The 144,179-nt window shown below is 46.1% G+C and overlaps 1 protein-coding gene across 2 annotated transcripts; it reads left to right on the forward strand.

Annotated features, from left to right (window-relative positions):
- The first annotated feature begins 1,702 nt into the window (after positions 1–1,702).
- On the forward strand, positions 1,703–78,878 carry JCAD (junctional cadherin 5 associated). 2 transcript variants are annotated; one of them, XM_032395845.1, is made up of 4 exons: positions 1,703–1,864; positions 50,607–50,942; positions 64,962–68,761; positions 74,400–78,878. In XM_032395845.1, exons 2-4 carry the CDS (start codon positions 50,665–50,667, stop codon positions 74,432–74,434), a joined length of 4,113 nt encoding a protein of 1,370 aa, XP_032251736.1. In that variant the 5' UTR covers positions 1,703–1,864; positions 50,607–50,664; the 3' UTR covers positions 74,435–78,878. The 2 variants fall into 2 exon arrangements, with proteins under 2 accessions (XP_032251736.1, XP_032251735.1); XM_032395844.1 differs by lacking the exon at positions 1,703–1,864 and adding an exon at positions 38,949–39,036.
- The last annotated feature ends 65,301 nt before the right edge of the window (positions 78,879–144,179 follow it).

The following is a 144,179-nucleotide window of genomic DNA, read 5'->3' on the forward strand; positions in this document are numbered from 1 at the left end:
TGGGGCAGTGTGCCAAGGTGATGCTTGAGTAAAAGAGTTTCTCCAATAAAGGAAAAATTAAAATGGAGACTCAGGGCCTGAATCTGGGGTTGGTGGTATGAGTAGGTGTATCTTCCCTAGGCTGATCTTTAGAGGTTATTGAAAGAGACTCCTTATTCCTTTCTTCCACCTCAAAAACAAACATGCTACCTACAATCTCTGCCACATCCACTCCACTCTGCTGTTGTAGTACCAAAACAGCCACAGATGGTCCATAGATGAGTGAGTCCGGCTGTGTACCCATAAAACTTTATTTATAAAGCATTGTAGTACCCAAACAGCCACAGACGGTCCATAGATGAGTAAATGTGGCTGTGTACCCATAAAACTTTATTGATAAAGTATTGTAGTACCAAAACAGCCACAGACAGTCCATGGATGAGTGAGTGTGGCTGTGTACCAATAAAACTTTATTTATAAAGCATCTGGACTTGGCCCAAGGGTTATGCTTTGCCAGCCCCAGCTCTACGGGATCAGATCTGAAAATGCAGTCATCATTTACTCCTGGTTTGTGATTTTAAGGTCTGTTTTGGGGTTGTGTCTGCAGGTCCTGGGGAAGGGCAAGCATCGGGGGTGGTGGGGGGCTCAGGAAGGAAAGCGAGGTGCAGATCGGAGAGGTCTTAGCACTAGGGAGGAGAGGGCCAAGGTGGAAGGCAGGCCCCACTCATTCTTCCTCGTGGAGCGCCTCCTGGCCGCCAGCCTGCCATCTCACTGTGGCTCCAAACTGACTGCCTGTGTCCAGGCCAGCTGCTGCTAGGCAGGAGCTCATCCCTGAGGTGACTGTGCACAGGATAATTTATATTTTGGGGTAAACCCACCTCAAGCTCCTTTGAGATGAAAGAGTCTACATAAAACTGAGTTATGACCCTGCTTAATGGGAGCACTGCTGAGTTTTTCCAAAAGTGGAGTTAAACCCCTCTGGCATCTGTGAAGGGCTGGCGGTAAAGGACTCTGGCCATTTCGGCAGCTCTAGTTTTTGCAGTTGATCTGTGTGCGATAAATCATTCTCCTCCTCTGAGTCCAAGGCGGCATTTGTATTTGCCAAGACACTAAGGAGGAAGATCTCCAACTGGTCTAAGCTGAGGCTGGATCTTTGCTTTTTAAGTTGTTTGGGAAGTGAGAACACATACACACGTTCGCACTCACACTCACACACACACACACACACACACACTCACACATGTTAAGCTCTCATAATAACATATTCCAGAATAGCTCTCCCCTTACCCTATAACTTCACATGGATTGTCACGGTTTTGTTTCTACACAAAAGACGTGACTCGGTTATGCTCCTTTGACATCCTGTACATTTTAACCCCCAGAACACTCCTTTTTGGGGGATCAAAGCTGTCTCCAGGTGTCCCCATCTCCAGTGGATGCCCAGGACTCCTCGGGCCAGCTCTGTGCCGGGCTGCCCCTCAGACAGTATCAGACAGGGCATACCAACATGTCTTTTTTTAGAAAAGACCGTAAGTGTCTTATCTTACTCCTTTGGAATTTTCCACAGTTATTTAACCTCTAGTTTAGGAAAAGTGGGTTTGAGGGTTCTTCAAATTGTCGCTGAGCGCTTACATCAGATCTGCGAGCTCATTTCACTTGAGGTGGATGGCGCTCCTGCTTGCCAACCTACCTCATTTCCATCTCTCCTCCCTACCGACTAGAAACCTTGTGGTTAAAATAACACACAGCCTCTATTCACAGCTCCAACTTAGAGCTGCTATCGGAGGCAGCTTTGGGATTTAAGGAAGTCTCAAGAAGATGCTCTCGAGTTGTTTTCTCAATATTCAATGTTAGACTCTTGGGAAGAAAGCAGGGATCTGGTCAGGTAAAGAGCTTCTTTTCTTTTTCATTGTTTGGTTCGGGGGGAAAAAACTGATGAAGAACCTTGCGTCCATCAGGGTTGGAAGGAGCCCGCTGCTTTCTAGCTTTTGACTCTTGAACAGGGCTTGTGTCTGTTTCTCTGCAAGGGGAGTAAAGTGTGACCCGGGAATCGCGCAGAGAAAACTGCAGTGGTGATTCTCTGTTCGCGGAGAGAGAGGGCTGGGGGTTTGGGGATAGATGTGCTTCCTCGGTGGAGCAACAAACCACCTTTGGGCATGTGCAGGTCATGAAAATAGGTAACACTAGTTGGGTTGGTCTTATTCGCTTGGTGTAGCGTCTGGAGGTAGGTTGCGTGAGCGGCGTGCCCCGCAGCGGTGCCCAGCCCTATCTGGGCATCACATCTTTTTACCAAATAGAACTAAACCGATTCGCCTTCCCTTGCTGCTTTCTCTTTGAGTAGTTGGGTGCCACCATGCCCTGTCTGTCTGTCTATCTCCCACTTCTAAATTGTTGTGAAGTGTAGCTCTGCTATCTCATTTTTAAATATGTTTACACTCATGCCTTTCTCCAGTGGTAGAACATTAAAGATTTGTCTTACATCTTTTGTAAAATGTATTAACATTTTCCTTGAACACCTGTAACTATGGCATCTTGAAATAAAATAACTCATTTGTAGAGTGAGCCATTTTTTCGAAAGAATTTGCCACCACCCCTCTGGGTCTTTCTTCAACTATGCATTTTTTTTTTCCAAACATTTATGCCTATGAAATATTTCAATATATCCCACCCTGGCTGGACCAGGTGTTTACTTACTGATCTTCTCTCTTTCTCCCTCTCTCCCTCTCCCTCCCTCCCTTCCTAACTTCCCCTCCCTCCTAGATCATGTTTCCCTTTATGTTTTAATTTGAAGAAAATTCTATTCCTATTTGGTGATAGAGCCAAATCAATCAATCAATCAGTCAATCCCTGGTCAGTCAAACATTTATTTAAGTGTGATAGATATGCTCTGTATTGCAATAGTTACCAGGGTTGGGGGAAGGTAAATACCATCACCATGTTTATTGTATATTTTGACTCCTCCGTACAGTAAATAATTAGCAGATACAGTGCTAAATTTCAAACTTCAGATTATGGGAAACGTTGAAGTAATGACACGGCTGCCATTCCCGAGAGCTCACGACGCACCAGGTACTAAGCTCAGCACTTTGCACTCATCTTGCTTCACTATTCTCTCGACAGCCCTCATGTTACAGGGCAGGAAACTGAAGCCTAGAGAGGTGCTGATGCCCCGCCTCATGCGGCTGATAAGCAGTAGACTAGATGCACAAAGGCTCAGTCCTGCGGGTGCTCAGGCTCTGGCAGGTGTCAGAAAATGTATGCAAGGAGAAGTGGTCCGTGGCTGGGCCGCAAATGGTTGTCCAGCCTCCAAGTGCCCAGAAGGAGCAGTTCCGTGGGCGAGGGGGTGGGGGGCAGGAGGGAGGGTCGGTGTGGCTGGGGGCCCATGCAGCAGTGCTGGCGGGGATGGGAGGCTCAGGGCCATGCTAGGTCAGGAGAGGCAGAGGTGCTGGGCACAGAAGGAGCCTTGTGCTGTTGGCCTGAGGAATGAAACGAGGAAGGGGGTCGGATCACGAGGAATACTGCTCAGAGCCGACCGCAGGCTTTGCGGCTCCCTGCCTTTCCCGGTAACCTGCAAGGCTCAAACCCTCCTACCTCAGCTCTCAGAGAGGCTTCTCCCTCATCTGAGAGGTCTCCTTGACTCTCCTGTTCAAGGAGCAGCCTGTGACCACCCCTATTTGCTTCTTGTTATGGCAAAAGAGACATAACATAAAATCTACCTTTTTAACCATTTTCAAAGTGTACAATTAGTGGTATTTAGTACCTTCATGACGCCGGGCAACCATCACCACCATCTAGTTCCAGATAACGTGGCCGTCATTACAAAGGGATATCCTATACGCTTTAAATCCTATATCCAGTCCCAATTCCCCCAGACCACAGGCCCTGACCACCAAACCATTGATCTGCTTTCTGTCTCTGTGGATCTGCCTATTCTGGACATTTCATATAGACAGAATTGTACAATATGGCCTTTTGGATCTGGCTTCTTCCTCTTAGCATAATGTTTTCAAGGTTCATCCATAACGTAGCATGAATCAGCACTTCATGCCTTTTTATGGTGGAGTGGTATTCCATTGTCTGCATATGTCACATTTTGCTCACCATTCAACATTTGATGGACATTTTGAGTTTCAACTACTATGAACAGTGCTGCTGTGACATGCATGGGCAAAGTTTTGTTTGAACACATGTTTTCAATTTTTTTGGGTGAGTATGTAGGAGTGGAATTGCTAGGTCACGTGGTAACTCTATGTTAAGCTTTGTGAGGAGCTGCCAAACCGTGTTCCACAGCAGCTGCACCATTTCACCTTCCCACCACCATGGATGAGGGCTGCAGTGTCTTCACATCCTCGCCAACATTGTTTATTTTATTATAGCCGCTTTGGTGGGTGTGAAGTGCTATGTCGTTGGTTGTGGTTTTGATTTGCATTTCTCTGATGACACTGAGTATTTTTTCATGTGTTTGTTGGCCCTTTGTCCTGTTCAATTTTTATTCCCTTTATTTGGCTCTATTCTTTTTTTTTTTAAGATTTTATTTATTTATTTGAGAGAGAGAGCATGAGTTGGGGGAGGTACAGAGGGAGAGGGAGAAACAGGCTCCCCACTTAGCAAGGAGCCTGATGCGGGGCTCAATCCCAGGACCCTGAAATCATGACCTGAGCCAAAGGCAGACACTTAACCGACTGAGCCAGCCAGGTGCCCCTCCTTGGCTCTATTCTTGATACATAAGTCCTACAATTTACCTCTTCTTGTCACATTCCATGTTTATTTACTTTCTGTCTCTCCTGTGACTGAATAATCTCCATGAGGCAGGGACACTGTGTTTTGTTCATTACTGTATCTCAGTTCCCAAGACAGGCTTGGGTATTGCAGGGACTCAGTATGTATTTGCAGAATAACTGAAGATCAAATTATGGCTATTGCCCCCAGCCCTGGGTCTGGGGTCTCTTCTCCCTGCTGGTGGGTCAACAGAGGGGCAGCATGGTGAGGGGAGACCACAGCTGGTCCGTACATCAGCCCTGACCATGCTCACACCCTCCCTAACCCCAGCCCAGGTTGCCAGAGCAATAATGCCCTTCTGCTGTCAATCCAGCCCTTGGACTGTGGGGAGAGAAGTGGGAGCAGCAAGGTAGTTACAGAGATAATCAAGGTTGAGGTCATGAGAGCCAGAGCTAAGGCAGCAGCAAGGAGAACAGAGTGGGAGGAATACATAGGAGGGGGATATTTAAAGAAAAATCAGTAAAACTCGATGACTGGCTGAAGTGTCAATCAAGGTAACTTCAAATTTTGAACTTGGAAGGTTGGGAGATCAGTGGCACCATTAACGGTGAAAGGAAGTTGGGAGAAAGAGTGTCTGGGAGCAGGGGAAAGGAGGCTTACTCTCCACTGAGTTTAAGAAGATGAGATCTTGCATGCCTGGGCGGCGGTGGCAGACACAGCCCTGGTGCTGGAAGGGGAGAGCCGGACTTAAGGACACCAGAATGGAGATCCTGGCTTTATAGGTGATTGTGAAGCATCCAGGACATCAGTGAAACTCAGAGAATAGACAGAGCTTCAGAGGGAGGGGAGAGAGACACAGAAAAGGAGGGCAAACACTGAAGTGTCCCTATGGTGAGGATGGGTAGAAGGAGGGGGGTGAGCAAAGGAAAAAGGGGCAGAGGAAAGGGCAAGGGAGAAAGCCAGAGTCCGGAGATGTTGGAGTGGAAGAGAGGAAAAGAGGGGAGGTTGGACACAGATGAGGGAGCACAACAAAGGAAATGGGGGGGTGGTGAGGGAGGTGGGGAGGAAGTAGTGAGGGGTTGGTATTCCAGAATACTTTCCACCTGTTCAGAAGCAAGAAAGAGGGAGGGGTGGAGAACAGGGAGATTTGGCAATTGACTTGTGTCCACCTTCTTTCCTTGCCCCTGCTGCTCCCACACCAGTCTCCCCAAACATGCTAAAACTAGCCTCATCTAATGACCTGCAGCCCAAGACCTTCCAGGTGAAAGGTTGTTCATGAGTCAAGTCCAGACTTTCATTCAGAGAGTTTGTAAGGATATCCTGAGACAGGAAGACTTTGAAGCCTAACATGGCATCTTTGTCTCTCGGAGCGAAGTTCTACTGTGCCTATGGGTATTCTCTGCACTCTGCGGAGCCATGGTAGAGCCTGACCTCAGTGCACATGACAGGAAGTATCTAAAGATCCCTGAGAGCGGGGCATGTGAGAGAGGCAGCCTGGGGAAGAATGATGGTGCTCGGCCTCTGGAGGATGGTGGGAGAGCAGCTCCAAGGTCCTCTGTCTACAGCTCTGGCTCAGGCATTTCAGCTGGCCAAGTTGGGCCAAGGACTCCAAGCTCAGCTGCATCCAGATTCAGGGTGAAAAAATATCTACTCCTAAAGTGTTCAGTGGGGAGCAGGTTACAGGAACTTGCCAAAAGCATGTGCAAGCTGATTTCCTTTTTTAATGTTGAGAACATGGGAGTTTTCTCTTCCATCAAAATGGGGGCTGACATGTATTTATGAAGAAGGCACTTAATACCCAGGATGGAAAATTCTGACTTGGGGAAGAGCATTTAGTGGCAGAAATCTCCTCTCACAGACTCCATGGAAACTCCAGTGAGGGGAGGTTCCCTGCCGTCCTTCCTTGCTGGTGAAGGGACTGAATTGTTGGCCATTGTGAGGAACTGAATGCTGGGGACAACGGTGTACCTTGGTGTCTTTGTGAGCCTCTCACTTTGAATGTATAATATTGTTCCATGCCTGGAGTCTTGCTGATAAAATTTTCATGTCTCCATTGCAAAGCAGAGTTCACTAATCATAAGGTTGGATGCCTACACTTCTCTGGCTCCAAGCCCAAATAAAGAGGAATCTTCTGAAAGCCAAGTCCATTGTACTGACACTCCAAGATAGCCACCCCCTATGTGACCACTCTTATCACAAAATAGGGCTCTTGATGTTTTTCTGGAACATAAGCTACTGACTAAGGTATCCTAGGTGGTAGAAGACCTACCAGGATAGGGTGCATATTTTATTAGACGGTATTGCCAAACATTTTTTAAACTTTCCAGGAAGTTGTCCTTTATGCAATTAAAAAGCAAATAAGAGTTTCGTCTTCATTCTGAAATGTTGGGGCTTCAGGACTAATGTCCTTGGAATGACGTGTTTTCTGATGTCATTCAATCATTCATTCATTTGTGTACTTATTCATCTAACAAATATTTGTGTAAGCTCACCATAAGCCCATCAATAGTCCCACTGGGAGAAAGATGCAAGACCCTGTCCCTGTTCTCAAGTCTTCATAAAGAGTCAGGGCTGCCATGGGGACAAAAAGGGGTCATAGAAGAGAAGTGTACAGAAATCAGGTTCTGGGGGGCCAGCGAGTAGGGCTCCCCTCCATACAGCTCTGGCTTCCGTACATTTGAGCTGGGGGCCAGCTCCCTAGCATGTACAGCCAGGAGGATAATAACTGAGAAATTAAATGGGAGAATGGGGACCTTGCACGTATCTAAGCTCAAAGATCTACGGCCCAATGGATTCATCCCAATTAACCCTTTGTGCTGCTGCAGACCCCACAATGACCAAATTCCACAGAATGCCCTGCTTTTATCTGATGCACCCTTCCCTGGTGGAAAACATCTGTTTAAAATCATAGATGGTATTTAAAGCATCATCTGGAATAACGGTTTTAATGTTCTGGAATTGTGTTGGAACAGAAATACTGGTTGGGGTCTTAGTGCCCTAGGATGTTGTGTCCTAAAAGGAATGATGTGTCCCTTCCTGGATGTTGTCACGAGGACATAAGTGAGGAGAAGGGTTAGCACAATTGGGTTGATGCGGGTCTGAGCCATTTCAGGAGATACGATGGAAAACCACCATGGTGGACTTTTGCACATAAATTGTAAAAATCAGCCTTTGATCTTTTATATTTATCAAAAGCAGTAAGGTCCATTAATGCCAATACTCATGTATAATGGCAGATGATTAACATAAAACAATCACCCCACGGGCTTTGAAAAGTATTATATGAATTATTTTATAATAGTCTTAACTTCCTGATTCTTAATTTTCTTAATTTTCTTAAATATAAAATTATATTTATGATTTCAGCACATACAAGCTGAAGGTGAGGAATTGGGCCAGAAAACTGGCAGAAGGAGCCCCTTAGGGGTTAGATGTCATCCACAATACGGGGCTGGTGATAAGCGTAGTGAAGCTCAGCTTTTGTCTTCTTGTCATGCTTTTTTGATACCAGCCATAAAAGGTGTCTAAAAATTATTTTCACCTCTCCCCTGGGTACTCCTCAACAAAATCATTGCCAACTAAAGTTAGCAAGCCAGGGCAATATAGCCCCGCCATTAAGAGGATGGATTTAGAAATAGAACCCGCTTGGTTGGTTCTCCAATCTGCCTCTTTCTAGCACATTAACTTCCCTAAGCTTCAGTTTCCTGATCTGTAAAATCAAAATAATAAAAGCTCCTAGCCCTCAGGAATGTTATGATAATTAAGTAAGCTAATGTATGCAAAGCTCTTAGCACCTTCAATCAACGTTAACTATTATTATCGCAGGTAACACGTGAATAACCGAATGAGCTGCCATCTTTCAACCAACCGCCAGCCTGCCGCTCTTCCCTCCTGTGAGTTTAGTCAGAAAACACAGCTCTGATGAAGTTACTCCTCTGCTCAAAACCGGGGAAGGAATCGAGTCCCAAGCCCTACAGTGTGCCCTGGGCGGGCTGGGGGGTGGGGGGCCCTCATGAAGGTGCTTCATTCTCTCTTCCCACCAGCAGCCCTCTCCAGCCTTGTGAGCCTTACACTCCAGCACCCCTAAAGTCACAGCCCTTTCCTGAAGGAGCCCTATGCTCCAAGGCCTCTGTGGGTTAGCTCCCGATTCCCGCATTCCTGGTGCCCTTTCCTCCCATCTCTGCCTGCGCACTAGTTCCAATCAGGACCAGTCAAGCGGGAGGTCATTTCTTTTGGGGTGTTTCCGTGAGACTTTGTGCCTTTATTGTAGCACCAGCCATGCTCACTTTGAATTTATATCTTCTGTGTTACGCAGCAAGCTCCTTGAAACCTGGAACAAGATCTTGTTCATTTTTATGCTTCCTGTGGTACTTTGCATGCTATTTTGCACATAACCGAACAGCACAAAACGTTGGTTGAATTGAATTGAAACGTTGATTCTCTAATTATAGGTCATTCCAGTCACAATAGAAAAGAAGAAGAAGCTTGATTGGTATTAAAAGAACTGGATATTTAAGTATGTGTGTGTGCACATGTGTATATGTGTGTGGATATACACTCATCTGTGAAATAGACGTATGACGTGTGAAGTTCCTTCCAGCTCTGAATCTATGGATCTGAGTTATTGGCTTTCCTAGCTTTACTATACACCTCTAAATATTATGGCAAAAGCATACCCGGGGCTCTGCCGTCGAGTGCCACGGGAAGTTGACTAGGCAGGAGGTGAGTCACCAAGAGTGGTCTGGAGGGTGGTGGGCCAGCTCACCCTCCGGCCCGGTTGGCCTTCCCCTGACAGGGGCCACAGTAGAGTTGGCTCATTATTTCAGTCCTACTTTTGAAGTCAGAATGGGGCCGATTTTCTCTTCTCCACTGTACCACTTCACAAACATATGAGTACTTTGCCCACAAGTAGACACCCCATAAATGTCTCTTGAGTGAATGAGCAGATAATCTTTCCTTTCATCCAATAACAATAACAACAACAACAATAATTTTAAATACATTTACGACAGGAGTCTGTGCTGAAAAGCAAAGCCACAATTTCCAGGGAGTAATGAATCCTCCTCTATACATTATACATGTATTAGCTCACTTAACTGTCACAACATTCCCGTGGGTTGGGAGCTGCAACTTTAGACTTTTCGTCATTGTATGTAGCCATGATCATGTAATGTTATTTGTTGAGCTTATCACTATGTAAAAGTATTTTATGCTCATGTTTATTATACTTCTCCTTGTAAAATGTAATCTCCACGAAGATAGGGATCTTTCCCCCCATTTTATTCATTGCTGTTTCCTTAGCACAGTGCCAGGCACATAGGAGATGCTCAGTAAATACTTGCTAAAGACAATTGTAATTTATATTAAGAATTTGGTACTAAATAAGCTTTATGAAAAAGAGAAAATCAGTTAACCAGTGAAGGTAGCTCATTCTGAAAAAGAGAATGAAGCCTAAAGTTGATTGGGTTTAGGGAGGAGGCGGTTAGGACTAACGGAAGTTTTTTTGTTTATTTATTTTTGCCCCTGATTTCTTCGGGGGGTGGAGGAAACTGGAATGAGATAAAAAATGGGAAGATGGGAATCCCCCTGAAGGCTTTGGAAATGATTATCTGAGACCTTTCTTTTGTAATGTTGTTTTACATTTCGAAGGGAGGGAGTAAGAAGAATTGGGGATAATTGTAGGTTTCATTTTCCCCACTTTTTAAAACTTCGAAGGACAAGAATAAAAACTAGGCAGATTGGAAATTCAGAGGAAGTCTACGGAAGAGATCACAGAAAAAGTCCAGGTGGAGAATAAACTAAAAATCGCAAAAGACAACACACCTCTCCTGGCAGACAGCAAATGAGGAGTTCAGAGGCTACCAGTGAAATCAAGTGAAGGAAACAGTGGGAGGAAAAATCCAGAAAATGCATCGTTAAGGAAAGCAACACAGATGCTGTTCAGCTTGCCAGCACGAGAGCCAACTGTTTAAAGGAAACAGGAAGCTTTGGGGGCGAAGGTAGTAAGTGGAGCAAATAAGGGAGCCGTGGATGGAATTTTTAGGCTGGAGATTTCATGGTGAAAAGTTATGGACGGTAAGAACTTTGGCATGGCGGTTAAAGGGATGAGTCATTCCAGAGACTAAAGAGGCTTTATAAAAAAAGATGTGAACATGTTAGGAGTTGGAGGACACTTGTCACACTAAACATCTTACAAACAAACCGGAATTCACTCATTCTTTCATTTAGCATTTATTAAGCATCAGCCCGCCACTGGGGATGCAAAGGTGGCTGAAGCAGGCCAAACACAATCCCTGCTTCTCGGAGTTTACAAATGGATAAATCAGATAGTCTCACTGATGAATATATATGTTCAAGCAGGTGTTCTGGGCAACGGAGTTCAGATGGAAGCATGGACACCAAAGGAGCCAGGTCGGCATGGGCTGGGGCGGGGGTGGCGGTGTAAGCGGGCTTTCCAAGGAGTGGCATTTGAACTGGGATCTGGAGTGGGAGACGAAGAAGGTTGGGTGGAAGAATCCTTCTAGATAGAGGGAACAGCGTGTGCAAAGCCCTATGGAGGAAGGCTCATGGCACCTTCAGGAAATAGAAGGTGCTGGAGAACAAAGAGTCAGGAGGGTGCGATGAAGTGAGGCGGGAGGGGCTGACAAAGCCACATCCGGTGGCCTAGGAAGTCATGGTCACTCTCTGGGGTTTCATCCCAAGAGCAGGAGGACATCATAGGGAGCTATGATTTCTTCCTTATGGGAGGAATGAGATGCCCCCAGTAGCTGGACTTCTCAGATAACCAAAACTCACCCATTGGTGAGTTTATTTGTTGCAATTGCCAAAACTGCTTATATTTTCCCACCTTTGAAGGACAAAGGTCTTGGATGAGGCTTGCTCATTTTCTATCCTTCCCAGGGCTTATGTCCCTGAACGCTTAGCATTTTCTCAATGGTGCAACGCATCAAAGACTGTACTTTTGAGGCATAAAAGCTGCTTGTCCTTATGCTTAGTAAGCCTAGACTGTTTTTTCTTTGAATCCTGGTCTGGCTGTGACCTTTTTCAATTCCAGGGGCTGCCATTGTGTCTGCCTCACTCTCTAATGCCCCAGTCTGTTGTGGAAAGAAGAATCTGAGAACCAAATCAGGAGGCTTCAGTTCAGCCTGAGTACATGGGCTTCGTGGCTCCCTGGGTGCATTTTGGGTATCCCCCTGTGCGCACTGATGCTCCAAACGGCAGGGCGGCTGGAGTGGGCTTCCGCTCGTGGCTTAGGGCTGTGCTGTACAATACAGTAGCAACTGCCACACGCGGATTTAAATGTAATTAGTTAACACTGAATAAAGTTGAGAATTCAGGCCTTCATCTCATTAACCACATTTCAAGTGCTTGATGGCCACCATATGAGACAGCACAAATCCGAATGCTTCTATTATCGCAGAAAGTTGAATGGGGCAGTACTGTCTCAAGATGTTGGCAGACAGCAGGAACCAGACCATCTACACTATCGTCATTAATATTTTTAAACATCTATCTGACGGTGACTCTAGACACGGACAAAATGCAGAACTGGATGTGGCCCTTCTTGTGCCTCCAAGCTGACAAAAATACAACCCGCAAATTATTCCTTTCAGAATTGTTATAATTACTGTAATGCTATTGAAGAAATGCTTGGAGATCTGCTATTTCCAGCAGAGCAATGGACTCAAAGCTCATTAAAATTCTACAGTTGCTCCCTGGAAAATCTGAGCTCTTGCTCGGTTCACCTTCCCACAGTGTCTCCAAATAGACACACGTTGCACGCATGCCATGCAGCCTTAATGATCTGTTTGAGAAATTGCATGACACCACCTGAGCCTCTGTCAGTTTATACCTCAACCTCAGGAAACCAGGTACATTCAGGAACCTGAGACCTTGGCACAAGCAGATGCTCATTAAAAAAAAAAATCATCAGCTTGTTGAACTGATGAGCTAGTTATCCTATGTTCTGAGCTCAGAATAGCAAATGAAGAAGAAATAGATCGAAGATATTCTGGCTGAATGTTATATAGAAGTCATGTCAAGGTGTGATGAATAATGCATTAGAGATTCCTTGATTTGCATTATGTGCCAGCTTGAGAATGTGGTCTGTGTCCAGACGTTTCCATAACCATCACAATCATAATGACATGTATACAGGATCCCTAATCCCTGTGACAACTCTGTAGGATAGGTAGCATTCTCATGGAACAGATGAGGAAACAGGTTCAGGGAGATGGGTTTGGTGGCACAGCGGGAGTCTGGCTCTAAGCCGATGTGACTTGTATGCCCTCAGGGCCAGCCAGCCCCCCCCCCCCAACCGTGCTGCTCTGCTCCCAGATGCACGCTCCCCTGTCTCCTGGGAGGTGGGTTAGGAAAATGCACGCACCAAGGCAGACTGACAGGAAAAGGAGGCCTTTCTGGTCCAGGCGGCTCGAATCTTTCTGGAAGCTTCTCCTCCTTGTAGTTCCTCAGGTGATGGTGTGACTTGTGTGCACTGAACCTTAGCTTTTACTGACAGTGAAAGAAAAAAGCAGAACACAGCATTCTTTTTCGACTGTTGTTGTCAGCTGACTCAACATGACATGAGTTTCAGAGAGAAGTTCCACTTTATTTAAAAGTGAACAAATGAGCAAACAGAAACAAACAAACCTGAAAAAAAAAATTCTCCAGGATGAATGCGAACAGCCTATCTCTTACTAATTGGGCCATTTGTCATTACTACTGCTTCCGGCGGAATGTATTGCCCACGGCAAGGCTGGGGTTTTTGGGTTTTATAAGGTCTCTCCCCTAGAGAACCTCAGCTACTAACCTGAGTGGCTCATAAATATTTTCTGAGCACCTGTCCTGTGTCGGGCACTCAGGATCCAGGGATGAGTGAGATGCAGTCCTTGCCCAAGAGGGGTCTGTGGTCTGGCCTGGGAGAGCCACAGGTCAACAAATAATTAAAACACAGCAGGATAAACGTTATGATACCAGTACATAAGAAGTGCAGAAGATTTGAGTACTAAATGCATACTTTCAACCTCAAAACCCAAGTTAGGGTAGGTTGGATGGGGATGCAAGCTTAGAGACGGGACAAGCTAGGAGCAGGCTATAGGCTATGGTAAGTGCTGAGCAATCCAGACAAGGCGCCTGGGACACAGGCACCCATTACGGAGGCCACAGGGGAGGGTGGCCCAGGACCTAATTTAGAATGATGATCTTATAAACCACGGTTCACTCAGGGATAGAATCAACCTTAATAATTGACTAGTAAATATCTGTCAGCGATACTGAACAAGGGCTGGGATCAGATAATAACTTCAAGAGATGAGAGTCATGGGCTCATCCATGGGGCAACATTGGGAACTGCAAGTTCGAGGCAGGAGAGAAGAAATGGGGGCTTGGACCAGGGAAGGACCCAGAGTTCTAGGGCACAAAGAAAGGACATAAAAGTTTGCCCCAAGGCCACAGGGAAAAGGATGAAATGATCAGAGGGACTCAGCATCACAGCACAGTCTACGATGCACCAGCCCGAGCCCATCTGGCCTGAAGTCTGAAGCGCTGGGCCCAACATCCTCCTTAGACAATCTGAATGGACCTTACCTCTGCTGAACACTAGATGCTCTCCTTTGCACTCCTGAACGAGGGACTCTGTAGGCTTGTTTTCAGAGAGAGTGTGGGAGGCGGAAAAGATGGGAAACTACCCCACACCTCAGTGAGATCCGGGAGAGAGAAATTCGTGATGAAAAGGAGAGAACGGGCAGGCTGCATCTGTGACGCGTGGGCCAGAAGGAAAGGGGGTAGGAGTGGGTGGCTGGCCTTTACGAAGGCCAGGATGGCGTCTAGCTTACAGCAGGCAGAAACCCAATTTCTTTTCATAAGACCGCCCTCCATCTCCCCCAGGACTGCACGAGGGAGGGTGCAGGTGACAGCAAATCTCCTGTGCCTTCAACAAGAAGGTGAATATTCTATATAGCCGCTGGGGCAGCGACAGAACCCCACAGCACCGGGGGTCTGACTTGTCCCAATATGTCCCATATTTCTCAGCATTCCCTCCCCCCTCCACACTTCATGAGTTTTCCTCTCGGCTTCAGTACGAGTGGTGACGATGCAGGAAGGCCAGTTCCTGATGACTTCCTATAGCGACCCTACAAACAGCATCACGTTCTTCCCTTTTGCATGGCAGATGCCACCTCACTCTCACCGAGTCCCTGGGGCCCAGCAAAGTGCTCCGCAAGACAGACAGCACCAGGGAAGTCCCCTCCCTCTATAACAAGATGCCCACGCTCTCAGGCGGGGGCCTAATTATGGCAAGCAATAGCCAATAAACCGATATCCTACACAACCAACGAGTTGAGAGTTTACTTCCGAGATGCTTATGGAAGAACCTTGAGCTCCAAGTAGTTGCAGCATCCCGAAGCCATCCTCTGTCCCTGGGGCTCCCTCAGGTCTAGGGCTGCCACCAGACTTAAGGCCCGATCACCCAAGAGGGTCTCATGCCAGGGGCTGGAGTTCAGCAGGAACTCAGGGATGCAAGGCCCTGAGCCATCCTACCCGCCAGTATTCCTTATTGACTCAGCATCCTGTCCAGCCCCTTTGTCCGTTCGTCCTGCTGCCTGAAGGGACCAGCTGCGGGCCTTATGTCTGTCTCACACGTCTCCATACGCAGCTTTTATGCACCAACGATTTCACTGAGTTGCCAATTCCAAATGACCCAAAGTGACGTGGGTGTCCAGATGTGGCGAGCAATGGGCTGGTGAGCAGCGCTAATATGTGGGCACCAAAAGGTCGGTCTAGGATGAGCATGCCATTGGGATCTACACGGAGAAATTAGGAGACCGCCTGTGGGCTTTGTCAACATTTAAAGGATGCCCAGCGTGAGTGACACCTTAGTTTTGGCTGAAGGCACATTCTTTTTATTATTCAGTCTCAGGATATATATCAGAGCACAGGCCTTTCACATCTCAAAATCGGAAAGTGCAGTAGACTTAACATCCGGGACCTTAGCATATCTGCACATATGATGTTGAATTCCTTCTACAGTATATCCTTTCCATTATTTTTTAATTTCTCATAAATGTCTATTTCCTGGCTAAAACCCACAGCTTACTTAGGGCATTTTGAATTCTTTCCACTTTCAAAATCAGCATATGTAGTTGGCTTTCTTTATAGACCCTTTTCCATAACAGAATACTTTCCAGAACCCCTCACAAGAGTTACTGAGCTAGGGGCACCTGGGTGGTGCAGTCTGTTGAGTCCAACTCTTGGTTTCAGCTTAGGTCATGATCTCGGGGTCGTGAGTGCAGAGTCTGCTTGAGATGCTCTCTCCCTCTGCCCCTCCAGCTCGTGTTCCCTATCTCCCTAAAATACATAAATAAATCATAAAAAAAAAAAAAGTTACTGAGTAGAAACATGGTGAAACCTGAGTTGAAATGCAGACGCTAAGCAGTAGGCTAAGCTCATCACCAGCTAAATGGCTTGCCCTCACCCCACACAATTGCTCTTAGACCATTCTAGTGCCTCAGCAGCAGAACAAATTATTACAGGTCACAGGCTTTCGGGGTCGTTCACAGAGAGTCAAAACCAGGAACAGTCCAGCTGCAAAGGCCCAGCAGCCAACGAGCTGGCTCTGGCCCTGCTATTAATCCTGCCCTCAGGAAGGGAAAGCCTTCTTTCTTGAAGCCTTGGACCATTCCTTGTGGGGGCTGTGTGACACACAGCACTGGGCTCTGTGCTCAGAGGTGAGGCTTTCCCTCAGGATGTTGGCCATGGTGCAGGTGTCCATGAGGAGAGCCCTGAGGTGTTTCTTCCCTCAGGTTGGCCTGTTGGCTCCTGGGGGGAAGGATGGGGGAGGGCGGGGGGTTGGTGATGGTTTTGGCAACTGTGGAGGCTCCCAGCTTCTCTGCCCCGCTTGCCACCATAAGCCAGGAGCTGTGGTTCAGCCCTGCCAGGCAAATATGTGTCTTTGGCCCTTCCTGCTGTCATGGCCCTGCTCGGACCCCCACATTTCCATTCCCCAGTCTCTGTCCCTGCCCTTATTTCCACTCTCTAATCACCTTTCTCCTTCCAGAGGATCTCTCTGTGTCACAGAAAAGGGACTCTGTGATTTTGGACCGAAAGGAGGGTGAGGAGAACTTGAATAGAGTTTAGAATGGTTATTGCCATCATGAGGAAATTCAAATAGCTTTCTATGCCTTTCCACCTTCTTAACTCCCACACCCGTCCCAGACAATTTGACGTCAGTTCCCATGTGTTAGCACCCCCTCCTTCTGACAGGAACTTCCTTGAAAGATAAATTTAAACAGAAATTCCATTATGCCATTAGAATCTCATCCAGAATCGCATTTATTTTTGAAAAGTTTTTTCTTAGCGCTGTTTAGTGATCTTTTAATTATGCCAAACAACTGTCAGAAATCATATTGCAGGGCTTCTCGCAAATGTCCCAGTCGTCTTAAGTCACCATATTGTTACTCCTCCAGAGTTTCCAGTGCTTTTGTTCAGCCACGAAGATGAAGACGAGCCTCTGCCCCTGAGGCCCCGAAGGAAGAGGAATGAGCGTGGCTGGGGGGGCCCAGGCCTGCGCTCCCTGTCCTCCAGGGCTGTGTCTGCGCCAGGCTGCCATTTCTAATCTTGCCTGGGGCCTGGCTCCGATTCCCTCTCATGCCCCCGATCTTATTTATCAATAGCATGTGAATTAGAGCAGAAGCAAACAGACACCGAGCTAATCATGGCCCACCCTCGGGCCTGGTGAGGACAGCTGTGTCCCAGAGGCCCGGATGTACCCCATTCCTTGCGGCGACTTGATTTTCAGTTTCGAGGGTCCTGCTTCTCAGGAGCGGATGGGACCTTTGATTGAGGATGGAAAGGGATTTAGGAGTAGACTAGGATAAGATCTAGAATGTTCACATTTTCTTCCCTTAACTCTCCCTTGTATCCACCCATCCTTCTGTGGCTGCCTATCACCTATGCAAATATTTCTCCTAAAAGTCCCTCAAGCCACCAGCAAGTAAGCAGGTGGTGTCCACGATGAGTTTGGACCTTGGTGTATTCTTAGAGTATTTTTAGTGTCCTTGGCTTTGGAAACAAAAGGAATTTACAGAACACCATTTATCACACTGCCGGACTAGCAGCTTTTGGCTGATAACCCCTAAATTAAAGATGAGAATATTTAGTTAAATAGGTACCCATTAGGTTGAGAAGGAAAATACCAACATATTCTCTAGTTGTTGGTAAAAGTTAACCAGGTTATGGATCCCTGATGTTAACTACTGGGACCCAGACATTCTTTGGACCATTTTCATAAACATAACGGGGAATGAAGCAAACCAGTCATTTTGAATTTATTTTGAAACAATTGTGTTTTCATATATTGCAAATAACTTTTATACAGCAGAGTTGATGTGTGTGTGTATGTGTGTGTACTTTAAGAGTCCCCCAATACAGAAAAGTCTTGCTGTTTGCTAGAGAGCAGGCACCTGCTGTTCTAGTCCAAGTGATTAACTCATCTACAGTGACTTCTCTTTTGGATAAATCAGACGGCGTCACTGGCTACGAACAGGGTGGTGGCCAGCCTATATTCTATGGAACTATTACCCAGTGAACTCTAGATATTTTGATGTATTTCGGAAGGGACTTGCACAAAGGTCTTCCAACATTTCTGTCCCTAGATAGCCATTAGCAGCAACAACAACAAAAAAAATATGGAAGGAGCATCCACATTTCACACCCCTTCTCCCTGATGTTCCGCTGAGATTCGACAGATGGAAACACAGCAGTAGTTTTGCAAGCGGCTGCCAAATAGGGCAGCCAAACGAACGAAGCAGGGAGAGAAGAGGTGCTATTCAAGATGCGGAGAGACGGATGCTCCTCCTGCTTTCTCGCAGGTAGCCACTCACCGAGACCGCTGCGGTTCCGCTCACCGAGACCACTGCGGTTCCGCTCAGCTCGCCAGATTGAAGCAGCTGGAGGCAGGAGGCCCACCCTCACCACCCCAGGAAGCAAGCCACCCAGCCCTTCATTTCACAGATGGGGAGACCTTGATGTAGACAGGGAAAGTGACTTATCAAGGACATAGATGATTTAGGAAAATTCCAGTCTCTCAACTCCCGTTCCAGTGGTCAGTCTCTCACACCCCAGTGTGCTGTATCCATCACAGAAGCTAACCAGGGATTGAGGAACCAGAGCCCTTCTGTCATCTGTGGCTTCTAAAAATTGCCCTAACCGGGGGAAAAAAAAAAACCCTTCTTGATTTTGGTTAGTGAGCGTAAGTTACTTTTTATACATCATGTCCCTCCTTGGGATAGAGATCGAGGCCTTGGAACCAAATGGACTTCATCTAGTTCCTGCTTTTGAATCACTGTGTTTTTGAAACTTATTGGGTTTTTGTTTTGTTTTGTTTTGTTTTTAAACAGAAAGAAACTGAATCAGGGACTTTATCTTACTGTCTTCCAAACTATTTGATTTAAAGCCCGAACACTGAGCTGGCAGATCTGTCCACTTGCTCTGAATAAACCAAGGAACCAGGAGGCCTGCAGCGAGGATTCCTCCAGCTTTGGCTGAGACCAGCAGACTGAGAACAGAGTTGTGTTCTAGCACGTCTAAGGGGGACCATTCTATCTGAACTTCCCGTGGGGAGAAATACTGCCCTTTTCTATGCTAATACCAATGATCTATCTTCGGGTGTCTGAGGTTGGATCAACCGCTTCAAACTGTTTATTTGTAATGTTCACACTCAGACTACTTTGCTTTTTCCCACCAGCTCCACTCTATCGACCTTCATTAATTTTAAGCAAAAATTTACTCATGTTCAGGGAGGTTCTTGATACCATGCTAGGTCTTTTTGAAGAGGGATGAAGACAAACACCGCTGACTTCTCCCCTGCCACATTTAGAACCAGTCGAGTCAGGTAATTGCATTACTGATAAAATGGTAGCAGAGAACGTGGTTTCAGTCTACTGGCCAAGCGGGCTGAATACCAGGCCCCTGAATTAGATCTGCTTTCAGCTGCCGACAGTGTTGCTGTTGAACAACCGTGACCACGTGGCTTGAGGACCGACGGATGGTGTGTGTGCTGACTGGAAGGTTCAGGGGCAGGAAGAAAGAAGGTGCTGAGCTGTGTTCAGTTCCTCCCAGACTTGACAGTGAGATACCACTTCGCCTCGTGCCTGGGGTACAGTGTGCGCAGGGGGGTGGAGAGCCTGGAGGATGACTGTGTCACCAACGGGGAATAGGGCTTCCTCCGTCGTATAGGTGTTCCTACTTCAGAAGAGCCAGGATTCCCACCCAAGTCTCCAGAGCCCAAGTCTGGGGTTCGGTCCATTATTCCTACCCTGCTCCCCTAACAGGTAACAGTGGAGTTCTTTAGCGAGACATAAAAATCTACCAAAACTAAGAAATTCACTCTGTCCTTAAAAAGAAGAGATACAGCAATATGCCTTTTTAGAAAGCTTGTTCTGACTTCTCGGGTCGATTGAATTTCTTTGTTTATTAGAAGTATATGAACATTTTTAAATCATGTGCCTCAGATTGGAAAGAGTTCAGATTTACTGGTTGGAAAAAGCTAGGTGGATATCCCCCATCTCTTCATCCAACGAGTGAGCTACGGGAAGGACCGTGGTCAAAAGTGAGGATGCCTTTTGTCAGTTGGAAAAAAAGCATTGAACAGCTCTTTTCAATAGTGGGACTGGATTTATACCCAGGCGAGGTAGTGATGAACGATCTGGCTTTGTGATGTGACTCTGAGCTCGCAAAAGTCACTGTTGAAAATCCGAAGCTAAGATAACTGAGCTTCCCACCTTGGGCCTACTGACGTCATCCTGCAGGCAATACAAAAGAAGCGAGCTCTAGATTGATGTATCTAACGCAGCTAATTTCGAACTCAGTAGTAGACTCTATTTTCCGCCCTGTCAGTAAAACGCACCCTTTGGGTTAAAGCCCTGCACAGCTGACACATCATTTACACGGATTTGTCTGCCAAAGGACAACTCAGTCCTTTGTGGAGGGGAGAGCTTCAATGTCCCAAAAGAGGCAGATAATAAGTAGACTTTGTTTCTAATTGTTTTGCTGGGCAGTTCTTCTTTTGTGTACTTTATACAAGTTAATTTTTCCTTGAGGAAAAGAGCTTTTATAAAAAATATTTAAATGTACTGGTTTATTTTTCTGGTGACAGTTTGATGCTAAAAAAAGTCTGAGTTTTCCATTTTTCAAAAGAGTTGGCAGAGATACAGAGTTTTATACATTTTGTCTCTACAATGCCACCCAATTTGCCATGTCATTTCAATTTTTAACCTTTCAAAGGAGTTCATTTAAACAAACAAACTGTCTAGAGGGAAGACTAGATTGGTGTTAGAATTTAACTAACTCTCCCTGCTGCCATAGATTCCTCCTGTGTGGGTGAACAGAGAAGGCACTTAGAAGCCCATGGATTGGGCGCCATCACCTTAGACCCATGGGCACCCTTAGATAGAATAGGTAAACTGAGTCATCAGTGATGCAAGAGAGTAGGGCTCTTGACCTACTTGCAGTGACTAGAGGGAATCTTCAATGTCAGCACATCATTTCCAACTTACACATACAGTTTCCAACATATGACTTTGGTTCTTGAAACTCATTCTCATTTCTTTGGCTCATAACTCATATTGTCCCTCACTCGGAAGCCCTTCCTTCTTCCCATTTCGTTCCCTTCAAGTAGTCATGGCTCTCACTGGCCTCTATCTCCTCCGAGTTTCTGCAAAACCTGTGTTGCATATTACAATCCAGCATATCTTCTCTCTAACTTGATGGTAAATTTATTGAAATCAGTGACTTTTATTCATTACAGACTTTTTGAGCTAGAAGGAATCTTACAGTAAAGACAAAGGGACATATGTAGTCATACTACTGAAGAGTAAAGAGCAATACAAAGTCACATAAAAATAGTGGCAGATAAAGCAGATGGTCCACACAGAACTGGGCCACAATGTGCTCGTTGTATAGTGGATCATTTTATTTAAGCCTTGCCTGACTTCACAGTTTGAGGCACTGACTTTAACACCAAGTGTCTAGGTCAAACCAAAAGACAATCAAATTACTCCTCTTGAAAGAGTGAAAGTGTAAAAAACTGACCTTGAGTTCACAAAGAAACCAAAGGATTAATTAACAAAAAAACGGTTTATATAACTGGACGAAAAGACAGCCGTGAAGAGCAGAATACCTGCTTTTTGCATTTCTAGTGTCAGGATTCAAGTGTACTGCTAGGTCTAAGATCAGCATTGTGACTTTACTTTTGTGGGGGAAGTGAGGAGGGCAAGCCAATCTGAAGACCATACGAAGGCAGAAAACAGAACGAACATGGACTGGGTGACTGTGATGATTTCCAGAGTGTAATTTTATTGATTTTGTATATATAAAATATAATGATTTTATTTCAAGTTAATTTACTCTCCCACCTCATGAATAAGAGACATTCTCAGATTCTTTAAAACTGCTTTGTCTGATTGCCTGTTTTTTCTTTTGGTCTAAATGCCTGTATTTCTGTTCTGATTCAAGACTGACTTGCGTTAGGGCCGATAGAAGTTTCATTTGATGCCCATGTAAAATTATGGATCGAGTTGTTTAAACACAGATTAGATGACTTAGCAGATAGGCATTTGAGGTTTAACTATTAAATTAAAACTCTCCCGGCTGTCTGTAGCTCTATATTCTGGTACACAAAGAACTCTGCTGTTTCTATTGAGTAGAGCCAGACACCCATAAATAAAAATATTTGAAATCTTAGAAACTCTTTGTGGTCATGTAAAATGTTGTTTAAGAATCTTTTATCAAATCATTCAGTAGATCCACATAAATCCACATAGGCAGAAAATCTAATATGAGCGACTATTTGTAGAAATGGTCCTTTAGAAAATGCCCACTTAGGGGGCGCCTGGGTGGCTCAGTCAGTTAAGCGTCTGCCTTCGGCTCAGGTCATGATCCCAGGGTCCTGGGGTCGAGCCCCACATCGGGCTCCCTGCTCAGTGGGAAGTCTGCTTCTTCTCCCTCTCTTCTGCTGCTCCCCCTGCTTGTACACTCTCGCTCGCATTCTCTGTCTCTCAAATGAATAAATAAAATTAAAAAAAAAAAAAAAGAAAGAAAAAGAAAATGCTAAGCGCATTGGGTGGAGGTGGTGGGAAGGCACCGGAGAGGATGCTTGGTTTCTAGCACCTGCTCTGGTTCTAAACCATGGTCTGGCCCTAGATAAGTAATTTGCTTCATCTGTAATGACTTCTGAAGGTTTCTCCAGTTCTAGAAAACTCTAACTTTCGTAAAATAGGAGATTTTTTCCCCTCCTTCTTATGTTTAATATTAAAAGATAAAACATTTCTACAAATGAGGACAGGAATAGTATGCATTCTGGAAAACCCTGGAGATGTGCACCTGGAATTGGTCTGGAATCAACTGCATCACCTTTTAAAATACCTTTTGAATTAAGTTTCAAACCATTTGATCAGAAGTCTTTTTGGTTTTTTTTTTTTTGCATTCTGTGACATTCCTTAATAGCGAGTTGTCATAGCCTTCCCATAGCAGAATTTTTACAAAAGAATCCATATCCTAAGGGATTAGAATAAGTGAGAGCTTTTCTTAGCACTACCTGGGAACTGACTCTATTTTTCATCCTTCGGGAAGCTGCATTTGACAGCTAATGGATCTGTTTTGTTCTAAAACTACCATCTGCTCCACAGCACTTTTAAAGGTTTCTCTCATCACCCTTATGTGTGAGATGTATAAATATATATTCATAATTATTCATTTCTAAGAAAAAGGCAAAAACACAATTACACTTAGGCTTCGAAGAGGTAATATTTAAACAAATATACCCGCAACACCTAGTTATGCACACATTTGCTATCGCTGAAAACTCCAAGAGCATTTTAAGATTACTCCAGATTCGCAGGCAATGCTGGAGGTGAGAGTCGGAGTGACGGCCTCCAAACACGAGTCTGCCAATTCCAGAAGCTGCCATGCGGCAGCTGTGTGCTGTCTTCTCAGGGGCCTGTCTCCACCACACTGGTCTCTCTTCTAGTCCGAGACACGCCTGTGCCACCGTGGTACCTGCTGGCGTTTGAATTCCAGGTTCTGATTTGTGTGTTCGACACTTTCTTCAACCCCGTGAGCCAACTAAATCTCTGATATGGCCATATGCTGGTTCACACTGGGTTTTTGTCATTTTCAGCAAAAAAATTCCTGACTGATGTATAAAATATCAAGATATAGTGGCCCTCTATTCGAGTTCATTCCTCACTCTCTAGTTAACTTGGTAAACTAGTCCGTGGTGTGAGTTCATGTCTTATTCCTCCCCGGCAACATAGATGCTTCTTAAACTCGACCTCAGGAAGCATTTGCCTTCACCTGGGGAACTCTGGGTGGTCAGCAGTAAGGAGATTTTGGCCACGGGGAGGAGATGTTCTGTTGTTCTTCAGTGAATCTGGAATATGAACAGTACCTGGTATAGCCTTAAACCAGGACTGCCCTGGTGAAAGGAGAGTTTGCTTTCCTTTTTCTTTAAGGTGAGAACAGGTCTTGGTAGACTCCTGGTCTCAGGTTGGAGAGGAGCTCCGGAAGCCAGCTGGGCAGGAGGGGCCACAGATGAGGAGACATGGGCTGAGCCGGAGGAGAGCAGTTCAAGGAAGGCCTCCGTAGGTGCAGGCCTGTGCTGTAATCCTGGGATAGCTGCTGGAATTGGACTCAAAGGGGGCCCGGAGGGGGATGACGACAGGGAGCACTCCAGAGGAGGCGACGGCCTGTCGAAAGGCTGAGAGAGGGAGCAGATCTAGCACAGTGGACCCTGGAGGGAGGGCTGATAATCCATGAAGCACACGAATAGGAATTTAATGTAGGAAGCATGCGATGTAGGATTTGAACTCAACAGAGGCTCTACCATAGGTTTGCAAACAGAGGAGTAGGGTGATCTGCATGAGGTTTATGTCAGATTGTTCTCCTGACTTTGTGTGGGAAATCTGCGGGAGCAGAGGAAGGCCAGGGGCGGAGCCCCAGACAGGACACTGTTGCCAAAGCTGCAGGAATATATTGGAAGGGACGGGCTAAAAGGACACGGAGTGATGACTTTCTGTTAGGGAAAGAGACATGAGGGGAGGGAGGGGCTGCAGGTGATTCTAAGCCGTGAGCCACAGGAACTGAGAGGAGGGTGTCATTCATGACGTTCTTTGAAGATGGGAATAGGGAAGGGAGAGAAAGGAAACACTGACTCTTTAAGAGGAAAGGCGCAAGTGATACTTCGAAACCTGGCGGTTCTTCGAAGATGAGAATTCCGAAAAGAACAGTTTTTTTTTTCCCCACTCAGCGACAATTAGATCAAACCACTGGACAGTAAGAGGATCAATTCCATCTGGACTCACTGTGGGAAACATCTCAACTACTCAACTCAGGTAACTCACTAAGGAAACACTTAGAGATTTTTTTTCTGCCAAGAGATTTATATGGATATTATTTTCATTCTGGTTATTTCTTCGGGGGGGGGGTGTTGTTTGAAAAACTAAACAAATGTTGAATAATAATTGGGAATAACTGTGCCAGTAAGACCTGAGCTGAATTCTTTTTATAACATATTCTCATACTCTGCAGAAATCCTTCTAAGCTTTAAGCAGGGGAGACAAATGTGAAGTCCTAGTGTCTGGTTTTTGTGAGTGCAGTGTCAGCTGTGAGTGTATGAGACCCATCAACCACAGGTGTGATAGTGCAGAAGCCCTCTTGCCCGCTGCCCTCGAGTATCCGAATGGGAGCAGCCATGTTGTGCATCATGTGACCCAGCCCCTCAGCCACCGCCCATGGGAACCTGGTCAGTGAACTGACACAAGGTCAGCCAATCCCTGGCCAGAAATCTAGGAAGAGGTTTGGCAAAACAAACAAACAAATAAACTCTGCCCAGAGATGATAGTAAACTAATCAGATTCTTTCTCTTAGAAATTTCCTTCCTTGGCAACTCAAAGAGCCCCATCTAGAACAGTAATCTCTCCATCACTCTAAAGTTCACTTGTACCTTTCTGTACGCTGCTGCCAATCAGCCAGAAGCTCCTATAATGACCTGACCTCCTAACGAAGTAAGGCAGATCCCTAGACCAGGATCACCAGCAATTTCACCAGTGTTGACCAGAAGAGCCTCACCAGAGTCTCACAACTAGAGACTGGAGCCAGATTTGGGGAGCTCCTACCACCATCTCCACAACCTCAACTATAGTTGCCTGCTTCAGGGGCACACGAAAAAGATGACCATGCCATCTCACCATCCATTACCACAGTGTATTTAAGACACCTTCTGTCCTGAGTAGGGCCAGCCTCAATCCCTGCATCAGGGTCACCATCCTCCTAAGTGTCACCAGGGAGAAAAGCTCTGATAGATCTAGTTCAAAAGAGAAACGCACGGTTGTCCTGCAGCCTTTTTATGTAGGAGTATAAAGGGGTCTGCTGCCATCGGCCGATCACCCGAGAAGCAACTTCTCTTGATGGATCGTTCCACAGACAGCTCTTTCCAATTATCACAGGTATAATTTACTGGCCTTGCTGTCGGGTCAGAGCAATCAGCTTTTCCCTCAAAAGCAGAAAGCCCTGCGACGGTCACCTTCTGTCTAGCTTTTCAGCCATGAAAGAATCTATTTCAACTATCTTCCTGGGCCTGATGGGTGATTTGCCTGGGTTTGCACTAAGCGGCAGGTCTCAGATACTGCCACATTAAAAAAAGAAACCCTTCATCCAGCCCGCTGGGAGTGCAAAGTGTCTTTCTTGATTCAGACGTTTGCCTTTCTACAATTGCAATCAGTCCCCATGCGCTATGTGGTTGTGACAGTTACAAGATGGAATCCCTGCAGAGCGGCTCCGAGATTTGTCAGGAAATAGGCTTCACACACACCCTGTTTGGCTGACCAGGGCCAGCTACTGAAATTTCAATGGACAAGCCATCCCTATCTTTACTTTTTATTTTTTTTTAAGATTTTTTATTTTTTTTTAAATTTGACAGAGAGAGACACAGCGAGAGAGGGAACACAAGCAGGAGGAGTGGGAGAGGGAGAAGCAGGCTTCCCGCTGAGCAGGGAGCCTGATGTGGGGCTGGATCCCAGGACCCTGGGACCATGACCTGAGTCAAAGGCAGACAACGACTGAGCCACCCAGGTGCCCCCATCCCTATCTTTAGTGACTAAATTATTAAGAGCGCAGAATGCAAATCAAAACCACAATGAGATACCACCTTGCACCCATCCGGGTGGCTATTTTAAAAAAGAAAATAAAAAAAAATAATAACAGGTGTTGGCAAGGATGTGGGGAAATTAAGACCCCTGTTTATTGCCGGTGGGAATGAGGAATGGATCAGCCAATGTGGAAGACAGTTAATGAGTTCCTCAGAAAGTTAAACATAGAGTTACCGTATCATCTGCAGCCCTGCTCACAGGTACCTACTGAAAAACCCTGGAAGCGGAGACTCAGACAGCTATTCCTACACCACTGTTCACAGCAGCCTTATTCCCAATTGCTAAAAGGTGGAACAACACATGTCCATCGATAGACAAGCGGATAAACAAGATGTGGTCTCTACACACAATGGACTATTTTTCAGCCTTAAAAAGGAATGAAACTCTGGCACATGCTCCAACGTGGAAGCTTGAAAACCTTATGTTAAGTGAAATGAGCCAGTGACAGATGAAAAGTATTAATAGGAACCCATCTCTATGTGGTACCTGGAATAGGGAAATTTATTTTTTTTTAAAGATTTTATTATTTATTCGAGAGAGAGGCAGAGAGAGAGAGCATGAACATGAGCGGTGGGGGGCGGGGAGCAGAGGCAGAGGGAGGAGCAGGCTCCCCACCAAGCAGGGACCCCGATGCGGGACTCGAGCCCAGGACTCCAGGACCATGACCTGAGCAGAAGGCAGACGCTTAACCGACTGAGCCACTCAGGTGGCCCTAGAATAGGGAAGTTTAAAGAGAAAATAGAATAGAGGGTGCCAGAGGCTGAAAGAACGGATGAGTGGGAAATTATTGTTTAACGGCTACAGGGTTTCTGTGAGGGGTGATGAGAAAGCTCTGACCATGGACAGTGGTAGTGGTTGTACACTCGTGAATGTACAAAATGCTACTGAACTGTACGCTTACAAATGGTTAAAATGGTAAGAAGAAATAAATGGAAAGGTACGTTTCTTCTGTTCAATTCCTTGCCGAGGGCAGAGGCAGCTCAGTTCCAGGTACCATCTTCTGCTCAGGTTTTGGGAAAGAAGCCACACCCCGTGTGTCCCCTTGTCACACAGAAGACTAGAAGCTCTGACTCTGGGAGGCAGGTTTCACTGGACCATTCCGGCTGGCTTGCAGCAGCCTTGTTAATATTCTCTGCAATTCCAAATGTCTTCTTAGATTTTCCCAAGTTCAATCACATACATGTCCATTTATTTGCCTGCCATTCTGGGCAAGTGAGTTCTGCTGCGGAATGTGCCTTCTCCTCTCCCTGAGAAACCCTTTTAAAATGAATAAAACATGGGCCTGAGCAATTCAGCCTTCCCAGCTGGTTCTCACCAGCTTATAGGATGTCTTTTGTTTCCTTCCACCCTTGACAAGCGTGATGGCTTTGCTCTCATGCTGACTTTTATCCCGGTGAAGTTGAGGGTAACAGGCCTTCTGTCAGTCCCACCTAATATAGACTCTAGTGATTCACAATGCCATTCTACCCAGGACCACACATGTGTCCTTGTATTGTCCTAACTGCACACAGATAGCCCTTCACAACTGCGCTGCAAAATTCGAGCAGGGATAACCAGCCAGCACTGGGGTGAAACGTGAAGCCCTGTTTCTACATCTGGCTGAGTGAGACCCACCCTCTCGGAGGACCACACCTGGTGACTCAGCTGGAGCTGTGGTTTCTGCAATCAACAAACACCTGGACAGTGTAGCTATTTTGACAAAAGAAAAGCATCGGCATTCTACCTCTAGAAAGAAGTAACTCTGTCAGATTTCTGGGTAGGCACCAAATGCTCAAAAAGTCCTGTTTGAACCATACTTGTAAATTAGAAGTGAAAACACGGACGCCCCAGGAAGCATCAGGCTAACGCCATTTGTCATCTCAGTCGAGAAGATTTGAAACAAGTGACAATGCTTGGGAATAAGTGTTGTAATATAATGAGGATACACACAGCCGTGGCAGGCTGTGGGGAACAGAGCAGACGCGGAGGCAGGACAGCTCTGTTGCTTTTTACCCTGAGTCTTCCAGGGGACTTCTTCCCCCTTTGGCAGATGTTAGTAAAGCAAAAACAAACCGCCCTAATTTCGAGTGCATTTCCCCTCCCTTGCTACACACTTCAGATTTTTCCACTGTGCTGCTCCATAATCTGATGGCATGATCCTGACAGGTTGGCACCTGCCAGTGTTTGGTGTTTGGCATTTCTGACGGGGCACTGGCTTCCATTTATGGAGGCATTTTTATCCAGAATGAATATAAGCTCCTAGAGTGGTTTTGGGGTACAGCTTCGCTTCAAAGTCCAACAAAGTCGGAGCAAACCTTGGGCACTCGATCTCCTTAGCTGGTCGTCAGTTCAATTATTATATAACAATTACCCAGTGTCATCGGTCCTGACAGGAATGTGAAATCAATTAAGCCATTCCATGGAGTTGGGATAAAGCTGTGTGAAATGACACCAGACTAACAGGTCTAATGAGAAGAGCATCTTGTTCCTTAAGAATCCTACTAAAAACATATTGAAAGCAACATGTGACAGATTCTATTACCTGGGCTTTTTCCTGAGAGCTGAGGGGAACTGTGCTTGCATTATATCCTTCATTTCCAAAGCACACTTCTTTCCTTCAAAGGTAAGGACAACCCTGACCCATTCCATTCTGGATTCCAAGGCCTTTTTCCCCACGGAAGAATAAGATGCTTCCTAGAAGTCTATATAGATTTCTGTTTGTGTGACCAGAATTTAAATAATCAAAGCCTCTAAAAGCTAGTCTGAGGTGAGAAATGCAAAGGAGGGGGTCTGCCTCCTAAGAATAAGCAGGTTTTGCTCCACATATGAGAAGCATCCTGTGTTGGGATGTGATGGTGGGCTTGCCATGGGTAATATATGCTCCATGACCTTCCTCTCCCACAACCCTGCTCAGAGGAATCCACAGCCTTTTTGGATTCCTCCTCCATGTGGGGATCCCTGGCAGCTGGAGGTGAGCACGGAGCTGCAGATCTTGCCTTTCCCTTGAAACCGTTGCTGTGGTGTGTTTGGGTGATGCAGAACCATACGCACTGGCACTCTCCCTGCCGTGACCCGCTCAGACATCAAGTGAGATGCTGTGTACCTGGGAATGTTTGAAAGCCAGGCTCAGGTAGCCAGGCTGACTCTTCTGGATGTTTAGGCCAGAGAATTTGGCCCAAGATACCTTAGAGTACTTAACCTTGAAATCACTGAAACTTTCAGTGGGTTTATAATCTGGTTGCATTCTTTTCACCTTGGCCGGTTGCCTGCCTGGCACCCTTCCATTACATTTGGAAGGAAGGGGTGAAAAGCAGTGCAGTAATGTGCTAGCCACAGGTAAAGTAGGTGTTAATATCCAAAAGAGGAGTCATGTAAATTTATCCTGCTCATGTATGCTTCAAAGGATATACTTGGCTTAGTATCAGATGGCTATTTAGTCCACAGTATTTTTGTCAAGATTTCTAACACATTTATTCATCCTCTCGTCACTGGGCCAAAACTGGTCTTCTGAATCCTGAAAGCTAGTTCTTTTACTGCCCTACACATGTACACACACACAGAGCCATATGCTCAGATTAAGCTCGGAGACTTCACATTTCACATTAAATAAGAGTCCTTTTATTTTTTTTTTTTATTTTTTAAGTAGGCTCCACACCTAGCGTGGAGCCCAACACAGGGCTTGAACTCAAGACCTGAGCTGAGGTCAAGAGTTGGACACTCAACTAACCGAACCACCCAGGCGTCCCAACAAGAGTCCTCCTATTAAAGTGTTCTCTTCGAATCTTGTGATACCTGGGCTCCCTGGAACAGTGAAGGTATCTCTAAATATCCTGCTTTACACAGTATCTGAACTGAACTCTTTATTTCAATAGCTTTAAGGAGGTCTAACACTTCGTTTTAACCTGAAAATGCACATGCTCTCTGCAATACTATTCTCTTGTCTGGAAAGAAGGAAGGAAGGACGGACAGAAGGAAGGAAGGAAGGAAGGAAATGCCAATCTTGCTTTCCAATCTAAAAGACTAAGTGGAACAGTCTTAAAATTTGTTAATCATCTAGTATCTCTGTAACATTTTTTCCTATAAAAAGCAAATGAATATAGAAATAGTTTCCTCCCTTGGTTCTCAACAAACGAAGGCACTGTGCTCATAAGTTATATTTAGTTGCCCAAAACTGAAGATACTAATAGCTCGTGTTTGCAGAGGGCTATGATGTGCCAGGTGCTCTGCATTTCCCTTATTCATTCTCACATGAACCCGATGAAGAGGGCAGCGAAAGAAGAGCTCACATTTATGGAATGCTGACTCTGTACTGAAGACGTTCACAAAATATCTCATTTAATCCTCATAGATGAATTGTGGTTTGTTATCCTATAAACTGAGGCTCAGAGAACTGAAGACGCCCAATTCATAAACACAACATGTAACTCCAAGCCAAATCTGCCTGACTCTGGAGCCTAAGTATTTCTTCCTTCAGGTTATGTTAGCTCCTGCCAAGCAGGGTAATTGGGAGGCATGTTACTGTCAATGCATTCAGCTTCCCCCAATGGGGCAACCACTCGCTTGGCAGGTAATGAGACCTACGGAGCCAGCGAAGAGGTGGGACCAGAAGAACCTTTCCGTAGGAGCAGGTTAATATTAGGATAGGTCATGAGCTGCTGCTCTCAAACTTCGGGGCTCATTAGAATCTGGGAACTTATTTAAAAGGTGGGCTCCTTTATTTATTTATGTATTTATGTATGTATGTGTATATGTATGTATTTAGAGAGCGTGAGTAGGGGAAGGGTGGGGGGGGGTAAGAGAGTGGGTCTCAAGCAGACTCTGTGCAAGCCCAGTTCGGGGCTGGATTTCACCACCTCCAGATCATGACCTGAGCCGAAATCAAGAGTCAGTCACTTAACTGACTGAGCCACCCAGGCGCCCCTGTCTTTTAACTTTTAATATATTCCTTTAAACATAGTTATTAAGACCTTAAAATTTAACATCAAATGGCTGAAAATCAGATTTGCTATCCTGCAATCACTTCAACATTAGAGTAATTTGTCCCCACGTTCCTCACTCTGTCGTATTTCCCTTCCCTATGTGCTCGTGCCCTACAGTTCGTTAGGAAAGCTGGGAAAAGTTAAAAAAAAATAATTGAACAATTTATTGTGAGGTAGCAGCAAAGAATTAGTAAGTAGGAAATGTTCTTAAAAAAAAAAAAGATTTGATTTGAGAGACAGAGCACACAAGTATGAGCAGGGGCAGGGGCAGAGGGAGAGAGAAAGAGAAGCAGGCTCCCTGCTGAGCAGAGAGCCCGATGCAGGTGGGACTCAATCCCAGGACCCTGAGATCATGACCTCAGCCAAAGGCAGACGCTCAACTGACTGAGCCACCCAGGCGCCCTAGGAAATGTTCTTCTACATTTTAAATTAATCCTTCAACATATAAAATCCATCATAACCTCATGTATAGGTTTGCCTACTGATAAACAGGTGGCCCCTGATAAAATAAACAGGTGGCCCTTGACCACGAATAAGAAAGGCAGTGTTCTCTGGAAAGGATATTAGTTTTGTTTATGAGTATCATCTGTTCCAAGAATGTATAATATTATAGCTCCAGTGTATGCTGTATAGAGAAGGGGGGAAAAATAGGGGTGGGTTTAATACTACATCTGTGACTAGTTAGTTATGGTAACCTTCAGGTATTTGGTGGTTTCAGCAAAAGGTCTGATGCACATTCCAGGCATCCAGAACTATAGGGAAGACTGTAAAAATGTTTAGACAAAGAACGAATACATTCACTAGTTGACAAAACTAGAAAGTACATGCAGTTCCAGCTGACTTCAGAACTGTACTCCGTTCAGCCTCTGACGGCAGAAATGTGCTCTAGATTCCCAGGCGGGACAGAGGTTCTAGTGATGGCACTTGCAGGAATGGGGAGTCTTGCTGGGCCTTATCGGCAAAGCCTGGGAAAAAAATGAACCAAGTTATCAGGGGAGGGTGGGTGACAAAAGAAACATTGCAGCCGCTGTCCTGGAGCTTACTCACCAGCGTTCTAGCCAAAGGAGACACTGGGTTCGGACTTTTATTGTTACTTTTTAACCACTGCTGATGAAAAGCTGACTTTCGCTAATGATTTATTTTCTTTTCTCTGAATTATGTTTCATGTCTGTTGGTCGCCTTCCTACAAAATACTAATTATTCCCTTTGTCCTCTCTTATTTGCATGGTTCATATTGTTTGCTTTTAGAAAATTTAATCTCTGGTGGGTTAAACCAAAGAGACAAATAGCATGCCATCTGCTTGATATATACATCACCCAGGTTCTTAAGAGGCAAATAAGCAGAGTTTGAGGACAATAAGCTGTTTTTAAGGCAGAACATGGAAAAAGCAAAAGTAAAACTCAAAAAACAGACTTACACCAAGCAGATAAATAATTCAAGGAAACCTTGTCATTTTCTAAAAGTGTTGGCCGGTTTTCCTTTGGTAACCTTTGACCCTCAGCTGAGTGTTTTGACCCCACTCATCTGGTGAGGATTTATAACTCGGTATTTGTACGGTGTGAGTTTAAGTGATCATTTTCCGCTTCAGAGATATTCACCAATTCAGTTCAATAGACCATTGTTTCATCCAGCTGCCAAAGATAAGGTGCTAGGTTGTGGTAGACAGAGGGACTGATTTGTACTTGGGTCTCAATTTATAAAGGTGACTGAGTGACAACATGGAGAGGTCAGTGCCCCTGAAAGCCAAGAGTAAAGTTACTCACAGTTCCTCTAGAAACATGAGGCGTGGCGTGCCATGCAGGGCCACGGCGGCAGGGGGGCGGGGGGGGGGAGCACCAGTGTCCATCAGGAGACAGGAAGGAGCATGGGGAAAGCATAGACCATGGCCTTTATTGGGGTCTCTGTGTAAAAGGCAAGGCAGGGCTAGGGAAACAGCTAAGGATCGGCTGATCTGAATAACTCTAGTGGGCTTCAGGGCTGTAGGGGTGGTCCCAAGCCGGGGGACATCCTGGCTTGGGGTGTGACAGGTAGGTACGGAGGTGGTTTAGAGGATGGGCTCTCCATCACAGGGGGGTTGGAAACAGCTGTGGCCAGTAGGTTGGCCCCCTACTGTAATTGATGGATGCTAAACAGACAAACACAGAATTGAGGAAAACACGGTTGGGACAGGGGTGAACAATCCGTTCCACTGGGAACTCAGAATCTAGGAGCTGAACTAAACACATATGCCAAGAGAGCAAATGCAGGGTAGACCATGATATAGCGTAGCAGCTTAAGCAGAATGCTGTAGGAACCTCACAGAGGCAAACACACAAAGTCATAGAAAGCTTTCTTAAATGGGAAATTGCCATTCTCTTCAACGCTCAACTAGAATCACTTCGAAATCATTCCACCCCGGTAATAGATGTTGCCCTTACATACATGGAAGGACACAAGTCAAGGCCTAGCCAAGCTCCTGGCATAGAAGAAACATTAAATGAAAGGTAGTTCCCACTTGTCTCTCACAACGTGCTGTCATTTCTGTGTTGCTAGCCATCAACGACTTATTAAAAGGCCAATATGTCATTCTTGCCCCAAAAGGAAGCTTTTTTTTTTCTTTCTTTCTTGCAATTAATGTTGGTAACCAACTTGTTTCATTGTTGTTCACATAGTTCCCACTTCTTAAATAAAAAGTCACACGGGGTTAAAGAAAATGCTGGAGTTCTTTTTGGTTGATTCCTGATTAGCTGGTGTGTGATGGCAAGAGAAGCAGCTCAGGACTGCCCATGCCGGGACCACTCTGGTGCCGACCACACCTCTGTCTTCTCGAGGTCACATGTGCATTTCCCTTGTACCAGTGGGATCCCAGCCAGCCACTGTCATTCCTGGGAGGACAGGAAAACAGGATTTTCCTAATGAATCTGGCAAAGAATCGCAGACTGCAGGCAGGGGGATGCTTGGAATGTTCTGTCAACCACTAGTAAACAGCAACCCCCTACGCTAGGGTGGTGACAGGGCTTGGGAGAGAGGCAGAGAGGCTGTTTCCCATTAATGCGTAGCCTTATGGAGGAAAAAGCTGACGAAGAGGTAGCAAATAATTAAAAATGATTTTTCTCATGCAAAAACCATGCAGATTCACTCTCCTTAGAGTAAAGGTATAGGATTAAAAAACATTTGTGATTTCTCTCTTAATCCCCAGGATTATAAATTTTCTGTCTGGGCTGGTGCCAAATTGCGTAAATCAACAGTTAACAGATACCTCTTGCATTTTATTCCCGAGAGACTTTGCTCTGCTGCTCCTCACCATCACACAATGATGTTGATGACTTCTGTTTTTCGAATGTTTATCATGTTCCAATCATTCTGTTAGGCTTTTGACACACGATTTCTATTTCTTGTGCTCTATCCCTGCTTCTCAAACCTTCCTATAAGAATCATCTGGACACTTACTGGACATTTCCCTAAAGTATAGATTTCTGGGTCTCAACTGTAGTAATTAGAAATTCTGATTGTGTCAGATGCGGATCAGGGCCAGGCACCTGGCTTCCGGTCAAACCCCCAGTTAATCTTAAATGAAGTGGTCCATGGAATGCACTTTGAGAAACGGAGTTCAAGTTCCTGGTTAAAAATTATGCAGACTAGCCTCTGAATTGACATATAGCATGTCACTATCTAAAAAATAAGTTTTTTGGCACCTGTGGACATCAACATATGCATATGTTTGCATAATTATTATTGTCTGACTTTCAGAACGAGTTAACAAGAAGGACTTCAAGGTTTTATCAAGGACATTAATCTTTAAAAAAAATGAGAACTGGTAGTGTTTTTCAGACTAAGAAAAACATCAAAGAGTATCTAAGTCAGCTAAAGGAAACCTTATAGTAGGTCATCACAAAAGAGCCCAAAGCAAGGAGGGAGGAGGGTTATTTTAGGCCCTTGAAAAGGCAGGGAATTAAAGAAACAACGGTTTTGTCTTTTTTTTTTTTCCTTTTTTCTTTTTTCTTAAGAGGCCATTAAACATTCTTTCTCTGGTCATCGCACATCTGCCCTGATGACTCAATAATCTGAGTTCCTTCCTGAGTCTGTGAAATCCCTTCTCTTGGACTCAGAGAAAGGCGGGGACAATCGGGCACCCAGGGCTGGATCTTGGCGCACGTTCCCTGGCCAGTGCTGGATTTCTAACGGCATCATGCTCCAAGTTGGTTTAAATCATATTTTATATCATGTATCACAGAAACAGCAGATAGATATTTTCCTCTGTGTTTAAACCTCCCCAAATCAAGCAGGTAGGAGGAAGGGACTGAAGTTGCATGAAAGCGGGGTGGGTGGTGATGAGGAGAAGGAATGTGATTCTTCCTACAGTCAAAATAAAACTGATGCAGGTGGTTTCTGAGTTACAAAGCCCTGACTTAGGAAAAAAATTCCTTTTTTTCTAAAAACATAACAACCAACATATGCATACATGCATATATAGAAGACATGAGACTACACGCGGATGTAGAGCTGGTTTCTCACGTGCCCCGTCCATGGTCTCGTGGCTGTGTACTGCTCACCAGTGTGGCACATTGGCCCAGTGGACCGACCTTACCAACTTTTATCCTCGTTTGGGGAAGCACCGCCCTCCCCTTTGCCTCTTATCTTCTTACATTATAATTCAGACAGCCACCCCCTCATACTCATGTATCTTTTCAACCTTACCTCCTTCATCATTATTCTATTCTCAAATCTTCAGAAAAATCTCCCACCTTTCTCCCTACTCCCCAGCTCCCCCACCGCCTTCTATCCTGTTTTCATTCTGCTTGTTCATTTCAAATGGCCTTAGTCATGGCTGGAAAGCAATAGAGTAGGGCTAGTGATGTATCAGTGCTGGAGAAAGAGGGAAGCCAAACAGTTTGAAATGAGGTTGTCGTGATAAAGAGACAGGGCTCCGAAACCACAAAAATCTTCGAAATTGCAAAGTCATCTTCAGAATCCACAGTAGCTCAATCTCATCAGCTTCCTCTAATTAAATCTGCCTTTATCAACCTTTCTGCTGAAACACAATCTCTCATTAAACTTTATTTGGGTGGGTTTAGCTTAGTTCCTAGCATTGCTTCAGTGTTTTGTTTTGTTTTTTTCCTACTACAACCATACAGCATTTCAGTTACATTATAAAACTTCTGTGGGTTTGACCCAGAAACCCAACAATATAACATTGTTCTAATCAGTTTGCTGGCTGATAAATGATCTTGCAGGAACATTTGGCTCCACATGTGTCTGCAGAGTACTGGGCACATATAGGTGTTCCACAAGAAGAAAAAGTTATTTCATTGAGTTGACAAATTGAGGACAAATGGGAATTGTATGTCATTGGAACACTCTGTCCCTGAGAGACGAGTTTATGGCAAGAAGTAATGGCACCACTGCATAGGACTACGATTTTCCACAAAAGCCTCTGTGATTCATTTTCTTTTTTTCTCATCTTACTCCCTCAGCCTGGAGGTGATGTCCTTTGCCTCGGCCTAGACACAATGCAGCTGTCCTTCCGGGTGCCCCCCACAAAGCCTTCCCTGGCGGCTCCAGCCCACAGGACACTGTTAGTACAAACACCAGTGGTGGGAGCTGCCAGTTCCTGCACGTTCCCTCTGTGCCAGTACCATGGCTTTCCTAGGACATGAGCACTATCCTTATCCCCATTTTGTCCGAGAGGAAATTGAGGTGGACAGAAGTCAAGTAAAACAACTAGAAAGTGGCAGAAGCACCCCAAATTGGGATCTGTGCCTTCCTCGAGCACCTGATCATGCTGTCCTGTCTGCCCCATCTCCCCGATGTGGTTTCCTTGGATGCATTATAGATAATGCAACACACAGCATTGGATTATATTGTTTTTCTTCTCCAGCACTAGCGTGTTTGGCTTTTTTTGCTTTCTTAGCCTATATGCTCCTTGTGGTTAGCGTTCAGAGCAGGGGTCTTTGGCCAGATTCTGCAACTTCTATCTGCATGCCTCCTGGAGCCCCAGCATCCAGGGCACCCCCTCATAGGACTGTGGTGAGGATTACGAGAAAATAATGCATATGAAGGGTTCAGACTCGGGTCGTCCATGGTGAGAGTGCAAATAACTTTATGTATTACTGGTGTTGTGGCAGTGAGCACAACCCTAAATCCATGGTGTGACTAAGAGGTCTTCTAAAAATTCATTCTGCAGGGATTCCAGTCTGCTCTGCCATCCACGTTTGGCCCCGTGGACTTGACTTAGCCAACACCCTCTCCCTCTCCCCAACTCATCAGCAAAATTGAACACTTTATGTCTTTCTTCCACCCTCCAGAGTACAAGGACTTTTGCCCTTGAACAGACCTGGCAGCCGTCTAATTACTGCTGCCAGGGAAACATGCAGTGGGCGAGGAGTAACTGTTCATTCCAGTCTGGACTCTCCCACTGACCTCCTCCTACTCTCGCTTTTAGGCAAATCCCACTCCCAGCCTTAGTTTCCCCATCTGTCACAAGAGAGGATAGACTAACTGACCTCTAAAGTCTCCTTGAGCCTATAGCTAAGACTCTTAGAGGTCTTTTTTTAAACAAGGAAATCCCAAGCACTAAGCTGTTGTCACGGGCACTGTTTTCTGCTCTTCACGCCTTCCCTGATTGTGTTTTTGTGAAAGAGTATGGGTGTATGGGTGTTTGTGTGTTTTATGTGAATGTCTTTGTGCATGTGTGTGTATATGTGTGTGAGTTTGTATGTGACTGTATATGAGTGTGTTGGTGTGCATCTGTGTGTGATTATACATGAATGTGTGTGCATCTGTATATGAATATTTGTTTTGTGTATGTGTGTGTGTGGACATTAGCACAGGGTCAAAGCCGTCCAAACCCAAGTGACAGGAAAAGAGAGAAGGGTGTCCAGCTCACCTGTGCCTTTAGGGCGACCCACCCAGGCAGGGCCCGCACGAGGCGGGTGAGCTAGGCTTCCCACCCAGGTGCCGCCCCCCGGCGGAGAGAGCCAGAGCCTGGAGACCGCCTACGGGAGGGGCGGGGCGGAGGGCGGGGCGAGGCGGGCGGTGGGCGGGGATCCGGGCGGGGCGAGGCCGAGCGGTGGGTGGGGCGGGCGGCGGCGGCTCCGGGCATGCTCGGCCGTGGTGGCAGCGAGCCGGGCGGGTCGCGCTGGTCCCCGGCCGGCCGGAGCGGCGGCGGCGGCGGCGCGGGGCAGCATGAGGGAGCCGCTCGGTAAGTCCCGGCGTCTCTCGCCCCTCCTGACTCCCGCCGTCCGTTTAGCCCGCTTCCACGGCGCTATGCGGGCCTCGCCCCCAGCCTCCCGCGCTCGCCCCCAACTTCTCCAGCCCGGACGTAGCTCCGGTGCGAGCCTCCCCCAGCTTTAGGGGATGTCCGCACCCCCGCCCCGGGCGTCCCGCACGGTGCCCAGGCCGGCCGCCGCGGGCCCCACGCCCGCAGCCTCGGGGTGAGGGAGCGCCCGCTTTGCGGGGAGGGGGCGTCCCCGCCCCTCAGGTGTCCAGCCCGGGTGCGGGACTCCAGGGTCCGGCGCCGAGGGCCGCGGCTGGCGTTAGCGCTCGCGTGGCCCCTTGCGCGGGGAGGGCCCGGGACGGCGGGGGTCGCTGTCTCCCCTCTCGGCGTCCTCCCCGCCAGCCCGGCTCCAGCCAACCCCCCTTTCGCCTGCGCGCCCCGACTTCGCGGACCTCACCCCAGGAACTGACAGCCGCTGCTCAGAGTCCCCGAGGTCCCCGGTTCCCACGGTGGCCACCTCCCCCCTTCCCCCCCTCCCCCGCCCCCGGCAGTCCGGACCAGCCCGCGGGACGTTGAGAGCTCGCCGCCGCGCCCCGCGCTCCCTGCTCGGGTCTCCGCCGGGCCTTGCGCGCCCCGCTCTGCGGAGTCAGGACCGGGGATTAGGGCGCTAACCGCCGCTGCTTCCCAGCAAGTGCCTGGGGCGGCCCGCCACCCCCCCCCCCCCCGCCCCCGGGGGGGGTAAAAAAAAAAAAAAAAAGAAAGAAAAGGAGAGAGAAAGGGGTGGGAGAAAGGAAAGAGCCCCGCCTGAGAGTGCTGTAAATCTCGTTAATCAGCTCGTTTGTGGGATCTGGAGCCTGCCTGCCTGCCCGCCTGCCCAGGTCTCCGCACTCCGATCTCCTGAGCACCCTCGTTCCCCCCACCCTCCAATCGCCATCAGATCACCCTAGAATGCCAGGGTTTGCGTAGATGCCCTGGCCACAGTGGGGTTCAGCACCTACAGCTGAAAACTCCCTTCTTGCTCCTTGTCATTGAGGTAGTGCCCAGCGCCTCAGATATTTCTGGGGGTTTGCAAAAGAAGCTGTGATTTCACTACTGGAGAAAAAATTAAAAAAACGTAGAACTCTACGCCAGTGCAACCTGGTCATGCCCTATTCCTTGCTCATCCACACTCTCTAGGAGCAGAGGACTTTGGGGAATTAGCTTAGGCAGATCACCCTCCCCTCCACCCCCACACCCTGCCACCCTCATTCCCATCCCCTGCATCTCCTCCCTCTACCCCCATGCTCGCCTGTCCCTCCCTTAATCTAGTTGCCTGGCCTGTCTTGGGGAGAGGGATGAAGTAGTGTGGACCATACAATTGGGAGGTTTTCCCTACATCTTCATGTCTTCCTTCTCTGACTTTTTGTCTTTTTAGGTTTGCAAAGAAATTTGATTTGAGATGAGGGTTGGAAGATGGTGTGTGTGTGTGTGTGTGTGTGTGTGTGTGTGTGTGGTGGGGTTTGGGTGGGGGGGAGGGAGAGGATTCCTGGGAGAAGAGGGACATAGGATTCAGGCAGCCAGAAATACTTAGACAAAAATGGCAGACTCAGTATTCACGTGAGTGGTTGCAGGCTAAACTTCAGGAAAACAGTGCCTGATGTCAGGCAGTTTTAGAATTTAAGGTGACTGGATTAAGACCATGCAGCAAGGCAAGTGTGTATAGTTGTTTTAGAAATCACATGCAAATTCTATTTCAGGGGACTTGTGATGGTTTGCATGTGAAATTGGGAATTCAGTAAATTCATTTGGTTTCTCATAATGTTGTGTGGGTTTGAACTTTTACCTTGATATTAGGTGTCTCAATCTTGGCCACCAGCTGAAGAGCGGTCCTGAAGGTCCCTAACTATTACTCTGGGCAGACAGCATGTAGCAAACAGTTTCACTCCCCCAAGAGTGGGTGAGCAAATATTTGTTGAAGGAGGCCTTAATCTGCTGGGCCTTCCTCCTGGCAAACTTCACCCCTGTGCTGCAGAGAATGGAAGGTCAGGCCCTTGGCAGGCCCAAGAGATTTAAGGGGGTTGGGTGGGTGGAGAAAGTCTGTGCCAAAAAAAAAAAAAAGAGAGAGAGAGAGAGAGAGAATTTTGTCTTTCTACCTCCTTGGAATAAAACTTCAAGTATTCACATGCTCTGGAGTGCTTGACAAGCTTATCAGAGTTATCTAATGACCTATCCGAGTAGTCACAGACTCCAGAGGTATAGGGCTTATCGTTCAATAGCTAGAAAATCTAGAGATTGGAGGTACATAAGGAAAATAAATAAGGACCAGTTTTTCAGTTAAAAAAAAAACACACACAAATCTGAAAAGATCCTTAGAGTATAATTTTTTTTAAGTGCAGTTTAAAAATAAACTAGAAATGCTATCAGTAAAGAAAGCCCAGAAGTCTTTGGTTCCGCCAAGTTCTCATTGTCCTTGCTAGAGAGTCCTCTAGTTTGGGAGGACAGTAAACACCAACCCTGCTGTAGGAGTCCAGAGTTTCTCTTTTAATGAGCTTGGCGGGACTTCACGCTAATTAATCTAGGGAGAGTTTAGAACACAGAGCGTTGGATTTGAAACAATTGTTCTGTTGTAGTTTTTACTTTGATAAGCAAAGACTATCTCTCTGAAATCCTATTTCAGGCCTATTGCTGAACCCATTACTGCAGTTTATTTGGTTTTTTAACAGATGTTGTTTTTCACCTTTTGGATGGCAAGGGTTATCTCACTCATTAAAACCTTGCTATTGTGCTTTGTTTCAAGAGTCTATTGAGTTAAGGAATGCTGAGGGACACTCACTTGCTGGGGCTAGCAGCCCAGGGGAGGCGAGGTCAGTCTCCAATACTTTGATATAGCCTTTAAACGCTAAAAGTCATTGAAAAACTATAGGAACTGCCCGGATACTAAAACCTCAATTATCTCGATTTAAATTGATGGTATCTTGTTTAAAATTTGGATTATTACCTTTACTGTCTTTGAATATATTTTCCAAAAACTTTCTGTAGACAGTATAGTTGGGAACAGCCAGGCCAAACTGGTAAAGATTAATTATTAGACCACAAAATATCCTTGTAATTTGCTGCTTTTTGGTGATCTCTCTATAGCTTACCTCTAAGCTTGTTTCTTCTGTATGTAAATGAAATAATTTGTTATAAAGGGACACCAAGATATATTTCAAAGAAGAAAAAAAAGGGGAGAGACAGAAAGCAACTGTAGGTGTATACAAAGAATAGTAGGAGAAATGGAAACCAAACTCTTGGTGGTGGTTATCTCTTGGCACAGTGGGGTTACTGGAACTTTTACTTTTTACTGAAACACTGAATTTTGCAGTGTTTACTGCTAGAATAACTTTACATGACTTTTGCAGTTAGAAAATAATGTACAAATTATATGAAATAATTTAAACTTTAACATTATTATAAGACCTCGGCTCTTTTATCCTAAAGATATTTTAAAAGAAAACTAGTGTGTTCTAAGTTTAATAGACTACATCAGGAATCTTTACACATGGAGTTTGATTTACATGATGGTAGTGGGATTACATTCTAATCTGTTGTAAATTTTACAGTTATTTTTGCAAATAGCCAAAAATTCCAGAAGATTTAAAAAATCTTATCCAATTTCACTCCTTTTCTTAATGACTGCTAATCTTTCAGAAATGTTAATGAGGTACTTAGGCTCTCATAAAAAGAGGTTGAGGTCACCAAAGCAATAATTGTGTGGCAGAATTTAGAGGTAAAAGAGGTGACAGGAGTGTGTGTGTGTGTGTGTTCACACAAGTCTTGGGGGCAAAAGACAGAAAGTTAGAAGAGATAGTATTTATGAAAAAAATAAAGTACATAACATTTGGTACTTTCCTTCTCTTTCTCTGTGTTTTGGAATCAGTGCCTTAACACTGACCCAACCCAGCAAGATTAGCATTCCAGGATCCTTTTGATCTCAGACCCAAGTTTTTCACCTCCTTTTTTTTTTTTTTGGTCACCTTAAAGAAACTGAACTCAGTGTTGTTTGCTCTACTAAAATTAATGCTTCACAGATTAAATACGCTTTTTATGTTTAGGAGATTTTAACAACTTAGGGGCTCTGGCAGAGCAGGCCATCACACTGTTGTGCAATGGTAACAACAGTGTGTGAGCGCTTACTGTCCCAGAACTTCACCTGGGACTGTGGAGGTCTTGATTGAATTATTAAGACTGAAAAGAGAAATGGAATCCTACTGCTCATAATAAAATACATAGTTCTGTGATTTAAAAAAAGCCCATAGAAAGCATTAGATGTCCATTTATCAGTTAGCAACATGCCCCATTCTGCTTTGTTTTAGGTCTTAGCTATTTACCTCTTATTTAAAGAAAGTACTTTGTTATATATTAATCATAGCATTAGACTGAAAAGTTGTCAGTTGAAGAAATATTTACAGTGAACTGCCAACAATTTGAGGGACTAATTACATCTTAAGTATGGAATGTCAGTGAATATAACTGCGAAGTTTTAGGTTTTCTAGAAGAGTAACAATGTCTCATCAAGACCTTTATGATGCTGTTTGTAATCTTGTATTAGATTTTATCAGCAGAACATGTAACTTTTGGCTTACTGGAAACAGGTTGTACGACACATGTACCATATACTAGACCCTTATAACCTTATATAATTCACTGTTCGTTTATTCTTTTCTTCAGTGTTTCTTTTATTTTCATTAAGTCTTCCAAATTTTCAAAGATACATTTTCCTAATCCTACTTAAATTGTTTTCTTTTTTTAAAATATTTGTTTTTAAGGTAAACTCAACCCCCAACATGGGGCTCGAACTCACAACCCCGAGATCAAGAGTTGCCTGTTCTACTGACTGAACCAGCCAGGTGCCCCCCAATTTTTTTCTGATGGTGAAATCATATCAAGTTAAAGTACATGAAAGTGTCAGTATTTGACCATTTTTTTTCCTGCAACATGGCAACTTCATATGGTTCTACCAAATATATTTCATGACAGGACCTCATAAAATATAGTAAAGTATAAATAAGGACATTAAAAAAAAAAGAATCCCGTATCACCTTTGATAATTTGATATGTTTCCTTTTGGTGTCTTTTCTCCTGTGTGTGTGTGTGTGTGTGTGTGTGTGTGTATGAAATTGCTATTGTACAGAACATAGGGTTTTGTATCCTGTCTTTACTATTTAATGTGGTACCATGAGCATTTCCCTGTGCCATTGTATATCTGAAAACATGATTTTATACATGCATATACATATACTAGCCTACCATGTGGATGCATCAGGATTTTTTAAACCATATCTTAAAAGGACATTTAAAAAATTAGACAAATTTATTTGATCTAAATTTTTATTTATTATAATTAAAACTTGGGTAAGTATCTTTATAGATGACGTTGTGGGTATCTCTGATTATTTCTATAGGATGGATTCCAAGATATAAGATTATTAGCCCATAGGGTTTCAGATTTTTGAAGATTTTATAGCATGTCAATCACTTTTAAGAAAGGAAATACCCATTTACACACAGATGCCCCCCACACAGTCATACACCCACAAATAGGAAAACCCTTCATCATGCCCTCACCTACAACAAATACTGCCTTCTGAAAGCTTCAGTAATTTGATCAGTGAATAATAGCATTTTGGTTTAATTTGCATATCTTTGATTACTGGTGAGAGTAAACATCTGTTTTACATTTTTAATTGGGTATTGTCTCTTTCCTTTATTAATTTGCAGTTCATGTTCGAGGTAAATTTTAAAAAGGAAGAAAAGTTTTGGTTGATCTAATGTGTTTTTTAATAGTTTTATTTCACTGTCTTGGGGAGCCTTGTAACTGTAAATATGAGAATAAAAACTTTTTATAAATGTAAAGGGAGGAGGAAATGGTACCTGTTACAAAGTAACATTCATGTGCCAATCTCAGCCTCTGGTGATGAGCATGCCTGTAATAGACACACCACAACCTAGACCATAGCATCTGCAAGGGAGGGTGTTGAAAGGGCTGTGTCTTTTTGTTCTCCAGCACAGAGCCCCGTGCCTGGCACGTTCAGTGTGCCCCAAGTGTCCTGAGCGATATAAGTTGGAAGAAGTGTTCAATACCTGTGCTCCGGGACTTCTGGATGGAGAGTTACTAGCTGGTGTACTCTGTGGCCTCAGCGCCCAGCCCCGCCGCCTCCTCTTCTCTGTATGTGGCCATTCAGCTCTGCTCTCTTGGTTGGCCTTTCTGGGTGCTAATGGGGCCAAGGTCAGAGGTTCTATCTTCACATGACCTATTTAGCTTTGCTCTGTGTCATGGCCACAAGCTGTATCCTTTTTACTGTGGCCAGCTGACTTAGAAATGCATGCTGTTCATCACAAGGGTGAACAGGCTCGAGAGAGGGACAGATTTCTAGAGCTAGAAGGACCCCGAAGAACTTCTAGTTCAACTTTATTTTACTTCTTCTGGAGAAGACTGAAGCCCAAGGAAGTTCCCTTCTTTGGTGCAGTGTCTCAGGCCCAATTCAACATAACAGATACGTACTGAGCAACGTGGAGAAACAGAATCTCATCCCTACAGTGAAGGAGTGGACAACTCTGTGCTTAAATACTCATGGCTAATATTTAAAGAACTTAGAAATCTACCACAAAATAAAATTACTTGAAGTGGTCTCATTCAGGTTTTTCGGATGGGACAAATAATCTGATAAAAATCCATTTGGAAGTGATTTGGGGAAAGATAATCTTGTGGGGCTAGGTTGGTTAAATTAAAATCAAAGTACCTGTCATCTTCTCCAACCAATAGTTATTTATGATTTCTGTATTTCTCCTAAATGAAATGACCATTATCTTAGTTACCCGAGACTAAAATCTATTGTACTTCTTTTCTTGAAAATTACCACCCTTGCATGTTTCAATAAAAGAGACTCATAACTGCTTGTCCCCGCGTCTGTCCTTGTTCTAACCACTTTCATCCTCCACCTTCCTGCCAGACTGTCAGACAGTCTTTCCCCTGTTTGCCCAAACACTTCTGTGGTTTCCCAGTGCCTGCTCACACGAAGTCCAAATCCTATCCGTGTTGTAGATAAGAGTGACTATTTCTGTATCGATCATTTTTCTTTTAGAATTTAGGGTTTTTTTTTTCCCTCAAAGTTTCCCCTTCCTTTCCCATTTATCGTGGATGTACTTTGTCTGCTTCTCAGAGTCACGCAACAGGTTTTATGATAGCTCTGTAGGAGCCTGAAACCAAAAATGATCTGAGGTCTGCTCAAGGTCACGAAGCAATGACAGTCTATTTGTGAATGAATCCTATTCCTGAGCACTTAAATTAATACTAGCCCTGCCATCAAACCATCACAGTCAAGCGAGGCATTAGGCCTTGTGCGTGGGTACACGTATGCATGTACGGGTGGACACGTATGTACATACGAGTGTGCGCATGGCCTGTGTGTGCCCGGTGTGCTTAAGGAAAGAATCCTGTAGAAGAGCCATCCTAATCCAAGGGAACAAAGGAAATTTTTTTCCTTTTAAATACAGTTTTTCATTTTAATGCCACCATGCCTTCCATCTTTTCTTGTTTATTTTTATGCATTATTTGGTAAATTAGGAAACTTCTGTTGTTTAATAGGAAGGAACTTTAGATGGGCAAGCCTAAAATAGAGACAAGTAGCAAGGGCTTTGAAGCTAAACAGACCTTGGTTTGAACCTCAGATCTTCACTTATAAGCTCAGGCTCTCAGCCTGTTTTCTTGTCTGTAAAATGGAGACATTCATGGTTACCTTAGAAGCTTGCTGGGAGCATAAAATGAAATAAAGTGTTTTAACCTGTTTGTTCTTTTAACCTGTTTGTTCTTCTGTTAAATGTTTCCTCTGTATGAATGGTATTTAGATATTCATGCAATGAAAAAGATATTTAAGTGGCTTCATTTGTCTCCTGTGCTCTGGTCCAGCCCATGCTGGAAGTCACCCCCGTACCTGAGACTGTATCTAGACACCTGCGCTGTTGTGAACACTCTTCCTAGGTGTTCCACCAGGAGTATTTAATACAAGGACACACACAAAAGTAGTGAAGGAAAAAGTTTCTTAAATGAACTGTCTGGAAAATCATACTTACAGTGTAGGTCTACCTTGAGGTGGAGGATTTGTTTGGCTTAGAAGCAATCTTCCAGAAGCTTCCTTGACCCCTTGAGATCAGGTCAGGGTCCCTTCTGCCTATTTTCCTGCAGTCTGTACAGCAAGACAGTAAGATTCTCAAGGGCAAAGAATGTGTCTTATTCATTATGATAGTTTCAGGGCCTGGTGCATTATAGGCCCTCAGGACTTGTGTCTTAATGTTTTGGACTATATAAAATAATACTGTTCTTAGTGACTTGGATGGAGATTGAAGTATCCATCCAAGATATATGGGTGATATAAAGCAGGCATGACCTTGGAAATCAAAAGTTACATCCTAAGTGACACAAGAGGAATTGGGAAATGGTCTGAATTTCATAGTGAAAATTAATAACTGATGTGAAGTCTTTCCATAAGGCAAGTAACTCTACAGAGACAAACTAGGGCCACTGTAGCATGCTAAATCCACCATCTTGTGTTTACGTGCTGATTTACACTTTTACACATTCTTATTGGTGCTCAAAACAGTCTGGTGGGAGGGGAAGAGAGGAGCACTGCCATTTAGCAGACCAGAAGACTGCGGTTTGGTGCAGTCAGTCACTTAGTCCAGGGGTCACGGCTGGGGCCGTGTCAGCATCACACTTGACACGGCATTATTTTAACTGTGCACATACCTTTCCAAGTTGTTAAATCCAGTGTTCTAATAACTTATATTTATGTCCGATTTCTCTGTGTTTGTCTTTACAGCAACGCTTTGAGTTGGTGGGTGGGCGATCCAATTAATTACTATTGATTTAGAATGCTGGTATCTCAGGATCAGAAAGAAGCTTTAAAAGGGACAGCTTTTTGTGCAGCAGTTCACCGGAGGCCTGTCTCCTCAGCATGTCAGCGTCTTCTGATGGCCGCTGGGATCGATGTGTCCGTGATGGGGCGCTTGCTACCTCTTGAGGCAGCCCATTAAGTCTTAAATAGATAAGGATGCTAAAGAAAGTAAGCTGAATCTGATAGGGATCGGAAAAAAGTATGTCGGTTTCAGGGGAGCAGTGATGTTCATTCAGCAGGGGAGCAGTGATGTTCATTCAGTTCATTCAGCACCAATTCCCTCTGAGTTGGGATCCGAGGGTGCAGTGTTAGCCGAAGGGAGAGAAGCCCTCGTGGATGGGGTGGCAGCTGGGAACACTCGTTTGGGTTGTGGGGCCTGCGGGTCACCCCTCTCGTCTTGGCTCACCTGCACGGCTCCGGGCATGCTGGAGCGGCTGTGCTTCGTGCTCCTGCTCCCCACGGGAAACTGGCCTCCGTGAGACAGAACAAGTTAGACGTTTCCAGTAATCAGTACACCTTTGACCTCAGAACTGTAAGGTCAAGTTATGGCTCTTAGACTTTGAATCTTTTTTGGAAGACGGCTTGGCCTGGGTCGTCATGCCACTCGAGGGTTTGCGAGATAGGATTACCCTGCTGACGTGGCCATGCTAGACCAACTGGACCAACTCCTCCCCCAGGAGGAAAATGCCCTACATGCATGCTTCTCCCACCCTGGCAGTGGACTGCAGCCCTGCTGGCTCTGTGGTGGACACGGCCCTCTCCTCTGAGTGCTGCATGGCCACTTGGAGGATAGCACACTCGGCTTTTCAAGAGCCTGACCTAGTACGAGAGAGAAACTGAGTGTAGTAAGACCTAACTTCCAGTGTTAACTGTGGTAGCCGCTGGATGTGGGACATTGAACCAGCCTGTGTGGGGACCCTCCCTGGTCTAGGCTACCAGGATTGTGTTGCCATGTCATTTCTTTACTTCTGAGATAACTGTACCCCAAATCTATATTCCCTCTCTCATACACACATGCATGCAGTTGAGCTAGTGAACTCCTAATCATTCTTCCAAACCTAGCTCAGATGTCCCTTTCTCTTATTTGTGCATTCATTCAACACTTATCTATAAGAGCCTACTATGTGCTACATGCTGGGGGGGTGGGTAGCCCTGAACAAAACGAGGACCCTGGCCTGGTGGCCTGGCCTCTGTGTTCCCATAGTCCTGTGTTTGTAGTGGGATCACTTTCCTCTGCAGACTCTAGTCCAGTGACTTGCTCTGTTGAATCAAAGAACAAGTGCTCGCCGCTCTGGTCCTTCCATTTCTACGTGAATGACCCAAGTGGTACAACCCCCTGCAAGACCCGTAGCAGGGGCATCAGGAGGGGCAGAATTGCTCTGGAGAGTTTTCCACCAGTACAGTAACTGCCAGAGCTCGTCAGCCTTCCATGAATTGTAGGGACCTAATGGGAAATTACCACTTCCAAAGTCTGATGCTCTCTCTGTGCTGACGGCCGGGACTTTTGGGGGCCCCCTCCCCCATCATCTAGCACGTGATGAAGAGCGGGGAGGCGCCCAGTCAGCAGAATGGCACGGCGGGCCCCAGTCGGGATTGGCACGGGCAGGAAGCACATGTGTCTCCCTTTCACCTGTGCGCGGCCCGCAGGCATTTCCCGGCCATTGTTCGCGGGGGCTGCCAGCGCGCTTTCCGCCCCAGCCGAGCGGGGCTGCCGCTGGCCTCCTCCTGCAGCTCTTCCAGGCGCGGCCCATCCCAGAACCGCCGGAAGACACAGGAAAGAAGATTCCCTTGTGTAAAAATAAACATGGCAGCCCCACCTGTTTTTACACATGGGCTCTCAAGTCCCTTCCTTTTGTTCTCGGCAGGTGCTGGGGCCTTAGGACGGCGGCCCCCGGGAAGGAGGCGCTGTTGAGGTCATATACCCTGCTGGGGTCTGGGATGTGGCCACCCCAGGTTCAGAGAGGGAAAAGCTGCCCCAAGATTTCTTGGGGAGAAATCTGATTCTTACAGATTTCCCGGGGGAGGGGAGAAGTGTGGGGTCCCCGCGGTGGTGCCGTCCAGGGGCTTCCCCCACGGCCCCTCCTGGGTCAGGGCTCGGCTGCTGACAGGGCCCGCTCGGCCCTCGGAGAGCCAAACGTAGGGCTACAGGATGGAAGCACGAAGGGTAATAAGGTAAAGCTGGGCGCTGGTCGTTGCTCTTTTTAGAGACTCCCAGGCGTAATTGTGGCTTCCCCCACAATTACACAAAAATAAATCTGTGTTTATTTTGTCCTCGCTGCTTACACCCCTTGTTTTCAGAGGACGGGGGCGAGGGAATGGTGGACACTGTTAATCATCTCGTTGCTTAAACATGGTTCCAGACTCTGCTACAAGAGGCTGCCGGCAGAGGGTGGGGCCCCCGGGTTTCCCGCCACGTCTCTCGGGGCCCGTGCCGTGTCCACGGCCACCCTCTCGGGTTGAATGTGATGGAGAATAACTTCAGGCAGAGCGATCCTTGCTTCTTCTTCCCGGCCGATGCGGGCACCGTGCTGTGCGCATAACCGGGCCCTGGTTTTGGTCGGAGTAAAGGCAGCGGGAGGTGTCGGGCGCGGTTCCGGGAGCATCGGTGACTCCTCACAAACCTGCTCTCTCTTGTCCCTTCAGTGTGGGTCCTGCCAGCGCCACGGTCCCAGGGGCTGAGCTTTGATGAAGCCGGGGCATTATGTACAGCGTAGAAGACCTCCTGATTTCTCATGGATACAAGGTGTCGCGAAGTATCCCAGCGCCCGGTGAGGATGAGCGCGAGGGCCACCGGCAAGCGAGGAGCCGTGCCAGAGCTGGCCAGGGCCTGCTGAATGGGTGTGACCATGGCCCGGCAGCCCTCCCCCCCAGCAAGCCGTCCCAAGGGAAGGGACACGCGAGCACCTCAGAGAACAGCCACCGCGCTCCCAGAGCCCATGGAGAGCCCCAGAGCATTTCTTCTCGAGCTTCTGAGCTGGGGTAAGCGTCCATGTGAACCCACCATTGTCTTTTGTCTTGGGGATTTGGCAGTGGGTACGGAAGTCAGATCCCTCAGTGCCTGTGTTTGGCTGGAGCCGGGGAGGGAGAGCGTGAGAGACAAGGACACTTCTTTCCACTGGGGTATCTGGGGTGTTCAGGCAGCACGGAGCCCAGGGCCTGGCCATAGGAGGCCTTCAGTAAATAGTGGTGAGTAAATGAATCCTATCACGTGAAACACACGGCATTCTAATACCCGCCCTCTCTTTTCCCTTATAAGCTGCTCATATTGCCTCAGCTAGGAATCATTTCAAAACTCTGTAAAAGCTAGTTTCTGTCAGGCACACATTCCTAGTCCATTAGGCTTTCTTATTAATAGGTTTCAATCTTGTGTACATTACAGAGTTGAAAGAGATATATATATCGCCCTCCGTGTGTGATGAAGAAAACCTTTCTTCTTGTATATGCGTATAATTCCACTGGCTCCTGACCCATCTTTCCCTTGCACACACTGGCCCCCATGTAGGTGTCCCGTCTGAATACAGCTGTATCTGTGGGTGTTTTCTTACAACCAACCAGAGGGCGGGTTGGCTGGGGGAGGGAGGGCTAAAAAAGAGGGAATTCAGGCAGCTTGCCACAGAGCCAGCATGGGAGAGGAGCCCTGCGACCCCCATGCACACAGTTTGAGGCGAGAGGAAACCCGTGTCATCACTTCATAAAAGTGTGTTTGTCTTCAGCACTGCGTTGGGACCAGGCTCAGCCTGGGGGAGGAGGGCTCTGCTGGTGGAGAGCATGTTATGTAATTGTGCATAACTGACAAGAAATGGACCCACACACAAATGGAAGCAGAAGCCTGCCTTCAAAGGAAACAAACAAACAGAAAACCAAGCAAACAAAAAGGGGAGTGAATTCAGTCTCAGGGAAATGAACCCACCTCCCATGGTTCAAAGTCACCTTTTCACGGAGAGGATCTTCCTTGTTGGTTGGCAGCTTTCAGATGAAAACGGTAGGGATTTTATTCTTAAAATGTACAGCATTCAGCACCTTGGTTATCAAGTGAAAGCGAAGGCGATCGATTGCCCTGCTGGTGCCCGGGGAGGTACGAGCGGGCTGATGCTGCCCCGGGAGCTCTGTTTCTCCGACCACGGATGTGGCAGGGTCAGGAGGAAACCCGGAATGGAAAGAGACTTAAAGCTGCTTTTTTTAACCTTGCCCTTCAGACTCACACTTGTGTCCACTACTGTCTTGGGCGTCAGTCTCTTTTCAGCCACGTGCCCTGAAATACCTGCCCACACTGGATTTGGGGAGAGGCCGCTTACGCATGAGTCGGCAGAGTTAGGACAGCCCTAATCACCTACGCAGACTTGTGCACGATTCTGTCCTGCCTTCTGTTGCTTCTAGCTTTTGTGCTGAGTGTGTCTGTACCTTCTGTCTCGGATTTCAGGGCACTGAGGCTCTCCACCGTGTCTGTTCCTTCCTGTGTATTTGCCTGTTACAGTGCTGGATACATAGTGTGTCTAACGTGCGCTCATGGATTCAGTTCTTTCTTCCACCGTTGTAACAACTGTTGAGGAGCAGGAGACTCAATTTGTGGCAGTGGAATCCCTGCAGATGGGCCTTGTAGGCTGTGTGGGGTCTCCCTCAGTCTCACAGATCAGAGGAGGGGGCAGTAAAATCCCCTCTAGAATTCTGGGTGGGCCGCGTGGCTCCCAGCCTCATCTACAACCTGCTCAGATGTTCTAGTCCCTTAGTGCTAACAGGCTGTTGAGCCCACAAGCACTCACAGCCCAGCCTCTAGGTAGGTAGGCATAATCGGATCTATAGGCAGTCTTTCTTTCTGTCATGAGTAAAGTGCTCAGGTAATTAGCTTTGGCTAGCACTGGGATGTCTTCATACAGATGACAGAGTTCTCGACAGATCTGGCCATTTCCCCCCACCCCCACCCCATTTCTGAGGTTGGCTGATTAACTTATGAGATGTAGGGTAGCTTTTGGATGGAAGGTTGCCTTGGGGAGTAAAAAGAATATGCATACATGTTTGCAAAACTCCATGCCAGTGCCCAGAGCCTCAGAGACCAGCTGCAAGGCTTCCTGGGTTGAGTTGAAAAGATGTTTTCTTTCTTTAGTAGCTTATAGAGAACTGGAAACAGGAGGCAAACAGAAAAGCGAACAGAAAGGTAGGCAGGAGAATTTCTTTTCAGGAAAAAAAATGTCTCGAGAGGAAATAAATAGGTGCTAGGAGTTAAAGCCTGGAAATTGAAGAAAAAACCCAACAGTACTTTGGCTTATGTGAATTCTGAATCGGGATGAATCAGTGGTTCTCTGCCAAGTCCCAGCCTTCAGCCTGCTAGGTCTTGCTTCCTGCCTCTCCCACACAGAAATACTTGGGGCTGGTCTCTGGGTCTGGAGGGGCAGGTGGGGCCCCCAACTCCAAGCCAGCAGACCAGGCCGGCTCAGGAGGGCCTCCTCTTCTGGCAGTGTCTTGGGTGGGGTGAGGTTTGCCCTAGAGCGTGTCCCCACACCGCAGGCCTGGCCTCAGTGCCCACGGCCTCCCCAAACAAGATGGTCAGAGTGGTTGGGAAGGCCACAGCGGCCCAAAGAAGGTGGGTTTGTCTTATTCTGGTAGGATGGCAGGTTAGCAGTGTCCTTACAGCCAAAGGACATGAAGCCCAGAGCATGTTGTAAGGGCCACTCACTCGGGGCCACAGCGGAGGGATGCCCGGCTCGGGCCTCAGGCCGGGGCTGCCAGGCAGGCTGGTGGCCAGCTCTCCCCACATGAGGCCTGTCCCCGTTTGAAAGGGGCATGGGATTCTCTGCTGCCGTGTGGGGGACTGTCGTCTCTCACTTCCTTGTCCTCTGCCCTCCCCCTGGCATGCGCGGATGTGCAGTGGCTCTCAGAGCACAGCTGCGTCCCTTTCCTGTCTGGGGCGCTGCATGAGGAATGCATCCTGCCGTACCTAGATGAGACGCGCGTGCGCAATGCTGCCGCTCCGTGTGTGTTGTAAGGGCCATGTTGTCCCACGTCGGGGGCACGCCTCGAACGTCAAGGTAGTCTGGTGAGAATGATGCACTTCGGTCTTTTCTTCAATAATTAACCTCGGCTTCCAAGAGCGTTTCTTATGTAAGGGCTGGTTAGATCCAGTTAAATTGAGAAAGAAAACAAACCTCAAATATGGAGCCTTGACTCGACTTTGCCTGTGTCAACCCCCAGCTCGGGATGGGCCCCACGGGCCTCCGCCTCCAAGCCCGAGTCCTGTGCCCTCTCCTGGGCACACCGCTGTGTGCTCTCCATGCACCAAGCCCTGCCTGGGACGACCCAGAGCCCTCCTCCCTAGCCCCTCCTCCTTAGCTCCCACCAGCAGCCCGTCCTATCAGCTTGCCTTCTGGGGGAATGATTCGCTCCGGGGTGTTCTACCAGCACTGTCTCCTGGTCCCCAGGATTGTCCGCTTCCCGAAAGCTGACACCATTGCGAATTCATCTCTGGTTTTGCTAACTCCTATTAAGGAATTTTGCATTTATTAAACACTCAACACATTTTTTTAAAATAAATTGGATGAAACCTAGTACTTCTATGCCAAGGCAGTTGTGGAAATGCTGAGTATTTCAGAACACTGGGAGAAGACGGGATGGGAAATAGAGAAGGTTTTTCCAGCGAGAGGACCTGGGCAAGGCTGGTTTGGGAAGGTTCCATTGTGGAAAAGAGGGGCACCGACTTCCCAGGCTGGGCAGCCGAAGAGGCAGTTTTGATGGCTTCGTCCACATCACTACCTCCTGGGGGACGAACAGGGTGGAAGGGAAAGGAAGGAACAGACACGGGACTCAGCAAAAGTCCCAGGAGGCCGAATAGCCTCAGCAGGGAAAATGTCCCTCCTTTGTAGATTCTGTGGGTGCAAGGCCCCAGCCCGCTCGAATGACAGGGGCAAGTTGTCGTGAGGCTGTAATGGGGAGTCTCGCGGAGCACCCACAGGTAGGAAATGAAGATGAGCGGGGCCTCATTGATGTGGGGATGAGAAAGCTGGGACCCAAGATCGGTAGTCAGTCGCCCTCTCTCGGGGTCGTGAGTGGTTCCCCTGGGGGCCTCTCCGCTCTCTGTCCCCCATTGTCGCCTGGCTCTGCATCTCCCGGTGCTTCTGCTCCCTCCTTTACAGACCAGCCTCTTCCCTGCACTGACAGCCCCTACTGGCTAGTAACTTTGGCTCAGAGTGACTTTTGTTCTGCTCTGGCTTCTACACGATGGTTTAGCTCAGGAAGCCCCTGATGACCACCACCCATGCCTCTTAAATTTTTGAGAGAAGGACTCAGTAGTTGGGCTTGGGCCTTGGTTAGCACCTCTCAGCCCTGTCCCATCAGTGGGGACAGGGAGCAGGGGCTGGATAGGGGAAGAGAGGGTGGATGGGGAGGAGGGGATGACCAGATGTGGATGTCTGATCTTCACCTGTGCTTGATAAAGGGGCTGCGGGTGAGGGAGGCGAGTGCTGACCATGCACCCCCAAACATGTGTTCTTTTCACAGGTCATTCACTTAGTAACTCCAGAGACTTGGCATTTCCCCCTTAAGTCAGTTACTCTGGAGAGCTTATCTCCAGGCTAAACCACTCCTAAATGGTCTCGGTTAGCAGATTGTACTGCCAGAGCTGGCTGCAGGCTTTGCATGAAAGTCACTCCCATGGTACAGGAAGAACCTCACGGGCCACATCAGACGTCATTACAGGATCGACAGGTTCATAGCTGGAAAACCATGGGTGTCTTAAAACTGCAGACAGCATTCTATATATCACGTGATTTGGTGCTAGATTTTTAGTATGTCCTCATTTTTGCCGTATAACCAACCACAGATACTTCTGGAGTGCATCGTATGTAACGTCTGTGTCCTCCCTCTGGCAATATGGAAAGGAGGTTTCTGAAAGCTTACATTTACATCTGTGTTCAAAGATTATAATGAGAGGTATTCTTTAGTTCATCAGTTTGCATGAAGTTGAGCCATAGATGCACATACTGTGTTGTTCCAAGGCTGGGTTGTCCACACGTGCGCGTGCGTGCGCACGCACCAAGATTAAGGAGAGAACAGAGGAAGTGGGCATGGGGAAAAGCGAGCTGTTATCTATACATGGAAGAAACGGCATGCTTAAGATGTAAGTAGCCATTACTGAATAATACTTCGCTACCTTTAAAATATGTAGAAGGCTGTTATCAGGCATTCACGGTTTCCTTACTGTGTTTCCGCTGAAAGACTATAATCAGAGGAAGCTGTAAAATAACTTAACATAGCGGGAGTTTGGATCTGAAAGTCATACCATAATAGGTTCTTCTCTGCTTGGCCCCAGGAATTCTGGTAAAGCTGTTTGTTAGTTAACCATGAGAATAACTTGCAATTACATCTTGTCATCAATGGCAGGCGTCACTGAGGAGAGACGTAGCAACCTAGACGAGTCTCTGATGTGGTCGGGGCCTCATCTTGGGAGGTTTCTATTTGATCAGCAGACGTCTGCTCTCGATGGTGCTACTGGATATGGGAAACAGTCACTTCTCAGAGGCTTTTTAAGCTTCTCTCAAGTCATAGCCTGCTTATAATGGTTTTCCAAAAAGGAAGCCTTCAAGTTTAACATCTGTTTCCATGTATCTATTTTTCCTTACAAAATTATATTTCCACAAACATTATTTGTCTTTTAGCTGCTTGCTTCATATTATAATTATTAGGTGGTATTATTCTGATCTCTTCACAGAGGAAAGTCCGAATTGTTTGAGCTGGTGAGTTCGTGAACACACATGGCAGATTCCGACCCCCTATGCTTCCCATTGTCTTTTTGGTAAACCCTTCTTGCGAGGTGCCTTGTTCTGGTTGTAAGCGCTGCCACCATCCAGACGTGCCTGGAGCCGGTCCCCTCTCCGGCACACACTCTCAACGTAGCTTTCCTGTTGCCAGAGCTTCCCGACAAGAAGCAGGTTAGACCCTCTGAACATGAGACTTCAGGAAGAACAGCGATGACGATGAGGAGGTGCCTTTAGAATTAATGGAGAGACTCCAGCAGCACAGCCTAGAGCTTCATTGGTCTGGGTAGCTGGGCCCTGGTCAAGAGGAGAATTGTGAGTTGAGCGCCTTCTTTGGTCAGAGAACTGGGTCCATTAAGGAAGCCAGGAGATACCCAAGCGAGAGGCGCACTGGGTGATAAGAAGACGAAACACAGGTCCAAAAAGAGCCCTGAGTGCGTCTTTAGTTCCAGTTTACTTTGTTTCAGAGATGATGATACCTCTGAGTTCTTGACGAGGTTCAAAGAACCTGAGACCAGAGTCGAGCTGATGCACTAACGTGTACTTGCTGTACCTGACGATGGGCACAGTGTCCTCGTCTGTCTACACAGAGAGCGGGCTCGTCCCTTCTAGCCCCTTCTGGCTCTGGTTGACCTTCCTTGGCAGCTGCCTCCCCCACTCTTCGCTGCGCGGAGCTTAACCTGTGAGGCACAGAGAGGGCTCGCTGCATGTCCACGTGAGCACGGGGTTGGTGGCAATAGGATCGTGAAAGAGAAGCGAGAAATTAGGGGTGGCTTTTCTTCATTGTTGATGGCGACACCATATAGACTGCGCCGGCGAAGACATTTTCACGGTAGAACTATGTCCTTATTAAAGAGAAAAGGGGAAATTCAGTATATGCCTCACCTATTGGAGTTATGGGCAAAAAAATGGGTCAGAGCTTGCTCTTCCTGCTTTGTTTTAATAAACTAAATATTGGTCTGTTCTCCATCATCACTGTGGAAGCGGGTGTAGCTTCTTCCTTAGAGACCAGCCATCACCGGAGGGGCGGAGTCTTGTTATGACAGTCAGCTCTATCATTATTTCCTGTTATTGTGAAGGCCCATTGATTACGACTTCGAAAAGACAATACGGATCTAAAATAATCATCACATAAAACAAACACTCAGTTCTTCTCTCTTTCCTTTGTGCCCCTCACCTCCTTCCTCGGACGTCGCGAGGAAAAGAATTTCAAAATGATCGATGCTGCTGAGAATTTAATTGGGTTAATAATAGTAATACTTGTTTTAAAAAAAAACAAAACAAACCAAGGGCTTATTTGTATGTTAGACACTTTGCTAAACAGTTTGAGTGTATCTTCTCATTAAGCCCTCCCAACGAACTCAGAAAGGAAGGAACTATTCCCATCGCTGGAGTGTAAATGAAGAATCGGAGACAAAGCGAAGGGAAGCGATGTTGCGGAAGGCACAGTCTGGAAAGCTGGCGTGTGGGCTGGGTGCTCAGGATCCCCTCAGGGCATTGCCATACCCTCCCTGTTGGTGCACCGAGAAGCCCAAAGCCACCGATGCTCCCTGTAGCCCGGGGCAGGACCACAGCCCTGACCCTCCTGTGGACCGGAAGCAACCCTCCCTGGGGGCGGACATAGGTTCATTGGGCTCCTTCTGGCCTGACTGCAGGCACCAGCATCTCTTTCCCCTCTGCTCTGTCGTCTTCTTGGCTAAGAAATTTATCAGATGGTGACTAGTAACTGGTAGTAAATACAACTAACAATTCTCGTTCAGATTGAATTGTTGCTCAACAGTGATATTGATCCATAATGTTTCCAAAGGAGCCTTATCTTCTCTGACTGATCTTTATGCTACCCTCCATATGTGAGTCTTACTCTTCCCTTGACCTCATATTTTCCTTTCCAAAATTACCTTTTTATTACCCTGGGTCAGTGGGTTATTTACACAGTATAGCGTATTGAATATACCAGGGCACACTGAAAAATAGAGTTGCAGGCTTCCAGGCCCGGGGAGCATTAAGAGCAAATTCCGTAGCAGTAGATGGCTGACCCCATCACAGAAACATGTCAGACATCTCACACGGGGACTGGTGAATATGAGTCACTCTAAAGAGATGGCCCAACGCCTCTGCCAATCTAGAAGAAGAGAGCTTCTCCTTCGAGGAGTGGGAGGCTCTTTAAGTGACTGTGCATCTGGGTAAGATGGGCCCATCTGGAGTAGGGAGTGGCTTCTGAAGGAATAGCATTGGCAGAGTGCCACAACTGTCCCCCACATCCTGTAGGATGTGACCAGTAGGGTGGGGAGGCGATCGGCAGCACCAGCATCTGCTAGGCTGGCAGGCTTGCCAACTGGAAGAAATCACAGGACCTGGAGTCCACTTTAGTGGAACCTCCCACCCTCCACCCGGACCTCCACTGGGAAGCACTGCTGGCTAGGCTTTGGGGGCTGTCCCCGGGGAACCAGGTTCAGGATTTTGTTCATGGAGGAGGGAGGGCATCTCTCCCATGCCCACCAGTATCGACGCAGAGCTAGGCTATTGTGTGCCTGGATGAGAAGTTGGTACAGCTCCTGAGGACCTGGAGTCTACTGAGAAGGCAATCCTGGAGCGTGTGAAACCGTGTTTACAAGTCACGTCAAATGTTGCCATTCTAAGTAGGCTTTTACTTTTTTTAAAAAAAAGAAGAACAGTATTTTTTGCTGTGGTTGAAAATGAGTCATGAGTGTACTCATAGAAATGTCTCTTATTTTTTTTTTCACCATTAGCTTTTATATAGTCAGCGAATGGGCTTGCCTCTTTTCCTTTGGACATGTTGTTTTTCACGTGTTCACCTTTCAGATACTTTCCAAACAGTTTTTATCAGTTGTTTCTTCTCTGTGATAAGGCGTGGGGCTGTCAGCAAGTGTAACGTCTGCCTCACCTCTGTCCTGCTTTCCCAGGCGCTCCGTAGAAAGACCCTGCTGTCTCTTTGAACTTGTCCACACAATTTATTTGAGTTCTCACATTCCACTTTGTTTTTCTTATCTTTTTCCCACCCTGTATTAATGTGTTCAGCTTGTTTTTGTAAAACGTCCCATTGTTAACTTGTTTAAGATGTAAATTATTAGCTCTCATTTTTTTCAAAAGAAAAATTTGATCTCATCTCATTTCCTCAAAGGTACGAGAAAATGTTCTTGGCCTTGAAGCCATGTGAGGGAACACACAATTTAGCGGAGAATGGACATCACATATTGAAGCCAGTAGATATCCATGCTTGATAACTTATCTGAGGGAGAAATTGACCAGAACTGTCACCAGGTGGGGTCCACTTGAACCTGTCTGAGTCAGGCCCATCTTGGGTACAGGACAGATGTTTGTTAAATAGGTTCTTTAGCATTTTCTATTATATAGATTATTTATTATTTCCCAGATGACCTTGTCTTGTACAAATAGAAAAAAGTTGAATCCAGAATGCTTAGCCATTTTGGTTAGTTAGATAGGGCAGTTTTGACAAAGTTAAGGTGATACAATATAACTTTTTTAGGTGGGGAAGAAAACTGACTACATTACTAGTGTAGGTAGTTACAGTCTGACTATTCTTGCCCTATTTATGTCATCCTTTATTTGTCTTCTGATCATGTTCACGGAACGTCCATAGACAAATAGCACCTTGGGATCCCGGCCACCTCTTGGCACTTAAGCACACCACACATTTACTGAGAAACCAGAATATCCATTGAGAAAATGAGCAAAAGCCACACAATGTGGTTTTTCTCATAAAGTCAGGTGCCCCAGGAGAATGTTTATAGGACTGTAAGGAGTAAGAACGGTGCTTATTAAAGCTGTGTGGTATATAAAGCCCACTCACTATCTGCTGAAGAACAGAGGCAAGAAAGGAGATTCTTGACCTCTCTTAATTGGGTCCATGACAACTGTCACTTCTTACTAAGTCGCAGTGGTTCAGTCTTGCCCTTGGACTGCGTGTAGAGTCTAAGACCCTGCAGTCCGTGCATCTTCTGCTGTTTCTCGGGGCATCTGTGATGGACGGGCGATCAGAGAGGACTTCCTCAGGGAAGGGCCTGTGGCCTCCGGAGCGCATGGTGGCGACTTGCTGGCCCACTCAGGTGGGGGCGGGGCTGTGCAAGGAGGGTGCAGGTGAGGGCTTCCACCCTGCCCGGTCCCTATGGAACCTGCCCCAAGAAGGGTTCTGCTAAGCTTTCAAATCCTAAGTGCTCAGAACACAGTTTCAGCAACAGCAAGAGCAAACGAAGAAGCTGACCTTCAGCCGTGCCCCGTGTTAAGACCACCGCCACTCTGTGTAAGTGGTAAATGCAGAAGCATTTAGATTGCTCAGTGGCAAACGCTTTACCTCAAACCGATTTTAAGTATTTTCTGCTTTGTCAACCGATAACTCAGTTTTGCTTTAAGTGGCTGCTTAAAAAGTTATCTGGAGTGGGGGTGGGAGCAGGACTTGAGGCAAAGAAGTAATTCCAAAATACCACGACTATGGTGGTACTGATGATGGCATGCCTCAGAGAGAGTGCAGGTCCGGTTATGAATTTTGTGGTCTCCCAATACATATTAAACTTATGTGTACACCACACCATAGTCTTTGAAGTGTGCAATAGTGTTATGTCTAAATAAGCAGAGTACGTACCTTAATTTAAAATATTGCTAGGGGCACCTGGGTGGCTCAGTCGTTGAGCATCTGCCTTCGGCTCAGGTCATGTTCCCAGGGTCCTGGGATTGAGCCCCGCATCAGGCTCCCTGCTCGGCGCGAAGCCTGCTTCTCCCTCTCCCACTCCCCCTGCTTGTGTTCCCTCTCTCGCTGTCTCTCTCTCTGTCAAATAAATAAATAGAATCTTAATTAAAAAAATATTGCTAAATGGGGGCACCTGGCTGGCTCCGTTGGTAGAGCATGCGGCTTTTGATCTCAGGGTCATGAGTTTGAGCCCCACGTGGGGCATAGAGATTACTTAAAAAAATAGAAAATTAAAAAATTAAAATATTGCTAAAAATGCTAACCACCATCTGAGCTTTCAGCGAATCATCCTTTTGCTGGAGGAGGATCTTGCCTCGAGGTTGGTGGCTGCTGAAGGTGGGGGTGGCTGTGGCAATTTCTTAAAATGAGACAACAGTGAAGTTTGCCACACTGGTCGACTCTCCCTCCCATGAACAATTTCTCTGTGAGATGCGATGCTCTTTGATAGCGTGTGACCCACAGTAGAACTTCTTTCACTGTTGGACTGAATCCTCTCAAACCCTGCTGCTGCTTTATCAGTTCAGTATGTGGAATATTCTAAATCCTTTGTTGTCCTTTCAACAATCTTCACGGCATCTTCGCCAGGAGTAGTTTCCATCTCAAGAAACCACTTTCTTTGCTCGTCCGTAAAAAGCAACTCCTCATCCGTTCAAGTGTTCTCACGGGACAGCAGCAGTTCAGTCCCATCTTCAGTCTCCACTTCTAATTCTGGTTCTCTTGCTGTTTCCGCTCCATCTGCAGGGACTTCTTCCATGGAAGTCCTGAACGTTCCGTTTGTAAAAACGGTCGGATCTGAGAAGCGCAGTAAAGCGAGGTATGCCTGTAATGATGATGATGATGATGACGATCATGGATGTTTACTGTTTACTGACCATCCAGGCTCTCGGAATAGCAGCCTCCACCCGGGTGTTGGGAATGGTCCCCTTTCAGCCAGTTCCTGGCAGCTCTTCACCCTCCCGCCCCACCCCAGGCCTTCACCTGCTGTTGCCCAGAACCAGCGGCCCCACAGGCCCCGTTCCCACCATCCTCACTCCACTGTCAGCTGAAAAGTGGGCTGCGCTGTAGAAATCCTTTGAAACCACAAAGGACACCTGAGCACATGGAAAAAAAAAAAAGCTACCCTCACTAGTAATCATTGAAATGCAAACTGAAACCAATCAGGAGTTATTTCCACTTATCTAATAAGGAAACAATTTAATTTTAACAACCAGAGATGGGAAAGGATCAGCAAGACTGGCTCTCCTCTGCATCTGGGGGGGAGAGTAAATTGCAACTGTGGGCCTAAGGGCAGATTTGACAATAGAGACAACATAACGCCCCCGATCTACTAATTCCTTTTCTAAGGATTTATTCTGTATAATCTGCGACCTGCTTAGTGTTTGCGAACAATAGTGTCTCTCAGAGAGTGTTGGAATGTCCTCTACAGAGGCCTAACAGTGATTAAAGGAATCCTGTCCCTATGATACAATACTAACAACCATCCTTTAAAATTATGCACTTGAGGAATTTTGCATTACATCGGAAGACGTGACACGGAGTGGCTACCCGAATGGGCTTTATTCAGGGTCACACTTACTGTGTTTGAAGCGGTCTCTACTCCTTGCAAGCTGTGTAACTTGGGAGAGATGTTGAACCTCTCTGTGCCTCAGTTTCCTTATCTGCAAAAGGGAGAGAGAGCAGTGGAAATTGGGCATCCTTCCCACAGTGCCTGAGACAGCATACGTGCCCAAGTGCATGTTAGTGTTAAGTTCCTTATCTTCTGTGCCTCCGTTTCCCCTTTGGTCCAGTGGGAATGACAGCAGTTCCTGTCTCGGGAGTGCAGGTGCGTTAACGGATAGAAGGCCCGTGGCGTGGGCCAAGCACGTAGTAACGGCCACGTACATAGCAGCTGCTGGCCGCACTACGCGTGCAGGAAAATGTCCACATAAACCAGATCCCTAGCAGAGACCACGGCTCTTCGAAAGTCCACATCCTCACCTACACCAGGCCTAGAGCATATGTATCAAAATAACTGTCACTGGGTGAGAAAGATGACAAGCAGGTTTTGTCTTTTGTACTTTCCTCTATTTTTCCAGATTTTGGACAACAAATGCATATTGCTTTTATAATTTCAAAACCCAGTAGCGGTTTTGGAGTTGGAACACTGTCTGTTAATGAGAGCAGTTGAGCGTGCCATGATGTCTTTGGGTTGATGGCTTCTCTGCGCTATGGAGAAACTAGCCCCCTAGCCTCCAGTCACTTGTAGCAGCCTCTGACTTTCTGCGCAGGGCATCAGTGCTGTGCAGATTTCTTCTTCGGCTGCGTTAGAACAGTGACTCCAAACCCCGGGTGCGTGCTAGGATCATTTGAGGGAATGGCAAAATATACTGGTGTCGTGCTGCTGGCTAGGCTGGGGGGCTCTCAAGGAAATTCTGACATGCGGGCAGGTGATGGGCGGCAAGCTGGGAGCAGGCTGGCACTTGGTACTTCCATTTCCTGCCTGCCCGGGGGTCCTGGCGCACGACAGAGCCCTTCTTCTCCTGGTGAGTTTCCAGGTCAGCCCGAGCAGTGTTTCCTATATCACCTAAGATGAGACTCCCCTGGAGTGTTCACTACAAATGTGGGCACCTGGACCCTGACCCAGACCTCCCGAATCTGAACTTTTATTGGAGAGACTTGGTAACGTGTGTATTTAATGAACCCACTGGGGGCTTCATGTCATCAGGGAAGTGCAGGAACTCTGTTGAAGCCCTGGTTCTGTCTCAGTCGCACACTGGGAATATCCGGGTACCTGGAGAAACCCCACTGCAGGCTCCACCTCCCGCCTCTCTGACTCTGACGTGATGGAGCAGGGATATGTCTGGGCCTCGGGACTTGGGAAGCCCCTCTGGATTCTAACATGAAGTCCTGGTTCACAGTGACTGGCCGTGATGGTTCTCAGAGTGGGGTGCCTGGGACCCCATTGCTTGGCGACATGTTAGAAATACACTTTTGTGGGGTCCCACCTGAAACTGCTGAATCAGAAACTGGGGATGGGACCCGGGTGTCTGTGCCTGAGCAACCCTTTCTCATGCTTCCTGCTCACACTGAAGTTAAGAACCATGGCCCTGGGCTGGAGTTCTGAGAAGCAGGTTCCCAGATGAACTCCCGGGAGAGCTCAGTTGTCAGGACTCAGCAGGGAGTGGACTCCTAGTAGCCCATGACCACACTTTGAGAAATGCTGCTCTCGAGTTGACCCTTGTTCCCTCGGGCACTTCGAAGTTCTAAGAGCCTTGACATTCTCAAGTACCACCAACATCCTCATGTTCTTGTGGGCAGCTTCTTGCTGCCACTCCTAGGCCCTTGGTGGCAAAACTCGTGGCTGCCTTCCAACCATAATTAGTGGGACATGTTCTCTTTAAAGTCTCTAAGTACTCTGGTTAGGAAGATATTTTGCAGAAGTACTGACCTGAGTTTGACTCGGAACGCCAGTCACAGAAGCAGAGAAGGACGTGTTTCTTCTATGTGATTCTTGCCCTGGTATAACCTCTGTGCCTCTTTGTTTTGTAGGTTTTATCATCAGCCCATGCTAAGGTGGTCCTCTCAGCCCCAGACTGCTCACGACCACGCCTACTGGAGAAGAAGAGGGCAGGAGGTCAGTGGCCTGCTGGGGCCAAGGGACCGAGAAGATCTGGAGGTCAGAGGCATGGCCCAAGCACAAGGTCTGCCCATCCACGCAAGGGAGGGTCCATGGGAAGTTGGAGGAAGGACAGAGAATGTGATGAAGAAGGCAGTTTGGGAAGAAGAGCTGAGAATGGCGGGACCTGCCAAGTGGCAGAATATAAGCCTTGAGAGCTGGAACCAGCCAAGGAAATTAGGGAGGCAGATGTCCGATGGTGATGGGGAGAAATTATTTCAAGATCTGTACCCATTCATGCAAGGAGAGCAGGCGTTGAATTCCCAAAGCAAAGGGAAATCCCAGTCCCTGCCCAGGGTTCTTTCCTCCGAGAGCCTGAGTTGCATGGACATCCCCATTCCATTAAATGATGGACATTTTCCAGGTGTTCCTAAAATCCCATTTTATCCCCCAAATTGTGCACCAAATTTGGAATCCACAAGGAACCCTGAGAAGAGCGGCTCCTCGGTCCCTTTACCCCGGCCCAAGTTTGGGCGACCCCTCAAGCCCCCATCCTACAACTCTCACCAGCACTCCAGGGTGGGAGTGGAAAACAGCGACTCTCCAGACAGTCAGCAGGTAGACCTGTGTGTCTCCTACTTGAGCAGAACTCACGAGCCCAGGCTGGAGCTGTGTGCATCTGACTCCGGTTTAGAGCCTCCGGTGTACGTGCCTCCGCCATCGTACCGGTCACCGCCCCAGCACATCTCCAACCCCTACGTGGAGGATGCAGCGCCCAGGCCCGAGTGCGGCGGTCCCCGTCAGCAGCAGCATCCAATGGAGCTGCCGGGCCCAGGTTGTCAGCTTCCTCCCGGCCCCCCGGGACCCGAGAACGAGTATGGTGTGAGCCCATACTCCCCTCGCGGGGTCCCCCTGCAGCCCCGGCCTACCACCGCTTATGACAGCTCTGTTCTGTATATTCCCTTTGACGACCCACGGATCCGACATTTTAAACTGGCCCACCTGCAGGGCTTCTGTCAGGAAGCAACGGCTGATGGGCAGCCCTACAACCCCAGCCCCGGTGCCACCCCGGCACCTGCGCATGGACACAGTCAACACGATGGCGCCGTCTCGAGCCCGCAGAGTGCAGTGACCCCGCCAGGCAGTGTGAGTGGCTCCTCCACCGCTGATCCCAGTCCCCGGTGGCCGTGGGGCCCGCGCCCCAGGGATGCAGAGAACAGCGGCTTCCCTGAGCAACGAGACCTTGGGGCCATGAGAGGACAGTGGCCTGCCACGGGGGGCGGCCAGCAGGGACACACACAAGGCCCAGCCTCCTCCCCCAGCCCACAGGGCGAGAGTACCTGGGAAACTCGAACCAAGCTCAAGAAATTTGAAACTGGGATTCTGACCAAGAAAAGTTCAAAGAAAAAAATGAACGAGACAATATTTTGTTTGGTTTCCATCCCAGTTAAATCCGAATCACATCTGCCAGATATAGATAGGAACAACAATGACTTAAAACAGAGCACTGGTAAAAAGAATGGGCTTGATAAGAGCCCGGCTTTGCAAGAACAAAGTCTGCTGAGCACGTCTTCCACCGACCTGGAGCTGCAAGCTCTCACAGGAAGCATGGTTGGGAGAACAGAGTTCCAGAAACAAGATCTGGGGGAACCAGAAGAAGGCAAACAAACAAATGACCTCAGATTCATTCACCCTACAAAACACAGAGAGCTCGAGTATTCTGGCTCGTGGCCAGGGCACCAGTACAGAGATCAGCAAACACAAACCACTTTCACCGACTCCAAAAGCCCACGGCCCCTCGCTGCTGAGAAGCTGGGAGGGTCCCCAAAAGCCGTACTGACTCCCAGACTTTCAGACCCCCTGGCCTCCGAAGCTCACGTGCCCGTGGCGTTAGCTTCCAGTGACCAGAACCAGAGGCCAAAGGCGCCTCCCCTCAAAGGTCAAATGTCCCTCAGCCCCTCCAGCAACAGCGCTTTCTCAAGGACTACGTCCTGCATACACCAGGCACCTGCTCCGAAAGCAGGGCCCGGTCAGGCCGGTGCAGATGGCCGTGGCCACGGGGCCAGCCCCGTGTCCCGGGGCGAGGTTGTGAAGGGGGAGACCACCGGTCCCTGCAACAGTAAGCAGCTGTTCGGGCAGTTTCTCCTGAAGCCCGTTAGCCGGCGCCCCTGGGACTTGATCAGCCAGCTAGAAAGTTTTAACAAGGAGCTTCAGGAGGAGGAGGAAAGAGGTCAGAGTGGCAGCGATAGTCGCAGTGAGGACAGTGACACAGAGTGGCCATGCGAAGGCAAGAACTGGGGCTTCGGTGAAGCCAGCCAGGCCTGGAGAGCTGAGGAACCCCGAAGGAGGCCGGCGCCGGAGGAGCCCGGGGCCCGGCCGGGAAGAGTGAAGAGCAAGTCTGAGAGCTGGAGCGAGGAGCAGAAGCCCGGGGGGCCCCGCGCCCTGCCTCAGTCCCTGGGCCCCACGACGGTGGGGCTGGGCGGTGGCAGGGGTGCAGCCTCGCTGTGGGCACATGGAAGCCCGGTCGCAGAGGAGGGGCACCAGGAGGTGGAGCACAGAATGAACAAGCTAGCCGTCAGCCCGGGTCCGCTGCACAGAGTGACGTCTTCTAGGTCAAGTGACACAAAACCAGCGCCCTCGTCTGATCTAGCTGAACCGAAGCAGCCCCAGGGAAGTCAGGAGCTGCCCGGTGTTTCCATTTCTGGGGAGCTGAGCACAGCACCCCCTCGGCAGGCTGGGGCTGGAGGGGAGAGGAGCCCGCTGCTCCCACTCTCTCTTGCCAGCAAACCCCGAGGACTCTCCGCACCGGACTTGAGGTCTGTGGGGCTGCCGCCTGCACAGAAGCCGAGTACCGATAAGTTAGATGGGTCTTTAGGAGAAGCGAGTGCAATAGAGATCCCCCCGAATGAGTCCCTTCAAGCGAGGGCTGCGAGGATCCTGGGCATTGAGGTAGCCGTGGAGTCCCTGCTGCCGGGCACCAGGAGAATGGGACAGAACCAGCATCCCGGGCCTGATGGAAGTGCCCGCGGGCCGGAGGCCCCCAGGGAGGAGTCTGTGTCCAGCTCAGCCCAGCCGGATGACCCCCCGGTGTCCATGGACGCCTTTTATGGCAGGAGAAAGTGCGGCTGGACCGAAAGCCCTCTCTTTGTCGGGGAGAGGGAGAGTGCCCGTCGGGCTCCCCGGGCTGCTGAGCACTCAAGTGCGGACAGGACTGTCCCCAGCAAGGCCCCGAGCCCCGAGCTTCAGCCCAGTCCCGAGCCTCAGCCCAGCCCCCAGGAGTCCCAGGCCTTCAATCACAAGGACCTGGGGACAAAACCACCCTTCAGGTCCACTCTGTTCCATTTTATAGAGAGGACCCCAAGTGTGTCAGGCTCAGAAAAGAGGCTCAGAAGCACTTCCAAAGTGATTGAAAGTTTACAAGAGAAACTGGCCTCCCCCCTGAGGAGAGCAGACCCTGACCGCTTGATGAGGATGAAAGAGGTGAGTTCTGTGTCTCGGATGAGGCTCCTGAGCTCCCGGAGCACTGACTCCATGGAGGAGGCTGAGGAACTGAAGGCTGAGAGGGGCCCTGGGGTGCCACCTGGAGGCCCAGTGTCTCTGAATGCTGGGGAGCTGTTGCAGAAGGCCGGGCACCCCCCCTCTGTCTCCAGGGGTGCCCCCTCGCTGGAAGAAGACGGGCATCCATCGGCACAGAGGGACAAGAAGAATGTCCAGCAGGATTTCTGGTGCCCAGGTGAGGAGTCGGGCGAGCAGGCGGGAGTTCTCAGAGTAGAGAAAACACCAGGTTGGTGGATGATGAAAATCCTGCATTGGTGAAGTTGAGATTATGAATTATTGTTCCAAAAGATTCTTCCTTTTACAAAGAATTACCCAGAGGCTTTGCTTAAAAATCAAGATCCTGTGGTATATTGTGAAGGATTATATCTTTATGGAAATTACCTATGCAAACAATTATATACAGTTATCTGTATGAACAAGTGTTGGGTCCCTTACCATGAAGAGGTAAATCAGTAAAGTATTCCAGCTTTGGCGCAACACCTTGATGAGCCTTGCGGGAGGCCATAACGTGGGTAGTCTGCTCTCTCTCCCAAAACAAGCGTTCACCCAGACCACCCGCACGCTCTTTATTAACTCTGATAAGAAAAACGTACCCAGATAATGATATAAACTGCCCAGCCCATGATGTTGTGTCTCACACTGCACCTTCCAAAATCCTTTGTCCCCCATTTTACCTGTTTTTGCTACCACACCTTTTATGAAACTTGAAAAAGGTTTAGGAGATAAAAGGAACAGTTTGTACTTTCTCAACACCCTACCCCTTTATAAAAGGTTCACCCATCAGCTGTGTCCCAGAAGGCCCCCTGAGGTCTGAGTGCTAAAGCCCAGGACGGAGGGTTTTGGCAGCAGGGCCGCGCAGGCCTGCGGGCCTCTCCCTTTGGTCACCCTAATACCTTCAGAGCTGCTCCAGGTCAAACCATGAGGCGGGTTCCTGGTGGCAGCAACAGGGATTTCTCACCTCTCAGCTCTGTCACAAACAGGCAACTCTGTTTCCAGCATTTTCTTCAGGGGCTGGGGAATTAGCAATGATACATTCTAGAACTAATGAGAAAGAAGAGTGGAGGGACATGTCAGAAGGCCTGATCGTAAACCGCAGACAGGCAGGGACCTTGAATCGTTCATTCGGACCTTTTTACAGTAAGGGGAAACTGCGCCCTCGTGTGTGTGACCTCGCTGACCAGGGGCCCCGGGCACCCCTCCTGAGCCACGCCCTCTGGTCTTACTGTGGGGCGGTGCCCTTACCCCCACCTTCTCTGTTTCCTACTTGGAAATCCAAGGATTTAAAAGTCACTGGCCAAGATTCCTTATTTCAGCTAGAAAAGTCCAGAATTCTTGTTCCACAAAACATCCCCGTGGCAGTCTTTACATTTTCCCACAAATGCACTATGATTCTTGGGAGTGTTAGCCAAGTTTGCTCAGTTGCTTATACAAAATACATGATTGAAATAACCCATTGGTCAGGGCCCTCTTGGATCATCTGACTTGACAAATTTGGTCTTTGCCAAGAAAGAGAACACTAAGATGTGCAACTCTTGCCATAATGGTGGAAAAAAAGTGTTACATGGCCCATTTTTTGAGCTATTGGGACTTATTAGGCTTCAGCCTAATTCCTCTCCTGGTCCCTCCCTCTCCCCACCCAAAATATGCCCACTTGCTTTTAAGTGTGCGCTAAAATGAGTTTCTTCCTCTGTCCTGTCTCATCCCAAGAACTGTAAGGGTTTTAAAATGAGACAAATCCTGTTATATTAAAACGCCAGTTTGTCAAGATTTCTGTGTCTCAGTCCACGGCCCACATATTTTGGGAGGATTTTATAACACAAAACTTCTAGTTCAGTAAAGCACTCCCTCACTTTTTAGCTTGATCATTTGGCATGTGGATGGGGTTGGACAGGTATCTGAAAACATGTAGATAATGCCAATTTTAATGTTAGCCAGCCATTAGAAACAGCTCTTCATAACCTTTTTTTTTTTCAAACTATAGTTACTGACAATCAGTAGAATTTTTTTTCCCTCTCCATCTGATGCATTTATTAGTACATAATAAAATAATAAAATGACCCCAAATCTAAAGGCAGAGAGCTCCTCGTGATGCCACACGGCTCCCTCTGACACTCTTAAATAATTGCATAGCAGGACGCCATCAGGGACGATTTCGTACACGCGCCGGGGCTCAGGTGAACCTCCATCGGCCCCTCATGTGACAGTCACCAGGCCTGTCCCAAATCATTCTGAGAGGAATGCAGATCATAGGATGGAGATGGTCAGGCTTTGAGATATGTTAGCTTTTCCCCTCATTGTTGCTTCACAAGTTAGAATAAAGCCTTGTTGCTTTTTTTGCTGATAAAGTTTTGGATTTTGTTTTCCTCTTGATGTATTTTATCATGTTACACACACGAATCATCATCTCCATCCCCACCCCACCTCTGTTCCCGTCATCCTGGTGGGCAGGAGCCACTTCACCGCTCCCAAATTCACAGCCCACTTAGATCCAGATTTTGTTCTGGAATTTTAAAATAAGTTTATGTCACGGATATCTGTGACGTCCCCCTGCCCAGCATACACAAGCACACACGCCCTTCTAGAACTTAATGATCTGTGTGGTGGTGTAGTACCCATTGTATCATAAATACCTTTATTGCAACTTAAAGGTGGTCCTTTCAGCTGACATCTTTTTAGTGGTGCCGGCTAAGAAGGCAGCCCCTCAGAACTAACTCAGGTGACAAAATCCCATCTGTGCTGGATGGATCGTGTTCCAGTTTGGAAGCATAATCCAGGCACTGGTAGTGTTCGGAGCCTGCTGGTTCCGTAGCTTCCGTGGCAGACTCTGTCCGTGTGGGCACAGGAAGAGAACACGGAGAGACTGCTTCGGGCCGGGGGTGCATCCTGGGAGGGTGTGAGGTGCCAAGCGGGGGAAGGCTGGATATCAGCACAGCTTCGAGGTCAGTAGCTCTCAAGCGTGTTAATGCACAAAATACCCACAAGGGTAGGCCTCAGTGAGTGGTCTCCAGCTGAAATATTGCCCACCGGAGCCAGGATTCTCACGACTCAGAGTAACCTCTCTGTCCTCCAGACCTGCATCAGCCGGGATGACAGCTCCTGGTCTCATGTGGTTCCTTGAGCATCTGAAATGGGGCTCATCCAAACTGAGAGGGGCTGCAAGTGTAAAATACACGCCAGGGTTCAAAGGCTGAGTCTAAATTTTTTTTTAAGTTTCTCAATTTTTATATTGATTCCCTGTCGAAATGATAATTGGATATATTTGGTGAAATAAGATATATTATTAAAATTAACTTCACCTGTTCCCCTTTATTTGCTTTAACACAGCTTCTAGAAAAATTTAAAATAACGTTATGTGGCTCACATTGTATTTTTATTGGACCTACACTGTCCACGATCCACAGAAGGAGCCTGTTGTCCTCCAGAGTTCTTTCCCCGGCTCCCTGGCTCTGGGCCGTTAGCTTCAGCAGTGAGGCTCTGGGGTGCAGGCCTGTTCTGTGGGGGTGTCTCCCTCTGCCCGGCCCGAGGTGAGCTGCTCAGTGCCCACCGTATGTACCTTGAGGCTCAATAGATGCTCAAGCTCTTTCTGGCCTCTCAGCAGCTGAAAATGTGCCCCTTCCGCCGTGTCATCCGTTAGTGACCGCCCACCCCATTTCCAGTGGAGAAAAAGATGTTTTTGCTCAGAGGAGGGCCCCCTCGGATTCCGCACCCAGGAGGCTGACTGAGCACAGAAATGCCGCTCTCGGCGGTCGGTAGCCTGTGTCATCACACTGGGTGTGGCCAAGTGTAAAAGATCAGAAGGCAGCAGACCCGCCTGAGCCCCCCTTGCTTTTAGCCACGTGGGCACTTGGTGCAGCAAATCACGTTGGAGGTGGAGCAGGCTGCTTTTCCTACATGCAGGCACTGTGTCCTATCTGGTTTCTAACGTCTGACTCTGCACCCTAAGCACGGTCGTCGTCGTCACGGTTGTAGTATGGATCGTAACCGGATCGAGGCTGAGTTGAGACGGTGGGGGGAGGCGTGGGAGAACATTCGGCTGCTAGAGAAATTGGGATCTATACGGTCTTCGTCATGTACAGTGGTCCAGACAGATTTGAGCAGAGATTGTTTTGCAATAGTGTTTATAACTGTCAAATTCTACCAATCCTTCCGAATTTCGTAAGTGTTTTTTCTTAAACAGTTAGGACACCTTTGTACTGCTGTGGCAGGAAATTCTGACTAGAGGAGGCACACAAGTGAGCTCGGGGTTGACTGGGTCCCAGAGATCTGAGTCCGCAGGGGGTCAGATTCAGCATCACCCAGCTGTAGCCCTCATGGCAGCCCTGGACCATTGTCCTTGTGTATGGTGTCCCATTTGGAAACCCCACTGCTCACTTGGGCCCAGGTTGGGATTTTCCAGTGTGGGCTGTGGAATGGGTCAGTGCGATGGCCCAGACCCGTACACCCGGGTGTGTGGGAAGGCCTAGAAGAGGGTGCTACCAATCATGTGTCCATCCTGGGGCCTGTCTGCTGGCTGGTGGCAGTCAGGGACAGCAGGTCTCTCGTTGCCAGCCAAGTGGTCAGGATTTCAGGGTCCTCAAGCCTTTCAGGGACAGCATTTGATCACAGAGATGCTTTTTTTTTTTTTTTTTTTTTTAAGATTTTACTTATTTATTTGAGAGAGAGAGTGAGAGAGAAAGAACATGAGTGGGGAGGGGGGGAGAGGAGATCAGGGAGCCCGATGTGGGGCTCGATCCTGGGACTCCAGAATCATGACCTGAGCCGAAGGCAGATGCTTAACCAACTGAGCCACCCGGGTGCCCCACAAAGATGCATTTTTTTTTTTCATTTATATGAAATTTTTTTTAAAGATTTTTATTTATTTATTGAGAGAGAGAATAATAGAGAAAGAGCATGAGAGGGAGGAGGGTCAGAGGGAGAAGCAGACCCCCTGCTGAGCAGGGAGCCCGATGTGGGGCTTGATCCTGGGACTCCAGGATCATGACCTGAGCCGAAGGCAGTCACTTAACCAACTGAGCCACCCAGGCGCCCCAAGATGCATTTTTTTTTAAAGCAAGATTTCATTAGAGTTGTAATTTACAAAAAAAGAAAGAGAGAGAAAGAAAAGAAAGAAAAGAGAAAGAGAGAAAGAAAAGAGAAAGAAAAAAAAAGAAAGGAAAGAAAGGAAGAAAGAAAGAAAGAAAAGAAAGAAGAAAGAAAGAAAGAAAGAAAAAGAAAAGAAAAGATCCTTAGTATCAGCCAGACATAGCACTGCTGGTTTACCAGTGTTGCATTTAGTGTTACCGATGCCCTCCTCTTCCACTGTGGACCACAGGAAAGAACTATCAGAAATTAAGCAACTCATGGGGCGCCTGGGTGGCTCAGATGGTTGAGCATCTGCCTTCAGCTTGGGTCGTGATCTCCAGGTCCTGGGATCGAGCCTTACGTCGAGCCCAGCATCAGGCTCCCGGCTTATTGGGGAGTCTGCTTCTCCCTCTCCCTCTGCCTCTCCCCCTGCTCATGCTCTCTCTCTGTATCTCTCTGTCTCAAATGAATAAATAAAATCTTTAAAAAAAAATTAAGCAACTCACATGTTTCCATCTGTGATTAGGTAATGATCATACATGTCCTTTTAAAACACTCTTTTGATGATAGTTTCTTACTCGGTGAAATCAATATTGTTTAAATGTCTAAGCATTCACTTTACACTTGTGGATTTTTTGTCCCCTCAACATACTTATTTATGGTCTGAGGATTAAACAGAAAACACACTAATTGAATATACCACTAATTTTTTTGTTTTGCTTTTTTTTTTTTTTTTTTTTGCTTTTTCACAGATTCCTATGACCCTAGCAGAGTGGAGAGGGTGTGAGGAGATGCCAGTGAAGCCCGAGATCACTAGAGTTTACTCACTGGGTGTCGTCTTGTCTGGCCTGCCCTCCCGGCTCGCCCGCGTGTAGGCTGGAACCTGCTGGCTTGTAGATCCTGTTGCAGCCTCTCCCACTGCCACCAAGAAACTCCTCGTCCCTACAGAATCACTTTGTGGAAATAAAGCAGTAGTCCATTGAAACCATCTGTTTTCATAATATGAAGAGTTAATACCTCTATTTAGAAAGGAGTCACATAAACTCTCCGTAATGATGGATTTAGCCAAGCTGGTAAATAGTTTGGTGTTAATCTGGTTCTATGTGAAAATTCGAACGTGAATGATTTTGAAAGGACTGTGAATGTCATAAATTCCCCTGTGCATCTCCACGGCCTGTGGTCCATGCTCACGTTAAGGAGTTTGGGACTTGGGCCAACTGCCCGGCGTTCCAGCACTTTGAGTTTAGGGGAAATGGGATGAATATATACGACCCATTTCTAATCAATTTGGCCTTCTGCTGCTGCAAGTAACTCTATTTATAAGTAACTTGCCATCAGAGAATAAAAGCAATATCTTTTTAAGTTCCTAAAAGATTAAAACTTGTACCATAATGTACTCAGAGTATTATTTATCTGGCGATGAAATACTTTGATCATTCGCAAACACGCCATCATCTGCTTTGCCCTCAGTATTATCTATTTTTATGTTCTGTATGGTTGTTTAGAAATTCTTTATATGAAAAATAATTGCTGGTTTAAAATAGACCATTTTAACAAAGTAACTATATTTCTTTTTACAAAAAATGCTATTTTTCTATGATGTAAACAATTGTGAGGTGGCAGATTTTTAAGGAAGTATTATTTTATTTAAGAGTCTGTATCCCTTTGTGTGAGAAGAACCCAGAAAGGGTTCATGTTTGTTTTAAAGCACACATCCCTTACCCCTTCACAACTTAGCTCCTTTTCTTTTATCTTAGAAAGAGATGTCCATATAGACATTTTACAGGGTTAATAAAATGAACTTTTCACAAAGATGCTTTTGCAAATATAGCTGTAAGGTGATATTTGAAAATAACCTGCTCAAAACCAGCCAACATCCTTACAACTATTTTTGCTGCCATATCCACTAGAATTACCAAAAAACATAGCTTCATCTCGATCTGTCTGTGGAGATCTCCCCTGAGACCAGACTTTCCTCCCCCTGCCCCTTTACAAAATACTGTATTTTTATCTAGAATGATCCTTAATTATTAGTCTCTGCATATTTTTTAAAAGTGCCAGAGACATTATATATATGCCAATACAAAAGTACTCCAAGGCCTATGTATTCAACTGTGTTTACTATTGCAGTAGCCTGCACAAATTGTATGCATTTTTATGCATTTGCCCCTTCTTTCGAAGTAAGGTATCTTGTTAGCTAACACTTCCTGAATGGTTTCTTGTCTCTTTCCTTCCTCTTTCCCTCCCTTTTCTTTCCTTCCTTCCCTCTGTTTCTCCCTCTCTGTTTCTCTCTCTCTTTTTCTTTGAGAAACCACCTTATCTATTTTTAGACGTTTCAAATTCCTAAAATATGAACTGTTGGGTGGTCTGCAATTTGGCCTGCAAACAACTCTGACTGGCCCATTTTTATCTGTACCATATGACTTTATTTCATAAGAACTTCATGTCTTTGGACTGTAATAAACAACACAGAATCTAAGTAATTCTGAACAATCATTTCAAATACACTTATCTGCACTCTTGGTTCTTACTCTTACTTCTTTCCAGATTTTGGCTCTTGTGAAAGGCTGTAGTAGGCTCTTGCTTTCCCAGCAAATGAGATGGGCCAAGTCTCAGCATTTGGAATGGTTAGAAACTTTTTCCCAGGAAACATTTAATGGGGAAGAGGTCAGTTAGCCTGTTATAGTTGGTGAATCACTCAAGTCATCTACTAGAACCAAACGAGGGTGGCTACCTGGAGGTCTTTGTGGGGTCTGCTTCTCTCCTTCAATTGCAAAAGGAAGAAGGCGTGCGTATATAGACGTACACACATAGACACATACATATACACATATCTATGATCTCTGTTCTGACTTCCTCTTCAGTATGTTGATCCCATCTAAAAACTTCTTTTAATCAAAATAACTAAATTTTAGCTTATTCCTCAAGAGAAAGAAAAGGATCCTGAAGAGAAAAAAATAGGGTAACCTACGTATATCACAAAGCAAAATAGGATACTCTTTCAGTTTCTATTCTAAGTTGTACCATCTTTCTGAAACCATTCTGAATTTAGTTGAAATTATCAATATTTATACTTTGAACCTTAGTATCTGGATTCCAGCCTGTATATAAATCTTTTGTTGTGTGTTGGGGGGATAACTTTGACAATTTGACTTTTAAGCTTGCACATTCTGAGGTAAATAATACATTCTCTAATCCAAAATAGCTTCCCAGAAGTTTTGAACTTAATGCTAATTATTCTTTTATTATTACCACTTCTCATGCATATATAACTATCCATTATTATTTGTGGCCGGAAAAAAAAAGTTCTCATATTTTGTGTTTGTCATTGTTTTTCTCATATGTATGCTAACTGTTGGTGTTTCATAATTTGGGGCTTATAAAATTAAAAGTTCTACCTTTGGCCATTTGGACTCAACATTACATGAGGAATTGCACATGAAATGTATTTGTACTTTTTGATTTACAAAAGAAGGGAAAACACGTTGGTAATAGAGCTGTAATTGCCTTGCTTTGAAGAAAATTTCAAAATTACCGAAAACCAAGTACCTTCATTATATCATTTTCAACCTTATTGTTTCTGCAGGCTGCAGAAAACTGCCTGCGCAAGGCACACAGCTCCTGCGCGCGTTTGCAGAATGCTTTTCTTCTTTAAAAGTCCCTGAAAACGTATCTGCTGAGATCCTGGTTTCCTTACTAGAATCGTAGGTGAAGGTTTCGATCCATGTGCAATTTCTAAGTCGAACTTTTTCTCTTCTGTTTGACTGTTGGTTGAAGTGTTGTGGTTAATGCAAGTTCAAATGTGTGAACTCAGATGACTCTGGAACTAGCCCCTGACCGCGTTTTGCAGCAGCAGGATGACGGACTCTGGTGGTGGCTTGGCTTCGGGCTTCTGAGGAGGAAGGGCGCAGCCGCCCCACTGTTGACTCCTTCCCAGCTCGGAGCAGAAAGGACTGATGGAAAATATGATGAAGCCACCATTTCATCTGTGACAACCCCCTCCCCCCCCCGCCAAAGACTGTGTTTGTGTGTCTTGGCTGTTTTGCTCTGTTTTGTTTTGTTTAAAATGATGAAGTAGGACACAATTAAGTGTCAGGTTAGCAGCTCTTGGAAAGTGACCAGTACAGCCGGGTTCCCACTCCCTAAAGAGCCGGGCTCAGAGAAACCCTCCCGGTTTCCTGAGCTCTCGTGAGCAGTTACTGGCATGTCCGGGCCTTGTTCGGCCAGATCTGTCTGTGCTCTCGGGGTGGGATGAGTCTCCGGCTGCAGTGCTCCCAGGCCTGGGGGATTTTCGCATTTGCTTTTTCTTTTGTTTGTAACTGCAGATTCTGTACATCTGTTTGTGGGAGGAGAGTTGCTACTCAGGACAGGATTTAAGAGACAGATTCCAAGTGACCTTTAAGAGTCTGCATGGTGGGAGGTCCTGTTCCAGGAGAGTGGGTTGGTCCACCCTGGGACCCACCAAGCGAAGAAGGAGGGGGATGGTAAAATAAGGTTAAAGAGGGAATAGGTCCCGAGCCTTCACATTTTACTTAAAAAAAAAAAAAAAAAAAAGTGGTTAAGACTACAGTCCAGATTGAGGCCTCTTCAAAAGGTCAATATGGTCTAGCCAGCTGCCCATCGAAACAGTCCTTGGGTTCATCAGCAGTGCGGAGAGGCGGGCAGAGTGCCTGCAGATTCCTGGCTTTGACTTTTGAGAGCCCCTGTCACAGTTGTGTTTATTACAGAAGACAGGGAGGTCCTTGTTCTGTGGCCTCTGTGCAGTGACTGAAACTTGAACCCAAAGGCAAGTCCAGACTATCCAGCCATTGGTCCCATTGCCTTGATTGGGGGGCGGCGGGGTGAGGAGGAAGCGCTCCCCATAAGGTGATCCATCCCCTTCTCCGTACAGAAGCCGGGTCCACTGCGGCTTGTAGCCAAGCCATAGGAGCGAGACTTCTCTCCATCCCCCACCCCCACTCCGTGGCAGGGCTGACGTGTGTGACACTCACTGTCACGGAGCAAGAGAGAGACAAAAGCAAGTTCAATTTGAGAACATATGGCAGAAATTAGAAATGAAAACCATATGTCCCAGCCAGGGAGAAAAGCAGTAACCTACAGATTATAAAAATCAATGAATTACTCTCCACTTGGGTCAGCTGAAATTTGAGCCCTCACGCCCAGGCCTGTCAGGAAAGCTAAGCAGAAGCATCTCGAAGAACAAAAAAAAAAAAACAAAACTTCCCAAATGTGAATACAAGGCCCCGTAACCCCACAGAAACTCTGTATCTGCTCATCATTTCTTTGGGCACCATGAAGATGGAAGGAGGCAGGTAGAGAGGGTCCCAGGAAAAGACCCAACGGGTAGCGGGCAGTCTCCAGCCGCGGCTCATCACCCCTGGATCAGGCCGCACCAAAGGTCTTAAGGTGACGAGAGGTGGAGGTGGGTGAAGAGGAGTAAAGCCCAGATGAATGTGTTCAGGGAGCTCTTGTATCTCCGCACAATGTAAAGACTTGCTCGTTCCGGATGGTTGGCCTGCTCAGTAGCACACGTATTCCAAATAAACATTTTGCATGAAAGTACCTCTGTCCGTTGTCCTTGGCTGTGGGTGCACGAGCTGCCCGTGGGCCTTCAGGGCTGGTCCCTGCACCGGCTGCAGCTCAGATGGTGTCCTAACACAGGGACGGGCGGTCCAAGGACTTCCAGCACCTCTTGGTCTCCACTGAGTATTTCCTGGGTGACCGAGCCCCCCTTACATCTCCTGCAAAGACTCACTACAGGGTGGAAAGAGGCCTACAGTCAATTTGGGGATTAGGTTTGACTTTGGGCTCCTTTCTTAGCCAAGTGACCTTGCCCATGTCCCTTCCCTGGCTTCTGTTTTCCCCATCCGCCTCTCCTACTCCTTGAATATAAGAACCAAACATCTAGAAAAGCCCACATTGTGGGTGTTCAATGAATGGAAAACGGAGGTAGACCTGTACCTTACGGGGTACAGGGAAAATGCTTGTTGGCGAGCTTGTAGGTTTGCAAATCCAGGCCTTAGTCCTCTTACAGGGATTCACCTCCTTGTTTCTAGTATCCCAGTTCTGGAAGCAGATGCAAATTTAGCACCCCGTCATGCTCTCGATTTGTTTCTAGTAGCCCAGGAAATCTAGAAGCTGTTGTTCTGAGTTTTAAAAAATGATCTGGTCCTTCTTTCCAGCTTAAGCTCGTTCTCTTCCCCACTTGCTTCTGTAGACTTGTCCTCATTCCTTTCTTGGCCCCATGTGTGTGGGTCTCCACACTTGAGGGTTCCAAGGCCCTCTCAGTAGTCTGAAATTTCAGATCATGTTCAAATGCAGCTTTTAAAGTAAGAGCTACTCCCAGTTGGTTGGTAATTGAATCCGCATAAGAAAATAAACCTGAAAAAGAAGTCCCTTGACCAAATTAATGCTATAAGATGAAACACACAACCTAGGGATTGGGGGATCCATCCCGGTCCTGGCTCTGCATTAACTGGCTGTGACTCTGGCCACCTCCCCTGCTCTCTCTGGAACACTTTGCAAGTGGAGAAGTGGAACTGAACTAAATTAACCGATCTCTTCCAACTCTAAGATTATATAGTTATTTTTTTGGCAAAATTGGAAGTCCATGGGGTCTTTGCCCCACCAGAAGGGTCCAAGAGTAGAATGATGTGAAAACCACAGCTGTACAGGCCTGAGGACTGGGTCATCATGGGGGTAGGGAGCCCTGCCATTATTTCTCTCACCAGGGTGGTCCATTTCCCCATTCCAGTAACTTCTCTTACTTCTCTCCCCCTTGCCATACTTCAGAACCAGCCAAGAGCCTGACAATATTGAATTCTCCCAAGCCTATTTTTCTTATGTTAGAGCAGGGCACTGGGTGTTTATGAGCCTGGCTGGCAGCCCAAAAGCATTCATCCACAGTGTCCATAGAGAGCGCCTTTCTCACAACTTGCCTGCTCGGGGTCCTTTTAAATGCACTTAGGTTTGGAGATATTTGTGCCTCGCCAGCTAAGTCGGCCTTTCTGCTTCTACCCCCCACACAAATCTTTCCCCAGGTGGTCAGCTTGTGTTCCACAGGCTGGAAATGCTGCCAGTCACCCCGGTGCTCAGCCTTTGGGGGACAACAGCACCATGGAAAACTGGGAGCATCAGCCCTCCCAGGTCCAGTGGGCCTCTGGTTGGTTTTCAGCCGGAGAGTCTAGCTTCGCTTTGAGTGAGAGGAGGTTTGTGCCAGATCACATGGAGACTCCATTGGCTTGGCAAGTTCCCTCTGTCCTGCACTCCCGCTGCCGTCACGGTGGTGGTTTTTACCTAGCCTAACCCTGCTGGTGTTTCTCCACTTATGATGGCAGGGTTGGCCTGCGGAGAAATAAACTCAAACATGCATTACCTGTTTCTTTTGAGTATTTAAAATAAAATGCTCAACACGGGGATGAGGGGAAGACAAGGAGACTAACCTCGTTGGGTCCCTATGGTGTGACAGGTATGTTGTATGCACTAATTTAATGCATATCACTTTTCGAAAGACAAACGGATACAGAGAAGAGGAGATAAAAAGCAGCATGTGGCTAGCAGCAGAGAGGGATTCAAACCTAAAATCCATGCTGTTCAGCTTAGCTTGCTGCCTCCCAGGAGGATGAGACAATGATCCTCCAGCTAGGAAATCCAAAGGTAACAGCTTACAATCCCAAATGCATTTGTTAAGATCAGATTCAGCAGCTTACATCAGAAAATTAGAAACAACAGTGGCCTAAATGAGATGGAAGCTGATTTCTCTCACATTTCTAAGGAGTCCAGAGGCAGGCTGTCCAGGGCTAGCGGGTCAGTAATGAAGGATAGTTGGAAGAAAGGCAGGCAGGGACAGGCCCTACCCCTGTCTCATGCCATAAAACGAAACCACCCTTGAAAGGATTTTACACAACCCTGGAAGGAGCCCTCCACCCTTTTCTTTCCCACGTGATAGGTAGATGACAAAAACCTGATTGGGTGACAGGCTCATGGAGGGTTAATCAGATTAAAACAGCCCACCAACAAGCCCATCAAAACCGCTAGACTTAAAAACTCCATGGTAACCCTCTCTGGGAGCTTTGTACTATTGCTCAATCAACTTTCCTTTGCTGCCCACTACTCTTTGTCTGGTCTACCTCTTCATTCTTCAAAGCAGTGTGACCAAGAACCATGGGCACCAGAGGAAAAGAAATCCTGCAACATCAACACCATGGCAATTGGGGAGCCAACTCCTTGTATCTTTCTGTTCCAGCCTCTTTCTCTCTCGTGGTGGCTTCCATCCTCAAGGTAACTTTATGGTCCAAGATGGCTAGTAGGCTGACAGCCATCTCAACACTTTCCAGGTATCTGACAGGAGGAAAAATGCTCCTTCCAAATGAGTTAGCTTTCCTTTAGAGAGACTTCCAGGGCATCTTATGCCCTTCTGCTTATCTTCCATTTGTTGGAACTCAGTGACGTGGTCAAGCTTTTTGACTGGGCACTATCATGGGTCTGAATAAAATCAAAGTTCTATTAGTAATAAAGAGAGGAACGAGAGTTACTGACTGGCAACCAGCAGCCTCTGCCGCAGTTCAACCACCTACAGGCATTATTAGCCCCAGGGTGGATAGGTGCTCACCAGCCACAATACAGAGCAGTCGTGTGCCTTCCAGGTCTCCGTGGAAAGCTCTGTGACAGAACTCCACAGCAGCACTGAAGATTTATTCTCATGAAAGATTAAACATGTTGCCCCAAATGGAGAGTTCTTAATAGTGCCTTTAATCCAAGAAAGGAGCAACCATGAAGCCAAAAGGACCAGCTGTAAGCAGCTACCTCTGCAGTGCAATCTTAGGGTCTGATAGATGCAAACCCTTGCTTTCTAGCAGATGCATGCTCAGGTGAAGGAAATGACTTTTTCCATGTCCGTGCTCTTGGTACTTATAAGGAAATGTGAAGAGAGGTGAATGGCCAACATAGAAGTGGAGATACCAGATTTCTGGGTTCTGAGAACAGCAGACTGTGTTCTTCCTTGTCCACACTTCTGTGGACACTCATCACGCCTTTTGCCCACAGCTACAGGCTGAACTCTGGACTGTCTTCATTGAGGTCCCACCAGTCTTTAGGAGAAAGCCCCCCCCCCCCGCACTGCCGGGGGAGAGGGGCAGCTGGGGGGTGAGCCTGGGGTGGAGGGAGGGCTGGGGGCTGTGACCACAGAGATGGATGGAGCAGCACGGGCTCCTGCATCCGTGCTGGAAGGTCCTGAGAAGGGCTTATGCCAATACCTTCCTGCCCAAGACGGACACTTCCAGCCTTAGAAGTCCTACAGTTTACACTTCCAGCCTTAGAAGTCCTACAGTTTACACTTCCAGCCTTAGAAGTCCTACAGTTTACCACAAGGGAACAAGAACAGATCTCTGAGCAGTTCAGATAGGAGGTCTTACAGCAGAATATTCTGTCTTTCTGGTTAATGATCTCAGCCTGTAAACAATGCAAGGAAAGGTCCCTGAACCCCTTTCCTGGTTATGGAGATTTGTATTTATAGACATATCTCTACCGAAGAAGATGTGCCCCAGAAACTCTTTTATTTTTTTGTCAGACTTCATGACTAAAGGCAAAAATGAAACAGGAACCACAAGAAAACGTTTAAAGATGTCAGGGGGAGAAAGTTGTGGCAGGTGGCACTGCTCATGCGGTCTAACAGCATGGTGGAGAACATTCTGAAGGGCATGGAGTACTCTCGCTGGTGGGTTTTCCCAAGAGGGCAGGAAATGTTGAGCTTGGATTGGGTGGGTGTGCTAGGCTAAGCAAGGGAGGAGAGGCTAGGGGGCAGTGGGGAAAGATGACCACCATATTTTGACAAACCTAGGAGACATGCCATTATTTGTTTGGAAGAAAGTGCTGTCAGTTAAATTATTAAGTTCATCCCTATTTCAGAGATGTTAAGATGTGAGACAGAGATGTGCCCATACGGTTGATGAGATGCAGTAACTAACCTTCACTCCCTCTCCCAGCCTCCACGAACACCTCTCTGCCCAGCTGGGGCCTGTGGGGATGGTTCTGGAATAACCAGCCTGTGCTCCAGGAGCACGCAGGCCATCTGCACAAGGAGTGACCCCCAGGCTGTGGCTTTCAAACTTAGGTGTGTATTCCAATGCCTGGAACTTGTTAAAAGAGAAAAAGAGGCTGATTTAGGGTGTCTGGCATGAAAACTAGGACACTTCTTTTTTAACGAGTTGGCATATGATTTCCGTGTCCATCATCCCATAGACATTTGGGGAAACTCTTCTGGAGTCTTCAGAAGCGATTCAATAGGGCAGATATCAGAGCTTTTTACTGTCCTTCCTAGCTTGGAGCCCCTTCTCTTTCCTGGACAATGTCTATTCACCCTTCATTTCTCAGATGAAGCCTCAGGTCCTGCCACAGCTTCCCTGACGTGGCCACATGAGGGGATGGCATGGTCTGAAAGTGTCCCCCCAAAATCTGTATGTGGAAGCTTAATGGCCAAGGTAATGGTATTGGGAGGTGGGGACTTTGGGAGATGATAGGGTCAAGAGGGTGGAGCCCTCTTGAATGGGATTTTGTGGCCTTTATAAAAGAGACCTCAGAGGGCTCCCTCGTCCCTTCTGCCACCTGAGGACACAAGAAGTCTAACACCCAGCAGAGGGCCCTCATCCTGCCATGCTGGCCCCCTGACCTCAGACTTCCAGCCTCCAGAACTATGAGAAATCAATTCCTGTTGTTTATAAGTCACCTGTCTGTGGTCGTTCATGAGAGCAGCCCGAGAGGACTAAGACAGTTTGGGTAGCTCTGGGATGCATTTCCCCTGTAAGGCATTGACCGTAATGACCGTGATGGAGCCAACTTAGAGTGTCAGATGTCACTGTCCCTTAGTCCTAGGTGACAAGCACCTGAGGGTTTGCGTTGTGTCTGTCTTGGGAATCCACAGGGCCTAACACAGTTCCTTGCACATCTTGATGACCTAGGTTATCAATAAACCTTCAGAAGTAAGTCGGAAGGGAGGAGGAGAGCCTACTAGGTCCTCTGTTGTATTTCTGGAGAGCAGGGAGTCAACACCATAGTGCAGCCAACATGTAAAACAAGCCTGGGCATGTTTTCACTGAGACGTTAACCATTGTTGTCTCTGGAGTTGGGATTATGGGTATGGATGTATGGATGCACACACTGTTTATCTGTGTTTTCTACAGCAAATTGCTGTTGCGTGGGGAAAAAAAAAAAAGAAAGGGTTTAAAAAGAGAGAGAAGAAATAATGGGCAGTGAATTGAACTGGATCCTGAGGTGGGGCCGGAGTTGCCCACTTTAATGCGGGGGTAGTTGGGACTCTGGGATTTGGATGGGGCAAGGGAGCTTGCTGGGGAGGGACACTCAGGGCCATGGAGACTTAGCAACACAGAGAAGGTCCCAGCTCTGTCCCGGGCATGCAGGGAAGGTGGGCAGAGGGCTTGAGCAGGCGGCACCCTCTTGCACGGCTGGCTGTGGAGTCTGTCCTCCCTGTGCAGCCCGGGCTGGCCCTCCCCTGTCTTAACGGTGGGCCCTGAGGATGGGCCAAGGGAAGGACCCCCGCTGGAGAAAGCCAGCACATCCCACCCGGCCTCTCTCCCAGTTCACTCTCTCCAGGACCCATCCGGTTCCCCTCACATCCGACCTTATGTAAGTCAGCAGGAAGTGACAGCCCCGGTCCCCACCCCTCTTGGTGCAGACCTACATCCTTTCAATACTGGACAACACCTTTTATTACAACTAGGGATAAGATCCAATGCTGGTCGATGTGATTGTTGCCTGATGTCACTCTGAAATCTCACCACTCGATGAGCCTGGGTTAACAACTGATATAAGATTAATTTCCATTTTAACAGGAGAAAGGGATTTCTTCTTAAAAGGCGCCTGACAGAGAGCACTGATCCTGGATGCCTGACCTTGAACCTGAGCAAGGAAGTCAGAAAGCAAAGGGAAACTTGTGGTCGCTATCAGAAGACATGTCAGCCTGAGGCCTGGGAGGATTCATCCAGACAGCTTCATAATTTTGCCATGGGGTCTGCTGTTTTGGTTTTCGACTCTGGAAGAACAGGTGGAAGCTGTCAGGAGAGTCATTTCTGCCTTCGGGAAGCCCTGCGCGCACGAACTTGGACAGAACACTGTGTTTAAATTGCGCCGCTGCGCTGCACGCTGTATACCACTGTTTTTAAATGTCTTTCTTAAAAACGTCTGTTACATGGACGATTCCCTGTCGGAGTTATAATTGCACCCATATTATCTCTGTTTCAGATCCGCCCCACATAGGTAAGGTTGCACGATGAAGAAAAATTAAGCTGAAGTTTGCAGAATTTGTTATTTCATTTACAATAGACCATCTTTATGAAGTTTGGGTACCTCCAGTGGATGGCACCTGTGGAGGGTTTTGGTTTCTTCTTATTCCAGAGAAGTTTCAAGGTCACAGAACCATTGCATAGATCCTGGTATCACATACAGTAGAGAGAAAACATCTTTTTAATGCAAATAAAACGTGGTTTCCCGCAGCAGGTTTCTCCAATCTGCCTTGTTCATGCCCAGTTTGAGCAGTGAGCTCTGGGATGAGAACCAGGAGCCTCACAGAGTAGCGTCTCCACACTTTGACAATCCTGAGCACCTGCCTGGATGGAGAACCCTCGGCCCAAGGAAATTGGACCATCCCAGAGCCTTTGCCAAGTTGGCCTGCATAATTTTGTCTATTCTTGAGTGGTCTTTATGAAGAGCAGCAATCGGTCATAAATAAATCCTCCTGCTTGAAGCTGGCGCAGAGCAAGAGGTCACCCACCAGCCAGTCAGCCCTGCATGTGCCTCCACATGGCTCTGTGTATTCTACACACTGATTAAGGCAAGGGAACTTTAGGGTCCAAAGGGGTGTAACTGTTTGGATTACAGTTGAACAAATGTTTATTCTCTAATCTCCACTCCCCCCTCCCCAGTGCACACTCTGAGGGCAGAGAATAAATCCCTGCCATTGACTGGAGGCTTGGCCACATGGCCTGCTTTGGCCAATGATGTATCAGCAGAAGTGATCTGAGCAGAGGCTTGAAATGTGCTCACATGGTTGGGTATTCCCTCTTGTGCTTCTCCCATTGTCAGGAGAATATGCCCTAGGCAGCCCACTCATTCTGGAAACATGAGAGACATGGAGAGGCGGGCCACCCCAGTCAACCTGAAGACCCACAGCTTAAAGTAGGGTCAGCCCAGCTAACCCACAGACACATGAGAAAAGCAAACACTCCCTGGGTACGTTCCTGAAGAGGCTGTGGTCGCTTGTTACCCAGCAGGACAATGGCAGTGCTGCGGACTGGGACTTGGGCTATTACAGTTTTGATCTATGTACCACATTGCATCCGAGGTGAGCATGTACCTGAGGTCAGGGCCTTCAGGAATATCAAGAATGTTCTGGAGATGGAGTGTACTCAAGCGACTGTGTCTCTGCCCTTTGACCCCGCACCTGCTCTGGAAACATGAGTGCTAGATTAACCTAGGCCTGCTGCTGTGGGAAGTCTCCCCACGCACCCTCACCCCCATTTATTCCTGGAGGTCAAGTTGAACTCAGACTTGTCCTCTTACACTTCTTCAAAGGCCAAAAGATCATTAGAGGGCTCCTCTGCTTTTTGTACTCTCGAACATTTTTCTAAAATCTTAACAGGAGGATTTGCTGTATTCCTTAGCATACAGATTATTGTCTTTGGAGCTAGGTTTCTAAAAGAGATGGTGTCATGTGGAATCGAAGCTGAAAATAGTTCAATATCAACACTTGCCATTAGCCATTGGGATAAAGAGCTTCCGAGGTGACTGTGGCCAACAGCATAGGAGAGTCCCTGTTAGAGAAAAATCCCTTCTGGTAGAGCTGAGCTTGCAGAGGGTGGCTGGCGGGGGGCTCGCTGTCAGGGTGACACAGCCCGCTGGGAAGGGGCCCATTCCTCTGAGTGGGAAAGTGGGGGCTCTGTTCCGCCCTTCCAGGGAAGGCCCGCGGCCGCCACCCTGTGCTACCAGAGCCGAGGAGGTGTCCCACTGCTCTTTGAACACTAGAGGGCAGCGTACGTTCATGCCAAGGACAGAGTTGCTCGGCGCCCCCTTCCCTCCTGGATGTGACAATGGGGCAGCTTTTCCTGCAAACAGAGCCCACAGAGCAGCTCATCTACAGATGTAGGCTGAGGAACTTTGCCCAGACAGGCCGGCGCAGAGGAAAGGCTTTTAAGGGACTCTGCTCCTGGCCCCCTACTTTAGTTGTGGAAATGTGCAGAGAGCCCACAAGCCTTGGCTGGAACCCTAGGTGGATGGGCCTTTGATGAACTGGAGTTGTGTGACTTACACGTGTGACTAGAGCCTGTCACCACAGACATGGGTCTCGTGAGGATGATGCATTCGAAGGGCTTGTCCCAGCGCCTGTTCAACCGGTGATTATGGGCCGTCATACTGGTGGACTGGAAAGAGGCCCCCCCTGGGCAAGCGCCCCCTGAAGAGACCGAGCCCACAGGCTGCTTCCCCTGCACAAACCCCTTCCCCTCCGGGGCACAGCGAGAGCCCCTCCAGGGCACCACATTTGTGGAAGCAGAGACCTCAGCCCCAGGCCACACGACCTCTTGAGCCTGGCAACCTTCTCAGCACAGAAGGAACCCCTCGGGGCTGGGCCCCTGAGGACGGAGCGGAGACGGGTGTGCGGGTGTGAGGGTGCCAGCTGACCCCCGCCCCACAAGCATGCTGCTCCTCCTCCTCCCCGGAGCCTCCTGCTCAGGAGGCTCACAGCTCAGACCCCCGCCCCCCCAGGCCTGACTGCCCTTGGGTATCTGTGAGCTCCCTCCTAGCCCTCTGACGCCCAAGTTGGCAGGTCAGGGCAGCCCCGGGAATCATTTTGATTAACCCAGAACAGAGCCTAGTTATTTTGTGCCCATATCACCTGTTTTCAAATGAGCTCAGCCTTGGAAGCTTCAGAATATTCTAAGGGCGGTGACTGCTGAGCGCTCCCGCGTATTACAATCTGTAGATTGTAGTGGGGACGAATGAATGGGAGATCGTCTTGCCAGTGGCCTGGAGTCTAGACTTCTCAGTGTTAGACATGGCAGTTCACCAAGGGGCTGGGTGGCCGTGGGCAAATACTTAACCTCTTCCTACCCCAGGCTCCCGAGCCAGAGAAGCGGCCAAACGGTGATCTCTGCTTCGCCTTCCCTCCCCGCCGGGCAATTGTCTGAGTAAATGAAGCAGGACCCTCTGTGCGCACAGCGCTCGCCCTTCACACAGCACTTCCGTGGGGAGACAATTCTCCACGGGTCTCCTGCCCTTCTGCCCCTTGTGCCCCCCGAAGAGCTGACTGCTTTTGTTTTGGACGTTGCTCAGGACCAGCTTTCCAAGGGTGTCTGCAGAGCGAACAGCCTGGCAAGACAGGGGCCGCGGTCTCGGCCTAAGGCAGGTCTGTTCACTGCGCAGGAGAACGCGGAGAGTGTGTCCCTCTGGGGCGAAGCTCGGTGGGCTCATGGCCCCTTCCCAATGCGGGGGGCCTCCCGAGCGCGGGGGCGGGCCTCACGTTGCCCTGGGGGAGCTGGGGCTTGGGGACGGCCCTAAGAAACGCTGCTCCCCTGCCCCGGGCTAGAGGCGCGAACAGCACAGTCCATCATCGCTGAGCCGAGAGTCCTGTGTCCCCCCCCCCCGCGGCACCGGCAGGCTCGCTGACTAGCTTCCAAGGAAGGCCGCGGTCCCAGGCCCTCCCGGTGCTGAACCAGCGTGAGCAGTCCTTTGCAGCCTCCTCAACCCCTGAGCGCCGGGCACCGCAGGGTTTTCATTTCCATTCTGCAGGTGAAGTACCAGAGGCTCTGGAAGTGTTAGGGACATTTCCAGGGCCCGCTGACATCATGGCAGAGGACACTTCCATCTAAAGCTTACGTAAAGACACCTGCGCCAAACCTTCTCTTCCCCAACCTGGATGGGGTGACTAGGGGTTACATGCGTGCTTGCTTTTACATTACTGTGCACTTCCCTACAGACAACAAAGGCTATCAGTGGGATTTTGCTTTCTTATCCTCTTGCCCTAGGGGCCAAAGTACACGGGGGTTCCCTCAGCCGTCCCCCTCTGCACGGTCTCCCCGGGGCTGCAGCAGCCCCGCGCCTGGACACCTGTGCCCGGAGGCGGGGCTCTCTCCGCCCCGGAAGCGCCCGGGGACCCTGAAAATCGCCACCGCCCCCCACCCCAGCCTATCGGCACAGGGGAGGGGCCAGGGCGGGGGCTGAGCCCAGGAAGGAGAGGGCAGCGGTTGGCCCTCGCAGCTTCCTCGGCAGCAAAGGAGTCGGCCCCTGACGGGCCTGGGGGGTCAGCGATGAGAGGCAGCCGGCGCAGGAGCAGAGGAGGGGCGTCTGCCGAGCACAGCGTGGGGCTCTCCGAGGGGGGGACACGGTGGCCAGAGCCACGGGGCCCCCCAGAACAGGGCCTGAGAGGCCAGCTAGGCAAAAATGCGGGAGTCTGATTCTCTCATCCATCCCTTTGTTTTGTGTTTTTTAATAAAGGGAACTCTGATGAACCTCTACCTTTAGGTTCCAAACATTGTGTGTGTACCTGTGAGTGTATATATTTGTGTGTATGTGCGTGTGTATTTGTGCGTGGCTGTGTGTGTGTGCATGTGTGTGTGTGTAGGGAAGGATGAGCGTACACGGTAGAAAGGGGGAAAGGTAGGGCTAGGCTGGCATTTGGCATCTGGTGATCACCGCAGGCTTCTGACAGAATAGAAGCGATCCAAGGCAGCCTGGGCTCCGAATTTGTTTGTTGTGTGTGGTTTGAGGCATGCGTGATTTCTTAATAGCTCTCCAGCTGATTCTAACGCCCTGCAAGGCATCGGGCCACCCCGTCCAGTGTGGTGACCACGGGCCACTGTGCCAATGGAACACCTAGGATGTGGCCTGTCCCAAGATGTGTTGTAAGTGGAAACCAAACCCCAGGTGGGGAGGCTTCGTGCAAAAAACAAATGTAAAATAGCTCAGCATTTTTGTATTACACATTGAAATGTTATTCTAATATATTGGGTTAAATGAAATACATTATTAAAATTAATTGTACCTGTTTCTTTTACTTCAAAGGTGCTACTAGAGAATTTACAGTCATCAGTGTGGCTTGCATTCATCACTCGCATTGAATTTCTACTGGATGCCGCTGCACTATCAGCCACTTGATGTTCCAGAAAAGGGACTTGCCTAATCTCACACACCTGTGGAGTGCAGGGCTGGATCCAAGGCGCAACTACTACCCCATGCCTGCCCCAGAGTCAGGGGCCACACGAGTGAGAGTTTCAGAAAGAAGCTCAGTCTCGAAGCAAGAGACGTTCCTGCTGTCTTCATTGCTGTCCCCCCCCCCCCCCGCCCCCTGCCCCGCGGCACCCTGCACAATGCCTGGCCCACAGCAGACAATCAACTGGTGCCCGTTGTAAACCGAATCCTCTGTGCCGGTTGCCTCGGGATGCAAAGTCCTGGCCCTCCAAAGCCTTTGCAATGCTGTCCCCTGCTGGCTGGTTACTGCAAAAGCTCAGTGAGGTCCCTCAGGAGCAACTCGGGTGCGGGTGTGAGTGCACTGGAGCGTCCTGTGAGTTGCATGAGCGTGTGTGGCAAGAACATGTGTTGCGTGTGTGTTGCACGTGTGTTGTGGTGAGCTGTGTTGCATGGGGGCCGGTGATGATGCGTGGGCACAACACTTGGCCCTGCTTTGACACTCCAAAGGTGATGGCGTTCCCTAGCTTAACTCTTTCCCCTGTCTGTGTAGCAGCAGTTGCCAGGGCTACGGACATCCTCAGGCGGTTGTAGGAAGTGTCCTCTGTCTACAAATCAGCAGCCCCAGACTTCATGAAGGTCTGCTGCTGTGCTGGGTCTTTCTACAACACAAACTTATTTCCATAATTGTACACAAATGTCCTCTGATGGCCACAAGAAGTCTCAGGTAGGAAACATTCTGGTTCAAACCTGGTTTGGTGGTTCAGATGTCCCGTGCTCTGCACCACACAGCTTGCTTTCGGGCCCCGAGGTGCTATGTTCTTGGGGGAAGGGGGCGGTGAGTGATTGAGAGCAGAAGGGGAGAGCTGGATTCTCCACAGTGGAGAGAGCCTTGCCTTATGCCAGACAAGAAAAAAACGAGACACAAATGTCTAACGGCTGAGCTTCCTGGACAGACCAAAACCATGTGGCACAAATATTCACGCATTGGCAACATGTAAAGCAGTGACTGGATGTCCTCACTCCCCTGCACGCAGGCTCACCCCCGTGTGGCGCACGGGGAACACAGGTGGGGCCCCGGGTACTCAGATGGCCTTCCCTCAGTCCCTTTTGCAAGAGTAAAATGAAACCATATTATCCCTACAAACCACACAGGCAGGGACAACCTGAGAATCCACCCCAAAAAACATTCTCTTTTTCCTCCACCGGGCAGTTAAATTGCGGTTTCTGGACAAGAATCGAATGACCAGTCTGCGGTGATCTTACGCAAATCATCTCACTTTCAAGACGGTTTCCTGATCCTTAAAATGTCCCACCTTTTCTCAATGGGCTAACAGATCACTTGAGGTCCCACAAGCTTTACACATTTAGAAAGCCTGCTGCTGATGTCTCCATCCAGACGCATTACATCAGAACTTCTGGGTGTCTGGATCAGACATGAATGTTTGTTCTGCTGGGCCAGACTTCTGTCCATCACATGCTGGACACACCTCTCCTTCTCCCATCCTCTGGGTACTCTCAGTGGCCGAGGATGGGGCGAGAGTTGGCTTTGGGAGAATGGTGAGCAGGCTCACTGACATTTTACTTCACCTGGCCTAAGGGAGTCTTGGCTGTGGGTGGAACCGGGACCAACGTTCCCCATAGGAAATACAGGCCTCAGGGCTAGGCTGTGCCGCCCTCAGCCACTCTGGGTTTAGAGGTCCTGCTCTCTCCCTCTGCCTCAACTCTGCCCTCTGTTCCTCCACAGACCCCTTCCTTTGGTTACTCTTCCCGAGGCTGCCCGGGAGGTAAGGGGAGGGCTCATTTCTGTTCCTTTCCTCAGCCCAGCCAGGTGTAGGTCTGTGGACTTTGCTCAGGTACCTGAACCAAAAACCCACGGCAGGGGGAGCCCCTTTGTTCTTTTTTATTATTTTTCCTGGGCCTTTGCGTTATGAACACTTAGCTCTGACTAACTGTTAGAGATGGGAAGAGGAGGAAATTGGGAAGGTAATGAATTCCCTCAGCACAGAAATTCTTCAGGGAGGTAGAAAAAATGTCAGGCTGCCCATTGTTGGCATTCCCACAGTCCTAGCTCTGTGCTGCCTTTAGGAACATTCCCAGCGTTGCTAGGGAGGTCCCTAAACCTACCAAGTTGGCATTCCTTCATCTCTCAAACAACCCGAGCCCTCAGATGGTTTACTCTTTTCCCCCAGGACTGTGTTTTGGGAAAAGGTAGATGCCTGTCTTTAAACAATCTTTGGTGCCAAATCAAGGAATATGTGGAAAGTTTGAGGATATCAAGTACAATCTAGAGAGATTATTAAAAAAACCCCATTAATTGGAGATTAATTAACACATTAAGTGGAGGGTCACCACTTCAGAACTGGAATTCCTCATTGGGTAAACACAGGTCACTGTTCTCCCACCCCAATCTGTTTTCCCCTTCTTTCTGGGTACATGACCCCACAACTGAAGTCATGTATACACATCCCTGCCTTCCTTGTGGCTGGGTGTGGCCACATAGCTAGTTGTCATCCATGGAATGTGAATAGAAGAGGTATGCGCCACTCCTGCCTCACTTGCTCGAGAAGGAATTTGCTGCCCTGGACCCTCTTTCCCCCTCAGTGACATTTCATGATCTGGCTTCAGTCTTGCAGCCAAGGACAGTACCCTAGGATGGCGGGGTCACAAGACAGGCATCTGGGTCCTTGCCAGTAAGGATCAAAGCTATAATTTATTTCACAGAGCTGGTCTTGCAGTGTGGGGACTGTTAATGAGTGGGAAATAGGCATCTGTCTTCCTTAAGGCACCGATTTGGGGACTCTTTGTTACTCACCATGTAAATTTTATGGACCACATCCCTTACATCTGGGTTCACTCCTTGCGTGGCCATTCATGCCTGTCTTCCCAAGAATGGCAACATGCATGCCTCTATTTCCAAAATGCCTTGAATTCCATCCATCTTTTTTGTAATCTCAGGAGCAGCAGAGGGTTCTTACAATGGAATGACATCCTACTTAGAAGTTTGGGTCTAAAGTTAGAGCATAAAGTGAGGATCATGTAGAGTCAAAGTACTCCTTGAAGAGTCTTATAGTGCCTCTCCATGTCAAGAGCATCTCTCAATAAGCCCACCACAAGCCAGCTTTTCATCTACCCCAGATAAAGTGTTTGGGTTGCATTCTCAAGTCATGTAGTAGAAGAAATGTTCCTCTCTCTCTCTCACTATCTATCTATCTATCATCTATCTACATATTTTTAAAGTAATCTCTATACCCAACATGGGGCTCAGGGTCCAACTCACGACCCTGAGATCAAGGATCACATGTTCTTCCAACCAACCCAGCCAGGCACTCTGAAGAAATGTCTTTGTTTGTTTGTTTGTTTTGTTTTGTTTTTTAAGATTTTATGTATTTGAGAGAGTGAGAGAGCACGAGTGTGGGGGAGGGACAGAGAGAGAGGGAGAAGCAGACTCCCCTCTGAGCAGGGAGCCCGCCAATGTAGGACTTGATCCCAGGACCCCAGGAACTTCCTTTATATGCTAAAGGGTAACTCTAAAAATACCACCAGCAAACATTCCAATCAATGGTCAAATATTGACATACTTCCCTCTGACATAAGGAAGGAAACAAAGAAGTCTGCTCTCACCACTTCTATTCATTCTGTTACTGGAGGTCCTAGCAGGTGCAATAAGGCAAGAAAAACAAATTGATAAATAAATAACTTTATAAGAAATGATACTTTTATTGTTGCCAGGCATTATGATTTTGAACATAGCAATTAAACTATTAGGATAAATAAGTGCATTTCTTAAGGTTATTGGATTTTAATTTTTTTAAAAACTCAATTGTATTTATAGCAACAAACAATTATAAAATTAGATTTAAAATGACATTTACAATAGAATTAAAAAGTCAAATATCTAGGAACTAAAGGTATTCAGTATCTCTACACCAACAACTACAAAATACTGACAGAAATTCAAGAAAACCTAAATAAATGGAGGGATATCTCATGTCAATGTATTGAGACAAAGATTGGATATCATAAAGACTACAATTTTCTCCCCAATTCTCCCCAAGCTGAACCAGTAGATTCAATGCAATTCCATTTTAAAACACCAGCCGATTCTAAATTTTACATGGAAGTGCAAAGGGCCAAGAATAGCAAAGATAGTTTTGAGGGACAAAGCTGGGAAATGTGCACTATCAAATATCAAGTTTATTACAATGCTACATAATTAAGAAAATATGGTGTTGGCCCAAGAAGAAAAAACAGAGCAGAGAAAAAGAATGGGAGGTCCAGAAACAGATCATCGCCTACATGGTCACTTGATTTATGACAGTGCAGTAGCAAAGAATGTTCTATCCAATCAGTTGTGCCTGGGGATATTGGATCACGTAAGGGAGAAATCAATTTTCTCCCTCCCTTATGTGATTAATAAAACCAATTCCAGTTGGATTTTAGATTTAATTATGATAGGTAAGTCAAAGTTCTACAAGCTAATACAGCAGAATATCTTCATGACTTGGGGTAGGCAAAGTGTTCTTAAGCATGCACAAGAAAACTGACTTAAAAATAAAAAAAATTGGGCTATATTAAAATTAAAAATTTCTATCCATTAAAATCTATCACTAAGAACACGAAGAGACAAGCCACAATGTGGGAGAATATATTTGCAATTCATGTCCTAACAAAAAACTCAGATTTAAAATACATAAAGAATCTTACAAATCAGTAAGAAAAAGGCAGATAACCCAAAGAAATATTACAAAAATATTGAATGCATACTAGAGGAAAATATCCAAGTGGCCATCAACATAGGAAAAGGTGTTCAATCTCATTAGTCACTAAAGAAATGCAAATTAAAACCACAATGTAGTATCTCTACACTCATACTAGAACGGTACAAATTTTTTTAAAAGATTGACAATAGAAAGCGTTGCTGAGATGTGGAGCAACGCAGACTACCTGCTCTGCCTGTGGTCATGTAAATTGGTGCAACCAACTTAGAAAACTGGCTGGAAGTATCTATTAAAACAACATACAAGAGCCCTATGACCCAGTAATTCCATTCCTTGGTCTATGCCCAAAGTATTGACCAAAAGATGTGTAAGAATAGCCCCAAGCTAGAAACAATACAAAATGGATAACTAAATTATTGTACATCCATGCAACGAAATATACACAGCAATAAAGATGAACAAGCAACCTAGTCCTGTGACAATGTGAATGAATCTCACCCACAATATTAAATGATAAAAACACAGAAGGGACACAGAGAGGACACAGAGAGAACATATTTTACAATTCCATTTATATAAAGTTAAGAAATAGGCAGGGTGCCTGGGTGGCTCAGTACGTTAAGCGTCTGCCTTAGGCTCAAGTCATGATCCAAGGGTCCTGGGATCGAGTCCTGTGCCGGGCTCCCTGCTTGGCGGAGAGTCTGCTTTTTCCCCTCCCTCTGCCCTTTCCCCGCCAACCCCCAATCCCTGCTCATGCTCTCTCTCACTCTTTCTCAAATAAATAAATAAATAAATAATCTTAAAAAAAGAAAAGAAATAGGCAAACCTAATCCATACTGACAGAAGTCAAGCTAATAATGGACACCTGCAGAGAGAGCTAGTGAGTATGGAGGGCTTCTGAGGTGCTGGAAATGTCCTGTGTGTAGCTCTGGTGGTGGTTACAGGTCAATTACCTATGTAAAACGCATCAAGCTGCACACTTAAGCAGAGGGCACTTTACATACTTTACTATAAGCATTTAGTCTCTCAATTTAAAGAATTAACCCAATTAAATAAATTCATAGAGTTAAAAAAACCACTCCAATTTATTCTTGATGCAAGTGGTGTGTGGGGGTGCAGAGCAGGGCCTGGGGTGTGGGTCTAGAAGCTAAAGTGCCTGGTCTTCTGTAACCACCCACACAACCCTTCCTCTCCTAGCTCTTTGAGGGAAGTGAATAAAGCTTGATGAGGACTTAAAATCCCTCTGCTAACCAAAAATTCTACAATTGACCATATCCAGAGTTATTTTGGGGGGCAATCGATACTCTCACACGCAGATGATGAGCGTGTAAATTGGAGGCAATTTGGCAGTAATCGATCACAGGGTTTAGGATACACAATGTCCCATCCGGCAATCAGTTCTAGGAGTGTGGATGGATGTGTGCATACAGACCCACGTACACGTGGATGGAGGATGTTTATTGCAGCATCCTGAGAGAAAAATAAGCAACACTCTAAACATCAATAGGAAATGATTAAGTAAAATACAGAGCGTACGCAGAATGGAATTTTATACGTTATGCAGCCACTTAAAACGATGAGATGAACTGACATGGAAATATATTTACAAAAGACGTTTTTAAAAAAAGATTTATTTATTCTAGAGAGAGAGAGCGAGAGCGCGCGCATGTGTGAATGGGGGAGGAGCAGAAGGAGAGGGAGAGAATCTCATGCAGACTCCCCGCTGAGTGTGGAGCCCTACTCCGGGCTCAATCCCATGACCCTGAGATCATGACCTGAGCCAAAACCAAGAGTCGGACGCTTAACCAACTGAGCCACCCAGGTGCCCCAAAAGACAATTTTAAATAAAAAATAAGTAACAGAATCAACAGGAGAGATGGTCTGACTTGGTCATAAGTAAGAGTTCTACAACCAGACAGCTGGGCTCAAACCCTGGCTCTGCCACTTCCCGGCTATGTGATCTTGGACAAGCCACTTCCTCTGTATGCCTTTTCTTCCTCTCTGTATAATGGGGGTACAGATGGTACTTGCAGGGCTATTATGAGACTAAAACAAGTTATGCATGTTAACATGTTATCATTGTTATACCCCAAAAATGTTAGTTGTTACTATACATACAGTGTGATCCCATTTATGAAAATCTAGATAATGGTAAATGTATGTGTATCTCCATGAATATGTGCTGATACATTTAAAGAAGAACTATATAATACTTGCCTCTGTATATGTATTGGTGATGTACTATTTTTAATGGTGCATTTTAAAAGGCCACATTCTCTCAACTAGTCAAGCTGTATAAAGCAGAAATCACTCCAAGTGCTGTCAACCTGGCTTTAGGATACAGTCTGCCGGATGCTCGGAGTTTCTCTCCCATTTCTGAAGGCACAGCCTTTTTCACTCCCCACCCCCACCCCTCAGCTCCACCTTCCGCAGCCCCACCCCTATCTGGTGCATGATTCAGAGAAGACAGTGGACACTGCAGACCGTCATCCACACACAGTAAAGGGCTCACACAATTACGAAGTCAAGGTCTTGCCTCCTCTCTTCCTTGCCTCCTCTTCCTGCAGTCTTTCCCACTCTGTCTCCCTGCCCTGGGACTCTATTTCTTTCCCCTCTAGAAAACCTCCTGTAGTAAAGTTTTTAATAGACTCATCCATAATGAATTCATTATAGGCAAAGTTTCGTATTTGCTTTCCAGAAGTGTTTACCTTTTTCCATTAATAAAAGAGAAGACTTATACACCCAAAGAAGACTCAGTAATTGTGGAGCAGCAGAGAGTCATGGTGTGGGTCTCTTTCTTCTAATGGGTGGAGAGCATGCTTCCACATGTGATGGCCCCCTCCATCAGGAGAGCTGGGCCGTCTACGGCAACCAGAGCCTGCGCATGTTAATATATCAAACCTGGTGGCAAGCCCAAAAGTCGTGGGATTTGGAAGTGAGGCCTGGATTCTATCTTGGTTGTCTCTGGGATACCCAGAAATATGGTTTTAACTCCAGACCTTAGAAAATGGGGATGATAACAGTTCTTGAGTATTATAAAAATGTATGACATTTTACTCAGAGAGTACCTTAGACTTGTTAAGAAAGTCTCTCAATGTGTTAAAATAGTTTAATGTTTCCTCTTTCAAGTATATTTATTTAATCACCTAGTATTTTTGCTTATAAATAAGAAATAATTCACTTTCTCTTTCTTTTCTCTTCTTTCTACCTCTAATCAGGAAAGCATTCATTGAATATTGCAAGAGAGCACCATTAAGAAGCAGAACTGACTATAAACATAAAACTCTCACTTCTTAACCAGTACAATCAAACAAACATGTTGTCTTGAAAGGAACCAAGCATCTTCTCCAATAATGCTGGAACTTTCTGGAAGTCCCAGGGGTTAAGGAGTGTAAACTAGTACTAGAGCCTCAAAGAGGACTATCAAAGTAACTCCCTTAGTGATACATAATGCTCACTTAAATGTTTATCTTTCACACACACTTTTGGGAATATTTATTACTTGAGTTTGACTCACTGGTTCAAGCCTGAATTGTGAGAAAGTTCTTAAAAAGCCTAACCATCCAGTTCCCATGAAGTTTTTAATAGGGTGCCACAAATATGGCAGGAGATGCTAGCAGTCAGTGCTGTGTGGATGGAAGAGAGAGCAGTTAGGGACATCCGGGCGAGGCAATGATACCTCTGCTTTGTCTTGAAAGCTAGATAACATCAGATTAACAAAAAGTTGTTAAGCAAGGTGAGGAAAGATGGGAAGAAGAAATGCACAGAGCCTCCAGGGCAGTCTTTCTCCACCAGCTGGGTTTCTACCTCCACCTCTGCCTCCAGTGGAATAGTCCATTGGCTTAACGGGGGGGATTTTGGAGCCTGAGCAATGGAAGGAGGACATTACCAAAAATACACTGAGCTAGATGTTGTGCAGGGGATCTGCCCCGAGTACACTAGGGTTTTATACAGAGGTAGCAAGTAGCCATGGAGGATTTATTATTATTATTTTCATCATGATAAGTGCACTCCTTAATCCCCATCACCTATTTCACCCATCCCCCCACCCACCTCCCTCTGGGAACCATCTGTTTGTTCTCTATAGTTAAGAGTCTGTTTCTTGGTTTGTCTCTCTTTTTTTTTCCCCTTTGCTCATTTGTTTTGTTTCTTAAATTCCACATATGAGTGAGATCATATGGTATTTGTCTTTCTCTGAATGACTTATTTTGCTTAGCATAATACTCTCTAGCTCCATCCATGTTGTTGCAAATGGCAAGATTTCATTCATTTTTATGGCTGAATAATATTTCATTTTATATATATATATATATATATATACATATATATAGGTCATGGGACCCATGTCTTTATGAAATTATTCCAGATGATTGGAATGACCAACCCATGTGGAAGTTTCTGGTCTTGAAGTTCCTTTTTTTTTTTTTAAGATTTTATTTATTTATTTGAGAGAGAGAGAGAGACAGATAGTGACAGAGATAATGAGAGAGAGCACATAAATATATATATGCCACATCTTTTTTGTCCATTCATCTATCGATGGACACTTGGGCTGCTTCCATATCTTGGCTATGGTAAATAATGCTGCAATAAATATAGGGGTGCACATATCCCTTTGAATTAGTGTTGTTGTATTTTTTTTTTTTTTTTTTAAAGATTTATTTCTTTTAGAGAGAGAGAGAATCTTTTTTTTTTTTTTTTTTTTTTTAAGATTTTATTTATTTATTTGACAGAGACACAGCGAGAGAGGGAACACAAGCAGGGGGGAGTGGGAGAGGGAGAAGCAGGCCTCCCGCTGAGCAGGGAGCCCGATGTGGGGCTCGATCCCAGGACCCTGAGATTATGACCTGAGCCGAAGGCAGACGCCCAACGACTGAGCCACCCAGGCGCCCCAGTGTTGTTGTATTTTTGGGTAAATACTCAGTAGTGCGATGACTGGATTATAGAGTAGCTCTATTTCTAATTTTTTGAGGAACCTCCATACTGTTTTCCACAGTGGCTGCACCAGTTGGCATTTCCACCAAAAGTGCATGAGGGTTCCTATTTCTCCACATCCTCACCAACATTTGCTGTTTTGCCGTGGAAGATTTTTGAACAAGTGAATGTCTAGACCAAAATAACATTTGAAAAATACTAGTCAAGCAACAGGAACTCTCATTCATTTCTGGTGGAATACCAAATGGTACAGCCACTTTGAAAGACAGCTTGGCAGATTTTTACAAAACTAAACACACTGTTACTGTGCAATCCAATAACTGGGCTCCATGGTATTTCAACTCATTTGGTATCCACCCACACAAAAATCTGCACACAAATTCATAATTGCCAAAACTTGGAAGCACTCCATGGGTAGGTGAATGGGTAAACAGTGCCTTCATACAATGAAATATTATTCAATGATAGAAAGATATAAGCTATTAAGCCATGAAAAGACATGGAGGAATCTTAAATGTGTATTATTAAGTGAAAGAAGCCAATCTGAAAAGTCTACAAACTGTATGATTCCAATAACATAACATTCTGAGAAAGGCAAAACTGTATAAAATCAGCGGTTGCCAGGGTTGGGATGAGGGAGGGATTAATAGATGGAGCACAGAGGATTTTTAAGGCTGTGAAACTAATCTATAGGGTAATGTAATGGTGGATACATGTCATTATACATTTGTCAAAATCCGTACAATGTACAACACAGAGTGAACTCTAATGTAAACTATGGACTTTAATAATATATCAATACTGGCTCAAAAAAAAGTTAACTGAAAAAGTCAACTTGGGAATGCTTGGGAATGAGGTTGGCCAGGCTTGAAATACAATGTTGAAATGGGACTTGAAAAGCAGAAATGGATGTAATAACCTGGTGCGCTTTCAGCAGATTCAAATTTTCTTGGGATTGGGTCATGTGACCCATGTTTTTATGAAATTATTCCAGATGATTGGAATGACCAGCCCATGTGGGAGTTTCTGGTCTTGAGGTTCTTTTTTTTTTTTTTTTTAAGTTTTATTTATTTATTTGAGAGAGAGAGAGAGAGAGACAGTGACAGAGATCGCGAGAGAGAGCACAAGCAGGGAAGAGAGAGAGAAGCAGGCTCCTGCTGAACAGGGAGTCGATGTGGGGCTCGATCCCAGGACCATCATGACCTGAGCCAAAGGCAGATGCTTAACCCACTGAGCCACCCAGGTGCCCCTCTGGTCTTGAGGTTCTTAAGGTGTGTGTGACTTGTGATTCTTTGACTTTGCAATTCAGCCCCAAGAGTAGTCACCGGAAAGGTAATAAGCCACTTGCAAGCATTCTCCCATTTCAAGTAGATCTCTCCAATTTTTAGATAGAGCTATTGAGTAGATAAAAGATTTGCCTGAAGTCATTCTGTGAGTTAATGGCCAGTGGAATCCACCTTCTTTTCTCATTTAAGCTTCTGCCTCTGGGTGGATTAACCTGTTGCACACACAGCCTTTTCTCCTGTAGGCTTGCCCCCCCCCCCCCCCCCCCCCCCCCCGCCCCAGAATGCTATGTGTTGGGCCAGGAGTAGAGGAAGTTTCTGTACAGGTGCCCTGGGTTTAATGCCAAGACCTCTCACCCATGCCATCTAGACTCTTGCTACTCAAAATATGACCAGCAGTGCCAATGTCACCTGGGAACTTGTTAGTCTCTCTGGTCCCACCTCATCCCTAATGAATCTGCACTGTCACAAAATCCCTGAATGATCCATTTGCATTCTAGAGGTCCCCTCCACCTGCCAGGCTCACCTGCTTGGCTTTCCCAGCTTTGCCTTGGCTCCCCATCCTGCCTGTGGGCTCCACTGCCATCTCCCAGGCTTGGCTTGGGTCTCTGGATGTCCATCTCTGTGCCATCAACCCCATCACCATGACCATTTTTCTGCTTGTCTGCCTATGGAGACCCACATGGTTATGGGGACAACCAAAAGGAAGCCAAGAGTCATCACAGAAGAAAACCGGTCTGCTAGTTGATGCTCAAGGTTTTCTTCCTTCCTTCCTTCCTTCCTTCCTTCCTTCCTTCCTTCCTTCCTTCCTTCCTTCCTTTCCTTTCTTTCTTTCAGTTCTCTAAGTGTGTTCTCTGTACCAGTATCATCAGCATCACCTGGGAATTTGTCAGAAATGCAAATTATGGGGCCCCAGCCTAGTACCAGGGAATCAGCAGTTGTGGGGCTGGGGCCCAGCAGCCTCTGCTTTAACAAGCCAATTCTCTTCCTCGCTCTTCAGGAGAGGCTTTGTGTGGTGCTGCCTCTCATGTCGTTAGGCAGCGCATCACAGGTGAAATCACCAGCTTTCTTAAAGTGTCAAAATCGCTCTCTCAATTCTCATCTGTCCCGATGTGCTTATTGATTCGGAAAACAAAATAAAAGATACATGAATGGCTATTAAACTAGTGGATCATAGTATCTTGAGTAGGCTGATCGTTCTGTGGTAATTAAAATACAGCAGAGGCTATTTCCGACATCTGATTATTGATCCGTGAGGCTGAGAAGCCATTTCAGCCCATTGTGTGAACCCAGCTCCTTCTGCCTCAATAGGAGGCAATTCTGTCCTCCAGATAATTATAGACCCTCCTCCCCACACAGGCCTCACCCCATGTGTTGCGAAAATTATTATCTGGCTGAAATTTTTGAGAAAAAGAAATCAGATTCAGAAGCAATTTTTTTGTGCGCAAAAGATTTCCATTTCAAAAATCCACTTCCTTCCGGGAATGAAAGGCATCATTTTTTAAGTCAGAGATGAGTAGTGAATGAGTGTTTAAAAAGTGGCTCAGCACTTAAATTTTATGTTCTAGCACTTAAGCTCAGCACATAAAATAAAGCAGAGGTGCAAAATTCCATGTAAATGTATTTAAACCTGTTCACCTTGATATTCCAGCCCAAGTTGACAGTCCTAAGTAACAGGGAGAGATTGTTGGGTCCCTGAAATGAAACTGAGCCCTCGGGATCATTAAGTCCTGCTCTTACAGAAATCTGTGCCTGTGTCCTGGGTCTTGGGGGCAAGCTGTTCCCCGTGAGGCCAGGGAGCCCACATGGCTCCTCCTGTCTCTTGCTCTGTGGCAACTGAATTGCCATGTCCTACTTCTGGGCCCTTCCGCCCTCCTCGTCCCAGTATACCCTCCTCTCTCCTGTGGCCAATTCCTACTCATCCTTCAAGTCTCTGTTGGTAAGTCACCTCACAGAGGAATTCCGTGACCACCAGGCTAGTTTCACTCCCTTAGTTCAGTTGCCCCATGGTTCCCCGAACTTCTTTCCTAACACAGCGTGTGTTCCTAAATTTACTTCAAAATCCATCAGCAGAGACAGTGTGGACTAATTTGTTCCCATTAGTTGAAAGGTTGGTTTCTAAGCAGGTACAATCATCTAACACATTAGAAACAAATAATCTGATTTAAAAACAAGCAAAGGACCCGGATGGATGTATTTCCAAAGAAGACACTTGGATGGCTAATAGGTGCAATGGAAAGGTACTCAATATCACTCATCAGCAGGGAAAGACAAATCAAAACCACAAGGAGCTACCACCTCACACCTGTTAGGATGGCTAGTATCAAACAGACAAGAGATAAATGTTGGCCAGAATGTGGGGAAAAAGGGACCCATGGGAATGTAAATTGGTGCAGTTACTGTGGAAAACAGTATGGAGGTTCTTTTAAATATTAAAAACATAACTATTATATTACTCAATAATTTCACCTCTGGGTATCTATCCAAAGGAAAAGAAACCAGTATCTCGAAGAGACAGTTGCACTCTCACATTCACTAAAGCATTATTAACAAGAGCTAAGATAGAGAAACCACCTAGGTGTCTGTCAATGAATGAATAACGAAGATGTAGTATATATACACCATGGAATATTATCCAGCCATAAAAAACGGGAACCCTGACATTTGTGACAATATGGATGGAATTGGAAGGCATTGTACTAAGTGAATAAGCCAGAGAAGGAAAATACTGTATGATCTCCCTTACAAATGGAGTCTAAAGAGGTCACACTCATGGAAAGAGAGACTAGAATGATGGTTGCCAGGGGCTGGGAGTAGAGGCTAGGGAAAATGAGGGGATGTTGGCAAAGGGGACAGACTTTTAGTTATCAGATGAATAGGTCTGGGGATCTAATGTATGGCATGGTGACTGCAATCAATAATACTGTATTGTAGATTTGAGATTTGCTGGGAGAGTAGATCTTACATGTCCTCACCACACGCACACATACCCAACCATGTGAGGTGATGGATGTGTTACTTAACTTGATTATGATAATCATTTCATAATGTATACATATGTAAAATCACATTGTACACCTTACATATATACAATTTTATTTGTCAATTATACCTCAATAAAGTGGGGAAAAATAAAGCCATGGTCTAACGTGGCCACTACAAGTTCTTGTTATCTCTTCCTGATCAACTGTTCATGCTTTCCTTTAGCATATGAACTCCAGAAATTGGGTTTTTAACGTTGAAAAGAATGGATTGTCGACTAGTGTGTTAAATGTTAGCAATAAGCCCTCATTCGTGAAATGAAAGGAGATCAAGATAAGTGAGCTACGTGGATAGGAAAAATATTTTAGAAAAAACTCCTCACCTTGTAAAAGGGAGGTCCGTACCCTTAGGGATGGTTCTGTGGCTTGGCCCCAGTGATCTTGTTTCTGATGGACTTTTGGGGAGACATTTTTGTTGCCTGATGCCCACAGATTCTGTCCCTAGAATGTGCTCTTCTCTGGAGCAAGCTTTCATGCAAGGGGACACGTGATATCTAAACAGGCAACGAACAGCCTTCATCAACTTTTCAAATTAGTTATCTAAATCATTTGGGGCGTGCATGCTAATAAACCTGTGTTTAATAAATGTCTCCATGTGGGGTAAAATTTGGTCAAAGGCTTGCTTTTACGATAAGCTGGTTGAGAGGGGTACACAATGGCCAAGTCTCCAGCACCCTGAATTTCTTCAAGGCTGCAGTGGCCGAGCAGGAAGACGCCAGGCGCTGTGGAGGCTCTGATTGTGATCACCCCTGCCTTACGTCTGGTTCTTCCTGGCCAAGTGTCAGGCAGGGCAGGGACCTCTTACTAAACACATCACAGCAGCAAAGCAGCTTCTGGAACGGATGGCCAGAGTGTTCAGTCTCGCCAGTAGGGCTACATGAAGACAGGAGTGTGCAGAAAGCAAGCATGAACGGATGTAGGAAGCCTACGTGTGAGAATACGTGTGCCAAGAAAATACTGTTTTAGGTAATTTTGCAGAAAAGAAGGTTGGCAGGTAGAAAAACAACAGGGGTTTTCATACACTGACTTTTTTTTTTTTAAATCATTTTTCTTTTGCATGTTGGTCTTTATTTTCTGTAATTTAAAATTCTCTATTTCCATAATGATGGGAGATTCTGTGAGAATATGGGGAGGGGGACAGATAGTTTCAGTATTTTTAAATTATCGAATTCATAGTAAAGTTACCCCATAGCTCAGTGCCTGTCATTTGCTTGTGCTTCCATGTCAGCAGGGTACAGAACCCAGTGGGTGTAAGGAATAAACAACAACAACAACAACAACAAACAGGAAAAAAACCCTCTCCCAGTCCAGATGTGTGATAAGTATCTGTTAGATTGAACTGAGGGAAGCCCAGAATTCCTTCCTTCTGGTGCTTATTATCTTCATCTATCATCAGGCACGAGCTGAACCTCTTGTCATAGCCAAAAGCTCTTCAGACGAACTACTGATTATTCCAGGATGGATGATTTCTTCGGTCTCGCGGCTCACTTCTTTTGACCAACCAGGACTTGAAGGCTAATCAGTGTTGCTATAGATTCTGCTCTGAAGCTCCCCTGTACAATTCGGTAGCACCAGGCCACATGTGGTTCTTGAAATGCGGCTGGTCCCCACTGAGATATGCTCTTCGTACAAATACGTACTGGGTTTCAAAGACTTCAGATAAAAAAAAAAAGAATTTAACATATCTCCATTAATGATGTTTATTAAATCACATGTTAAAATACTATTTTGGAAACACAGGGTCAAATAAAATATGTTTAAATTTAAGTTTACCCATTTCTTGTTACTTTTTTATTGTTATGTTAATCACCATACCTTACATCATTAGTTTTTGATGTAGTGTTCCATGATTCATTGTTTGCGTATACACCCAGTGCCCCATTCAGTACGTGCCCTCTTTAATACCCATCACCAGGCTAACCCATCCCCCCACCCCCCTCCCCTCTAGAACCCTCAGTTTGTTTCTCAGAGTCCATAGTCTCTCATGGTTTGTCTCCCCCTCCGATTCCCCCCTCCTTCATTTTTCCCCTCCTGCTATCTTCTTCTTCTTCTTTTTTTTTAACATACAATGTATTATACAGGTCTGTGATTCAACAGTCTTGCACAATTCACAGCGCTCACCATAGCACATGCCCTCCCCAGTGTCTATCACCCAGCCACCCCATCCCTCCCACCCCCCCACCACTCCAGCAACCCTCAGTTTGTTTCGAGATTAAGAATTCCTCATATCAGTGAGGTCATATGATACATGTCTTTCTCTGATTGACTTATTTCACTCAGCATAATAGTCCCCAGTTCCATCCATGTCGTTGCAAATGGCAAGATTTCATTCCTTTTGATGGCTGCATAATATTCCATTGTGTGTGTGTGTGTGTGTGTGTGTGTGTGTGTGTGTGTGTATCTTCTTTATCCATTCATCTGTCAATGGACATCTTGGCTCTTTCCACAGTTTGGCTGTTGTGGACATTGCTGCTATAAACATCGGGGTGCATGTACCCCTTCGGATCCCTACCTTTGTATCTTTGGAGTAAATACCCAGTAGTGCCATTGCTGGGTCGTATGGTAGCTCTATTTTCAACTTTTTGAGGAACCTCCATACTGTTTTCCAGAGTGGCTGCACCAGCTTGCATTCCCACCAACAGTGTAAGAGGGTTCCCCTTTCTTTTTTAATGGAGATAGGGGGAGATTTAAAATTACATAGGAGGTTTGTTTTTGTGACTTGCATCATATTCCTGATGAAGAGCATTGCTCCAAAGAAAAGTTCTGTTAGAAAAGTGACAGATAAAATGAAGCTGGGGTTATCTGGGCTGTAGGAGGGGTCATTGCTGGCACTTGGCCCTGGCCATCCAGGGTGCTAAGACGTGCCTCTGGACCTGGGTAACTCAGGCCAGGTCTAAAGTCTTTCCCTCTGCTTGGCCCCATTTTTTTTGGGCCTCTGGTCAGTGCCAGGTGACAGCCAGCTAGCCTGCTGAATTAATCCTTGTGAACGAGTGACATGCTGGTGGGTTCAGGACCTACGCCTTTCCATGGCCCAGTTCGGAAATCCCGCATGGTCTTTGTGAATATACATGACAATTTACTGTCCATTCATACAACCATTACTGACTACAGACTGTGTACCATACACACCGCTAGTCCCCAGGCCAGAGACACTGTCTTCTGAAAGAGAGATAGAGAGAGACCGAGAGATGGAGAATTTCAATGCAGTGAGCAAGATTCTAGAGCAGTGGGGTAGACGTCCATATAAGTAAATGGATTTGGAATATGGAAGATAATATGATTCGATGTTCAGACAGGCCCAGGGAGCTTTCACAGAGGAGCTAGAGTTTGAGAAACATTTTGAAGAGTGAGTAAATGATTTCTAGGGGGAGAAGTGAGGAAAGAGCCTTCTACACGCTCTTTTGGGAATCCTGTCAGGGATGGAGAGGGTTCTCTTCTCTCTCTCTCTCTCTCCGTTCCCTTGGGTTACGGAGTTGATGTGAATATGATGTTCATCACCCTCTTGCTGTCTCCCTAGCTCATGCTAATGAACTATTCCACCTAGCACACAGCTTGGCCGACGCGAACACTGGCCAGGACTTCTCTCCCCTCGGGAGCCGTTCGCTTCTCTTGCACATGTGGAGTTGAACTTTTCTTCTCCCCTTTCATTCTGCTTAGTAAGCAGACCCTGACTAACAACACCTGCATCCTATTCACTCTGCAACGCAAGTCAAAGGGTAGAGAAGCTGATCTTTGGGGGCGGGGGGGAGCTGGGTGCAGCATGGGGACAGCCGGCCTCGTTTCCTATCAAGGGGGGCCACTGGGAGGTTTCACAGAGACTCGCGTCACACTTCCATAGATAGTGCTGCTGTCACTGGTCCACACATACGTCCTAGCTAGGGCGCACTCGCGGCCGGCCCCTCAGTGGCCCCTGCTTCCTCGCTACTTCCCTTCTAGTCCAACAAAAATTGCACTCCTCATTAGGGTCCTCATAAGGCAGATTTTGGAACAAAGGAGAAAGCAAAAACAAATCGCTTCCTTCCCAAATGGAGCACTTTGAACATCGACATCCTCAAAGCATTGATTCACCACGTACAAAGACAGGAGCTGTTGCTTCAATAAACCACTAGTTTGAGAAGAGGATCACCCACATTGACACCGATAGCCTTGGAGTCACGGTTTAGTGGACCCAGGCTGGGCATATGCGTGTAAACATTAGCCGGATAAGTCTACACCACGATGTCATTATTTCTGGTATTTCAAAATGTTGTTGTCGGAGCTTCTTAACATAAAAGTTAACATCACCAGTCATATGACCCAGATCATACTTGTTTTTCTCTAGACAAACACTTAAGTCCCATTTTCCATCCCTTTCTCAAGCTGGGCATGCGTGACTTCCGATCAGCTCCCCTGCTGACTAACAGCCTGGGTTAGGGACCCCCAGGGCTAGCCGCTGAGCAGTTATGCCAGGGGGCCGCACGTCCACATGTGAACATGAATTTCTTACTCGAGACATATGAAATAATGCTAATGCTTATCTGCTGGGCACATAAGGGTTCTGAGCATGGTGCTAAGTGCTTTATAGATGCCTTGGTTATTCTCTACCTTTTGAGGTAGTTTGTAAATAGCAGACTGAAAGTAAAAATACTCTCCATCGATGGATGAATGGATAGACAATACATGGTCTATACACACAATGGAATGTTATGCAGCCTTTAAGAGAAAGGGAATTCTGGTGTATGTTACAACATGGATGAACCTCGAAGACATTATGGGAAGTAAAATAAATCAATCACAAAAAGACGACTACTATATGATTGCTCTTATATGAGGCACCTACAGTGGTCAAACTCATAGAGACAGAAAGTAGAATGGTGGTGTCAGAGGCTGGGAAAGGAAAATGGGGAGTTAGTGTCTAATGGGGATAGAATTTCAGCTGGGGAAGATGAGAAAGCTCTGGAGATGCACAGTAGTCATGGTAGCAAATGTACTTAACACCACTTAAACATAGTTAATACGGTAAATTTTATGTTATGCATATTTTGCCACAATAAAAGAAGTAAAAGTGAGAAACTGATAAGGGAAAGAGACCTTCTTATTTGGTCAGTTTGGGAATTCCTATCTGAAAATTTCTTTTTATTTTTTGAAACTGTACTGTCTTTAGATTTGTTTTTTTAAGATTTTATTTATTTATCTGAGAGAGAGAGAGAATGAGAGAGAGAACACGAGAAGGGGGAGGGTCAGAGGCAGAAGCAGACTCCCTGCCAAGCAGGGAGCCCGACATGGGACTCGATCCAGGGACTCCAGGATCATGACCTGAGCCGAAGGCAGTCGCTTAAACAACTGAGCCACCCAGGCGCCCTGTACTGTTTTTAGATTTAACACTTAACAGAAGAGATGTTTTTCACGAACTACCTATGTAATATTTTTCCCCAATGTCCTAAAAAAAAAAGAAATTTCTTTCTTCTATTCATCATTATACATTTAATTTGCCTCTCACATGATAGGGAAGCTTTCCTAAAAACCCCCTGAATGCCTCCCTCTTGGGTTTATTACCACTCCTTTCTTAGGAACTCCGAAGAAAAAGATTCCAACTTGTCTGGCCTGAAGTAACGTGGCCTGGTGCCCACACCTGCGGGGCCTACGCGTCTGAAAACCTGAAGTCCTTTCCATTCCAGGCGCTGAATGATTGCGCCAATCCTGTGAGGATGAGTGATGGGTTTTATTATGCTGTGGGTATTTAAAATATGGTCTTGTATGGGGGGCACTTCTTGACATTCTTCACGATGAAGACCATTCCTGAAATAGAAAGCCCTAATCAGTGCCAAGCGTGGCTTATCTTCTTCAGAGATGTTTTATGCTTTGCATTGGTGATAATTAGTTGTTATTTATTAATAATTTGTTAATGTTCTTTGCCACCTATAAGTGCCTGGATCAGCTTATTTGATCCCCACAACTTAACGGGGTGGCTAGACCATAACATCCCAGTTTTATCATGTTGGGGCGTGAGGAAAATAAGACCAAAGAGATAAAGGCCATGACTCTTACACTTAAGTATGTTTCAGAATCACCTGGAAGACTTGTTAAAGCAGCGTGCGGGTGTGTGTGTGGCTCATAAAGCTCCCAATTCACGAGGTCGGCGGTCGGCCCGAGAATGTGCATTTCCCACAAGCTACCAGGTGACGGTGATGCTGCTGCCCGTCAGGGCCCACATTGTGAGAAGCCCTGGGCTACGGTCACAGAGTTGGTGGGTGGCAGAACCAGGCCGTGTGCCTCCCACTCCCAGTCCTGCGCACCGGCCGGGTCGTGGTGTATGTAGAAGGTGTGGTGCCATTCATAAAGCGGGTTCCACAAACCATCTCCCCAAGAAGTGCCATCATCCACAGGCAGGCAACCATTCCATCAGCCCGGAAGGCAGGACTCACGTTGTTCACCCCTTTCCCTCCAAGCTTCGGGCGCGGTAAGCCGCAGGTGGCCGCTACCTAATAACGCACGTATATTTGCCAAGAGAAATAATTCACCCAGTCCGTCTACTGATTTCTAGGGTGTGCTTTACAAATGGGAAAACCAATGGGCCCCATGTTCCTTGTACTGCACCCTCACCTGCTTGAATGTTCTTCATTATCATGCAGCTCAACTTGATGAATTGAACACCCCCTTTCTTCTGCCTGCAACACAGAAGGCTCTGCTCCTGGAAACAAAATCTATAGCAGAACACGCTAACACCCGTACATCTCCTTCTAGTGAACTGGGCCTGCAGGCTGCGTTAACTATGAAGCCGGGCAGTGGCTGCGGCCGGTGGTGAGGCCCACGACAAGATGGAGGTTGCTCACTGTCATCAGGGCATCGGGGAGCGGCCGAGAGGCTCGCTGGCTCTGAACCACCACACCTGCAGCACCTTACTGTCGGGCCAGATGACTTCACAGGATCTGCTGGCTTCCTGGGAGGGTTTTCTACATCTCTCTCTCTGTCTCTCTCTGATACACACGCACACACACACACACACACACACACGCACTCCTTTACTTGTTCAAACTTCCATATGAATATATATCCTCAATGACACTAATCATTTTAGCTCTTCTTGTTTTAACCACCTAGAAGTGTGAGTTTCAGTTTTCTGGCTAACACAAATATTTAAATATTCGTGTGTGTGTGTGTATGTGAGGAAGAGGTCCACTGAGGCCTAGGGATCTGGCAGGAGGAGGATCTCCTGCTTCAGGTCCGAATTCTGGGCCCCGTTGGCCTGGCTGACAACGTCTGCCTCTACCCTGCCAGGCCCACAGGCCTCTGAGGCTGCATGTCTAAATTGACAGGGTGCCGTTTTAATTATTTATGTGTTTTTACTTTCTCAGGCTCTGCCAATAACAATGGGAAGCTCTCTGGTTTATATCAACAAAACAGAACAGCGAAAACTCCATTTCTGAAGCACGTGAAGGAGAGGAAAAAGGGAGTTTCTCAACGTATGCTTAGCAATTGGGAGTTTTCGCTAACAGTTACACTTCAGAGAGAAGAGAGGAAACGTGTCTGCACCCTGGGACCGTGTGGGTCGCGCCCAAGAGCAGAGTGAGTGAACTTGGATTTGTGGCTATGAGTTTGTGACGCTCTATGTGAAGTTATCTTGGACCCTGAGGCAAAAGGGAAATTCGGTAACAATGATTCCATTTTTATTTAAAGTTGTGACATTTTGTTCATCATGGATTCTCCTGCTTTGTTCTTTATTTTTATGGATGTTGTATTAATTAGAGATTTTTGGCGCCCCCTGAAATTTTGCACTTGAGATGAGTGCCTCACTCTCCTGACCGTGGTCCAACTTTGAGTTTGTGTACAATTCTCAGATGGCCACAAGCCTGAAAACCTGGGTTACTGAAGAAGGTCTAAGGTAATGATTTGGTGAAATGGGTAATTTTGGGGGGACAATAGCAGCTAAACTTATGGAGAGCTTTGTATCTGCTGGACACATCTCATGCCTTCCCTTGATCTATAAGCCCTGTAAGAGTGGACACCATTTGATTATTCCCATTCTACTCTTCAAAGCAAGGACAGTCCCTACTACCTAGTAGATACTCAATAAATATTTGTTGGAACACCCCTATGAGGTTAGTGTTATTTTCCTCATTTCACAAATGAGGAAATTAAGATTTTGGCGGAATCTGATAATGGCCTAAATTCACACAGCTGGTGAGTGGTGAAGTCCAGACTGTCTACACCAAACCCTGTGCTCTCCACAGGTGACCTCTCTGTGGTCACATAAAGCTGAGGAGTCTATCCCTCAAAGTTTCCCATTGCCCATAGGAGTTGATGATTATTACTTCTTGGGAAATCAACTAAAATAACTCTGTGATTGGATGCTTTTTTTTTTTTTTTTTCTTGTTTAAGCCTTATTGGATATAAGCATTTTAAAATTCCTGGTAGCTGCCAATCCCACTGTTTTACTTTGAGAAATGCTTTCAAGCCTGACCTATTCAGCCTGCTGTTAATAGGAGCAAAGATGTCCAGACACCTCAACAGACACAGGCAAGGGTATGCCTCTGCTTCCCCCCCGTCAGGCAGCTGGGAGCTTCGGAGAGCCACGGGCTGCACCCTCTAGTAAGTGCCACTGCCTGCCGGCCACCAAGACTTTGTAGGGTCTGGTCCAAGAATCCTAAGTATATTCATCCAGAGTATCAATCTACGATAAAATGCCAGGACCGGTGGGCTTCATGTCCTATTTTTATCGATCCTATAGCACAACAATACATAGAATGTAACTGGTTGTACCCATCTATCTACAGCACTTCTCTTGCCTAGGAAGACCAGCAATTGCTTTTATCTTGAGGGCAGAAATGAGAGAGGAGCCCTGAAGCTCTCAGGATGTGCAAAGCCAGAGAGAAAACATCAGGAAATTCAGCTTTCATCAGCAGGAAGCGTAATGATCTAGCACGGGGATTAGCAAGCGTTTCTGTAAAATAATAAGTATTTTAAGCTTTGCAAGCCCTGTGGTCTTAGTTTCAACTACTCAACTCACTGGGTGAAAGCAACCACAGACAATATGGAAATAAGGGGGGCGTGGCTGTGTTCTAATAAAGCTTTATTCACAAAAGTATGCAGCGGGCCAGCCTTGACCATAGGCGAGCTGTGGTTTTCCAGTCCTTGCTCTAGAATGCTGTTTCCCTTTACTTAATGATGCTATGTGACTTATCTCTACACCTCCGAACAAAATACATGGACCATAACAACAAGGATGAGGACTGATATTTGTAGGACACCTACTATTGACTGAGCATGTATGCGACGACTCTCTCTTGGGCTCGCAGAAACGTACACCCAGCCAGTCCCCTCCAGCTTGTCTGACACCCTTAATCCAAGCCCATCCTCTCACCTGGACTATTACAACGGAGTCCTAACTGGGCATCCCTTCCTCCAGCCCTGCCCTGTGCAATCGACTTCTACACAGAGGCCAGAGTGGTCCTTAAATGTAAATCAGATCATATCCTCTTTGAGGACTTGTAGCTTCTCTTAGGATTAAAACCCAAGTCTGCCCCTGTGACCCACAGAACACAGCAGGGCCCGGTCCAGCTCCTTTGCCCTGTCTCCTGCTGCCTCCTCACTCTCCAGGTTCTGGCCAATTGGCCTTTTTAAAGCCCCTTGACTCACTGGCTCCTTCTGCCTCAGGCCTTCCCAGAGCAGTTTCTTCTTTCTGGACTCCTCCCCAAACCCCATCCCTCTTTCCTCTTGGTGAATCCCCCACATCCATCTCAAATATCACTTTCTCAAGGGAGCCTTTCCTGATTCCCAGATGAGCTTGGAACCCCCTGTTAGTCAGCTTTCTTGGCAGAGTTTTCCTTCGCAATGCTCATTTCCACTGATGAATGACTGCTCGTTCATCTGTCAGATAAATGGCTCCTGTTAGACCATCAGCTCTATGAGGGCAATGATGGTGACTGTCTTCTTCAAGCTATATCCCCAGCACCTAGCAGAGAGCCTAGCACATAGTGGGTGCTCCATGGATAACTTCACTAAGGCACATGGAAACAAATCAAGGCATGATGTATCCGATGGAATTGGCCCCTCACCCAAGGCGCCGTCATTAGCTAGGTTAATGGAAAGGAAGGAGTCACAAGGACATGGGATGACCGAGAACCTGAGAGTGTCATTCAGCTCAGAGAGAGGTGGGAAATGGGTGACATTTTTAGAAACCCACTGGATGGCATAACAATTGAATACAAGCCTACAATTGAGGTTCTAATGGAAGCTTATTGTACACAGAATAATGAAGTTTAAAAACTACTTTTCCTCCTTTCTCTGCCATATGGAGGCAACACAGGGTTGAAGGCATGAGATCCAGAGGCCGACTTCCTGAGTATGAATCTCAACTCCACTGCCTATATATAGCTGTTGATCTGGTGAAAGTTCCAGAAACACACTATGTCCCATCGTCTCCGTCTATAACATGGGGGAAATCAGAGTGCCTATCTCAAAGAGCAGTTGGTAGATTATATGGTACAATCCAGAGAAAGTGCGACACAGGCCTAGTACATTACACAAGCTCAGTAACGGCATCACTATTACGACATCAAATCAGACTATGGGGTCATCCCAGACTCAAAAGACTGAAATGATCTACAGGCCATGCTAGGATCTGAAACTTCTTTTCTCATTTGGGTGTGAGGTGGTCCTTGGGACCCTGGTGTGGGATATATCTCCTGGCTCACCCTGGTTGTAGGACTGTGGTCAGGGGAATGGGATTTGGTGAAAATGGATAAAACCATTCTCCCTGCCACTGAATTGTCAGCTTCCAGGGTCCAGAAGAAACCGCTCCCCCTCCCAGAGCCAAATTGCAGGCTTCCTTTTAGGCTCCAAAAGGACACAATAACAAAGCATGGGGGGTGGAGGGACACTTCTTTGATCTCTGTCCCATCCATTCTTCTCCAAATCACAGAACCAGGACCTCCTGCCAATTTCTGATCTTTTGTCCCAAGTCAATTCATGAACACTCACACATACTTTGAAGATAAAAGGACCACATCAGTGCACCATGATACCACTATTATTTTAATAAGAGGAGCCCGCACATGTCTCTTTGACATATGAGCTGTTCAAAATATTTGTCTAGTTTTTCAATTCAGCTGCATGGGAAAAGTACTGCCTTGCCTCTCGTGTATACTCCTACATCTACCACTATATGGAATGAGCATTGTTTTCATAAAAATGTTGGACTTTTCTCCAACAAAAGAAATTGATGTTCCTCTTGGGGATACCTCTCTGTTAGCCAAAACTCAAGTAATTATTTTCAGAGATATGTATATTTTAAATGTCTAATTTATCACCATGCTTACGAAGGCCAATAAAAGGTATTATAATATTCACAAGGCCAAAAAGTTGAGAAGAAATATGTGTGTGTATATAATAACAGATTTAAAAGCAAACAGAAAGATGGATTCTACTTGAAGAAGAGGAAGAGCAGAAAGCATTTTATTCTGTAGATCTACCCCAATGATTATTTTATACCTGGGCTCAGAAGAGCCCTTTCAAGGAATTTCTCTGGGGGGAGCATATTCCACCAAGTCCTGGTACATCACTTTGGCCACCTCCACCAGCCCTCTGCAGGTGTCACCAACATCTCACGTGCTCTCATTTGCTCAGGTTCACTGGCAGCAGAAGAACCAGATGCAGCGCCAGAGCTGACCCGTGTGTCGATGGCCGGGGCTGGGCAGAGAACCAAGAAGGCTGCTAGAGTTGGTGAGGGACCACCAGCTGGAGCTTGGAAGCACAGAGTCTCTCATAAACCCTGGACTTACGACTGGCACCTGAGAGTGGCGCTCACACCTGCCACAGGCTGCAGGTTTGTCCCTTGGTTTCCACTCCAAACCTGAGCATGACCCTCAGGTGAGCCTGGTTTCGCCTCTTAGCCATGATGGAGTCCACGGTGTGGTCTGACGGCCTTGCCTCAGGGAAGATACTACTCCATTCTGCAGGAAGAAGTCACATTTCCAGTAGCCTGGACTCCTCTTCTGTCTTGGGCTGAAATCCTTGGGGTTTTGGCTTGAACCATTCTCCTGGTTCCTGTTTCGTTCAAATGTTTCCCTAGAAGTCCATCTGGCTTTCCACAGACCTGACTCTCTGGGGTTAGCCAGGGGCCCTGACCTGGCTGGCTCTGGACCCCCAGAGCTCCATGGACCACTAACCCCACAGCACCTTCCTTACCCTTCAAGTCCCCAGGCACCCACTGCCTGTCCCCTCTCTGGGATCTGTCACCCATTGCCTTGTGGCATCTCTGGTATTGTTGGGTCCATACTGTAATTCAACTTTTCGCGTCTGCCTTGTTTTCTCAACTAATTAGTGCAGAGCGGGAAAGGAAGCAGCAATCTGGTCAGATCCACCCCGAGGAATTCCGATCCCAGGATGTCTGCCAGGAACTGGCAGCCACTCCGAGTCAGTCAGCACCCCACTGGGCTCGGTGTCTCTGACATGTGTTAGGCTAGACACATCCTAGAATAGTTTAACACCCCCAAAGGCAAGAATGTGTTCCAGAATAGTCCCCCAAAAACCTCTTGAGGGAGAGGGTTTCCACTTGTAGCAAAATCAATGAAGGCATTCAAAGGCCTTTGATCTCTCACAAGAGCAGTCCCCGGCTGTCGCGGAGGTGCCCCTCCTATCCCTCCTGTCACTGGCAAGGCGGACTGATGTAGAAAACTGAAGCCCTGACTTCAGGACAGGAGCATTTGTGGACTCCGTCTGAGCCACGGCATTTCCGTGAGGAGTTCCAGGGAGTGACAGAAACATTCTTCCCTAGGACCAAGTGTCCTGTTTTACTGATGATTTCCAGAAAGTGCCAACGTCACTTTGGGCACGACTTACTGTTCAAGATGGCGCCAGTTACAGAGGCCAAGAGGGGCCTCTGCCCCCCTCCTGCACCCGCCCCCCAGGCCTGGCTGTCTGGGCGGCCTGCTGCCGCCTCTTGAACTTGCCACCCCTGCCTTTTGTAGCCATCTTCCAAGGATCGGACTGTTTTCCCATAGTGCCCAAACTGACAGCGGCGGGATCCCTGTCTCCCCGGGCAAATTCAGCCCCGTGCAGCTGGCTTTGCTGGCAGTTTTGAGCACAGGACAGGAAATCTGTAACATTCACAGGTCGGGCCAAGCGAGCGGCATGTGTCCCAGTCCCCAGATGCCGCAGCCTGAGAAGGCGGTTTCTCCTCTGGCAGATCGCTGGACGAGCCCATGTACACAGACGTTCATCCATGTATAATTGATGGCATAATAAAAGCGGCTCTGGCTGCAGGAGGAAATACGATATGGCATAAATCACCCTGCCAGGGTGAAAATGAAATTGAGATCCAAAATTTAAAAATAACGACTGCCCTTTTTGCTCATTAAATCCTCATGCGATAAGGAATTCTTCCCACGTCTCAAAACCTCTGGTGGGAAGGGGGACAAGCACCCTGTTCTGCCCAGGGAATCTGGAGCATGGGCAAGAGGGAAGGAAATCTCCGTTTGTAGGGACACCCTGCGGGTGAGTCCTCCTTGTAATCCTCCCAACAAGCTGTCGGGGACGGCCCTCATTTGACAAAATGGGAAACCGAGACAGAGAACTAAGAAATTTGTCTGTGGTCACACTGCCAAGGGATGCACGTGGAATTCTGATCTGCATCTTAAATGTGGGGCCCCCTTCCACCGTCACAAGGTGGAAATGAGACAGGGAGTCCCTCTGCTGAGAAGCACAGGCGGGCAGAGGCTGGGGTCAGCCCAGCGACAGCAGGGCGGGGCGGGGAAAGCAGCAGACCTGGGAACTAGCGGCGCCTGCGCAGTCTGACGGGCAGGTGGGGCGGGGGGGTCTGGCATCAGAGCGGCACTGCGACCTTTATGCTTGCTGAGGAAAATGTGTAACTGTATCCTGAAATGAAAGCATCCTTTCTGACGGGGCAACATGCACATTATCATGCACAGAGATGGTCTCCTTTATCTCCTTTTTCCTCCACATAGTAGGTGCCCAATAAATATTTGGGAATGTCTTTATTGAGTCCAGGATGACAACCATCATCCTTTTCGTGCCCTCATGCCACTTCCCCTCCTTCATTCTGGTGTGCTTACCAAGCTCAAGCTGTGTCCAAATGAAGCTCACTTTACACCAGTAACATCTAGGGAGACAGTGTCATTGAACGAGTCTCTCAATCCCTTCTCTGAGTGTATTGCGTTTGAGGAGTGTCTCTTCTGGCAAGGACTCGAAAGCCATCCAGATTGTGTGCATTGCACGGAGACTGCTTATTCTTCTGCTGACTTTTTCCCCTCTTAAATCCCTTCCTTCCTTGGATGTGTTCATCTCCTCTGAGATACATTGTTGAGACAGAAGAACAAGGTGGGAAGACACTGCCAGCTGGCTTGACAACTGTTTCACACAAAGTGAGAGAGGATGCCCCGTTTGGCAAGGAGGGAGGAGAGGCATCCCCCTGGGACTAGGGTTTGGGCCCCCGATGGGCTGACTGTGGGCCATTCCCCTGCAGCGCTGTGGGAGTCAGAGCCCTGCTTGGCCCAGGTTGCTGCCCCAGCAGCTGCTCATTTCCAGTCCTAGCAGCAGCTGACAAGGACAGCAGGAGAGGGGCCCGACGTGGCCGACCCACCAGGCTCCGTGCCTGGAGATGTCTGTGAGTCCTTCCCAGAAGCCCGGAGAAAGGAGAGGCTGAGGGAGATGAGGAAGGAACTTTAATATCAAAGAGTGGCATCGTCATATTACTTCTGCGTGGCAGATACCATCACTTTCCACATGTCTTTGGGGTTCTGGGACCCAGTTCCAATGTTGGGATGGGGTTTCCCCCACACCACCGAGGAGCAATTCTCCGACACCAGCTGGATGTCCTACAACTGAACTTGATTCTGATGCTGTCTACCCAGAGGTGGCATCAGCTATAACAGAGTTAAGGGTTCCGTCCTACAGTCCTACAGTCCTGCAAGACTGCCCAGCCCGCCTCAGACACCAGTGGCAAGTTCAGGTTATCATTCGGGCTTCTGACAGAGCAGCTATAGATCAGAGGTGCCAATGCCAATAACTTTCTGCTTAGGTTCACTGAATTTGCTAGAGCAGCTCACAGAACTCAGAGAAACATTTTACTTACTAGATCACCAGCTTCTTATAGAAGGACAGAACTCAAGAATAGCCAGATGGAGGAGACACACAGGGCAAGGTATGGGGCAAGGGGTGCAGAGCTTCCATGCCCTCTCTGAGCACCCCAATCTCTCTGCATCTCCAGTGTTCACCAACCCAGAAGCTCCTAAACCCTCTCCTTTTGTGTTTTTAAGGAAGCTTTATTACATAAGCCTAATTGGTTAAGTCACTGACCATTCTCCTGCCGCTTACTCCTCTAAGTTCCAACTGGAAGTTCCAACCCTCTAATCACAAGGTTGGCTCCACTGGCAACCAGTGCCATCCTTAGGTGCTTTCCAAAATCATCTCATTAGCATAACAAAATAGACACCTTTAAACTCTCATCACTTAGGAAGTTCCAATTCCTATGAATCAGGAACCATGGACAAAGACCAAAGCCCAAATATACATGAGAAATATATATCTTTGGTATCTAAATGATATATATTTTCCTATAGTGACAATACTGCAAAATGGCTCAAGCTGTACAATGTACTTTAAACTAGGCCAACCACCAACCTCTGGGGATTCAGAGATTTTCCAAGGCATATGTGGACACTATAGATTTAAGGGAATCAATGTCCAGATTCTCAACCTCCAAATGTACTCCTTCCTAAAATATTTGCAAGAGAACAATCTCTTGGTGGAAACATCAAGCCAGTTCTATTGTCTACCTCCCTGTCACAAACACCCTTCTCCCACTTGGTAAGAGAAAGCCAGGCCCTTCCCTTAGCTCCGCTATTACTTCAGTGCAGTCTGGGGATATCTGTCACTTACTGCTGCATGAACAATTACTTCAAACTTAGTGGCATAACACAATACCTGTTGATGATTTCCTGGTGTCTGTGGGTCAGGAGTCCAGGTGTGGCTTGGCTGGGTCCTTGCTTCAGGGTCTCTCACGAGGCTGCACTCAAAGGGTCTTTTGGGATTAGGGTCTCATTAGAGGCTCAACTGGGGAAGGATCCACTTCCAAGCGGGTCAGGATTTGGTTCCTTGTAGGTTGTTGGAATGAGGGCCTCGGCTCCCAGCTGGCTGGCAGCTGCAGGATGCTCCAAGTTCCTGGCCACACGGGCTTCTTCACACGGTGGCTTACTTCATCCAAGCCAGCAAGGGAGAGAGTCAAGAGTGTCTGCTAAGAAGACGGAAGTTACAAGCTTATATAACAATCCCAAAAGTGACATCCTATTCACCCTTGCCATATTTTGTGGGTTAGAAGCAAGTCACAGATTCTTCCCACCTTCAGGGAGAGGATGACACAGGGTGTGGACACCAAGAGGTGGGTATAAGTGGAGACCATCTTAGGGTCCATCTACTACAGCAGGGTACCAAAAACGGGATCACTAGAAGTACTGGTATCAGCAAGATATCCCTTAATCAAGGCATCATGACAGCCCTAACCATCTCATTAAAGATATATTTCCAACAAAATTTTTTTATATTTAATAATTATTTTCATCACAGTTTATTGTAATGTATTTGTTTTGATCAAATGTGGACTGGTATTAAAATAACTAAATCTGAAAAAAATATGTTTAATTTCCATTTTTATACATTTTCTGTGGCAAAGAAGTATGATGGGCGATCAACAGGAAGATTTTCAATAATAAAAATATCTGTTCTTGGAATAAAATCCTGTGTGGAAGAGGGAATGGAAATGCAATTTAAAGATAATACATTTCCAATGGCTAGAGAAGAGAATGTTGATGTATTTTTAAATGGATGATATTGGACATGAAATCACGATAGTGTTTACCTTCCATTAGATATATTTGAAAGAGTGATGAAACCTTTTTATTTTGAAATACCAACATTTGCATTATGCTGGAAATTCTATCTATTGCAGCTATTTAAACTTAATGAAGACAAAATGTAGATGTCAGCTTAAAAATGTGCAAGGCGGAACACTTTTAGGGCGCAGGTTAGTAAAATGCCTGGAAGACAATGGTTGCTTTACAGAGATCAGGGTTGCTGGATCTGAGGTACAAAAGAATGAGACCCATCGTTGCCATGGTACCTTATTAAGAAAAACTCCAAGGATTTTATATCAAATTAACACATATTTTTGCATAGTCTTCAACTTAACACATTGCATGTGTTCTTCTAAAGCAAGATGAACCTCTCGGTTCTGCTCGTTTCCAACTTCTTGATCTCATGCTGTTTGGGATTCAGGCGGTCTGAGGTGAGAGTGGGGACAGTAATTGGGCTCTGCTTAATTCAGCCACAATTGAATGTATGAGATATATATATCACTGGATATATAACACACACCTACAGACCAGACACACGTTTGGCTGTCCTCTTTAAAAATACTTATGATAATCTTGATTAACCAGAAAGGAGTCATGGCAAATTTTCTAATACCTGTTTTTTTAGAAAATCAGTGGGCTGTTGGCACGTAGCTATGTGTACTGTAATGTCAGACCAGGGCTGGATGCCCTGAGCATGTCCTGCTTGTGTTTTAAATAAAGTGGACAATGGTTTGTAAAAAAGAATCTGGAGGTTGTGGTTTCCTCTTGGCCACCAAGGCTCATTCTTGGGTTCCTATCAAAGGGAGGAGAGACAAGAAGGCTCAAGTGACAGAGCCCAAGGCCAAGGCTGCCTTCTGGCCCTCCAACAGCACTCTGTTTGTTACTTGAGCTGCAACAGCTGCTGGACTTGTCCACACCCACCCAGGGCATGTGACTCAGCTTCGTCTAGACTCCACTCTGATCTGCTCCTGGCATTTACACGGGTGGTGAGTGGAACCACAGACAGATTAATACCCTCTAAACAAAGGGCCATGTGAGGCAAATATTTCTTTCTTTTTCTCCCCCAGTTTCATTGAGAAATAATTGACCTACATCATTGTATAAATTTAAGCTGTACAGCATGATGGTTTGATTTACACATACTGTGATTACCGTTAATAGGTTCAGCTAACATCCATCTTCTCGGATAGATACAATACAAAGAAAAGAAATAAAAAAGGAAAAAAAAATTTCTCCTTGTGAGGAGAACTCTTAACAACTTCCCTGTATGTCGCACAGCAATGGTTAGCTATAGTCATCATGGTGCATGCGTCGTCCCCAGGGCTTACCTGTTAAGTGGAAGTGCATAACTTTTGACCACTTCTTCCAATTCCCCCTGCCTCCACCCACCGCCTCTGAGAACCACAAGTCTGATCTCATTTTCTGAGTTTGTTTTAGATTCCCCATGTAAGTGAGATCATATATCATTTGTCTTTTTCCGCCTGACTATTTCACTTATAGCATAATGTCTTCAAGGTGCACCCTTGTCGTCACAAATGGTAGGATCTCCTCATTTTTTATGGCTGAATAATATTCGTGTGTGTGTGTGTGTGTGTGTGTGTGTGTGTTTGTGTATCACAGCTTGAAAGTTCAGGGGTAGAAAATTCCACACAGTACTACTAATCTCTCAGCATTTTGAATGTCATCTTTTTCATAAGCCAAGCTGCTTTGTACTCATCACCTTTCAATATATTCATCTGTTAGCAGTACTCAGTAAGGGATGGCTTTAGGTCCATGTTTCTGAGAAAGGAAAAGAAAAGAAAATCACACTGTACACCATGCAGGTCAGATGCTGACAAAACTGCGTAGTGTATAATGCCTCCCAGAATAGAGATCTGTGCTCCAGAAAACAAGCAAGCAAAATCCACAGAACCTTGGTTTACTTGTCTCTACAACAGGAATCAGGATACTCCGTAACCCTTCAGGGATGAAACCTAGAACAACGTCATAGCTTAGAGGTGTATTGGAAAGAAACGTGGAAAGTCCTAATAAGACCTTAAAGTATTAAGATGTAGTAAAATGTCACCATTAAAACCAATCTTGCACAGAGCTTTCAATAATCCCGAGCTATTACAACTCTGCTTTGCCTTAGAAGTGGGCAGTGGCTTCTGTCCAGTTCTCAAATTATTCCCCCTGCCTCCAGCTGTTCAATCCCCCTCATCATTGCTCTGCATCGGGAAGAATAATTCTGGGCACTTGTCCATGGGAAATTCTCCCTTTCCCATTACCCAGCCTCCCAAAAGTGTGTGTGCATGTGTGTGTGTGTGTGTGTGTGTGTGTGTGTGTGTGTGTAGTGCAATGTCCTACCCCAATACATCTAATTTCTGTTCTTTCCTAAAAGGAAAAGCCCTAGACTTGGGGAGAACATTCCTGCCCACACTGGCCAGGATATCTGCATGTTATATGGAGTGTCTCTCCTCTGGCCTTTAACCCCATGGGGTTAAGATGACTTCCCAGGCACTATCACTTCCCTGGGGAAGACTCACAAAGCCCCATGGGCCACTGTTGGAGAAGACCATGGCCCATAGTTCGGACTGCGTAGTTTACATCCAACAGGGCATTGGCATGGGTTATAGGGTTTACACCTATTTATCACAGACAGGTCCCAAGCCACCAGGAGTGTGGATTCTCAGACCCTAAGAGGGATTTTGGTTTGGCTCAGTTGCTCTGCGTAATGGCTCGGTGAGCTTTCCAGGTGCTGTCACAGGAATTTCTTAAGAAACAGAAACCACAAATCATGTTGAATGTTTCATATCCAGCACATTTATCCTCAACTGGACATAAACCTGATGTCTTGGCCAAGTCTTTCTGTACAACCACAGTGTTTCATGGGGAAACAAAAATTCACTTTGTGAGTGGGGCAAAGGCTCAATACTATGGTTTGTAATAAAGGTCAAAGGTCTGGGATAGATCTGGGTGAAATCAGCTAAGGTTCTTTGCTCTGCTTGGACCTGGAGCTAGTTGGGGGTTTTGGATTTTGAAATGAAACTTTTGCTCAGCAACAAAGCTTAGTATGTGTCATTTAGAAACTAGTCTTCATACCCAGAGGCCTCTTTAGCATGTATGTTGCTTAAAATGTTCTAAAAGCCACAGGGAACATTTTTCCAATGAATCACAATCTGTCTGGGATGTCAGAGAAATCAGTCAAATAAGCCTCAATTTTTCCTTGGACCATTTGGACAATTGAGTTAACAATGTACTATGGCTGCCATCCATGTTTTTTCAGACCTAAAGATGAATTTGTTATCTGAATGTGGTTGAGTCGGAAAGTGAAAGTCTGCAAAGGTAAATGAAAAAGGGAATGACTTTAGCAAACAGACCGGGGCTACATTTTCAAAGTGATTTTTCCAAGATTCACTGATCCCATGTTCCAAATCCTACCATAGGAGAAATGTCGGAATTCCTTTGCCAAATAGTGTCTGGATTCCTGTACCAGGGCCAAAGGAAGAGGTTAATTAGCTCAGGAGTACCTTTCAGACTGAGAATCAAAACAGCCAATGGCGAAGAATGATAAATAGCCACAGAAAATTGCAGGCTCCCATTCTAGAACCCATAGTGTGGCCTGTGGCATTCACATTTCTTCACACCTCATCGAAGCCAGACGAACAGTAGCTGCCATTCAGACCAAGCCTTGTTTGCACAGAGTCTGCCTGTGGCTGGTTTCATTTGGCCCAATCCAAGAAACCTAAACAGCTGGTTCTCTACTTCGAATTCCCTGTGCGTGGAAAGTGATCGCCTTCCAGCTGGAGAGAAATCAGTGCATGGAAGACCCAGTAGTGATAGTTAGGGGTAGCAGCTGGACTGACACTCATCCTTACACTGTGACCGAAAGAATTGTCATGCATATTCAGATATGAGCACAATTTGAGGGCTGGGTGTTTTTTCTTAGGCTCTTACACGCTTTCCCAGTGTTTCTGAAAATACCCCTGTAAGTAGCAACAAACGCTAAAAGACTAGTGGTTCTTCTCCATGTGCCAAATCAGGTCTATTTTATTAGGACTATGCCTCCTGGATGTTTGTTAGGGAAAGGCCACAAATTAGGCTCAGAAATTTCTCTAAGCCAGTGTAAAGAGGAAAATACTTCCAGTTCCATTAAAGCTACTGTGTCTACAAGCTAAAGGTTGGCTCAGTGGCTCAGGACAGGCAGAGATATTAGGGAGACAGGAAGGCAAATGCCCAAGGGGCTTGGGAGGAGGACAACCAACTGTCTCCATTTGCCTCAAGAATGAGGAGAGTGCCAGGATGTTTGTCTTTTGGTGCTAAAACCAAGACAGCTCAGGCAACCCAGGATAGGTTGGTTACCCTCTCATCCTGGCGTGAATACGCTGTCTCCACTCAGCCAGCTGACTGCCTCGCGGCTCACATTTATTCCAGACCCACAGCTGCAGGTGGTGACAGGTTCTGCAGGCGCTGACCTTGGAGTTCTGGCAAGTTCTTGACCTTCCAAGCTGCTGGCTCAATGTTTAGAAAAAAACCCAGTAAAAGCCACAGGGTGTGGGAGACTGAAAAGACAGCAAAGGGAAAGGGGGACACTTTCCCATGGAAATCTCAGCAGAAGCCGTGGCTTTGACTTTGCAGGCTGCGGCAACAAGGAGAGGGATCAGTGAGGGAAATTGCCCACAAAGGGCCTTGTGAAACGCGGGCTCAGGTCATCTACCTCAAATAGGCCCAGTGAATCATGCTGGCTGCCTCCCGGGCACCGACGAGGTGGCAACAGCTGGTGTCCCCTCAGCAGGGCAGCTTGCATTGTGGGAGCAGGCTTCTGTTCCTGCCTAGCTTGCCTTGGACCTTCTTGGTTAGCTCACCAGAAAATTCCTCAGACTGATCACTAGCAAAGAAAGTTTGTGGTGTGGACCCTCAGACCTGATAAGACAGGTGTCATGGTGTCCTTTTCCCTGGTATTGGAAGTGAGAACCAGGCACCCCTCCTCCCTTTCATGACCGGTGATCCAACATAGCTATCCTTGTGCTGGGACATTCTGTCCTGTGTCAACAGAGCCCTTCATCTCAGCACAGTGACTTTTGCTCAACAGAGGGACTTTTGCTACCCTATTCTAGGAATACGACATAATTCCGCCCGCCCCTACAGAGTCATCCTCCTTGGAAAGTTGACAATCACTAAGACTTCCCAGGCAAAGGAAAGCTGCCTCCTGGCAAGATGTGTCTTTCTCGGACTCTCTATGGAGTCACTGCCCTTCCTTCCACCACACCGATAAGGAGGCTGAAGCATCATACTCCATCTTTACTTGTAAATTTTTTCTTTCAGAATGTTCCAGACATCTTAGAGAAGGTGAAAGACTTCACAACACTGCAAGTGCTTCAGCTGGCATGCACCTGAGGCTGAGATAGATCCAGGCAAACTTGTTTTTAAAACAGTCTTTCGGGCTGTTTAAAAATATATGTAAGTTTTTCTAAAAATAGAAATTTCAACTTATATCTTCCATGAAATAAGCCATTTGCCAAATTGAAAAAAAAAATCTTTTGGGGAATGTCTTCCAAAGGTTGAATGTGTCCCAATCAATAGTTCCTGGGTACTTCTGAATAAGCCCCCTGACCTGAATATTTCCACAGTGTGCCCTGGATGCAGAAGGGAAAGGCATAGTCCCTGCCCTTGAGGAGTTTGCTATTTACTAGGAGAGGAAGACAAACAGCCACAGGAACTGTGATCAGCGCTACCAGAGACAGACACACACATGGGCCCGGGAGAGACCCAGAGGAGAGGGCACTGCTGGGCTGAGGGCAGAGGGGCACAAACGGAAGGCTTTCAGGAAATGAGGTCTGGACACGATCTTGAAGGATGAGTTAAACCAGGCATCGAGAAAGGGGAAAAGCCCATGTGAGACAGGTGGTTTGTGCTTCAAAGGGCAGGATATAAGCCTGGAAAGGTAAGGCAAGGCCAGATCTTAGCTGGCCTCCAGGCTTTATCCTGTGAGTGCCGGGGTTTACTGTAAAAAAACCTTAGACAGAGAAGTAACTGATTGGATTTGCGCCTGCTGTCTCTGTAAAGGGGTAGAGAATAGTCTAGAGGCAAAGAAACAAGCTAAGAGCTTTCAGCAACAGTCCAGATGAGAGGTGAGGGGGGCTGGAACCAGTGGTAGGAGAGGGGGTAGGGAGAAGTCAGCAAAATTACATGCTATTTAGGAGGAATAACTAAGAGGGTTTTATAAGTATTGGATATTGGAGGGAAGGAGGTAGAAGCACCAAGAAAAACATCCCTTAGTAGAGAAAACATCTCTTCGAAGATGAGACAACATACCCTGACGCAGGCATCGGGTAGTGCATCTTGGGAAAAGATTTATCTTACCCTAAGAAATTAGATTTAATTTCTCGTGTGGGAGGAAGCCCCTGGTGTATCTGGAGAATGGGGAGTGTTCCAAGGGGGCTCAAGGCTGCAGAGGGGATGCAGAAGAGCTGACAGGTAGGGGGGGACTGGACTGTGGAGCAGAGGGCTCAAGCTTAAATCCTGCTTGTTCTTCTCCTTACACACAGAAGGAAGAAGTGATCCAGTGAGGGTTCAGAACACACTGATGTTCAAACCAAAATCAGGATCATTCTAGGCTACCTCTACACCTCACTTATCTAGGAAAGATGTGAAGGAAGCATACTATACTGGAGTTACTTTAGATAATTCTGTCCAGTCCCAATGGGTTCTCTTCCAAAGAGTGAACCTAGGAGGTCGGAACTAACAAGTCCAGAGAGAGGAGATTCACAGGGAGGTGTGCTGATCACTGCTATGGGTCATCAGGGCTATGCTGCCAGTTTAACCTAAATGCAAGCATAGTGGTTCTTCCAGGATCCTCAACATTCCTGCCTTCTTGGAAAACTTCTTTTATGGGAAATGTTTCATGACTAACCTAATGTGAGGCTTGGGTGGTTTGACAGAAAAGGAATCTCCAGCCGTATGTCGCTTGTCTGCATGGAGGCTGGTTCAACAATCCTACCTTTTTACTACTTTCTTTGTAGGTCCTTTTGCCACCATAATAGAAGCACTCTTTTTTTTAAGATTTTATTTATCTATTTGACAGAGAGAGAAAGAGTGCACACAAGCAGGCAGAGGGAGAAGCAGGCTCCCTGCTGAGCAGACAGCCCAACAGGGGGCTCGATCCCAGGACCCGGGATCATGACCTGAGCGGAAGGCAGATGCTTAACCCACTGAGCCACAAAAGGTGCCCCAATAGAAGCACTCTCAACCAAGTTCCCCCCAAGACTACCAGATACGCCATAACCTCTCTTTTCTCAGGAAAACACACTGACTAAAGCTCTACTGCACAGAGCATGTAGGCTGGTTAGCAGCACTCCAGGAGACCGGCCCCCTTCTACTCTTACCGGTCAAGCTGTGTGGGTGCCAAGAGTATGATGTGTTCGCTACCAGATAAGTTTCAGTCAGTTGCATTTGTTTATAACGATTGTGTAATTTAGTTAATAACACAGGCATATGGAATTTTATTACACTTCACAGATTTTTTTTAAAATATAAATTGAAAGGTGCCCGGCTAGCTCAGTCGGTAGAACATGAGACTCTTAAAATATAAATTGAAGGTTTAGAGCAACCCTGCATCGAGCAGGCCTATCGGCACCATTTTTCCAACAGCATTTACTCCCTTCATGTGTCTGTGGCACATTGTGGTAATTCTTGCACTATTTCAAACTGTTTCATTATTATTACATTTGTTATGGTGATCTGTGATCAGTGATTACGACACACTGAAAGCTCAGTAAAGAACTTTTTAAGTAAGGTATGTACATTGTTTTTTCAACATCGTGCTATTGCACATTTAATAGACTACAGTGTAGTGTACACATAACTTATATCTACTGGGAAACCAAAAAATCGATTTGACTTGCTTTATTGCAATATTTGCTTTATTGCAGTGGTCTGGAACCAAAACCTCAAAAGTTTTGAGGTATGTTTATATGTAAACTAATGAAATATGAGTGCAGAAAAGAGCAGTTTCTACAAAAACAAAGTTGGATGCCTTGCTACTGAATTATATACCGGTGAGAAAACTATAAAAGAAGAGGGAAACAGTGAGGAGTCCAAAAGGATGCTGCATTCAAAATGCTTCCCATATGGTTTTAACTTCTTCCTCTACTTTGAAGAAATCCAAATTATGGGTGAGCCCTACGGGTGTGGTTCATACCAGAAAGCCAAGGAGGAAGTTCATCCAGCAGACCCAGACTCCAGGAGAAGACTTTGGGCCTGCACTCAAGACTGGCTGATGAAGGTATATTTGTACTGAGTTAAAGTGAAACAGTTAATAAATATATATATATATATATATAATTGTTTATTATTAATGATTCCCCCACTTTGTCTCTTGATTACATATCTTGCCCTCCATCTCAACACTCATCTCTGTTTTTCCTCTTCTGATCTTGGACTCAGTTTTCAATTCTCTGTACAACTTGACTGACCCTTTCTCACCTTCCCACCGAACCTCATTCCCCATACACTGGCCTGGTGGGCATCCTCCATCCCCAGATACTGGCTGTCCAAGACCCACCAGGATCCAGATTTTGGGTCTAAAGCTTAAATATAAACATTAGGGGACCTTCTTCAAAACATGTAACACATTAAATAAGAAATTCAGTGTAAAAGCAAAGATTAGAATTTTTTTAGATGATGACAAATTACAAATGCTGACAAATACATAAACATCAAAAATTCCAGAACTCATAAAACTCAATAGTAAAAATCCAAATAATCCAAATTAAAAATGGGCAGAGGATCTGAGTAGACATTCCCAAAAAAGACATCCAGATGGTCAACAGACATATGAAAAGATGCTCAACATCACTCATCATCAGGGAAATGCAAACTAAAACTACAATAAGGTAGCACCGTAGACTTGTTAAAATGGCGATTATTCAAAAAGACAAGAAATAAATGTTGTTAAGGATGCGGGGAAAAGGAAACCTTGTGCACTACTGGTGGGAATGTAAATTGGTGCAGCCACTATGAAAAACAGTATTGAGTTTCCTCAAAAATTTAAAAATAGAACTACCACATGATGTAGCAATTCCACTTCTGAGTATCCATCCAAAGAAAACAAAGACACGAATTTGAAATTTCTGTGTAGCTTCATGTTCATTGCAGTATTGTTCATAATAGCCAAGATATGAAAACAATCCAAGTGTCCATCCATAGATGAATGGATAAAGAAATTGGTATATAGACAACCCTTGAACAACATGGGTTTGAATTGTGCGGGTCCATTTATATGTGGATTTTTTATAGTGTGTATTGTAAATCTATTTTTCTCTTCCTTATGATTTTCCTAATAACATTTTCTTTTCTCTAGAATAAATTTATTGTAAGAATACAATATATAATGCGTATAACATAAAAAATGTGTGTTAATCAACTGTTTATGTTATTGGAAAGGCTTCTGGTCAACAGTAGGCTATTAGTAGTTAGGTTTTTGGAGTCAAAAGTTTTATGTGTATTTTTGACTACGTGGGGGTCTGATGTCCCTAAACTTCACTGTGTTCAAGCATCAACTGTACACTTGAGGCCACTATGCTGTGCGATAAGTCAGAGAAAGACAAATACCATGTGATCACACATATATGTGGAATCCAAAAAACAAAACAAACAAAAAAACAAGCTGATAGATGCAGAGAACAGATTGATGATAGCCAGAGTGGGGACAACTGACTATAGTATATAATATATACTATTGACTATATAAAGTTATATAAATAACTGTATAACTATAACATATATTATATAATATTTTTTTTATTTTATTTTTTATTATTTTTATTTTTTTTTAAAGATTTTATTTATTTGAGAGAGAGAGAATGAGAGACAGAGAGCATGAGAGGGAGGAGGGTCAGAGGGAGAAGCAGACTCCCTGCTGAGCAGGGAGCCCGATGTGGGACTCGATCCTGGGACTCCAGGACCATGACCTGAGCCGAAGGCAGTCACTTAACCAACTGAGCCACCCAGGCGCCCTATTTTTTTTATTTTTTAAACATTTTATTTATTTGAGAGAGAGAGAGACAGAGATAGTGACAGAGACAGTAAGAGAGAGAGCACAAGTGGGGAGGAGAGGGAGAAGGAGACTCCCTGTTGAGCAGGAAGCCCGATGCGGGGCTCGATCCCAGGACCCTGCGATCATGACCTGAGCTGAAGGCAGATGCTTAACTGACTGAGCCACCCGGGCGCCCCTATATAATATAATATTGGCTGTAATATATATATACATGTGTATATGTGTGTATATATATATAATATATATATATAGTCATTCAAATTCTAAATAGAATTGAAAACAGAGTCCAAGATCAGAGGGCTATATAAGTATTGACTATAGTTAACAATACCATATTATTTGAAAGTTGCTAAGACAGTAGATCTTAAATATGAAAAAAAAATTGTGTAACTATGCATGATGACGAATGTTACCTAGACGTTATGGTGATCATTTTGCAGTGTATACAAATATTGAATCATTATGTCATACAACTGAAACTATTATAATGTTATAAGTCAATTATACCTCAATAAAAGTAATCCAGAAAAATAACATAATGTTTTGTATTAATTAGCCACCTAACAGAACTCTATAATACTTATTCCCAAATTTTTTTGCAGCATCCTCTTTGCCTTTTTATGACACACTTTTATAATATCATTTTCTATAGAAAAAATGGAAAAATAATTTAGTCTATCCTCGGACACATTGATTGTTATTTTTATTTTAAAAATTTTATCATTGATAGTTTATAAAAGTTGCTTTCAGCTTCACAATTCTTTCCCGGTAATGACAAGAAAATTGCTGAAATTACTGTCAAATTTCAGAAAATCTGTATTGAGTGTGTTTCCTATGAGAGCTGTAGGGTTTCAGAGCATTCCAAGTTTTCTTCACAGTAACTAATTGTTAAAGTTAATAAAAAATTGACATCATTCAGTAGCCAGTTAGTCTTGGGTATCCTTTAGAGACAATTATGACTTTTCTGTTCCCGTCACCGGTATCTATGCTCCAGGTCAAATCAACCAGGAATGAAGAAGGACCTCTGTAGATGCAGTTGGGCAAGCTCATGTCAGTCGAGGGAACAGCATGGAGAAGAGCATAGGCCGGCAAAGGCAGAGAGACCAGAGTTCATGCACAAGCCGACAGCAGGTGTACAAGAAGCCCAGAGCCTCATAGGGAGGTGTGATACCGTGTCAAGTACTGGCAAGTGGTTGAGGACAGACCAGCTTGACCTTAAGTTAAGAAGTTGATGGGTCACTAAACTATGAAAAGCAATAAAGGGTAGTTTTTAGATCACTACCATTGGAGTCAGATGAACCTCAATTTAAACCCCACCACTCCCTAGCCGGTGGAAGCCAGCTACCAATAGATTGACTACATAGAGAAGTGTTTGCAAAGCACATAAATATATCCCATTGCTACGGACTGAATGTTTGTGCCCCCCCCCATTCCTATGTTGAAATCCTAACCTCCAATGTAATAGTATTAGGAGTGGGGGCCTTAGGGAAGTAATTAGGTCACGAGGGTGGAGTCCTCATAAGTGAGACTAGTGCCCTTGTAATAGAGACCCCAGAGGGCTCCCCTGTCCCTTCCGCCATGTGAGGACACACTTAGAGTCTGTGACTCAGAAGAGAGACCTCACCCCACCAAGCTGGCACCCTGAGCTCCGACTTCCAGCCTCCAGAACTGTGAGAAATAAACTTGGGTTTTTTTAAGCTCCCTAGTCTGTGGTGCGTTGTCATAGCAGTCCGGGCAGACTAAGGCACTCCTGAAACCTCAACGTATGCCCAGTTCAATGTCCCTGAGCCAGACTCCAAATATGCCACAGCCACTCCAGTGGCACTAACCAGAAGGGAAGTGAGACGAAGAGAAGGCTGAGTGGAAAAAGGCAGCATCTTAATCAATTCCTGCGAACACATCTGACTTTTGTACATTTTACAAAAGCAAATGACCATGGGAACACATTGCTAATGTTCCTCCCAGCCCTCTGTGCATTTTGGTGGTGAGAACCATAACCACAGCCTTCTGGCAGTAGGAACCAGAGCCATTTCCCTGGCTCGCAGGCGCTTAGGAAGGAGGACCCCGAGTGCTCCTCAGGCTAACTCTGGGCAGTGCCCAGCTAGGCAGCTCTGGGAAGGAGGAATTCCCACCCACCGGTGTGAGAGAGGAAAAGCTGGAAGCTTCCATGCAGATGATCAATTAAATACAGCAGACATCGTTGGGCAGCCTATCGCAGCACTGGCATGCCAGTGCTTGGCCAGACTCTGAAGATGAAAAGATGTTAAGATTGCCCTTGCCTTGTAAAGGGCAAACTCAGGGCTGGCAAACGCAGACTCCTCTAGAAGCCTGGGCAGGGGAACTGACAAGGTGGGGCAGATGTGGCAGTGAGCACTGTGGCTTCCCCAGCTCTGGTCAAGTATTGCTGAGTGACAGGACTGGCCTCATGGTCAAGTCACCAGTCCGGGTGCACAGGGCTCTACGCTCAGAAGGGCCCCACATTTGGATTGTAATGCTCTTAATATAATTGCTTATTATCCTAGTTTTGAATTTGTGTTTTGTAATGAAGTCTGATGGGACAAGGGAGGTGGCCCTGGGAACCTGTAGCCTCAGCTCATAGATGGCTATCACCTCCCCAGCCCTCTACTCCCCACCCCTCACCCCCTAACTTCCCAGGGCTAACCTGGCCTCTCCCGCCAGGACTACCGCTGCTACTCTTCCCCTGGGTGGCAACCAAGCCACATCATCGGGAGAGGGGCATCCAATGTTCTTCCTCCTCCACATTCACCTTCACTATCCACCTTCGGTGGGTCCTGGGTTTGCGCACCAGGAAGGTCGGGGTCTCAGACAGGGACACGCAGAGACCTTACCCACCCTGAGCTGGCAATACCACAATGCATTCAGCAGGTGAGTCAATGCAGGGGAGCCTCTCCCACACCCTCAATCCAGGAATTGAGTGTGACCCAGTGTGGAGGCTGCCATCTCACAGGGGGCATTGTCCACAGTGGTCGGCCACGGCAAGGGGAGACTGGCTTTCCTAGCCTGGTTGGGACACCATGCATACCCAGGCTGTAGTAGAGGGGACCCTGCAGCAGGGGGGCCATGCTCATCCAGTCTCCATGCAGAGCCCCTGTGCCTGTGGCGGTCTATCCTAGCCCCACAGGAGGCTCTGCAACCCAGGGGAACACAACATAGCAAATGAAAAGCACCATCAAAGGTCCAGAGAGAGACAGCAGAAGAAAGGATAAAGTTTCACATATGAATACTTTCATGGTACTTTGTGCTTGTTTTTTGCACCAGGGGCCCTACATTCTCCTTGTGCACTGGACCATGCAAACCATATAGCGGGTCCTGCTCTGTGGGGATACACGTTGAGTGTTGTCAGATTTCTGACCTACTGAAAAGAGGTGAAAACTGGAATTCTTTTTGTTGGTCTCTGACACTAAATGTTGGCAGTAATTTTTTTTTTAAACATTGTATAGGCCACAAACCCCAAACACTAACTGAATTGATCATTTTTGGATACATATTGGCCATTTGGGTTTGCTCCTTTAAAAATGCATATTCATACTTATTTTCCATTTTTATGGGTTGTTTTGGTATTTCAACTTGTAAGACATTTTATTATTATATTATCAATGCTCTATCTTCCATATGTACTTAAAATCTCTATTCATATTTTTTTTAATTTTTTTATTGTTATGTTAATCCCCATACATTACATCATTAGTTTTAGATATATTCATAATTTTTCTTTTGGCTCTGTTTCAACATCTCTAAAAGATACAAGGAATAGAAAACTCTACTAATTCTTCTGTAGTCAAACAAGTATTATTTTTTTCTTTTGAAGCTTCTGAGTTTTCTGTCTTTAATCTATTTGATCTCTTACAACCTCTAGGTTATAAAGATGATCTACAAAATATTTTTCTGAAGTTTATATTGTTTTATTTTTTAATTTTTATTTATTTATTTTGTTTTATTTTTACATTAAAGTTTTTAATACAATGGAAATTTACTTTGGTCTATGGTGTGAGGCAGGATCAACTTCTTTTTCTTATTAAAGGAGAGCCAGTCTTACCTACACCATTTATTAAATAAAATTGTTCTTTCCCACGGAGTTGGAGATCCCTCTGTTATACATCAAATGCTCATATATGCCAGGCTTTATCTATTTCTGTTCCACTGATATACCTGTATATTCTTAGGCTAAATCCATACTGTTTTTATTATAGTGACTTTAGGGTATGCACTACTATCTGGTGAAGTAATTCCTCTTCATAATTTTCTTGATTCTTGAACATTTATTGTTTCATATAATAAGCTTTAACATAATTTTTCCCAAGTTTAAGAAAAGGCCATTAGGATTCTAACTGGAATTGCATTAAATTTCTATATTAATTTAGGGATACTTAGCATTTTTGTGATTTTCAGTTTTTCCATTAAAGAGCATGGATAGCTTTCATCTATTCAGATCTTGTGCTATATTTAGATGTGATATAAAAACATATTTTCTATATTTTTCCTGTTAAATCTATCTCAAGTATTTTATAATTTTATTGCTATTAGGATGAAGCCTTCCCCACCCACTTCTATTGCTATGTTACTATTGCAAGAGTAGAGTAGGTCATTGAATTCTGTGTGTTTATCTTGTGACCAGCCAACTTACCAAGTTACAGTAAGTTCTTTTTCCCTGGAGCATCAGAGGTTTATACAATTTATTCTATTTTTTTATTTTTTGCATTCGTTGTATATTTCTCAATTATATCACCAGTCAGTAATCATTTTTTTGTTTTTATTGTTTTTTTGTTTTCATGTTTTTATTTCATTCTCTCTAGTTCCTCTGAAACAATAACAAATGAAAATAATCTTGTTCCAATGGAAGTGGCTTTAGCTTCTCACCATTTTGAACTTCACTACTCAATATGGTTAGGTAGCCACTTACTATAAGTGATTACTTACATTTACATTTAAATTATTAAGCTTAAATAAAATTAAGAATACAGTTCCTCAGTCCTACTAGTCACACTTCAAGCTCTCAATAGCCACGTGAGCTGATGACTACCATGCTGAACAGCAGTACAGATACAGAGAATTTCCATCGTCACAGAAAGATCTGTTTGGACAGAGCTTACTTAGAATGATGTTTGCAGTCGATTTTTGGTATGTGGTGTTTACCTTAAGTAGTTTCTTTCTATTCTTTTCGTTCAGTTGTTACTAAGAATGACAGCTGAATTCAGTCAGCATCTTTGATAAGATCATTTTTCCCTTTAAATTATTTGTAAAGATTCAAGGTTGTCTTGTATGGTTTTTAATGGGATTTCATCTGTATAAGCGTATGGAGGGCCTTTAGTAGGTTGCACTTTCAGGCTGTCTTTTGGAAACACCCCTCTCTAACAGTTGGGTCACACCCCCCTACATCTCATTATTTGTCATAATATTTCCCCACACTGCCCTCTTGGCTAAAGCAGGCAGCAGGCTTGCTCTGTAGAGAGAGAAACCTGGTTTTCCCAGGGTACAAGGCTGCATTCTGTTTTCCAGGTTTGACTCTTTTCGAAGAAAATATTAAGGCACTCTCTGAATTCTTCTGTTCCCCATCTTCTTCTTCTTCTTTTTTTTTTTTTCAGGCTTTCCACTTAGAATTCCCAGAATTCTGACTGCTACACTATGTCTCTGGGTTGATGCTTTTCAGTATAATTGTATATCGTATCTGCATAAGTTTTTAAAATAATAGCAATGGTAAACTCTTATGTAGTATTTACTGTACTGTAGGAAGTGTTCTAAATTATACACACACAAACAAAATACAAATGTTTATCTGTATAATACATAATTATAATTTATATCATTTTCTGTAATATATATTAACTCATTTAATCCACATAAAACCCCCTGTGAGTTATATAATATTACGATATTTATTTTATTATTGAGAATAACTGAGGCAAACAGAAATTTAATAATGTGCTCAAGGTTACCCAGCCTAAGTGGCAGAGTGGGATTTTGAACCCAGGTGATGCAAAGCATTTTCCTATACGCTCTTTCATTCGATCCTGTTAATGCTCATGAGGGCTATTTTTAGTTTGCGTGAGGAAACTGATCCTCAGAGACATTAAGTAATTTTCCCAAACTCACTCAGCCAGTGAACTCAGTGTTTCTTCATCTACTGTATCACATGGACTTTTCCACATAAGAACAACCCTGTAAACTATAAAACACACCAAAGTAGAATAAGGGCTTGGAGTACAAGGATGGTTTATTGTAGGATCCACCCTAGTTGGGCACTTGGAACTCTGGGAGAAGGAAAATCGAAAGCACTAACGTTGTTAGCACACTGGATGCCCACAGGCTGCCCTTCAGCTTCAGCATCCTGCAGGCCAAGATGGAGGAGTGCTGTGCCCGCCGGAAGGCAACTGAGCACAGTGGGCAGCAACAGCCACCGCAGAAACACTGTAGTGGGTGGGGCTGTGGAGGCTGCTGGGGACGGACTTGTGTTTGCCTCTGTGCGAGGCCTCCTGGGGAGACTGAGGGCAGAGAGAGAGACATCTTACATGGACCTAAAAGTCCTGCATCTGCAAGGTGGGGAAGTGAGGGTCCCCAATGCGGGGATTAATGCAGTGTGAACTTGCTTCTACCCCAAACCTGATGAGCTTAAGGGGCAGTGGGCCACAGGTATAACAGCAGATACAATACAGGGAAAGCTGTCTTATCATTTCTACTGTAGTGTCCCGAGATATAAATAAGGTGGAGAGATTCTGATGGTGGATGGAGAAGGGTATCACAGAAACTCACAGAGGGGAGATGAATGATATCACAGGAGCTGAATCCTAGGGGGATAGTGTTCACAAGGTTTGGGGAAGTAAGGGGACATTATGTGCAGGGGGAGAATTGATGCCTCTGAAGAGAAAACAATATATAGTTTGGGAAAGGTTACATATGGAGGAGAGCACAGGAAGCGTGGTGGGAAATGGGGCAAGAGGAGAGTGGAAATGCTGATTGAGGCAACTGCGAAGATCCTTGAATACTCTATGAAGAAGCTCAGCTTGAGAAGGCCAACAGGATAAATCCCTGTTGTACATGGTAAGTAACAGGATCAGATTCTCTAGTCAACTGTTCTCAGAGTTGAGCGTGCATTGGAATCACCCAGAGGGTTTCTGATTCAGGAAGTCTGGCCTGGGATCTGGAGATTTGCATTTCTAACATGCGCCAGGTGATACTGATAGGACTGGTCTAGGGACCGCTTTTTGAGAACCACTGACATAATCCATGGGGTTTGGAAAAGAGACCACAGACAGGGAGGCCAATGCAAAGCTTGTCCTTTACTAGAGATTTTACTAACACTGAAGGTCTAGAAAAGGGAATGATTTGTCAGCCATTTCTAGAGTAGGACGAACATTTCTTGGTGACCAACTGAATGTGAGGAATAAGGGAGATGGGATGGACAGTTGGAAGATGACTCTGAGGTTTGAATGTAATTGAGGATATGGGTGGTGAAGCCACGAACTGAGATATAGAATACAGGAAGAGAAATCATTTTAAGGAAGAATCAAGGACAGTGCCAAGGTAGGAGAGATGAGGGCAACAAGGTGAGGCACCGACCAAGTTCATTCTGAACATGTTGAGTGTAAGGCAGGGGTGTCCAGGGAAACAGTCAACAGGAAATGGGAAAATCATGAGGCAAACCAGGACAGAGCTATAGATTAGGGAGTTAGCCCTACGCAGAGCGTGAGTAACGCCATGGGAATGGTTGGAGTTTTGAGGGATGAAATTTATAGTGAGAAGAGAAGAGGGGCATGGATAGATCCTTGGGGGATGTTATGGAGTGAACTGTGTTCCTCCCCAAAAGATATTCCATGCCCTAACCTTAAGCCCCATGACCTTATCTGGAAATAGGATGTTGGCAGATGTAAATCAAATTAAGATGAGGTCATACTGGGTTAGGATGGGCCCTGAATCCGATGCTTGATGTCTTTATAAGAGAAAGGAAAGCAATATTTGAATACAGACACAGAGAAGAAGGCCATGTAATGATGGAGGCAGAGATGGGAGTGACATAGCTATAAGCCATGCCTTGCCAGGAATGCCGGAGATTGCCAGGAGGCACAAGAAGCTGGAGAGAGGCATGGGACAGATTCTCCTTCAGAGAAGCATGGCCCTGCTGACCCCTTGATTTAGGACTTTCAGCTTCCAGAACTGTGAGACAAATTCCTATTGTACTAAGCTACCCAGTTTGTGGCACTTTGTTCCAGCAGTCCCTGGAAGCTAATGGAGGCAGCAGCAATGTCTCAGGGGTGGAGGAAGAGGAGCTGCAGGAAAACGAGAGGGGGAGGGGCAGCTGAGTCAAGGGCAAAGAGTCTATCAAAGTTCGGCAAGTAGATTTTTGCAGTGGACAGGTAGGAGAGGAAACTAGATTTCTAGGAGTTGGAGAATACATAAAAGACAAGGATGTTGTAAAAGTTAATGCAGACTACTCTATCAAAAAGTTCTAAAGGAAAAAATTGAGCCCTCTCAATGTGAGGAGGGAAAGCACCCCCAGCCTGGGCACTGGCACCAGTTGAGTATTGTAGGGAGCCTGCTGGACTAAAGGTACTGCCCCAGATGAGAACAGTTTAGACAGGGGTGGCCTTACACTTACTCTCCAAAGAGTTCATGACATTGTCCAGTCAATTAGTACTGAAATTGATAGAATGTTCTATGTATCTCCTTCCTATTTTTCCCATGCTCCCATTTAGAAGTTTCTTTGTTCAAACTTCTGAACATTTTCAAATTGATGTTTCCGTGAGAACTTCCCAGAATCCTTATCTCATGCAGAAAGACTGTCCTATGTCACAGAAAGGGTCTTCTTCCATCAAGCAAGTCAGAAACAGTAGTACAATGTCAGCGTAACTTGTGTGGCCAACACGGGGACCCTTGCCAGAGTCCCGGCCGCAAGCAGACCTTATCGGTGGGGGCCGTTCAGCACGAAGGGTTTTTGCTGGCATGCATCCCCGTCTACCACCAGTTTTGTGGTCTCCAACATGACCCATCACCTTACTTCATGTTCCCAGTTCTGTTGTGGCTGCTACTGTGGCATGTTTTGGTGGCAGGAATAAAATCTTGAGAAGGAAGAAAGCCATTCACGGTGAAGATCTGGCAGGTAAAGAGGACAAGCCCAAGGGAGTCCAATGTGGACCTCAGCCTCACCAAACACTAAACTACCTGCATGAGTTGTCCACAGAGGACAACATCTGAAAGGCTGAAATGGTGGCTCATAGCGGGCTGATTGTGCTCGTCCTCCTGACCGTGGCCTAGTCTGGCCATGGAGCTCACAGTAGCTGCTGTCTCGAATTCCCTGAGGAGAAAAAAGCCAACATTTCCCCCTTTACTGGGCAGTGTCTTAGGCTCCGAGCTCCCCCCGTCCACCCGCCCCGGAAAAGGCTCTTGCAAACTCCAGGGCCCTGTGGAAGCCAGGTGAGTTTGAACTCTGGCAATCCTTATTACCAAGCCTGGTGGGATTAACCTGGATCTTTGCAAATAAGCATGGCACCAAGCTGTGAAAATATTTGCTAAATTAAGCTTTAGTTAGCCTGTATTGACCTCCTTTGCTCTCTACTCTTTTTTAAAATACCAAAAACAGGAGCGCCTGGGTGGCTCAGTCGGTTAAGCATCTGCCTTCAGCTCAGGTCATGATCCCGAGGTCCTGGGATCGAGCCCCACACTGGACTCCCTGCTCAGCGGGGAACCTACTTCTCCCTTTCCCTCTTCCTCTCTCTCCGGCTTGTGCTCTCTCTCTCTCTCCCTCTCTCAAATAAATAAAATCTTAAAAAATAAGTAAGTAAATAAATAAAACATCAAAAACAAGACCAATCAGTCCAAGTAACAAAATCCTTCATCCTATCTAAAATAGTCTAAAGATGATTATGTGAATTCTGAGCAGTGATAATTATTACAATAATCACAGAAGGGACTATTGATTCCTTAAGCAATGCACCGAGTGCTTCGCTGACTTATCTCCTTAGGTCCTCAAAGGAGTCCCAGTGAGGTAGCAACTGACAAGATCCCAGTGAAGTGCTTCTGTTGCCCCAATTCACACTAGTTCCTGAAAGGGTTTCCAAGTCACATTCCCATAAACAGTAACAGTTACGAAGGGCAACCAGCATTTACATAGATAAAATTGATACATTTGATTTCTATATTTGAATAGATACTTATTGAACAGTGGACTTTGGCAGTGGAGCTTGAAGCCAAAACCTTCCGCTGCAGAAAATGGTCAAAGGCGGTGGTACCAGAAAGATGGTGTGAGCAGAGGAGGAAGAGAAGAGGCAGGTCTGCAGCAGGACAGAAGGGGACCAGTCTTGCACAATTCACAGAGGAGTAGCAGATGCTGGGCAAGACCCCTTGGACCAGGAGCCCTTGGTCCTGACTAGCGAGGGCCCCCCGTTCATCCCTGGAAGACGCAGCTGGATCAGAAGGCCTGCCATAGGGGGGCCCTGAGGTCGTTGTCTCTTTGGCCTTACCATAAATGCCCCCCACCTCTCTTTCTTGAATAATTTTTGTGGGTTTTTGGCCCCTTAAAATCAATAGGCCTTGACAAAAATACCTAAAGTACCATAAAATCTGAAAAAATTATATATGTCTGAAAAATACCTTCAAGACTGTCCATTCCAACCTGTTTATTTTAGGATGAGACCTGAGGCCCAGAGATGATAAGTGATGTCCTCAGGCCACAAAGCTCGTATTTAGTCTAGATTCCTCTGGTGTGGCACTCTTTCTAAGATGTCACAATGCCTCTCACTTGGAACAGTGTTGTTAAACACACAGAAGGACCGAGAGTTGTAAAACTACACTGGTATCACTTTTCTAGACTAGAGAACAGAGTAGCTCTATGTCTCTATATTCCATTTGGATCTCATGAATTAGGAATTGATAACCTTTTCTCATTGTTCTAAACTGTATTTTTTAGAATGCCAGATGGCTTAGAAAAAAGAGATGGTTTTCTACCACTCTGTACCCATTTTTTTAAAATTTTATTTTGTTATGTTAATCACCATACATCATTAGTTTTTGATGTAGTGTTCCATGATTCTTTGTTTGCATGTAACACCCAGTGCTCCATTCAATACGTGCCCTCTTCAATACCCATCACCAGGCTAACCCATCCCCCCACTCCCCTCCCCTCTAGAACCCTCAGTTTGTTTCTCAGAGTCCATAGTCTATCATGGTTCGTCTCCCCGTCCGATTCCCCCCCTTCATTTTTCCCTTCCTACTATCTTCTTCTTCTTCTTCTTTTTTTTTTTTTAACATATAATGTATTATTTGTTTCAGAGGTACAGGTCTGTGATTCAACAGTCTTGCACAATTCACAGCGCTCACCATAGCACATACCCTCCCCAATGTCTATCACCCAGCCACCCCATCCCTCCCACCACCCACCATTCCAGCAACCCTCAGTTTGTTTCCTGAGATTAAGAATTCCTCATATCAGTGAGATCATACGATACATTTTGTACCCATTTTTATCTAAAGAAAATAATGTTGCTAATTACCTGTAATTCTAGTCTGTTTATCTAAATGGAATCTCTATCTTATAAATCGTGTTAACTAATATATACTGTTAGTAACTATTTGTAAGAGAAAATGATGAAATACCACCCTAATGTTTGGATTTTGTGTGGGTGCGCAAGCATGCATGTACACATGCTGGGTATTTTTAAGTTTTATTGTTGTTGGTTTAACTTTTGCTATTTCAATTTGGTCTTCCCCTCAACACATGTAAATAATAGCCTCAAACTGGGAAAAATAAAAAATGGATAAACAGGGGCACCTGGGTGGCTCAGTCAGTTAAGTGGCTGCCTTCGGCTCAGGTCATAATACCAGGGTCCTGGGATCTAGATCCGCATCGGGCTCCTTCCTCAGCGGGGAGCCTGCTTCTCCCTCTCCCTCTGTCTGCTGCTCTGCCTACTTGTGTTCTCTATCTTTGTCAAATAAATAAATAAAATCTTTTAAAAAAATGGATAAACAAGCTGAGGCATATTCAAACAAGAGAATACAACTCAGCAATAAAAAGAAAGGAACCACAGACATGGATCTGCCAACCATTGTACTGAGAGAAAGAAGCTTTACATGAAAAAGCACAAATGATGTTGTTCGACTCACGTGACTTTTTAGGAGAGGAAAAACTAATCTGTAGTGGAAACAAATCAGAAAGGAGTTCTTCTGGGGGTTGAGTGGAGGCCAGAATTGACTGGGAAGGGGCACAGAGCAAACTCTGGGGGTGAAGGTAAAAGTTGTCTATATTGCTGGGGATTTGGGTTACAAGTGTGTGCACAGCCCAAAACTCAGCCAGTGCACACGGAAGATTCGTGCATTTCATTGTACATAAACTCTACATCAAAAACAAAACAAAACAAAACAAAAAACCCTGCAAACAAATATTGAACTCTCATTCATGATATGCATGCTGGAATACTTAGGAGATCGTGTCCTGATGACCGTAATTTACTTCACAAAGCATCATAAAAAAT

The sequence above is a fragment of the Phoca vitulina genome, unplaced genomic scaffold, assembly GCF_004348235.1.
Source record: "Phoca vitulina isolate PV1807 unplaced genomic scaffold, GSC_HSeal_1.0 scaffold88, whole genome shotgun sequence".
Taxonomy (NCBI): Eukaryota; Metazoa; Chordata; class Mammalia; order Carnivora; family Phocidae; genus Phoca; species Phoca vitulina.

Bases quoted from the DNA above. Each gene is read 5' to 3' on its own strand.
- JCAD (XM_032395845.1), top strand. From the start codon at position 50,665: ATGTACAGCGTAGAAGACCTCCTGATTTCTCATGGATACAAGGTGTCG. The intron at 50,943-64,961 runs GTAAGCGTCCAT...TTTGTTTTGTAG, and splicing joins TCTCGAGCTTCTGAGCTGGG to GTTTTATCATCAGCCCATGC. The intron at 68,762-74,399 runs GTGAGGAGTCGG...GCTTTTTCACAG, and splicing joins GCAGGATTTCTGGTGCCCAG to ATTCCTATGACCCTAGCAGA.